General features: G+C 42.8%; 1 protein-coding gene across 1 annotated transcript; it reads left to right on the top strand.

The window, feature by feature from the left end:
* Positions 1 to 51,221: 51,221 nt before the first annotated feature.
* ELOVL6 (ELOVL fatty acid elongase 6) lies at positions 51,222 to 130,868 on the top strand. The gene is made up of 4 exons (XM_064710962.1): positions 51,222 to 51,500; positions 101,565 to 101,696; positions 122,591 to 122,742; positions 124,635 to 130,868. The coding sequence occupies exons 1-4, from the start codon at positions 51,412 to 51,414 to the stop codon at positions 125,057 to 125,059; spliced, it is 798 nt and encodes a 265-aa protein (XP_064567032.1). The 5' UTR covers positions 51,222 to 51,411; the 3' UTR covers positions 125,060 to 130,868.
* Positions 130,869 to 143,910: the final 13,042 nt, after the last annotated feature.

The following is a 143,910-nucleotide window of genomic DNA, read 5'->3' as shown; positions in this document are numbered from 1 at the left end:
GCAAGGGATTTGTGTGGTTCTATCCTTGCTTTATGCAGCTGTCATGGACTCTGTTTGACCTGCAAGGGGCAGTATGTGGCTTAAAATGCTTCCTTCTTCTATGGCTCTTTATCATCCAGCTCAGTGACTTTCAGAGGGAAGGATAATTGGAGAGCTGACTGAATTCCCCTGACTAGGAGCTTACTTATCCAGTCTGCTTGTCTGAATGGTGTCACACTGCTTCCTATTATTCCTAATACTGCTCAAGCATAGGAAAAGATTTTGAATTCCTTTCTTTTCTCAAGCTTTTAAAGCTGCTTTTTACAGTAGTCAAAAGATTTCTTTCCCTTCCTATTTTGAAAGCTTATATTTCCTATGTGAATTTTAGAAGAGCACTGTGTGACTCATTTCTACATAATGTTTTGGTGTCATCATAAATATACCTAGAGAAATAAGTACATTCAGTCATCAAACAAACTTAACTTGTGCACATGATTTCCTTTGCAAAGCTAGTGTTAAAATTCTCAGCAGGCATAAATTCTGGTAAAGGTTTCCTGAGTTTTATGCCAATAAAGTGGTTCAGGCTTAACCTTTTAAGAAGAGAAAAATAGGCTCCTTTGCTTTCTTTTGAGAGACATCAGCCTGATTTGTTTATTTTTAGTTGTCACCTAAACTTGAAAATAACTTCAGTGACACCTTGCAAACCTCTGTTGTGCAGATGGAGTAAGAAAGCAGAGTTTCTACATACTGGGTTTGAGTCTGCAGTCTCAGCCATGAGTCAGCCCTCCTGAGGACTGAATGATAATCATAAATGATGCTCTTCTATCTGCTTCCCATCCTCCCTCTGCTTTATGTGTAAAGGTGCTATGCTTCTGCCTTGTCAGCTGCAAGTCTCGTGCTTTTTCCCAGTCTTTAAAAATAAATCTTAAAAGAAACTATTCTGTTCTGCTTGGCTCTAAAGGACACTGAAAGTTTCATATATAGCATATCATGCATAAAAATAATTGCTGGAACTGCAATGTACAAGTACTTATTGTTCCCAAGTAAAATCAAGAAATGTCACAACTAAAAAATATTACTCTGGAAAAAAAAGTCCTTGCTTTAAAAAGTAGAGGGAAACAGCTATATCAGGGGAAACGCAGAACACAGAGAGGGTTTTGTTTGTAAGTCAGCCTTTTTATGGTACTCATCAGAATCCCTTTAGTACCTCATAAATATTAATTAATTTATGCTCATAACTCTTCTATGAAGCATGTAAATATTCTTTTCTCCAGTTTAGAGAAGGGAAAATGGGCCAAGGAACTATCAAATGCATTGCCCAACATCATAAGGCTCACCTGTAGTAGAGCAGAATACAAATACAAATGCAAATGCAGGTTTCCAGAGTCTGAGCCACACTTTTAACTACTGAACAAGCTTTCTCTCAAGGATAATTTTCGGTATCTATCACGGGGAGAAAATATCAGCCCCATTTTCAGGAAAATAAAATTATGGGCACATGGATGAATTGTTTTATCTGGAAGTCTCTTGAGATTTAGAAGCATTTAAATGCTAGTTAAGTTTCCAAAGACTGACTTTAGATTCAGCTATGTTCATAAGGTTTCAAGATTTAAAAAAATTAATTGAAATAGTCCATAAACAGTGGGAATTATGGATCAAGAGGGGAAATGAGCTCAGCTATTTTTTGGCTTTTCAAATGTACATGAATATCCTATTTTTAACACCGTGGATTTCCCTCTCCTGTCAGTTTCATAATCCTCAGTTTCAGGGATGATGTAAAACACACTCTCCAGTAAGTACGCTGATGGTTTCATTCCCCTGCTAGGGCTGCCTAAACCCCAGTGTTGTGAACTCAGCAAAACCAGCCCTGAAGTCAGGAGATTTTTAGAATTATAAATATTTCTGGTTCAATCTTCTCCAGTAATACCAGGAGTTCTCAAGTAAGAGAAGGCCTGCACCATGCTAGATAGAAAAGAGCTGATGCGAGACAAAGTCATGGATCCTTTTCCTCACTGCTGTCTGACTGCAATTAGACAATTGTGACATTAGGAAAGGTACAGTAAAGCATCAGGGGTAGCACTGTGACAACTTCAAAGACAGCAGAACATCCCAGAACCTTACTTATCTCACTTAATAGATCATGACTGCATTGCACTGTAAATATTGCTTATGTGTTTTGTTTGTAACCACCTAGGAACAGGATGCAAAGAGTTTGGAAGGAGTTAGGTGTGCATCCATCTGCATGACACTATATCTAGTAACGTGTATCTCAGTATGCCTAAGATGGGAATGCTTTAAAATAGGAATATGTATTTTCTGCCCTGTGCCCTGAGCTCTTCTTCCACTTTTAACTTTTCCTGCCCTTTCTTGGCACAACAATGTTTTCAACTCTTGGTCTTTTGAAGTTGCCTACTGACTTGAAAGTTTGGTTTGAGATGCTGCTTAGGACTTTTGGACTGGCTACTTTCATCTCAGTGGTTTAATATTGGACATAACAAAGTTTTAGCTTTAAGACTTCTTCTGGACTTGGAATTTAAGTGCATGTGAATCAGAAGTCTCCAGGTTGATGTTAGTGGGGAAATTAAGTAGAATGCAAGATGGAAGAGAACATGTATATCTATGTAAAAGCAGCCAGTGATGTATGTAATGGAAGCAGAGAGGGAGAAAGTTATACCAGAAGGGTTGTATTGTTGCTAACAAAATGCTTCCTGCTGTGAATTGCATGGGATGTGGTGGCTGTACCTCACTGAGTGCTGCAGGAATTTGCCTGACTGGCCAGTCACCAGTAATCTCTGTAGCTACATCCAACTGCTTTGCTCTGCTGACCTCTCTGCTCTGCCACTTCAACTGAAACAAGTTTCAATACCAAAATGTTCCTTGCTCCAAACTCTTCTCCCAGGCATGTGTGTGGTGTCACATTGCATAACACAATGTCCAACAGTCCAAGCATAAATTGGCCTTGTGTTACCAGGAGTGATGGCAGCCTACAGATATTTCTCATGTGTGTCGGTGTGTGGCGAGAGAGACTAATAGATTAGGAAGTCTGTTCAAAAAAAGCTGTTTGTTCTTTCACAACAGCTCAGTGTAAAGCCACTCAATGTCTGCTTGTTTTGCTTGCTTCTGCACCTACCTCTGCAAAATGATGTTACCTGACAGTCTAGGAGGTAGAAAAGAGACTTTTAAAGTATTTTATTCCTCTATGACATCTGGCAAGTCAGACTCCTGCTTGAAGATGAAGTTGAGAGCTCAGCACTCAAGTGGAAACTCTTTTGGAAGCAAAAGGCTCTTTTGGAGGCAAGAGGTCATGTGGCGGATTTCTTGCAGCACCAGCTGCTCAAATCTTAAAATAATTAAGTAAGAAGCAGTAGATTTAATCCCACTGTGGTTTGGTTTTTTTCCCCTCTGACCGTCTGTGAACAGAAGTGCTTCTTCCTTCGGTGCTGAAACAAGGGAAGATTTACCAGCAGTAGAGACTACAAAAGAAATGGCAAAGGCTTGGGGCCTGCTGGGATGCTCATCACTTCAGGAGAAGCAAAGGTATCTGAAGAAACACAAGCAGTACCTGTTAGCTTGCGCTCTTCTCTTTCAAAAATGAGGCAACCTGTTTTGCTGCTTTTTGAAGGGGAATAAGTAAAGACACATAATGTTCTGCACTTGTGGGAAAGGTGGGAAGATAAGAAAAGATATCTTGTCTTAGAGAAGGATGATCACAGGCACGTTGAACTGTCATGTCTAACATTTCAGGGTGTGAGCAGCCTGGAAGAATAAACTCGTCATAAGGACATTTAAAAATGCAAGCACAAAGTGGAAATAAAAAAATAAAAACTAGATGAATAATAAGGGGAAATTATGTTGAATAATAGGGGGAAATTATATCAAATAATATGGAGCTTAGCAGTAAAATGAATGGTGGAAAGAGGTAATTACTGAAAGACATGCAAATAAGCAAGAAAGAAGAGATTCCAGATAAGCCTTGAAAGAAGATTAGGAACAGAAAGCCAGTGTCTCCCACAAATATTTTTGGAAGCTTTTTTTCCTTAATTCAGTTCCATATGCTAAGACCTGATCCCATCTTTAGAGTTGATGGGTTATGCCTTTTTATCAAGCATGTTTTCTCAGCTGTGCTAACAAGTTTTTGAGCAAGAATGCAGCACTGTGTTTAAGATGGAAAATAGAAAAGCCTGCTTTAAGACTTTTAAGCTTCCTGAAACTCCTGCTTTTTGAAAAGCCATTTGTTCCCAGATACAATCTCTTGAAGAATAAACTAAGGCCAACTGCTTGCTGCTCCTCACTGTTTTTATAGTCAGGAGTTGTGTATGGGCCTATTTGCTGAGAAGTGTTAACTGTTGCTCAGACTCTTTTTTGGCAAAAATAGGACTTCTTGCAATTTGTGCATTAGCACTTCTATGCCAAAAGCATAAATAAAAAACAGGTAATATATAAACTCTATATGTTTGAAAGCAATAATGTTAGACTCTGCTTTAAAGCCGCTCTGGGAACCTATTACAGCAAAGCAGATTTCTCCAAATTGGTACCTCTCTCACCACAGGTAATATTCTTTAATAGGATCTTCAGCAAGTTATTCCCAGTACATTTGCAGAAGAGAACTTGCAGTTCATATCCACGGCTGTTCAGAGAACTTTAGGGCCATGAGGTGTACAGGGATGATAAGCAGCATTAGCTGTCACCAGAGAACTGACTACAAGAAACCCAAGACTTCAGCTGTATCACAGATATAGATGTGGGTATTTTCACAAGTGATAGGATGGATATTGCATCACTGCAGCGAGCTCTGTTCCCAGTTAGCAGGTGTTGAAGCTGACAGTGGGTGCCTTGCTCGCTCCCATGCTCAGGGAGCAGGAGCTCTGCCAGCTGTACTTCCCTGCCAGCTCCCCAGATCACAGCCTGCAGGGACTGGAGGGATGGCACAACACAGGAAACTCATTTACAAATGCCTGAATTTCAGCTGCCTGGCTGAGGAATCAAGAACTTCTCAAGATATTTCAGGGTCTTTTCAGAGCTGGGGACTCAGACAACCTTTACAAGTACAAGGGAAGCACTTCAAATGCAACCTACTAAAGTGAGCTGCAACTAGGGCTGACACCAGATTTCCAGGAAGTCAATGGTACCTTCTAATTCAGGATATTTTATGGTTCTAAAATACATGTTTACATAGCAGCACATCTGCTGTTAATTTTGCATGTGCTGATGTATTCTTCTCTGATTTTTTTTCTTTCTTATTATGAGCTCACAGTCATTTCTCCTTCACATTGAGACAGCTTCAATGAACACAGATAATTCTGTCTGTGCTCCTCAGCAAGCAAAGGCCTCTTTCATAGACTCATGAAATATTATAGAATATCCTGAGGTGGAAGAGTCATCAAGTCAGCTCCTAGTTCTGTGCAGACAGCCCCAAAAATCCCATCACCATTTCCAAAAGCTTCTTGAACTCTGTCAGGTTCAGTGCTGTGACCACTTCCCTGGGGAACCTGTTCCAGTGCCCAATTCCCCTCTAGGTGAAGAGCTTTTGCCTGATCTCCAACTTAAGCCTCTGCTGACACAATTTCAGGCCATTCCCTTGGGTCCCGTCACTGGTCACCAGAGAGAAGAGATCAGTATCTGTCTCTTCAGTAGCTCCCAGAATATTCTCTATAATTTTACCAGTAATTGAAATGAGACTGACAGGCCTATAGTTTCCAGGCCATCCCTTCTGGACTTCTTGAAAATTGGGAAATGTTTGCTAGGTTCCAGTCCACTGGGACATGTCCAGATTCCCAAGACTTCAAAAATCATTGAGAGAGCTCTTGTGATGACATCAGCCTGCTCTTTGCATACCGTTGGATGGATCTAATCAGGCCCCACAGACTTACAGAGAGGCAACTGGAGTGGCAAACCCCACACAAGTTTGGGATTGACTAGGAGTTTATAATTTCACGTTGCATTTCTTTCTCTATCATTTCTAAGTTCAGTGGGATGTATTTCAGAAGAGGATAGCTCTCACAGCTGCAGCCTGCAATCTGACTCCATGAAAAGCTTTGGTATCAAATCTGATCTCAGTGAACTATGAGCAACCTGAGTACCTGAGTTACTGGGTAACTTTGGCTCTCAAAGTGCAGAGTGGGATTATTGGCTGGTTGGATATAAGCATAAGAGTTTTCTGTGGGATCTCAGCACCTCAGGACTGAGGTGCCGAGTCACCGAGACCACCCTTGGGGGGCTCGGGAGTCCTGGAATGTTGCCAGAAGTGTCTGGTGGCTGGACTTTGATCCTACACAGGAGACGACACTTGTATGAGGATAGGAGGATTTCACCGGAGTGAATGGTGAAGGGATTAGCTAATTAGAGAGGGAAACACAGGGTTTAGGATTTCTGTACAGGGGGGTTTAGAGAAGTAAGATGGAGGAATTGGGGCGTGTCCTGTCCTTCTTCTTCTTCTTCTTCTTCTTCTTCTTCTCCTCCATCTTCTGTGGTGATGGTGGCACTTTGGGATTGGTCATTACTAAAAGTGCACTGGGCAATAAGGGTGAAAGGTATTGGGGAAAAATGATAAATATTGTACACATAACTTTGGGTATAAAGATAGGTGACCACCTGGAGGGCAGGGGAGTGTGCTCATGGCTGGCTGCTGAGCAGACCTCTGTCGGGCCGAGAGAAAATCTTTTAGATAAACAATTAATAAACACCGAGACCGAGAAAAGAACTGAAGCCTCTTCTTGTCCTTTGAAACGCGGGCTGCTTCAAGGCCACCCTGGGCCTTTCCAGGCCATCCAAACAGCCGAAAATCGGACAGTTTTCAAAGAAGCAGATGGAAATGTGATGTAAAGAAAAAGACAAATGGTCTGGCAAGTCAGCTATTTTGCTGTGTTTAGGGTTAAATCTTTCCATCCTTGCTTCTGCTGAATAGCATTTATTAGCTTCCTTAATACGCCACCAGGAGTATTTAGGCAATGGGAGAAAATAAAGATGTCAAAATCTCTTCTCTACATTGTCTTGCACCAGGGGTGTTTGTTCAGCACCGTAGGTGAGAGCAAGTTATAAAACCTTGTGTCCCTTCTGATGCTGGGAACCACGAGAAAAATGTGGTTTCAGACTGGCATATGGTCAGGGCATGGCACACTGTGCAGACTTCTCTTCAGGACTGGGATTCACTGGCATGGAGATCTTCAAGTTTTGATAGGACTTTCTTACAAGTAAAATAAGCTGCTTCCTTTCAAGATAAAGACAAGGACATGTTGAGGCATCATGACTGGTTCCAGGTGATAGTGATCATCAAGATTTTCCATTACGATTAATCAGTTGAGTTTAGGTTTAGGGGACATGTAGAGCACAGCACAATCCAAAAGGCCAAGAAATAAGTGTGGCACAGCTCAGCATGTGTCTGTGCCTGCTCTGGGTAACCAGTGCATGGATCACAAGCTCCTTGGTATACAATAGTCTAGTTGGAATAGCTGCATGTGCCCTATAGTCTTAAAGTGGATGTGTGATGTCCCAAAAAGAGAACACATAGAGTTCTGAGCAAAATTTGTAAATGGCTTAGTTTTCATGGCTGATTTTTCCTGGGGGAAATTTATGAGTAGTACCAGCTTTTCCAGTGCTTTCTGTGTGAAAGTGCTTCTATCACAGTAATTAAAAGGCCTGTAATTGCATGGGGAGGAGCATTTCCACATCATTTACACTAGCTGTGTGTTGCTGAGAAGTCACAAACAGGAACAGGACTCAGGCAGCTGTGCTGGTAATTCCCAAAAGAAACTACATGATTTCCATCTTCTCTGCATTGCTTAACCCTAGCAGAGCAGAAACTGCTTTCAGGGATGAGAGGACTGTTTTTCCTGTTCACTTCAGTGATCTAAATCAGTATGGACACTGCCAAGGAACAACGCTCAATTGGTGCCAAATCTGGGCTGTGAGAAACAGACCTCAGCCCACTTGGAAAGCTCCACAGCCTGCCACTTCCAGGCTTGCAGATGCCTGGGATGAACTGTCTGGTCTGGCAATGCCTCCTTTGTCCCTCTTTTGCTAGTGTGTAGTGCTCTCTTCACACCCTGAAGGGGCCCTTCCCTTCCCCTCCCTCCCTTCCCTGAAGGGAGCAACTGCTCCCAGGAGGGCAGTGCTTTTCCTTTGCTGTTTTCCTGAGCCACAGAGGATGTCCCTTTGTAGCCCAAGCCACATGAGACCAAACTAGACCAAACTTAAATACTGGCAGTGCCTAATAGAGGCTTCAAGTTCTGACCATTTCAGCCAAAAGTATCAAACAAAAAATGTTATGGATGTATTTTTTGTCTCTTTTCCTCTGCTGTGCAAGCCCATGTCATAAGTCTGGGCTGTGCAGAAGCAGGTGGTAAAATTCCTATTGATTTCAAGAGAGCTTAGGTTTTACTTCAGAAATAAACTGCAGAGCTGTGCAATAAATTAATTCAGCATCCCAGACACAAACTCCTACATTTTACTGTTTAAATTGTGCACTCTGAGTGTATAGTGGGGCTATGGGAGCATAAATTATTCCAGTGTTTGCTAGGTGTTATTGAAAAATCAGATGCCAGCCTTAATCTGCCTAAACTCCCAAACTAGTGACACATAATTCAACTGCAAATTGTGTGCAAAAATGGAAGAAGCTTCAGTCAAATACGTGCCTGGGGGCTCAGTAATGGAAACCACGTTACACTTGCCAGTTCATTGCTGTCTGTGCTTTCCTCATGCATCCATCCTTGACTTGCATTTTTACCTAATGGTAGGCCCATTCCTTTCTTCCCAAAATACTGAGAAGGGAACTGAAATGAAAAATTAAAATCATTGTCTAATTTTTACCAGCAGAAGGTTCTTTGGCATAGATTTACAGTGAAGCAGGCATTATTGACAGTTTTGTCAAGTTTCCCATATGGACAGTTTATGCTGATTACCAGGCAGTTACAAATAATTGAAGTTAAAGATCTCTGTAGCTTGTCTGACAAGGCTGAATCAAGAAACATGTATATGTTTGATTTTGGGAAGTTTATAATTTATGGTGCTGCTGGTGTTCTTCTTCAAGGAACTAGCAGGTTGTCTTCTATTACCAAACAGCAGAGACTAAATTGGCACTGCCAGAAATGATCACAAAGTGACTTTCATAAAAGATCAGAGAGTGCAGCTTGAAGAAACCTGGTAACGTCAGGCAAAATGAAGCAAACCCTTCTGTTTAGTATGTGTTGAGCAAGAGTCCATTTCACCTGTCTTTGCTGGTATCATTTTCAATATGCAATAAAAACAGTTGTAATGAAAGAGAAGCTTGTCAGCCTGACAGCTAGACATCTATTTTTATGGTGAAGATGTCTGTGGCAGTAAAAATCTGTTTAATAAAGTCTCAGAATATGTGTAATTACAGGCTACACTATGTGATAAAGATGAAGTTAGGCATGAAATAAATGGTATTTTAGATGCTTGCAGTAGTTGTTAGATACCTTGAAAGCAATCTTAGCTCACATTGGTCATGTATGAACAAAATGGACTTTCCTTGATGACAAAAATTGTCAAAATTACCAATGATCAAATCCAACAAGCAGAATCACCACAGTCATTATTCCTGAATTTTTGTGTGTATGACAAGATTTGCATTGTATATTCTATATGTTTGGACTACTAAGGCAGTCAATAGGGGCAGGACCAAGAATCTACTGATAACTGATGTGTGTTGTAATTATGCGGGGTCTGGTTTGTGTCTAGTGATAAGATTCCTGTGTTTATATAATTTAGACACCTGAAAAGAAAAATGGGCATTTGGAACCTCAAGAACCGAGGGAGTTTCTCTTTCTGCTGATTCACGGAAAATAATAGGGCTGAAGGGTGAGAGGTTATCTAGTCCATCCTCCTAAATCAGTGTAAGCCCAGTGCCTTTTGTGCAGCCTCTGAGGAACCAGGAGTAGATGAAGAGTATTTACATATTCCGAGGCTACTCTCGTGCCCATTCTTCAGTGGTTTTTTTTTTAGGTTGCTGCAGTTTTTTCTACACCAGTGCTCCTGACCTTTTCTTCTTCCTCCACAAGGTTTATTAGGGGAGAAAGAAAACTCCAGATGCACCTACTGTTCTTGAAAAAAAAGAACTGACAGTTGATCTTTTCAGTGAAAATGAACAGAGAATTTTGGGTTTACTCACCTTCAGTCAATAGGTTTGCCCACACATCAGAGTGGTGCATTTATGGAATGTCACAACTTGTTGCCTTTGTTAGAAGTCTTTAGGATTAGCTGGTTTTCTGCAAGGAATAAGAACTTTTTATCTTCATTCACCTATTAGCAGTCAGTGAGGCTCAGGCTTATGCTTCACTAGGACATTTTAATGAGAGTCCCTACTAGAAAAGTCCACCTCCCAGTCATACGAGTATGGTGCATTTGCTGACTTCGGGAATGTTCTATCTGAAAGAAAATCTCTGAAGTATTTATAGTTGCTGTTTAACTTTAGGAAGATGTAGAACAATGTGCAGGTCAGGTATAGAAAAATATGATGGGATATTCTTCTGCATTTCTATCTGGCTAGAGACATGTTACCTTTTGTTTGTTCTGTTTGTCCTGATAGAAACACTGAAAATCATGAAACTGAGAAAAATATTATCTCATTTGCCAGGTTTCTATTTCCTTTCTCAACCCCTTACAACTGAGCTGATGTAATTATAAAGTTAAAATTACCTCTGAGTTTTGATACTGCTCAGTTCTTTGCTTCATCTTACAAAAAATGTTGGAGTTTAATGCACGTGTTATGGATGTATGGTACCTCCAGTAGGAATTGCTTCAACTAGGGCTATGTAGGATTTACTTTGAACAGGAAATTCTAGGAGATTCTATGCGATCTAAGACTAGGTGTACTAAATAATAGTTACATTTCCTTTATGCCTATAGTCAGGATCTCCCCTTCTCCTTGCAAACCTTGTCCTGGAGCATTTATTCGACTAAATTTTGACCATGACTTACTGAAACCAGTGAAAAGTTTTTTTCAGTGACACAGCAGGGATGTGGTACAATTGTCTTTAAACTACTCTTGTTTTGTGTCTCCTTGTTGTTGTGCTTAGCATTCTCAGCGTCACCTCCTAAACTTACACAGAGTTCTCTTTTGGCAATAAAAGTACTGGCTGGCTTCCACTAGGATTCCCAGGGCTGAATTTGGCCCATAACCTCATAGTGCTCTCTGAGTGAGTGTGATTTCTTCTGAAAACTTTGATTGTCCTAAAAATATCATTCAAATATCTAAAAACCTACTTGTCAGATTCTTAGAAGATGAGCAGTGGTGTAGATCTCCAGAGTTCATCCACTGGCTGCTGTCAGAGTTCAACACTTAAACACCCTGAATAGCAGAACTAGATTGATGTTTTTATATGGAACTAGTGAACATTTATAGCACCGCCACATAAAATATCACACTGCGTCTTTTCCTCTTCCTCAAAAGTACAAATAGTTTAGAATATCTTAAAAGTCATTAAAGAGGCAGAGAACTAACAGACCTAGTTTTAATTTAAAAATAATGGTCATTTTAAAAAAAGTTCCCCTTGCAAATCTATTAGATCAAATCCTCCAGTCTCCCACTTCTGCATCCTAGCATTTCATCCTAGTGTCATCACTTTCCACATAAATAGCAACAACCAAGTGTGTAATCCTTAATAGTCATGAGGAATTTCTTCCTTTCTGACTCTGAATCTTACTTGTGAGGAGCTGGAATTAAATTCTCATCCACCAAGTGTTCTGTCTTTCAAAATAACTAAGTTTTCATTTACCCACAGATTAAATCCATGAGTGTGTCATCCTCAGGACAGATAAGGCTTTGATGTCAAAGAATTAAATCATTAATCTCTCTTGCAAAGTCAGTGTGAATTTCCAGAACTCTTTGGGGTTTTCCTAATTTTTATCAATTTATGTCCACATTTTACATTTCATGTGTCCTCTTTTTTCTCTTCCCGGAAACTTTGTACATCTTTGTCTGCTGATTGTAATTTCTTCCTTGTCTTTTCTTCGTTTTTTGCTTCTTTGAGGAAATCAATTCTTAAATTTTTAATTAATTATCCTAGCACTTCTTTATATTGGACATGACCATTGAGATTTTAGAGTTTTGGCAGATTTAATTGGTCAAGTAACACCCTCCTCCTGTTTACTGAATTCCTCTCCTTGCTGTAGAAACCCATTTGTTACATCTGGGTGACAGAGTTCTCTCAGCTGCAAACCATGTCAGAAGAGCTTTTTCTTTCTTATCACTCTCTCCTTTTTTCAAAGAAAAAAAATATATTAATTAGTTTTTAAATCACAAGTTTGAGTATCTCTGTGTAGTCTCATTCTTATCTCTCAGTTCTTTACACTGAGGCTGTCCTCAATTAGGTTTTGATGGCTATTTATATCACTCTGGAATGTTCATCTCCAATTATAAATCTGTACAAAAGGCCAAGTCTGAATTTACACCAAGCATACTTCACCAGTTCTCATCATATAACTGACTGAAATGTGATCAAAGAAACTAAGAGAGACTTGTGAAGACAATTTAAGGTTCTCTTGAAGTTACTGAGGCTCTATTAAAGTGATGAAATCAGGAGTTGATGCCAGAATGGGAATTTTACATTAGATTTGGTATCCTATCTGTCAGACTGTGAATTTTTCTATTATACAGAATAGAAATAAAAACAGATCTCCCAACACCATTGCAACTAGTTTACACAAAGGTTTTTGTTCCTCTATACAGATATAAATTTTAATATTTGTCTTGGGATTGGTTTTTTTTCTAGCTGCCTAAGCTTGAAAAAACCCTCACCTGTCTCTTTTGTCCCAGCTGAGTATCCATTAACTTCAGGTGAATTTCATATAGTCAGTCTTTCTCATAAAACATTTATTTTTAATTATAAATCTTGTTTTTAAATACAGTACAAGGGAATTTCATACTACATTTAATGTAATAAGCTTCTGGGTAAAAGGTAGATGCAATCAATAGATTGAACACAAATGAAATCTAGGTAAAGATATATGGGGATATTTTTCTACTGTTATCCTTTCTTTCTCTTTCCTTCTTTCTCTCTGTCTCCTTCTAACTTCTTCTCCAAATATATTGCAAGCCAGACTAAAAGATCCCAGTCAATGCCTCAGTAAGTGCCTTATGTCTGAATAAGTTAAAGTTGGATAAGTTTGCATTTTAAAGTTTATGAAGTACTGTACTTTGTCTGTATGCTCTTTTAAAATTTGCCTAGTACATTATTCTACCTTAGTGTTCTGAAGTTTGCAAATAAAAGTTTGTCACTGAAGCTTCTGAGAGTATTGTTGTTTCTCCCACACGCCACCCAGAGAGAATCAAACAACCTTGCCCTAAACCCAGTGAGAAGACCTGAGCATAACAAGGTCTTCAAACTCTGTCACTCACCATATGATCCACCCACAGATGCTTTTTTCCTGCTCTTTTAATGGATTGGAATATATTTTTCAGTCAGAATCTGTTATGGAGGCTGATTTCAGGATTTCTACAGCAATCTAGAAATATCTACTGCACTGATTTTTAGCTAGAAAACTGCTTATTTCTGAATCCTTATTTTGCTTGGACACTCTATAGAGCTGTATCTCTCATATGTGTCAAGACCAGGGGTGAAATATCTATAGGAAAGCAGTGCCTCCAACACTAAGTCCATTTTATCCATTCTTTTCCCTCTTTGAGACCTGTGTGCTTCCTTGATTAGTCTCAGGGTGAGGAAATTAGTCTAACTGAAGCTGTAGTAACTGAAAAGCCCCAACCAGTGGTTGATTTTAGTGCCTAATGTCATTGGGATTACACCAGTGATGAATTTAATGCAAGTTTAACAAACACAGTCCAACTATAAAAATGTCTTGTATAAAGCTGAAAATCTCTTCACCCAGTCCATTAAACAACCTCCATATTGGAGAGTGACACTTTTCCCCCGTTTGTAAACATTTGCTTCTTGCTTTAAAATTCCCAGTTATAATGCATCCAATCGTAGATCTTATCTACAGTCCAGGGTGAACTGTACAATAACACCCTTTAAACACTGCAGTGTCTTCCCTCTAAGCACTGCTCTCTGGACTGGTTCTATTGTAAGCTCCTGCAAGGGCTAGGACTGTTTTCTTCAATACTTTTCACTAGACCACAGAATCTCTCTCCTGTTTTCCTGCTAAACAGGACTCTGTCTGGGTCTGCTAATGAAACACCATAAATTTGTGTAGAATTCTTCCAACAGCAGAACTGCCTGGGAGTTCAGGCTTCTTCATTGTAGCCCCAAAAATATTTGAATTTCTAGAGGCTTATTGTCCTTGAAATTATAGACTTCATGTGAAAAATATTGTTCTATCAATGGCAGAAAAAACCAGCAGCTGCACTAATAACCCTCTTATTTCTTATTTTCCAAGTCAATATCTCTCAGGCAGTATGTTGTGGTCACTGGGGATCAAAGAGGAGGAGTCAGAAATCTTCACGATTGAGTCTAATATCCACCTTGGTGTGACTGATGTCCTGTCAGCAGTTAAAAGTCGCTCTTATCCTGGCTTGTGTAAACTGCAAAAAGAGATGCATCTGCAAAAGGTTTAAGGAAGGTTTAGAGTTTGTATAGAAAATGACAGTTTCCTGAAAACTGGTGAACTGTTATCAATCTAAATCTAAAGTCTTAGATAGGATTCATGGAGATGAAGAATCTGATGTTAATTGTGAATTTTTATCTGAAACATCCTGTTGAAAATGTCTATTTTGAAGGAAAAACACGTGTATTTTCCTTTTCTCTGTGAAGACCTATAATGTTTTTACTCAGTATAGTTGACTAGATCAACACGCTCTTGCAAGTCTTGCAAGCTTTTCATGACTTTTCATGACTTTCCTACAAGTCAAGTAGGAAACTTTCGTCAATAGTTGCCAGCATTTTAATTCTGATTCCCACATCAAAACTAATCAATCCCCTTTATAAGTCTACCCACACCCTTTGTTTTCCTGTCAGCAGATAGCACAACAGAGCTGAGGGAAATAAATTTAAACAGACCTGAGGGAAAGAAGTTCAGTGTGAGTGATTACTATGTCTTTCTTTCCATTGTCCTTGTTTCTATCCTTTGCATGGAAGAGCAAATGAATTTGTGAGACTGGGAGGAACTGAGAAGAAAAGCTGTCCCTTTTTGCTTGGTGAAGGACAGAGTAGCAGGTGTGAAGCAATATGTATCCAGCCTACTATTAGCAATTCCCATTTACCAGCACACTTTAGCTTGGAATGCACTATGTTCATTTTGTACTTACATCTGCAACTGATGCACAGATCCTGTAGAGCACTGACTTGAGAAAATAAATCCTCTTCTATTCCGCTAATGGTGCATTTGATTTCCTTTATTTGGGCTCAGTTTATTTAAAGCTTTCTGAGCATTGAATCTCTAGTGTGTAAATAACCTCAGGCAGTCCAATCTATTGGGAAGAACATCTCTGGTTATTTATTGTTTTTCTAAAATGGCACATATGGAAAAGCAGACTGTGAAAAATAGCACTGTGTAATAACTGATTATTATATAATTGTGTATATCATAAAGAGGGCAATGTGCTATGTACTCTTAATTGCCACTTCCACTGTAGTACCCTGAGGCACAGGTCTCTTCTTTCAGTAGTATAGTTTTTTATGGAAGCAGTAACTCCCTGCCAGAAAAATAGTGCTGTCTTCATTATAGCAACTTCATAGTCATGTCCTATGCACAGTATAAGGGCAGGATTTCAAACTGCTTTGTTTAGCCACATGTGTTTCCCTTGTTGTGGATATCTGTATTTGTGGGAATAGCTAATACAAAGAGATTGGCAGCATTTTGATAATTTTTGCACTGACCTCCCTTCAGTTTTGTAGGGGTCTGCCTATGGGTGGCTCAGTGCAAAGCAAAAGCTGACTGTAGATGTTAAATATTACTTACTCTGTATTTTTAGTAGTGAGTGCACAGTGTGATCCTCTGTTTGAAACAGGAAAAAGAAAAATTAATTCCAAGGAAGCAAAGAGCAAACTAGGTCATGTAGGATGCAATTCCAAATAGATTTTCTCTAAAGACAAAAACAGCAGAATTCTTCTTCTTGTACTTGTGTGAAACAAAAGGTGAGCCTGCATACTGCTGCTTCTCCACATCCAACTCCCTAGTGGCAAATGTAGTTTAAGTGTTTGGTGCAGTGGGCAAAGCTCTGTCAGTATCTCTCAATAGAATCACAGAATTATTAAGGTTGGAAAGACCTCTATGCTCACCAAGTCTAACCATTAATCTAGCACCACTAAAGCATATTGAGTGCTGCATAGAGCCAAGCTGCCCTGTCCCAAAGGCAACAAACTTCAAGCACATCTAGAGTTTCAAGGGGTCCCAGGGGGTGCTGATATTGTGTTGCCTTACTTCTCTAGGTGTATCATTGGCAGGGAAGTTTGATTTTCTTTAACTATTCTTTCTTTAGCTCCTTTGAGGCACCTAGTGAAGTGTATTGGGAGTCTGAAACAAGACCTCAGAAACAAATCATTCTATTAGCTGAGCACCCTAGCTCTGTTGAGGAGGAAAAGTTGCTTTGAATGAAGATTTCCTGCATGAGACAGGTCAGAAGCAGAAAAGATGGAAGATCAAGTAGAATCTGCAGGATGGGCAGCTATAGCCCTGAATACTGAGATCTTAGTTTTGGCTGACCTGTAGTCCATTAAGAGAAGTTTTGAGGCATTTCAGAATTCATAGTTGGTCTTAGCCATGGGGACAACTGAGAGGGACGAGGTCATTGCTGTTGTGCAGGGATAGCTCCTGCTTGTTTACTGAGAACATCTGTGTCTGCTTCAACTCTCTCAGCTTGTCTTTATAGGAGGGGTGCTTCAGCCCTCTCATCAGCTCTCTGGCCTCCTCAGGACTCACTCCAACAAGTCCTTGTCCCTCCTGTGTTGGGCACCCCAGAGCTGATGCAGCCCTGCAGGTGCAGAGCAGAGCAGAGCAGAGGGGCAGAATCCCCTCCCTGCCCTGCTGCCCACGCTGCTCTGGATGCAGCTCAGGACAGGTTTGGCTCTCTGGGCTGTGAGTGCCCATGGCTGGGTCACGTCCATCCTGTCACACACCAGCACCCCAAGCCATCTCAGCAGGGCTGCTCTGATCTGCTCCTCCCCAGCCTGTGCTGGTACTGGGGGTTGCTCCAACCCAGGTGCAGCACCTTGCTCTTGGCCTTGTTGAATCTCACAAAGTTCATATGGGTCCACGTCCCTCTGGAGGACATCTCATCCCTCAGGCATGTCAACCATACCACTAACCTTGGTGTTGGGAATTTTAATTTAATTCAGTTTCTTGAATAGTAATTTATTCAGCTGGGACTAGATCTCATTAAAATACCTAAAAAGATATTGACTGTACTTTTGTTCATAAAGAATTGCTATATTTCTCTTAAAATATGACAGTACAGTGCATGTTTGCAAATGGAATTTAAGCTCCTTTTTAAGCTGGATTCTTTTGGACAGACATAGAGAGATTTGGGATTTTTTCAAATGGAATAAAACTGTACCTGAAAATATCATCTCATGCTTGAACACAAGCTGAGTTAGAAAAATAGCATATTTTACAAATAGTGAGAATTAAACTTTAATTAAATAAAACAAAGGAGAAATTGCCCAGTAATATACAACATTAAATTAGCAACGCATCTGGCAAGGATACAGCATATTCTGGAATATCTTTGCAATTGCCAACTATTTAAATTGTTTCGTTATCAGCAAGGTAAAGAGAAGTGACATAGGATCAGAAAGTTGGCAGAAAAGATTAAGGGTGAAAAGAAATAGGAGAGAAAAGTGAGTTATGCAGCAGCAAGAGAAAGGAAGTAGGCCTCCACCCATTCAGCTGACTACACAGCAGCTTGAAAAAATAAACTCAAGCTGTGAAAGGCCACCTGTTACTGGCATCATCAGTGGCCTTTGAAGACATGAGGGAGAAAGCAGAAAAGCTGTCGTGCATCATCCTGTGCTGTACCAATTCGTATCTGCTGCTGGGGACAGCCCGGCTGGCAGTGGCAGCTGCCTTGGTGGTGAAGAGGTGCTGCTGTCCTTATGCCTCTGCCCCTCGAGGCTGGCAGAAGGAGCTGTGCAGCAGTGACTGTGTGGCCCTGGCTGTGCTGGAACAAGGAACTTCCTTTTCACTGAGTGCAAAGTTACCTTCTCCTGTGTTTAACCAGGCTCATGCAAGTGGGGGGGGTTTTGAAGCATGCCATGAAAATAGGTCATTGCAGGAAACAGCTACTATGTCAACTCTGAGACACTATTTTTGGATACCAAAACTCTCAGAGTTACTTTTCAAAAAGGAGATGAGAGTAACAGAAGAGCATCCTGCTCCTGCAGGATATATCAATTTTGTCATCACACAATTGTTTCCTTATTAATGTCTTTGATAAACATATTTATGAAGTAGCAGTAAAAGTCAATGTTCAATGTATGGTTTGAATTGCAGTACAGTCAAACCACTACTTTTTTTAGCAGACTTGCAGCTATTTTTCAAGTGTTAGTGTCAAAGATTCAAGTCAAGTGCCAGAAAACAGATATTCAAAGCACACATCGGGGTCTTTTGTAGGCTCTGCAAAGGCAGATGTAGCAGTATCAGACAGAGCTGACCAGAGAACTGCTGCTAGCATGCTCTGAAGCCTTCCTTGAGTTTGCCAGCTGCTCCTCTCATCCACTCTGTCCTGCCTCCTTTGGGGCAGTGGCTGTCCTTTGTCCTGTGCTTCTGGTGTCCTGTGGCATCCCAGAATCACAGAACCTCAGAACAGCCTGAACTGGAAGGGACCCACAGGGACCATGGCTTCCAGCTCCTGGCCCTGCACCGGGCACACCAAGAGTCTCACCCTGTGTCTGAGTGTACTGTTCAAGAGCTTCTTGAACTCTGTCAGCCTTGCTGCTGTGACCACTGCCCTGGGGAGCTGCTCCAGTGCCTACCAAACCTCTGGGGGAAGCACCTTTTTCTGATATCCAATAACCTATTTTCTAATTTTCAATTTCAATTTTCTAGTATCTAATAACCTAAACCTCTCCTGACACAACTTCAGGCAATTCCCTCAGGTCCTGCCACTGATCACCACAGAGATCAGTGTCTGCCCCTCCTCTTCCCCTCATGAGGGAGTTGTAGACTGCAATGAGGTCTCCCCTCCGTCTCCTATTCTTCAAGCTGAACAAACCAAGTGACCTCAGCTGCTCCTCATATGGCTTCCCCTCAAGGCCCTTCACCATCTTCATTGCCATCCTTTGGATGCTCTGTAACAGCTTAATGTCTTTTTTATACTATGGTGCCCAAAACTGCCCCCAGCACTCGAGGTGAGCCCTCCCTAACTCAGAGCAGAGTGGGACAATCCCCTCCCTTGCCCCGCTGGTGATGCTGTGCCTGATGCCCCCCAGGACAGGACATCTTGGCTGCCAGGGCACTGCTGACTCATATTCGGTTTGGCATCCACCAGGATCCCCAGGTTCCTTTCCACAGTGCTCCTTTCCATCATCTCATTCCCCGCTCTGTCCATACACCCAGGGCTGCTCCATCCCAGGTTCAGAATCCAGCACTTTCCTTTTCAGAACTTCATACCGTGGGACTGTTAGAGATATAACTGTGCTACATCTGGAGTTTTGGAGGAAGTCAGGGTAGGTAAGCAAACTTCAACTCCAGCACTTTCATTTAGGGGTATTATCACCTCTTATCTCTAAGCTATATTAAACCTAAGGGCCTCTCTGCCTTATCTGCTGGCAAATAAAAAGGGAGTCCAGATATTCTGGCAAGGTTTATAGGCTGTCGGATAAAATCTGAAGAAATACAGGCATAAAAAGACTACAGACATCATATTACTAGCTCTTCTTTTTATGAAGTTGCTTTACTGGAGAAAATTGTTTATTTTAGGTAATAAACCATCTTTTCTCTGTCTCTGTGTGTTGTAGGCAGACAGTGGTAGCTGTAAATGCCATCCTCTTCCTTCCAGTGACTTAGCAGAAAGGCAGCATGTCTGCCAGGCAAGTACAATAGAAGAAATTGCTAAGACGGTTTTAAAACACTGAGTGAGGTTGCAGAACCTGGACTGGCAATGCTTCTGCAGGTTCTTTAGCACTACCTTTCTGCTTCACTCAAATAGATTCATACAATCAAGTCTGCTCCTGTATATTGTGCCCAGTGATTGTACCAGGTCTTTGCTACCTGCCTACATCCATTTTTAGCAGCCGTACCTTTCTATTTTGAGTTGGTTTTTCAAGTGGGAAACAGTCTCATGAGAAGCCGCAGCAATCTGAAAGAGCAGTAAGTTAGTTAGCAGTCATGAGATGTTGCTGGGAAGAAATGTAATCCCCACAATTTAAATATGCAAAACACAGCCCTGCTGTTTTGATCAGAAAATAATCTTTCAATTCTGATTATGCTCCATTCAGACAGCAGGTCACCAGGCAGGGCTGCAGTTTTGTGTTAGCAGAAGGCAGAAAGAAACAAAGCCAAATATTTTACCACGCTATTTCCCATTGCTTTTTTAACAGGTCTCCATAGGTTTGCTAAAGTATGGCTGCTGGAATCACCCATGCATTTAAGGCAGTCCTATAAACCTGTTCAAGGAAACAGAGTAGACCAGATGTATTTTTTCATACCTTTCGCACTTAGTTGCCTAATAGTAAATAGGATTTGCCACCTATTTTTATCTGATTATATAAACTGAGCTTGGTAGTACTGCTAGGCACTGATTTAAAGCTGAGATAGTCAAGGTCACAAATCCACCATTTACTTGTGAGGTCTGTCAAGTGTTGAGGGATATTTATGGGAAAGTGCGGGAGGAAGTTTGTGCATTTCCAGTGACTCGCTTGGACTGTCTATCAAGGTGCTTTGAGCACAAAATTAATTTTATGTTACTTTTAATCCCATTCATTTCTGCCATGGCAGTAGGGTTTGTTTCTCAGATAAGGTTTTGAAACAAGTATTTATACCAAGGGGAAAACATGTGAGGTGTTTACATTTTTCTGAGACCATTGACCTCCCAGGCTCCCTGTCAGTCACACCAATAGAAGTGTGCAATGAATTAACATTGGTTCAAATTTCATACTTTGTAGACTTTTTTTAAAATGAAACCTGGAAGCTGCTTAGCCTCAAATATCTTAATGACCTGGAAAAAGCAAATGCAGCTTCTAACTGATTATGGATAAAATGTTATGATAAGCATCTCCGGGTTTTTTTTAATCAGTAAGATTGATGGTCAACTTTTAAATGGAAAGAGCTGGCTGAGTCAGACCAGCTTTGATGCCAAGTTCTATAATGGAAGGAGAAGATACTATCAGTTCCCAAGTATTACTACTTTATTTCTAAATTGACAACCTCATGCACATGGGTGAAATCTGTGTTTCCCATCACAAATATATAACAGGAGTCAAGATGTGGTTTTGTTAGGAGAGTGGAGTAGGAATTATAGGAGCAAAAGGGCTCTTTGCATACTTGAATAAATAATAAATATCCAAAGCAAAGGTACTCACTCATACCACAGAGCATGTTCATTCTGGGAGAAGAAGTGTAATTGATTTAATTTCAATGAAAATATTTAACTTACCAATAGTTAATTACAGCCCACTTAAAACACTGTAGGAGACATTGGCATGAAGCTGCATGTAGCTATACCTGATAGACAGTGATCTAATACAATATCCTTCAGCTGTATACAGCATCCAGCTACAAATTGGGATTTTTAATTTCAGAGTTCAGTTTGGTAGGAGAAAAGTGGTCAACAATTCTAGCAATTTCATTACATGAAAAGGAGTCAGGATAACCAATACTCGCACTCTCAGGGACAGCTATGGGCACTGTCCTACAGGAGAAATTAATTCAGTTCCAGCCCCAGTTCTGACTGTTAAGTCCAGACGTCAGAATTAACTGGGATAAAAACCCATAATTTTTGAGTGGAAGTTGGAGCACAATATATACCCTGTGATATTCACTTTAATTTTTTTTCTGGAAATTAGAATCGAGCTGGGCCAATAACAGCAAAAATCAGTTTTTTGTTTAAGAAATTGCTATAAATGGAGGTGTAAAGTACTGGGCATATACACTCTTAAATAGATAAGGAACTGTGCTTGAAAGAGCATGTAAGAAGGGGCTGGGATCTCCCTTGGCATACTGCTCTTGGCAAAGCACAGATGGAGCTCCATGACTCAGCTTCCTTATTCTGCTGAAAAGATAGGACAAGTCCTTGGTAGATCCAAAGTGTTATTCTCCCAGTGCATAGATAGCTCCAAAGACAAATTCAGTTTGGTGGTACATGCAGCCTTCTGCCCAGACCACAGTTCTCTCTCCCTACCTGCTTACACAGCAGATGGAATGCTGTTGGCATTATGTTGCATAACTGTCAACATATTTTTCCCATACAGCTACTGCCAAGGTAACATTGCTATTTATCCATAGGCTAAAACTCTAACTCATAGATCTTCATGCCCCTTAGACTCCTTAAACTGCTTGCTGAAAATGAAATATGCAGTCTGTATGGACACAGGCATTTATGACTGACTGGTGATACCAAGTCTTCAGAGAGAAACATTATGCAAGCAGATGGTAGCTGCTTTCAGCTGCCTTTAACCAGGAGAAGAAGGCACCAGCTGGAGCCTTACTAGTGCTTGAAAAGCAAAGGCAGCCACTCATTGACATTTCCCTGAGCCGTACAGTTTCCAGAAAAATGTTTTTTGATGTCTCTTCTGCAGTGTAGAGTTCCAGCCAGGAGCTACAGCCCAGCAAGTAGAAAAGGAAGAGGTTTTATCGGCTGAGACTGATACTGATGTTGTCACTGGCTGTGAGAACAGAAGTTGATTGCTGTTTAGGCATATGAGAGGGAGCCATCTATGTCAGGAATTAATTCTTAGCCAGGCAGCCCACTGACAATGGTAAAGTGCTGATGGGGTTTCTACACTGAAATGTGCAGTAGTTTAAATGTGGACAGCATGTGCACCATGAAATCCAAATTTCCCTAGTGTGTGATGGCTTGCTGGTTTTTCAGACTGAAAACTGGAAATCAGCCTGTTTATTTTATATGTTACTCTGGAGTTTCAAAATTTCTCTGGATAGCTTAGTGCTGATTGCAAACTATGCTATGCTGCATATAAATGGCTGGTTACAATATGAAAAAAATACATGGAAGCTTGGATTGCTTGGAATTAAGCCACATAGGTTATTTCAATTTTATATATATATATATATAGAGAGAGAGAGAGAGAGAGAGAGAGAAAGGTTTTCTCCTTTCAATTTGGACAGTCCTCTCTCTTATCCAAACATCATGTATGCCTGGGCCAGCCTAGAAGCAAATCCCAGGCCCTTTCCTTTCTGCTTGCAATGCTTCTAATGACTGCAGGCAGTATTTTGGCTTCCGTTGAAGTACAAATTTTCAAGTAATAGAATGGATAATTTTGGAAAACAGCTGACTGAAGTTCATATGTATGCATGCAAGGGCAGTGAGGAGATATTGCTGGTTTGGAAATATTGCCAGCATCCTCTTCACTGCTGCCTGGGGAGCAGACTTCTGCTCTACTCCCTCAGAAGCTGAGAAGCAGGGGCTGGAGGAGCTCTGCTGCAGTGCTGTGCTTGTCTCTAAAGCCTCTCTGGAGTGTGTGCACTTCATCACTTGCATAACCAGTGCCCAATTGACCACCAGATGGCCTTTGCAGAAGCAAGAAGTTAAGGTCAAGATTTTTATTTCCGATTTGCGGGGTAGACGCTGTTTCCAGTCCTGCATAATCAGATTCTCTGTGCACCAGCCAATTTCCTAAGGCATGATGTATTTAGATGGGTAGAAAATTGCTTACATTTTTCCCAAAGCACTACAAAGGTAAGCAACAATCCTCAGTATCCTTCTTGCAGAGAGGCAGTATAGAGACAAGAATTGTTAATCACACAGGTTCTCCATTCACTCCCAACAGGCATTGCAGGGTTGTGGTGCCTCCAGCTGGCTCAGGAGGGCTTCGTTTGCAACAGAGTGGGTAACATCTGGCTGTTGTACCCACAACATCAGGGACTGCAGAAAATGCTGTAAAATGAGTCGGAGAAACTGAATGAGCAGAAGGGTGGGTATTTCAACACTGAGTTTTACAGCTGCAGCAATAGCTAAAGAGTTTTTAAGTTAGGTGCATCTGCTGTATTCTGTCATTGTGGCAGCAGAGTCACTGTCAGGAAGCTAAACACTGAGCTGTGCAACTTTCACCATTGGTAACGATAATGAATCTGCATCTCAAACTTTACATCTGGTGTAAATAGAAAATAGGAATGTGTACAGGACTGCACTGAAAGAAATTATGTTTTCAGGGAATTGGATGCTGAAAATCATTTCCAGGTGATTTCAGTCCCAGTTAGAAATTGCCCTTCCTGTGTCAAACTAACATAAAGCTCCCACTCCTCCTTCCACATGTCCCCTCAGATCTACAGAATCCCAAACCATTCTCTATTCCCATCTTACTTTTGCTTCTGCTGCAGCTCCAAGCCATCAGTCTGTCTGTATGGTGTGTGAGTGTGTAGCATTGTCTCTCAGGTAGTCTAGATGAATATTTCATTGTTCAGTTTTCTCAAGGACTGTATTCTTCTTTCTCATTCCAGGTGAGGCAAAGGATGCATGTGACTCTGTGTTTGCATTGCACGGGGTGCTGCTGAGGGAGGGACACAGCATTTCTTGTTATGAAAAAATGAGGATGCCTAGAATTCCCAGAACTATCTTCCCTGTGTATTTTTCCTCAATGCTGGTGGGTTAGTAGTCACCTTAAAGCCTTCAGAGATCCATAGACATGGATAGGCTTGAAAATACACAAAGGAATTAGATTGAATTGTTGTTTTTAAATTAGATGGCTGGAATAGTCTTCATGCCCTCTTCCAGGTTCAAGGAGAAGTCCAACCAAAATACTGATGAATTTTGTCTTTCACCATCAATATCAATTTATGAAATGCTCTTGTATGTCCTGTGATGGTGAGTTTATTGAAGTGAATCACCAGCTATTTCTTGTCATTGCCAGACATATGCCAGGATGTGTGAATGAGTAGGACTGGTTGTGAACTTCTACATATAGAATCATGGAAGCATTAGGGTTGGAAAAGATATCCAAGACCAAGTCTTGGACCAAACACTACCATGTCAATCAGACCGTAGAACTAAATGCCATGTCCAGATGTTTCTTGAACACTTCCAGTGGTGATCAGTCCTGCATTTCCCTGGGCAATTTCTGTTCCAACACTTAACCACCCTTTCAGGGAAAAAAATATTTCTGATGTCTAATATGAACCTCCCCTGGTGCAGCTTAAGGCCATTTCCTCTCATCCTGTCACTGGTTGCCTGGGAGAAGAGACCTGGCCACAACATCCTCTCAGGTGGTTGTAGAGAACAATAAGGTCTCCCCTGAGCCTTCTTTGCTCAGGCTGAACAATCCCAGCTCCCTCAGCTGCTCCTCATGTGAGTTACTCTCTGGACCCTTCACCAGCTCCATTGCCCTTCCCTGGACACACTCCCAGAACTGAACACAGCATTCAAGGTGTGGCCTCACCAGTGCCGAGTACAGGGAGGCAGTCACTGCCCTGGTCCTGCTGGCCACACTCCTGGCTATAAAGGCCAGGATGCCATTGGCCTTCTTGGCCCCCTGGGCACAGCTGGCTCATGTACAGCTGCTGTCAGCCAGCTGTGCCCAGGTCCTTTTCCTCTAGACAGATTTCCAGCCACTTTGTTCCCTGCCTGCAGTGCTGCCTGAGGTTGTTGTGACTCAAGTGTAGTGTTGTAGTGTGTTGTTAAGTTTCTTGTGTTATTCCCCCAATTTATGTATTGTTCTCCCCTATTATGTGTAAAATGGTTTTGTTCCCCCAGTTTTTCCCGCCACTGCTACCCTGTCAGCTAAGTTGCTATGGTATTCATAGTTGCCGATATGTAATTGCTCTTCCCCTAGTTTCCCTTATAAGTGAAAGTTGTCTCCTCCCTGGGCCCAGTCAATCACCCCCTTCTCCTCCCAGGTTTCGAGAACCTTCTCCTCTCTGGAGGTAGTGGTTGGCTGGGGTCCCAGGACACCTCCCTTACCTTTTGATTATTGGTCTCCATGGAGTGTCAGTTCTGTGAAGTTCATCCCCTCACCTTTCCCGATTGGTTCCGTCTGTACCCACCCCCCCTCCTTTTTAATCCTGTTTCACCCCCTATGGAAAAACTTTTCCCGGTTGGTTTCCTCGCGTTTGGATCCCGCAACACCTTCAATAAACCGACGTTTAACCCCCGGGAAATGGTCAGCCCCGTTCCTCCCCAATACCAGCGGTGTACGCCAGTCCGCAGCCAGCGCAGCCTGAGGCCATCAGACGCCGAAGGGTGCTGGCCAGGAATTGCAGAGGGGCGTCGGCCTTTCGCCCTCAGCTAGCCGGACTCCAAACTTCGGGCCACATACGCCCCCCCTCTGCAGGACAGGGCACTTCACCTTATTGAACCACAAAATGCTCGCCTCAGCCCACAAATGCAGCCTGTCCAGATCCCTCTGCAGAGCCTTGTTGACCTCCTGCAGATCAACACTCCCACACAACTTGGTGTCATCTGCAAACTGATTGAGGGTGCCCTCAATCCCCTTCTCCAAATCATTGATAAAGATTAAACACTTTTGGCTAAGTGGCTCCAACACTTAGACCTGGGGAAGCCCCTTAGTCACCAGCCCAAACTGGATGAAATCCATTCTCCCCACTCTTTGGTTCCATCCATTTGGCCAGTTTTTAACTCAGAAAAGAGTGCACCTGTGTACGCCATGGCCCGTCAGCTCCTACGTGAAAATGCCATGAGACACAGTATCAAAGGCTTTTCTAAGTCCAGCTAGACATATCCACAGCTTTTCCCTCATCCACTAGGCAGGTCACCTGGTCACAAAAGAACAGGTTGGCCAAGCAGGACCTGCCTTTCCTAAACCCATGCTGGCTGAGCCCAATCCCCCAGCTGTGCAAAACATGTTGCATGATCACGCTCAAGATGATCTGTTCCATAACTTTTCCTGGCACTGTGGTCAGGCTGACAGGCCTGTAGTTCTCTCGATCCTCCTCTAACCATTCTTCTTGTAGCTGGGTGTCACCTGATCAACCTCCAGTCGTCTGGAACCCCCACAGGTGGCCCGGACTGATCATAAATGATGGAGAGTGGCCTGGCCAGCTCTTCCACCAGCTCCCTCAGCACCTTCATGTGAACCCCATCTGCCCCCAGAGACTTGCGAGCTTCTGAGTGGCACAGCAAATTGAGTAAGGGTGTCATGGGTAGTGTTCTCATTGAATATACCCTCCAAAAAAAGTGAGGGCAGAAGGCTATGGAAGACCTGCCAGTGGACTCCCACAGAACCAGGAAGAGTGCAAGAAATTCTTCTCTCAGAGAATACCACTGTCACAGCAAAGGAGAGGGTTGTGGTGCATCTTATGAGAAAAAGTGTTTTTACAGTATTCCTTACCACAAAGGTTAAGATGTCAAAAGAAAATTCCAGCTATTAAGTGGATAAAAGTGGGAATCCTGAGCAGAAGCTATTACAATGGCTGAATTCACAGATCAAATCTGCTTAATTCTGTGCCATCACTAATTGTTGCTTCATAGGGTGCAATCAACCTTTGGATGAACAAAGCCATGGACAGGGGTCTTACTTGTATAAGCTAATAATGTGCTTTTTGCTGGGTGGCAGACCAAAACTGTAGATGTTTACATTTTTTTCCAGCTCAACTTGGAGGCCTGTTTTGGCACAAAATCAGCACATACCTCATTCAGCCAGAAAAATTCACCTTTTTGGCCAGCCAGGAAAATTCACCTCTGGTTTCTGACCAGAGTTCTCCTCATTTCATTTCCTTCCCAAAGCCAAGTTTCAATTAGCACATTGAGAGCAAAGACTTGGGCCCCACATGACAGTGTTTACCTCAGTGTGGAAACCACAGGAGATTGCTGAGCAACCAGGACTGCTAAATAGTTCTTGGGAACTAGTGCAGAAAGAATAATTGAGGAGCAGATAAGGAGTTTGTGTGCAGCCCGTTCGTACAGGCATACACAAGCCTGCTCTCAGTTGCAGTAGCTGAAGTTCTGCCTGCTAACAAGTCTCAGCTGAAAACATTGGGTTTATACTTGACAAAGGGTGTTTGTGCAGTGTCAAATAGTTGAAACGTAACAGGTTTGGGGGTTTTCTCCTCTATTTTTATTGCAGTATATGTTTTGTGAAAGCAATCACTTAGAAATCTCCATTATGTAATGTTGTCTTAAAACGTTCTTAAGCTCCATGAAAAGAATCTCTTTTAATTACATGATCAATTTCTTCCTTTAGCATGCTTTTTTTGCATTCTACATGCCTCATGCCTTTCTTTCTACCACATTATCTTCATGGGAGGATAAAGAATAGCACTATTTACTGTTCTAGGATTACAGTTTCATACATAAAAAATATAGTGAGAATTACCACATCTAAATAGGATTAGCGTTATTTTTCTACTTATTTTTCTACTTATTTTTTAGGTGGATTATTTTTATATAATTTATTCACGCCCATCTTTTGTGTAGCAGCAGAACAGCTTTCAGCTTCTAACCCTCTTCTTCCTTTCTCCTGCCTGCTGAATGTTTTCTTAACACAGAAGTTGCTGAATAAAGTTAGAGGCCAGGTCATGTATGAAACAGGATCTGAACTTTTTTTTTAACTGGAGATATAAACTTAGAAGTCTATATCTCTCTTTCATCCTTCACTTCCCACCAGAAAACATGCACTAAATGGTGCAGCTCAGGAGGGGAAATGTGCTTTCCCTGAGGCTGAATTTCTAAGAGTTTTTTACAGGCTCTGTCTAGAGCATGCTGCTGGTGGGGCTCCACACACCCTTAGCTCGGGGACAGCTGGGCCATAAGCAACTCCTGGAAGAGTGTCCTTGCTAGACCTTGGCCCCAGCTGTGTGGACAAATGCTTTAGGAAGTGCAGCTTGAAGCCTTCACCTCATTTTAAATCCAGGCTGGTGGTAATCCGCTGGGGACATTCCAAGTAGGAATGTCCTCTGAGCATAAGGGCAACAGCTAGCTCCCATCTCCTCAAATCAAACTGAAAAGCCCCCAGGAGCAGGTGCCTCTGCCTTTCACCATGCAGGTCACCTCCTGGAAAGGGCAGTGAGGGCTCAGAGTCCCCACTGAGCCTGGTGCAAGAAGCAGGCTCAAGGGGCTCTGCTGGGAGATGCCCAGAGTGTTTGCCAAGAGACACCAGTGAGAGCTGCTTTTGCAAGTATGACACACAAGCAAAAGTGCCATTTTGAATGTTCAGAAGAGATTAGTTTCAGAGACAGAAATACAGATGCAATTGGGATACTACTGCTTCCAGGGGTAGGTAGCAACTGAGAGAGACCTTGAGGGCACCTGCCTGAAACATGGAGCCATCACTGATAGTTTTGTTAGACAGTCTGACTGTGTTCCCAGGGAAGTCTGCGACACATTGGACAAAAACTTTGTTAAAATATCCATTAAAATGAGAGAAAGAGAGTATTTTGCTTTCTCAACAGCCCAGAGTTTTAAATGAGCTGGTGGAGGACATCAGTATTTCTAGGATGAATTTTAAACAACTATTTAGAGACAGAGGCATCTTCAGCTTGATGCCAATGTTTACAGTCAGAAGATGGCATGATTCAGATGCTTTCAACTGCTGTTTCTCATCCTGACATTCATTCTGTGTAAAGTATTTTAAATGGGATATTATAATAAAATAGAGGAGAGAATTAATGAGTTTATAATTATTACTTCTTGCTATTTATTAAAGAGCTTAAGTGGATGCTTTCATATTTGAAATAGATTGCTAGATAAAAGGATAAATTTGGCCAGCATTGGGTAATATAATGTGCTCAAACATCTGGTAAGAGTTTGATTAGATCTTACATAATATTTTGATACTAAATAAGACTGCCACAAAATTACCAAAGCACATCTTAAAAAAATAAGATGGGTGACAAGTCTTCAGCACATATAAGCAGGTAACCATGAGCAAGCATATCTTCTTCCAGAGTGGTCAGCTGGTGGCAGCTTCTTGATCATTGCCTAACTGCCAGAAACCAAAGAGGTTTACAACAACAGCAATGTTGAGCTTAAAAGCCAGAGGGAACAACGTGGTTCTCTGAATAAACTGAGAATAAGCTAAACAGTGTAGGTCTTAAACTGAAGTTTATTACTCAAATACATGGTCTGGGTGCAATTTGTAATAATAAAAATGAGTGGAGGAAATCTTCCTCCATCTCAAATGCTGCTTTAGAGAAAGCAGCATTTCTCTAAAGGATGGGGAGGGTAATTTGAGCTGCTGGGGTAATAAGCTTCTCCTTGACAGGATAGGGTCTAATGCAGTCCTTGGATGTATAAAGAGGTAGTCCAAATAAAAATGGAGCAATGATATTTGTGTTTGGCACTGAAGAGAGCACTAATGGAATCTGTGTCCAGTTCTGTCATTAGAGAAGGATATCAGCAAACTGAAATGGGTTAGAGAACAATTCAGAAGCTGGAAAATACTTATTATGGGCAGAAAGCCCACAAGCCAGAAGCTAGTGTGTATTTTATGAAAAGAAAGTTAAAGGGTGCCTAATTTGCAATCCATGAGTTTACCAGAGAGGAAAGCTTTGGTGATGGCCTCCTGCAGCCTTGAAGCCAGAAAAAATGGAAGTAGAAGTATGGCACAGGATCTAACAGTAAGGCTCTCATCAAAAGTTATGGTGGCGATTGTAAAACTTTTTTTTCTTTTTTTTTTCTTACAGCTACACTTTAATAAGAGTCAACACAGGGGAGTGCTGCTCCAGAGTCATCCCCATTGGCCTCGGGAGCCACAAATCTAAGAAAACTACTGAGAGTATCTCAAACAATGAGTGAGTTAAAATTGCATGAGCATCCACACAGAGCCATAAATACAAGCATGAGGTCAGGGTCTTACCTGAAACCAAATGCTTTGAATATTGAGAAAACTGTTCAAGACTGTTAACATGTACATCAAAAACAGTCACCTTATGGCACACTTATGGCTGCCAAGAGAGAGTTAAGAAAGTTCCAGTGAAGAGACTGAAAACGGAATCCAATATTGCAAGGGAAAAGGGTTGGTTGGGCAAATAACATGTGTAAGGTGTGGAGCAATGAGAGTAGCAGAGAAGCCAAGTAACTCCCTGCCATGAAAGGAGGTCTGAGAAGAGTGGGGTTTTATACAAGCACATAAGGGTGAAATTAATCCTGAAAGGAAAATGGATGAGGTAGGGATTTGTGTTAGGATTTGTGAAATGAACACCTTTATGCAGGTGTTCTCATTAATGTGAGAGTAAGGGGAACTGCAGATGATGTGAAAGTACAAGTTACTGCCCTGGAGGAAATGTAAAAGAAGATACAAAAAAGTGGTAGAGGATAATAAGACAGGCACAGAATAACAGTGTGAGATTCAGAGTGAAAATATGTAAATTAACTCATTGAGGCAGAGGAAAAGATGGAATTAATCCAAAGGAAGGGAAAATTGTACAGAGCAGCTATGCTGCAAGATAAGAAATGTGCAAAGATGGAAATACAGAGCCAGTGAAATGAGTCTACAGTGTGATATTGTAGCTTAAAAGATGGCATTAGTTCTGAATTTCACATGTAAAAACACAAGTTCAGAGTCTAGACCTGCAGGAAGGTCTGCTGCCAGGCCCTAAGCACAGCACGAGGTAAAGATGACTTCCTAATGTTGTTTTCTTGGGAAGAAAAATACCATGCTGTGAGTTGAGATATCAATAATACAAGGCAATTTTGGAGTAACTGAAATTAGTTCAAGCAGGATCCAGACATGGGTCAAAATACATTTGGATCAGAACGTAGCTGAGGTATTCTGATATTGGACAGGCTCTAGCCAAATTCCCATTTGCACATTGAAAGGTGACACAGATTGGATTGAGGCATGTTGCTCAGAAAACTGCACAATGAAACTTGGAGAAAATTGGTTCTGAAACTGGTCTGGAAATCTGAGTCTTCCTTGGTTGTCAGACAGGGCATTTCCTTAGAAAACTTCTAACAACATTTTCACCATCTTAGATACAGCACTTGTACAACTGTACCATAAAAATGTTTCAGAGGCGAGGAGATGGATTAGAGTATACCCACTGGGTTTCTTCCACCTTTGTGATGACTTTATGAAAGCACTTTGTCAGCCCTTCACTAACTACTGTGTACTTAGCTCTGATCTTTCCTGTCAGTCTATGGTTTGGAAAGTTAGATTTAGCTATAAATTCCAATCTGTCTCTCTGAAATCTAAAAATAGAATAGTTGAGAATGTATGGGCTGAATTATGGATCAAATGTGTCACTGCAGAAATCAAGGACAAAATGTGTGACATTAAACTGATGTAAAAGAAAAACTCTTTACTTGACTATTTCTGTACTCATAGAGTACATTTTTCATACTCAGAGCTCTGTGAAGACATTAGCTAATTAATCTTCACAGGATGTCAGGGGACCATTACTCACACTTTCATTTTTTAGGCAGAAGAGAAAGTTTAGAGAATCTTTCCATCTTCCAACTGGAATCAGGAATATGAATGTCTTGCCCGTTGCCCCATGCTGAAGTCTCCAGCCCACACTGCCACCTAATGCCTGTCTCGTACATGTGAGAAAATGCAGCCTTGACAGAACAAATCCAGTAGACATTTTCAAACTATTCACAATTTTTAGTATTTAAAAAAATTATATGCTACATAAATTGGCTCAAAGGAGGGTTTGAACTGGTTTAAACTGGTCTGGACTTGTTTGAACCGGTTTGAATGGATTTGAACTGGTTTGGACTGGTTTGAATGGGTTTGAACCAGTTTGGACTGGTCTGGATTGGTTTGAACCAGTTTGGAACAGTTTGGACTGGTTTCAACTGGTTTGAACCAGTTTGGACCAGTTTGTATACATTTGAACTAGTTTGAACCAGTTTGGAGTGGTCTGGACGGATTTGAACAGGTCCGAACTCATTTGAACTCATTTAAACCGGTCTGGATAGGTTTAAACTGGTTTGAAATGGTTTGAACTCGTTTGAACCAGCTCAAACCAGTCTGGATGGGTTTAAACTGGTCTGGACTGTTTCGAACGAGTTTGGACCAGTTTGGACTGGTTTGAACTGGTTTCAACTGGTTTAAACTGGTCTGGACTGCTTTGAACTGGTTTGAAGTACCAAAGGCCGATCCAGCACACACCGAGCAGCGTTGTTCCCTCTTGTGAGCGGTTGCAGGCTGCCTCCTGTGCTGGTTTGGTGCAACGTGATCCACAGCAGCACAGGCACAGCCTCTGCACATCACTGATGCAGCACTCAGATAACTCCTGGCTGTGGCCAGCAGCGACTGGAAGGAGTTTCCTCCTCACTTAGGGGGCTTCAGCATTGATATTCCCCTCTACCACTGAGGCAAGCATTGGTGTATGAGCTCCACCTTTCTGGGAGAGGGGGAAACTAGGCCAGCCTGTGATTGCAAGTCTTCTCAGAGAGCTCAGGAGCGTAGGAATCCCCAGCCATCATTTGTGATTACAGCAGCTGCTTTGCCCTACATACTGATGAGGCCAAAACTTGTCCTGGGACCACAATGCTGAATTGCTGCTCCCTCCATAGCAGTAACTTCTACCGCATCATCAGTCACAACTTCTTCAGTTTTCAGCTCTGCCACAAGCAGTTAGAGTGGCTATTATTCACAGGTCCATCCCCAGCACAGTGATATTCATAGACACACAGGCCTGTGTGTGCTGCCCCTGGATTGCTGGCAGCTGCTGAGGCACACATGGCCACGTCCACCCTGGCCCTGGACCAGGGGCACAGCACTGACACAGCCATCGACTGCGAGATGCCACTGTCCTCGAAACAGAAGGAGGTGGCACACTTGTTGTTCTGAGTTAGCATTCCTGATGCACCTACACTCTGTACTTGCTAAAAAGACATGCTTGTCACTACAGCATGCAAGTAGCCATTGCCCAGAGGCAGTATTAAGCAATTGTAAATCTTTTTTCTCAAATTCTCCAACAGTTAGAATATTCCATTAACAGTAATATTTGCATGGTCTTGCTACTCACTGAGCAATTTTCCTGTAACTATTAGATTTAGTACTGGTTTAATGAACCCTGATATTTTATTGTCCCAGCAGTGCTGACAGCATGGCCACTGGAAGACAATAACAAGGGAGAATGAACTCCTATTGTCATCTTGTTGCCATTGTTATAGAGGTGAAATTCTGTTCTGCTGTGGTTGAATAACCTTTAAATAGGGGGAAAAAATCAGGCCTATATAAGTACTCTTCTGTTTTCATACACAATATGCTGAATGTGGGGGATTGCTGACAAGCAAGGGAAGCATTCATAGTGAAAGGCAAGCTTTTTGCATTGGAGAACATTTCTTTCTGACCATCATTCAGAAATCCCTTATTAACCTAATGCATGATGTGTCCAAAGCTACAAACATATGCACAGAAATGTAATTCTATGCCTTTGAGGATTTGGAGATTATACAGTTTGCTTTTGTCCTAATTCAAGTGGAAAAACAAAATGTTTGGAGTCCTTTATGTCAGCACTTGAAGGCATCCTTACTCTTGACTTGTGTTGACTGCATAGCAGATATCACTAGAGCCTTCAGTCCTAAAAGTACCCAAAATTTGTGCCTGCCAGAGATCTGTGCACCAGGCAGACTAGCTTACCTGGCATCTTTTCCTTTTGAAGAGAGCTGCCAACTGACTGGGAAATGGGACAGGCAAGAAATCTGCTGAAGAGACCTTATTTGTTTTCTTTCTCTCTAAATTTCACTGGCACAGACACACATTTGCAAAGCATTTCAGGTTCAGTTAATTCAGCAGCTGGTAGTGAAGAGAGTTTTCTCTGTTCTGCCCTCCCCACAGTGGTTCTAATCTTACCAGAAGATAGCTAAAATTACTGAGTATTAACTTTCATTGGAAACTGTCAAAGAGAAAAATTAATAGCCTGATTTTTAAAAGGTAATGACTGCAAACTTTCCCATTGGAGTGCACATGCTTGAAGAAATTAGGTTATTTTCCTGTTTCAGTATCTTTCAAAAGAGGCCAGATTCAGCCTGGGAGGAAGTAATTGTATTTATTACAAAAGAACTCAGTTTTCTGGGAAGTCAGTGGCTTTTTCCAGGAAAACTTCTGTTGTTGTTACTATTATTGTTAGTGGTGTTGTTTCTGTTAATTCTGTATGGCAGTCCCACTATGTTATGTAATATAAGATAAAAAATACTCCCTACCTCAAAGGAGGTAGATCTCAGGAAGAAAAGAGCAAAGCAAGGAAAAGAAAGGAAAGGAGAGAGGAAAATTGCAGTTTCCCCATAGGATCACATGTATAGGCCTTGCTGTTTCTTATCAATCATCTTCTAACTTTTCCCCACTGCCACTCGAGTTTAAAAAGGAAATGGTTTTGATGGCACCCACCCCCATCTCAGAGCACCACAGTGTCAGTGCTCTGTGCTGGGTCTCCAAGTGCATTCCCAAGCAGCCAATTAAAGCAGACAAGATAGGTACCAAAGGAAAAAATAAATATTCGTCAGCTGCCACCTCGTTATGGAATACGAGTGCCTGTCTCCTGTCAGAATCACTGGAAGGTTTTTGCAAATGCATAAGTGCATAAATTATGCCTGGGAAATTGCAGCTACCATTGCTCCCAGAGAAGTGCATTCTGATAGCTTGCTTTTTAGATAATATAATTAAAGACATAAGTGAGGCTTGTGCAAAATTCAGACATACTGAATCTAGACCGTGGACTTTTGCAATATTAACAGGGCTTCCATTCTCCACATATCTTGGCAGATATCCTCCTTTGCCAAACTTTTCCATTTGCTGTTTCCTAGACATGGGACAGGCTGAATTCAGTCCTGGTTTTGCCTGAGTGCAGACACAATTTCTTGCCTGCAGTCAGGTACATGTAGTAGCCACTCAAATGTTGAGACAGTACGTTAAGACACACAGAATTGTCCTTCAGAAGAAATAATATCTTATGCCTATGAGGCAGCAGACATCAATTTACATAATTTACCACAGATCAGCCATAATTAGCCTGAGGAGCACATGCTAGGCTTGAGCATTTTATTGCCAAAGTTATGTGGAAACAGTATTTGTATAACAGGAATGCAATGCTTTTTGTTTTGTTGCTGTTGCTGCTGCTGCCAAAACCAGCACATTACAGTGTTATTTGTAATGAGTGGTTGTGGGAAGTAGACCTCCCCTCTTCCCTTTGAGCAGAGGGTGGGACAGAGGACATTTTTAACTGTGATTTCTACCTACCTTTAATTGCTACTGTTTTGTCCTTAGAGGGAGGTTAGATGGAATATGTATTTCTGAGCCTGATAAAAGAAGCTGAGATCAAAGTGTTGATCTTTTTCTTCTCAGTGGCATTGCTGTAACAAACTAAATTACTTGGGAATGGAAAGATAATGAATACAGAAAATGGATTGGAAATGTTACCAGAATACCTTAATGAAATTAAAATTTTTAAAAAGCAATTCAGCAACACACTGATTGCCCCTTACAAAGTCACACATAACAAAGTCAGTGCAAAGTAGAGGAGGAAGAAGGGCCTACCACAGTGACCAGCTTCCATTAAATAATAACACCCAAGGATGAAGGTTTTGTCCTTGACCTCACCTTTGATGAGCCTTGGTATTCTCCCTGAACTTACTTATGAAACTTTAGGTTTTCCAGGTCATTTTAGGGGACAACAGGAGTGAAAATCTTGCCATTGTAAAGTGTAGGTTTAAAGATAATCCCAGTTGCTAGTGGCCAGAATTCATGACCATGTGACAGCTGCTTGCTGGCACACATGGCCAATGCTGGCATCCAGGCTCTGGTGAGATAAATGTCCAGGTCCCAGAGGTCACCATGACTGCCTTTACTTGCATTTGCAAGGAAGGGATGGAAAGAGATCTGCATTTCCACTTTGGGAGGCCAGCATGATTGCATACTGCTTTTGATATTTCTTTCCTGGAGGCAGATGATTTGCCTTCAGTCCTATTTGAGGCTCTCAAAGACACCTCCCTGCCTTGCTGGAATGGAATGGCTCATGCAGTAGAAAAGCATGTTTTCCCACACACACTTTCTGACTCCACATAAACACAACCCTTACAGACTGAGTACCTCGTAATAATGCAGTAGGAGCAGAGCAGTACTTCAACTCTGTCAGTTCCCAGGTGCGTTCATGTAGCTCTTAAAAGCCTGGCACCTTCAGCAGTAAAACCCTGCTTTGTAAAATCTGAGTTGCTGTTTTTCTGGCAGAACTGAGGAAGTTGTTGGCTTCCAAGCTGCACAGAACACCTTATTGTTCTGCTTGTCAGCTCCGACGCCGGGATCATTGCCTGCACGCTCCAGTGCACCTCTCACAAATTATAGCTGTACCTGTATGCGGGCTCAATTAGGTTTGTTTGTGTACAGGGGAGCTGAGACATTTCAGTGCTGCCTCTGCCAGTGCCTATTCCCAACACTCTGACATGGAAAGAAAGAAGAAAAAGATTCCTTTTCACAAGAGAGAGCAGAAAAACTAGAAAGGAGACCTGCAGTAACACCGGTCACTGCTTCCCATTGTATTATCTACAGAACAGAAAGATCCAGGGTAGTAGCAAGGGCCTGGGATGTGCACAGGCAACTGGGAAAGCAGGGAAGGAGCACCAGTGATATTGTGGGGAACCCAGGCCAGACCTTTAGGGCCAGAGAGAGATTGGGAATAGAAGCAATAAGCTTGAAGTTGATTTATAATCATCTCTCTGGGTATTTTTTTCCTTACCTCTCCTCCCAGTTAAAGAATGGGACAACAAATTAATATTTCTCTAGTTTTCTGGTAACCGAGGTCTTTAATTTTACTCATAAGCTGAAAAAGCAATGAAAAAAATATTTTCAGAATGAAAACTTGAACCTTTAGGTTTCAAAGGCATTGAGATGAAATTTTGGCTTATCCTAAAATATGTTATTGGGGCAGAGGAAAACATGGGATCCAACCTAATTCGGCTGAATTCATGTGTGATCACTTGAGACTGAATTCTCTATTACATTTAGCTGCATTTGCTACCAAAGTTTAATCCATCTTGTTTTTTCTTTTTTGTTTAATAATTAAAGGTTATGGTACAACTGTGCTCATGTTGTAACCTAGATAGTTCCCACATGTGGATGTCTGGCTATAATGCTATTTCTAATAAATTTGGACTCCTTTTATTTTTTATGTCTTACTATTTAAATGAAAATTCTTTCTGATATGAAATAGTTCTAGATGTTGAAGAAAAGGTGCTAAAAATGACATATTGAATGTTTGAAGATTTGATTTCAGTAAATACACATGGGTTTGGACAAATTAAACAAATCTTGCCAGAAGATCCATGAAATATTTTTTATCTCGGTGGTGAGAGATGCTTTTAATTTATATAGTAGGAGTTGCCCTTAAAATGTCTTTTACAGTTAAGGTTCTTATGTCAGTTGTATTTATGAATTATTTGAATGAAGGGAAAATCAACCAGCTCCTTAACATGTGACTGAGGGGAACATTTTTCCACCAGACTATGAAAATGTGAAGATAGTGAAGAAACAGATGTTGTAGCAAGGAGGTGATTATTATGGCCAGCAGGAGGACAGGGGCTACAGATGTGCTACTGAGCCTGAAACCTGCATTTTCATCATCATGCTTGTACTTTAACTCAGTCTTCCCTGCTGCTTGAGCTACAATGCAGCTTTTTGCAGACAGAGTTTGTTCTGTTAGAAAAAGAGGGTGGTGACCTTTCAAGCTGGAATTACAGATGAATGCCTTTGGAAAGGCAGCAGGAAAACTGTCCTTAGTTTCAGCTGTCAAAAATGAAAGGCACGTCTATGTCAGTCATGATACATACAGGCACACACAGTTCTGAATTGATCTCTGGTCCTACTTAAGAGTAACAAACAGGTTACAATGCACAAAATGCTAGGAGATATGTTACATTGAGGGTTAATGTTGTTTTCCTTCAATAATATGTATGGTAAAGAAAGGTGCATAGTAACTTAGAACACAGGCATAAAAAAGATATTTATTTTTTCGTTATTTCTATACAAAAAAATCAGTGGTGAAAAAGTTGAATACATATAACTGTCTAGCACTTTCCCAAAAATAATTCCCCTTCTATTTCAGTTTCCTTTCTCTCTGCTTTTTATAGACCCTCAGTAGTTTTTGTCCCTGCTATTTTTCTTTTAGCACAAAGCATGGCTTCCCTGCAGAGAAAAAAAAATGAAAGGAGTTTTGCCATTGATTTCAAAAAGAATTTGATTTGACTCCAGATCGTCTTCCTAGCCATCACAAAAAAGAGTAAGGGCTGAAACACACAGTCTAGGAGCTTTTATGGAAATTCAGGGCTTTATTCTGAATGCACTCAGGTGCAGCGTTTCACAGGAAGTTTCCAAAGGTTCAGCCAGATGATAGAAATCAAAAGTACAGTCTCACAGCCAGTCTGACTGCTTTGCCTGAGACTGAAAATCATGAAGATCTCCTTTGAGCAAGGCTGATCCCAACAAGTGCACATGGCCTTTGAGGTGAAATGTATTGAAAGGCAGTCATTAATGTCACTGGAGTTATAGCAGGGATGTATTTATGCTGAGAGAAATCTGTGGTGTAGAAATACAAAATGCCAAGCTCACTTGAAAGGTTTTGGGGCATGTGTGTGCAGATGGGTAGAAAGATGTGATTTCTTTCTGCTCTGTTTGGTATTTGGTTTTTTGTTTTATTAAATTTTTGGAGTAGTAATTTATTCCATGCAGCATGTAGTGATATTTGTCATCCTTATTCCTTCAACTATTCCAAAATCAAGGCTTACCTGCTTTGGGTGGCACATTTCAGGTCATTAAATCGGGAAATTAAATGAAACTGGAAAGCCTGTAGAAGCAAACCACCAAGAAAAACTCCTAAAGGAGTGCTATTATCAGAGAATTGAAGAACAAATATGGAAAAAAAATATGCTTGTGTTTCTTATTTATCTGAGCAAAACAGTGACTGTGACCTACATAAGTTGTGGACAGGACAAGGTCTATTTGTCTAGACCCCAACCACAACATAGACACATATAGCACTTTCTTCATGGCTCGTGAGGGAACACCTTAGCCTGTCCACAGCAAGTCAGGCTAGAAGCTTTCATTTATAGATGCCAGAATGCCAGTAATATTGGAAAGGTTTCCAGTTTTGCTCTGCAACTGGAGCAAAATCTCTCCCATCACTGCAGAGACCATAGTAATTGTGTGTGCATGAGTATTAGCTTTGTTGGAGTACAATCTTCCTACCAAGGAGTGTCCCTTCAAAAATGCCTTATTATTCTAAGGCAAATTCAAGGTGAACCCACAACCCTTTTTGAATGTGATGGCAGAAACTAGCCCCAAAATGCAGATCAATGAAAGTGTCAATGAAGCATCTCAGAAAGAATAAGTCAGTTACACATTGTATTATTCATTGTGATCTCTCAGGGGTCTTTGCAAAATCATTGAATGAAAATGTGATCTGAGATGCTTGCACTGGATGTGGAGGCAATATAGATTCCTTCTCTACATTGCTGCTGGCAGAGGAAAAAGCTGTGATGGAATTCATCGTAGACTTGAACCAGCTGATGTCAACAGCCCTACCTCCACTGACTTCCACACAGCCAAAGTGGTTGACCCTCATTAAAAATCTGCCCCAGTAATTTTGGTCCTTCTCCAAATCTGTCTCTTAATAGCAAGTGAGTTTCCTGGAGTACCTTCATCCATCTTGTGCCCCTCTTTCTATCTAATATTTTCCAGAGTAAGACATCCTATAATAGAATATATTTCACTAGGTTCATTCCCCTGAGGTTTATAAATAATAAGTCACATAAGCACAGCATCTTATTTGCTGTATCTGCTTCATTTATTTCAATACAATTTGGTTGTATTTCACTGCATGGAAGCAGCAGGAAATGGCCTGCAAGTACTCAAGACAGTACAAAAGATTGTAGTGAGTAACAAGCTCAGCACAGCTCAAACATCCAGTGAAGCTGTGACAAAAGCCTCTCACAGACCAGCTTACAGAGCCAACCTCCAAATTACCTCCTGGAGCAAGAGTCTTGATTGTCCCTGCAAAATAGAGGAGGAAGCAACGCTAAAAGATAGTTCAGCAGCTGGGCCCACTTATCAGGGTTTCTCAGTCCTAAGGCTGGTGCTTGCCATCCCTCTATTCAGTGGAGAGAAATGGAGTTGGCACTGGGGAAGAAAGCCTGCTAACAGGCTGGAAATTGATGTATAGACTGCAGGAATTAATTAAACTTCCACTGTAGCAGAGAGGAACCAATAGTGAGAGCTCTTGTGCTCTGCAACTAAAATTTAGCTGGGAGCAGAACACCAGAGCTCATGTGCCTTACTCTAGGGTTCATTCAGTGTCTATCCCAAGCCCAACAGTGACACCATTGCAACCAACAGGACCTTAAAACCAGCGGGGGAGAACTGTTACTGGCCCCATCCCTTGAATCAGCAGCCTGGGAAAGCCCTCGGGGACACATGCTGCTGGGAGGGGGGCTGTGGAGGGCTCACTTGGATTGTAGCACTGACTGGCTCTTCTGCCCAAGCCTGGATTTGGGTCTGGTCATTATCCAGCAGCGTCCAAAACGCAGGCTCCAGCAGAGGGCACAGCCACCCAGCAGAAGCAGGGAGCGGGGCCAGCAGCAGAGGCAGTGCCAGCAGCAGGATGTTCCTGGGAGCAGAGATCACAGAATCACAGAATCTGCTGAGTTGGGAGATACCCACAAGGATCATCGAGGCCAACTCCCAGCTCTGCACAGGGCCATCCCCAAGAATCACACCTTGTGCCTGAGAGCATTGTCCAAACACTTCTTGAGCTCTGTCAGCCTTGGTGCTGTGACCACTTCCCTGGGGCGCTGTTCCAGTGCCCAAACACCCTCTGGGTGAAGAATGTTTTCCTAGCATCCAACATAAACCTCTCCTGACAGAACTTCAGGTCATTCCCTCAGGCCCTGTCATTGGTCACCACAGAGAAGAGATCAGTGCCTGCCCCTGCTCTTCCCTTCATGAGGAAGCTATAGACTGCAATGGGCATCTGCTCAGTCTCCTCTTCTCCAGGATGAACAGACCAAGTCTCTTCCTTCTAAGGCTTCCCCCTAAGGGATCCTCACCATTTCCATCCTCTGGACACTCTCTAACAGCTCAGTGTCTTTCTTGTGTTGTGGTGTCCAAAACTGCCCCCAGCTCTCAAGGTGAAGCCACCCCAGTGCAGTGCAGAGCAGGGCAATCCTCTCCCTTGCCCAGCTCTGTCTGATGCCTCCCAGGATGGTGCTGGCCCTCCTGGCTCCCAGGGCTCAGTGACTCATATTTAACTTGCCACAGACCAGGATCCCCAGCTCCCTTTCTGCAGTGCTGCTCCAGCCTTTCGTTCCCCAGTCTGTATGTACATCCCAGGTGCCAAATCCAGAACTTTCCCTTGTTGAACTTCAAATGGCTGGTGAAGTCTCAATGCTCAAAACTGGCTCCTGCCGACCCCAGGTGCACCCTAAGAGGAGCTGGGGTCCTTTTCTAAAAAACCCTGGTCCCTGCTACTTCCAAGAGAGGTGGAGCATCTGTTTTTAGCACCACAGCATATAAGCACCTGGTCTGGGCAGGTTAAAGGCAGGTAGCACAGCCAGAATGTTGGGATGGGGTTTTTTGGTGGTTTTTTTTGTTTGTTTGGTTTGGTGGTTCGTTGTTTGTTTGTTTGTTTGTTTGGGTTTTTTTGTGGTTTGTTTTTCTTTTTTTTTGTGCGGGGGATTGGGGTTTTGGGGTTTTGGGGGTTTTTTTTGGTGGGGTTTTTTTTTCCAGTGTTATGTTTGATCTTATTTTGAATATGTGCATCAGGCAGGCTTCCTAAGTGGCAGCTGAGGTTTACCATTTCTTCCCACTAAACTCAGGTTCTAGATTCAGGGGTATTTGACCGTTACCTGGTTAGAAATTTGCTTCCCTTGCAAGAAACAGAAAACCCACCAGCTCTAACCTGTAACTAGTTTTTCTGCCTAGTTCAACAGGGAGCGGTGGACCTGAGGTGAAGTGCGGCATGGAGGCCCCTCCTGTCTGAGCTGGGACAGCTCTGCTTCCTTTCCCCTCTATTAGCCTGTTCAGCATTTCAAAGGGACCAAAGCAAAGGGAGGGCATTCCTCCTTTTCAGCCAACACGTAAGGAGAAAGTGATGAACATCCTTCAGGGAATTACAAATCAGGAGATGTGCCTTCCTTGTGCAAGGGAGAGCTCAGGGACCGCTTCTTCCTGTGATGCTTCCCAGGGCTCATTTTAGCTTTGTGTTCTCCCCAGCCAGGGCTCTCCCTCTGTGGCATGATTGAAAGCACACTGGAGCTTTCTGTTTGTCTCAGTAGAGCATCATGGCAAGTGCAATTGTCATCTTATACAACATGACAGCAATTAACACCTAGCTACAGCACTATGGCATCTAGGTCTTTCTTCACTGATGGCCACAAATCACAGACAAGCATTCACACTATGAACACTATGAATAGAGCACATTTTAATTATGCAGACAACGTATGTAACAGATACGCAGCATAACAATTATGCTTTGGACATAAACACTTTCCTTTTAAGGCTTTCCCTACATTTAAGCCTCAGTCATGAATTTAGCCTTCTGAATCAGCTGTGGTGGGAGAGTTTTGCTCTTTAGAGAGAAAATGAAGCATAGAAGTGACTTTTCAGAAGCATCTTGAAAACTCTGCCATTGACCCATTTTGGCTTAATGAATAAAACCCATAAAGTTCACAGGTTTGGCATGTAACCATAAATTGTTTTCACATGCCTGCTTCTGGGGCCTGACAGAAGTCCAACAAATATTCTGTTGATTTCTGTAATAAAGAATCAGCACTTTGACCTTCAGAGATCACGTCATGACACAAGTTATATGAAGCAAGTGATGAAATTTCCTGTCTTCTGAGTGTTGATTTGAGCACATGAGGGGTTCAGATAGGAAATACAGCGATTTGCTGTCCTTCCTAAGGGAGCTAGTGAAGACCCCCATATGAAAATGCAAAGAATCTTCCTTTGGTCAGTTCCTCATGCTGATTAGTGCTCATATCTGACCTATCCATATTCAAACCTTCATCCAATAGTCATATAAGAATGCTGGAAAATTCATCTCTCTTCTTTGGACTGTCCTGGGCAAGGGAGAGAGAAATGACAGGGAAAAGTATCTTGGGATCAAAGACAGTGGTATGTTTCTGTATCTTCCTATGGGAAGGTAATTCTTATCCCTGGAAGGATCTTTCCCAATATCTGTACTTTTTAAAATGCTGGAGAAAAATCCCATAGTTCCAGATTTTATCACCCTTTTTTCACAGTCAATATTACTTAAACTGATAGAATAATGTCCTACCTTATGTCCATATGACAACTTATATATGTCCCTCACACCAAAACCCTGAAACCCCTTTCCAATTGAGAGCCAAACTTTAAACAAGAGCCCTCTCCCACACTGAGCACAAGTTAACTAAGCTGAGCAAACCTGAACCTATCCCTTTCTGATCAGAATAGCTGGCCCAGGGCTAATCTGTTTCGAGCACTCTGCTTCTCTGAGTGAGAAGTTGTGTCTGCTGTAAGCTTGCAATGCTGTGGGCTTATCCTTGGACAGCACCTGGCTGTAGCAATATGCATTTCCCAGTTTACAGATTGGTAGATAGATGACCACTGAAGCAGGAAAACAAGATTAAAACAAGCAGATAGCTGGAACTGAGGAACAACCTGTCTGCCCAGTAATGTATAAAACCCAGAGAGAGCTGACACCTCACACTTTAGCACCCTTGCCATACTTAGCAGGTGGTCTTTCTTCCCTGCCCATCCCACAGCCCCTGGAGATGTTTCAAGAGTTGGCCACTACAACTTGCTGGCTCACTTGGCCCCTTTAGAAGAATGCAAGGGAGCACCCCAGTTCCAGCTGTACCACCAAGCACACTACTCACCCTTTCTATGGGCCACACCTGACCTTTCAGGGAGCCAGTACAATTCATTGCACAAGCTATTTACCTTTCTTTTTTTAGATGAATTACCCACCCACTGTAATGAGCAGCATCAGCTGATGGAGGGGCCAAGGGAATGACAGGATTGCAGAAGCAGGGGGGATGCATGACCAACAGGAGAGCAAGGAGCAGAAACTCCCCTTCTGTGGCAACCAGGCTGGTTCAGCCCTTCCACCCAGGCAGTCTCTTCCTGCCAGTGTGGCAATCGGTTGGAGTGCAGAGAGCAAGATGACATGTTATTTTGGAACACTCCCCAAATAGCATTCATCCTCCAAACAACTGTAATTCCTCTGGCTCTTCTGTTGGAATGCAAACAGCTTGAGGCACACAGGCATGGTTGTGTGCCCAACTGCAGGTGATTGCATCCATGAGTAGGTAGGCTAGGGTATCCAGCACATTTCTGGGGCTGGTACAGAGGACATGAGATTTAGGGGAACAGCTGCTGGAGGCTAAGAAGAATACTGGAGGGTATCTCAAATAGCAGTTCCAGACACCTATCTCTCTGAAAATGAGTTGAGACTGAAGCAACTTATGTTAAGGGTCCTCAGTCATGAGGGAAGATAGCTCCAGCTACACTGATGAAACTGCTGGGATATAGGATACCCCAAGGCTTGAGTAGCAGGGGCAGAGACTGCTCACAGACTTTCCCAAACCTCTGAAACAGTGACAGCAGATTTAACATACAGTTGGGTACAAAAACTTACCCTTGACTCCACTGACTTCCTACAAAAATTCTTGTAGTTGTATTAGCATCATAATTTCTTCTCCTTTCTTCATGTATTCCATCTAATGTTATCATAGACCACTTTTTTATGCCAACAAAAAGTACTTATGAAGCCAAAAAATACATGTGCAGAAGATGTTCAAAGATGTGTTTAAAAATTAAAAGAAACCCTTTAAAAACAGCTTTTGTCTGTGCAACTGTTTCTATAAAGCATTTCTTTCTTGTACTTTAAAGTGCATGCATCTCTAAAATGCAAAGTTCTTTTCTATAATATTTTTGCACAGATTCCAGATGGCACAGAGCAAGTGACTTTGCTATTGAGAACTAAAGGTTTTAGAGGAGGTGACTATAAAGATTTCTTCATCTTTTGCACCCCCTTCCTCATTGTCTGCAGGGTTTAGTTTGACTGATGAAGTGAAAAAACAAGAGAAAATCTCAGCAATCATTTCCCATTTTCAGTCTTGAAGAATCAGCCAAAGCATTATTTGAGGCACCATTACTTTTTTGATAATTCCCTAAAAGTGAATATGATCAAATATTTGTATGGTTAAATGTCTCATTATAACATGGAAGAGCAAGACCTTCTTTTTTCTCTTTTTAATCAGTGAGCCTTTGTGCATACCTGTATGATCTCAGCAGCAGCAGGAAGATTATGCAGCACACCTATGACTTAGTCCTGTCCTTCATTTTGGTAATCTCTACATGGCACTCGTGTAGCACATTCACATTTGATCTAATAACAGCAGTAAGTAATCATAACCTTAACAGATAAGCAATAATTAACAGGAATTAATCCTGGTCCTGCTGTGAAGGAGCCCAAGTGATAATTTTCATCTTCAAACACGTAGCAAGTGGGCACCATTTCCAAATCCCATCTCTGACTCCATTACCTCAGACAGCAAGTGTGCCACCACATCTAGTCCCTGCTGAGAGCAGCAGGTCTTTCCAGAGCCACTGCAAGATACAGCCCAAAACTCTGCAGCAGAATTGCAATCTGTTTGTACTGCAAGCTGAAACAGTTGGGATTGAGCCTGTAAGCCATTTGGCAATGCCACTGTTGCATTATCAGGGGTTTTTTAGGGAAGGGAGTGAACTGATTTATTCAGGAGTGATAGCAGTATCAGTTGCATTGACTCTGGAAGCAGTTAAACCTGCACAGAGCAGAAGCAGGTGAAAAGTCCAGGCTTGTTTGATGACACTTTCCTAATCACAGCTGTCAGGTAATCTCACTGCTAGAGGGCGAAATCATGAAGAAAAAAATCCAACCACAAGATTTTCAGGGTGCCCAGTATTTTGCTCTGTGGCCACTTTATCAAAGCACCTGTCAGATTTTGCTTACTTTCCAAGATCGTGAAATATGCAGAAACAGGTTTTCAAGAAATCCAAACTATAAAAAAGCATGGAAGGTAAATATTGAAGTACACACACTTGTTGCTACGTTTACATCTTTTCACTCTTTACCCAAAATACAGGCATACCTACCCAGACACTGGCAATAACAGCACTAGGCATCTGAAACCATGTTTTCTGCTTCTGTCTCTTTTGTACTGTAATGTAAAATTAAAATAGTTTGTAGAATGTGATTGCATAGACCCCATTACTTCAACCGTATTTTTCATTTTTAACTTGATTCAATTAAAAAGCAATACATAGGAATGCCAAGAAAATATATGGAATATATGGAATATATATATGGAATATATGGAACATCAAATACCATAAGTCAGTTGCTATTCCAGTCTCTGCCATAGACCTTTATCATGTCCTCAGCATGAAAACAGGTAGTTCAGCACAGGCATCCAGCTCCAAAATTATGTGCCCATATTTGAACTTTTTTGTCTTTTGCTTCTGCATCTTGCCTCCTTGCCTTACAAAACAGATTCTTTTTGTTGAATTCTGAACAATGAAAGTCAATGTATTTTCTCTCCCATTTACTGATATCATCCTACTCAAGGTATTAGGGAAGGGAGGACACTGTTGGTGTTGGGCTTTCCCCAGCTTGCATGGTTGCAGCACCCCACAGGTCTGCAGATGTACTGGCAGATAATGCAGAAAAAGACTGGTGTCTTTTGCCTGTGAATGAACACCATCTGGGATGTGCTGAGAACTGCTACTAGCGTGTGCAAAGATAGCGAGTACAAATTTGGTGATTTATATGGAAATGGCTGTAAGGAGGGAGATCTTGCTGTTGGATTGTGCTTTATATACAAGATGTCAGGTGATCTAAACCCACAGATATTTTCCACTTCTTGCCACAAACGACAGGCTAGAGCTTCAGCTCAAACTGAAGAACGCTTCTGGTTCTTATGGCTGTGGAGGAAGTATTGAGAGGGGCTGAGGAGATGAACCATGTGAAGACAAAATAAAATTACCCCACTTTCAACAGTAAGTTTTTATCGAGCCAGTCTAAACCATAGCCCTGACAAGGAGGAGGGGCAGATTTCCATCTGAGCTACCCACAAGGGCTGCACCCTGGAGCTGCTGCCCAGGCCTAGCATGCATTCTGCAGCTAGCTCCTGCCCATCATCTAGGTACCTGGCATGAGCTGCACTAAAAATATTTCAGGAGAGCTCAGATCTAGGTGGCTTCAGAGCACACAGGTGACTTGTAAGCATATGATCAAGATGAACTCCCTGGGTTCTGTAGCATGATAGAAGGGAGTACATTGAGACATAGACTATTTTACAAGCCTAAAGATGACACAATGATCCTGCTTTACATTTCTTTGTAACATTGTAATTCAGGTTAATGTTTACTATTAATTTATTATGCGCTAACACTTCCTGTGTACATAGGGTTGCTTAGACCTAGCATGGAATTCACTCAAGCAGCTTCCTAGCTGCCCATGGTTGAGATCAGGAGAAATGCAGTGGCACAATTTGCAGGCCTGAGTTATAAGGTAGACTTGGGCTGTACATCAATGTCCTTTGTCCATTTTTGGTTCATTGCCTGGCACTTGATGAAATCTTTCTCTATGTTAGGACCATTCATTCCTGATGCTATCTCCCATTACCTTATCTAAGAGCATCACTGATTTGTTTCTAAATGATGGGGTTTACAGAAGAACCCAGTTTTCCATGGCTTCTATTATTGCATGTTGCTTTCATTTCAAGCATGCGAAATCACAGATTGAGAGATTAAATCCTTTGATGCATTAATTGATACAGCTGGAAATAAGCACTTGAGCACATAGGCCTCCTTCAAGTCTTTGTGTGTTTTAGTAATCGATGTCACATTTAAATCACAATGTCAACTCTCATTGCCACTTACTATACCTTATGTTGACTTAAGCAGTATAGCATCTCATTTCCCAGCAGCTGCTAAGAGTTTAGTCAAGACCTAGCTATACATCAGCAAGACAAACTATTCAAAATTACTTCTTGCAGCAATAGAAGCCTAATGGTTTTTGCAATAAATTAACTCTATGACATGGAGGGAAAAGTATTTGCTTAGTAGCAGCAATGATAATGGTTACATGCCCAACCTGATTAGAGAGTTATCTGTAAATCCTGAATGAAGCTGCTTGCATTATTCAACCAAAGGGTCTTGGGTAACAGAAACAACATAAACATATATCTGGTAGAAAATGTATAATTTACCTGCTATGCCTTCTACACAGCCTTAGGAGACATGCCAAATAAAAGGAATTAAAAGCAATGGTCAATAACTATTCACTTACTAAACGAGATGGGCACCCCATAAAAAACCACAGCAATATAGAGCAATATGCACATGAACAAGCACAAAGGGACTAACATTGTACTCCCTGCCTCCTGAGACCACATAATTCTCCCCACCTCCTTTCTCCCAAGAGACATTTCCTACTTTCACTTCAAGTTTGTGCTGTTATGTGAGAACTAATTAAATTACTTCAAAAATGGTTGCATAAAAGTTATTTTCCTTTAAAATACACTGTATGTTTTTGTTTACTGTTCTTGACTGTGATCAGTTTAATCAACTAGAAGCAGGTCTTACAAAACTCCTCAAGGCTAAGAAGGTTTTTATGCTCTTCCATTGTTCACACAGATTTTGCAAGTGACCCCAAGCTTGAGGATTAACATGTAGATAGTAACAAGCTAGGGGAAATTTTCAGGTAGAGTAGGACAGGAAAGGAAGTAAGTTTCACTGCAGATTGTTTAACCTATGCAGAAGTTGTGAGAGCTATGGAAAACGTGGAAAAGTCCCCAGTGAGTTTTTGAGACTCACACGAATCTCAGTAGGGTTTTGTATTTCCAGGCTGTTTATGCATTTCCTGAAACTGTTACAGTAAATTTTCAAGTCTTGCTGTGACAAACTTGCACTCTGATGAAGTCTACCTGATGTCTTGCACTCAGGCTGAATGAAGGCTGAATGCCACTTGGATGCTTTGCCAGTCTGGTTGGTAGCTGATCTCCCAGGTAGACAGAAACCCTGCAGGGGCAATAGTCAACCTCATCTGAAGCCCCATGGCCATACTAACCCTAAAGGAGCCCTTGTCATAACATTTCATAACTTTCAGGTTCATCCTGTGTACTCCACCAGCTCTGACACCAACTTTAGGAAGCTGCCAGTGTAAGGGAGCAAGTCTTTAGACGTTGGGGCTAATGTGCCTATGAAAACACGACTCTGAAGAGCATGGTAGTCCAACTGCAAGCAGGATCAGACTGGTTAGCTGTTGATGTCTCAATACTTGAGGGCTCTCTTTTTTCATTTTCTCAGTGCTTGGATTTAATGATACTAAAAACTTCCATGTCAATAAGAACTGAAGTCCAGGAAAGTCAAGAGAGTGCTGACCTTGCTGGACCTGCTTGCTTACACTGGCGTCTTTGACCCTGTTCTCCTCCTGCCTTAAGAATGCAAGTTTAGTGGGGGCTGGGACCACTCTTTTAGCTCGGCTTGTACTGCAATGCACGTCCAGGATGCTGTTGGAGTCGGAAGAGCACAGCTGGAAACATCAGCAAGTGTCAGATGAGACGGGAAGGAAAATTAAGGCTACATAATCACCGTGTGACCCAACTGCGAGAGCGGCTCAGCAGGTGATGGTTAGACTTAGGGTCTCTGCCCCATGCTCCACCAGCCCCATGCATACTGTAACATCCAAAAGCGTGTCTGTGCACTGCAGGGAGCTCGGGGCAGCCTGGCCGCAGGACGGTGCCCCTCGCATTGGGACACCCAGCTACAGCCCCTGTCCCCGCAGCAAGCGGGACCCGGCTGGGCAGGGGGGCCGAGAGCCCACTCCCGCGGGATGGAGGCAACCGCAGCAGGTGCGCTGGGGTCTAAATGCAAAAAAGGACATGTCGGGGGTGTGTAGGCTTCTTCTGGGGGAGGGTATGCGTCTGCCCTTCTGGCTAAATTCGAGCCTGTGCTTTTTAGTTCCCGGCTGGCCAGCAAGGGCACGCAGGGCGCTGCGGCATGGATTCAGCACAGGGGTGGGGGCTTCCTATTTTTGTAGCTATTTTTGACAGCCTGCGGTGTGTGTGTGGGGGGGTTCCTCCCTGCCATGAGCGCAGCCCCGGCGCGGTGCACGGAGGAGCGCCAGGGCTGTGCGAGGGGCGGCGGGGGGCGGGTGTCCCGGGCGGCGGCGGCGGCGGCGGCGGCGGGCGGGCACTAAGACCGCGCCGCCCCCGGGCGCTGCGCGGCGGCCGCAGAAGAGGAGGAGACCGGCGGGCCCGGGAGGAGAGGCGCGGAGGGGAGCGGAGCTATGTTAAACCTGGGGTACCGCTGAGGCGGGGCGGGCCAGGCCAGAGGCTCTCCGGCGGCGGGCGCGCAGGGGCCCGGCTCCCGAGGCGGCGGCAGGCAGCATCTCGGCGCGGGGAGCGGCTCCGCAGCCACCGGGCCAATGAACATGTCAGTGTTGACTTTGCAGGAATACGAATTCGAGAAGCAGTTCAACGAGCATGCGGCCATCCAGTGGATGCAGGAAAACTGGTGAGTGCCGCCCCCGGGCCCCGCCGCCCGCCCGGATCGGGGAGGCGCTGAGCCCATCCGGGTGCGCGGGTTGCGCCCGGCCGGCGCGGTGCGGCTCGGCTCTGCGCCGCCGTGCGCGGGCACACGGGCGCTGCCGCCGGAGCTACCTGCGCGCCCGGGCGGGGTCCACCCCGCCGGGTTACACAAGGCCGGAGCATCCCGCCGCGGGCGCGGTGCGGAGCCCGAGCCCCTCCGCCGCCCCCTCCCGCCGCGCCCCGCTGGCCTGGCGGCGCAGAGCCGCACACGTGCCCCGGCTCTGCCCTCGGCCTCCCTCGCCTCCAGCCCTGCCCGACCCTGCCGCTCCCCGCGCAGCAGCCTCGTTCAGACAAGTTGCGCGTTTGCCCGCGCTCCCCGCGGAGCCCCTTTGCCTTCCCCCTCCCCTCCCCCAGCTCGTATTAAACTTCATTTGCAGCCATGCGGTTATTAACTTTCCCGGCGTGTGCGTGCGGCCGGGGAGCCGTGGCGAGCCGAGCCGCGGCGGGACCGGGCTGCGCATGGACCGTCGGGGCTCCCCGGGTGGCGGCGAGCCGGAGCGTGGCGGCCCCGCAGAGGGACCCGCGCTCCCAGGCCGGCCCGCCGAGGGGGAGTGGCTGTGCCGGCCGGCTGCTCTCTGCAGGCACTGCCCCGGGGGCATCCCCGGGCCTCGGCCGGTGGCAGGGAGACGAGGATGGGGAGAGCGCCCCAGCTGCCCTTCCCCCCTCCGCCGGGCCCTCTGAGCTGTGCTCTTGGCCGGGATCCCTCTCTCGATGACACTTGCCCACCTTGCCCCGGCTCTTGTCCTGGCTTTGTCCACCTGCACAGGCCTTGTGTTCACAGTCTGCCCCCACTTACCTGTGCCTTGCTGGTGCACTGTCCCTGACCACCCTCTCCTAGTGCCCAGTCTTGCCCTTTCTGCTGCTTCTGTGGTCTCTCTCCAGCTGGCCCCCAGCTTTTGCATTGCCTGCGTGCCCTCCCCTGGCAGGGCTGTGTGCCCTTTTGAGCTCCTGAGTGAGGCCCTTCCTCATGGCACCCTCATGGGACAGTGGTAGTATAGGACTGCCTCTGGGCCCAGGCTTTCGTGTCTACATTTGTAGGGCAGAGTGGTCCAGGATCCTAGGTGGATCTCAGCCAGGGATGTGCTAGAATCCTTTAGTGACTTGTCTGGGGAATTTTAAGGACAGTATCATTAAAATGACCATTTAAGTGCATGTATGTCTCCCTCTGTTCTGCAGGTGAGCTCATCACCTCTTGAAGAGTGCCTGGTGTCACTCATGTTTCAGGAGAAAGGAGACCACATAGATATTCTTGGGCTGGGATTTTGGGTGCTTCCCATTCTGTCCGTGTTCCAGAAGAAAACTGGCATCAGAGTAGGACATGCTGATGAAAGAGGATGGAGGGGGATACATGAGTATATATAATAATCAACCCAGGAGAGATACAGTTTATTTTAAAGAACATGCCTAGCAACTAGCACTCCAGCATCTTCTCCTTGACTCTCCTGTGCTTCATGATTTGACCTTGGGAACATTACATAACCTCTCCTAGGCCTCAGTTTCCCCAGCAAGACAGACCAGGGGAGTGGGGGATAATAGTGCTGAAATGTGCTTATGAGGTGCTTGAATTACTTAAGTAATATTTACCTAGTGCCTTGAAGATGTCAGGTACCACATAAGTACTAAGCAGTGTTATTGAAATCTCTGGCAGTTTGATGTGCTGCAGAGGTCGTCAGCTGGGATTCTGCAACACCGGGCTCCCACTGTCCGGGTTCAGAGGAGGAGACTGTCAGTGTTACACTGCTGCTGTACAGCTAGAGAGGCACAGTCGTACATGTCCACATGCTTTTCAGTCTGGTTTCACCTTCTCTGAGGAAACTGATCAATTAATGTCTTTGATTCTTGTGAAAGTAAAGGAGAATGATCTTCCTGTGTCCTGGGAATGTTTTTGGAAATTAAATAGAGCTGCAGCCTCTGAGGTCTCTGTTGTGGCAGGCTTTTCCTGAAGATGCTGCTGAAGACTTACAAGTTTCAGGTTAAATTGTGCATTTTTATCTTGAAGAAACACTCTTGCTTAATGAAACAGGTCCTGTTCAAGTGTATGGGTTTTGCAGTGAGCTGAACTGGTAAAATATAGCAGATTTTTTTTTACTTCCTTGAGGATGACTCAATAGGTCTGTGTATGCAGACATCAATGTCAGAGTACATAGCTCCTGCACTTTGTAGGTGTAGCCTTAATGTACGCATCCTTAACGTAAGAGCCATCAGAGATGAAGTTGTCAGGCAGTAGTATGTAGGGATAAACATGTTCCTTCACTCTTGGAGCAGGAAGACAGACTGGGGGACATGCTTAAGGAAAGACTGTGGCTGGATTTTATACTATAATTGTTATTTAAATCAGGGTGCCATACTATTACAATGTCTAACATGAAGGTAAACAAATTCTATAGGTGTGGCATTTGCTATTTTACTCATCTCAGAACTATGTCTTGTTACCTTACAACATGCACACACACAAAAAAGGCTGTAGGGTGTTAGGGGGCATGAATTGGCTCTAAGGAGTTGACCCTGACTTTTGGATTTTGAAATGTCTGGCTAAGTTGGATATGAAGATGTCAAGTTTGAGGATGAATGTGAATCCTTTTACATATCCTCTTGAGTTCTGAGCTGGTTAAAGCACCATCATGCCCTTTTAATTAAAACTCTGTAAGCCTAAAGCTGGAAAAGCTTGAACTCAAAGCCTGGGGGTGGTGGCATACACCCCTAGGTACTGGTATGTTTGGTCAGGAAGGATCAGGTGCAAGGTCTGGTTCTGTTCAGCCAAGGCTTGCCCCTCTTTGCCTTGGTCCTTTGAGCCTGGTGCAAGTTTCATCACTCCCTGGGGCAAGTGTATGTCCTCTGCCCTCACCAGTAGCCGGCATCCAGTCTTTCCCATCCCAGGGCTTGTTTCCTTACTGCCATTTGCCCCTGAAAATCCCATCTGAGGGCATGTTGATCTAATGGCAGTGAATGAGCTCTTCCTTGCTTCGTTCCAGATGGTCCTGCTTCACTAGATGGAGAACCCCATCCTGAAACATGCATGAGACCTCTTTGAAGCTTGGGCCTGGAGTAGCAGTGCTGTAAAGAGGCTGCTGGTTTTGAGGAGAAATGAATAGTCTGTTGCCTGATACTTATGAGCAGATAGGTTTCATGCCTCCTTGAATGCCTGACTTTATATTTACGCACACTTTTATGGTATAGCCCCCAGACTGCCTGATTCTCATGCAGGGAGGCAGCTTGGAGACTGCAAAGATAGACCTGCAGTCTGCTGGTCTCTGATAATAAGAGCTGCCAATTAGTTGCCTTGCCTAAGTTAACAATGGCAGGATTTCTGGAGGTTGATGAACAGCAGGTCCATTTACTGTCATGAAACTCCTTATACTTTGTTTTGTGGGAAAGCTGTTATTGATACATGTTTAAATATAGTGCCATCTAGTAGCTTTGCATTTAAAATAAAGTATCACTTTAAGATATTTTCATGCTGTACTCAAATCATGGGAGGTGCGATTTCTGCATGTTCAGGATTAAGTCAAATGTTTATTAAAATAATTGCTTAAAATGATTTCTCAAATCAAACTTGCTCAGCACCTCCTCCCAAACTTCTTCAAAGAGGGAAGTGAATGAAGTAAATAGTCTGCAAAGGATTTTTTTTTCTTTAAACTGCTGCATGAGAATTAATGCAACTCTAATCCTTTATTTCTTATGGGTAAGTATATTTAATATTTGTGGAGAAAATTCACAAATGTTCTGTCAGACATGCAGCAAAAAGTGTTGTAGCACTGAGATCCTGATTCCCAGCTGCAGCCAGTGAGGCAGCAAAAAGCTGGCGGGCACGCTCAGGAAAGGCAAAGTGACAGAAATGCCTGGATGGAGTAGTGACCGCCAGAGTCCTTCTCCATCGTGCTGCAGAGCACCAGGTTCAGGCAGCAGCACGAAGTGACAGTCGTTCCTGTTATAATTGTCTGGCCAATAATAATTATCTTCAGATGTCTGCTGACGAGGGGCTCGCCAATGGGGAGGCAGGAGGCCTGTGCTGACTGCGCTGAGATTATCTGGGAGAGCTGACGTCACACCGGGGCTTGCCTAAAATCACAGAAACTTTTCCTCTGCTGCTCCGCCGGCTGCTGCAGCGCTCCGGACATCCCTGCCCCAGCCTGGTGTCCGCCTGCCAGCTGCTGCCCCGGGCAGGCTCTCCTCACTCCTCTCTCTCTCTTTCCTCTCCTGTTTTGCTTCCTGAAAAGCCAAGGTTTAATCCTTGGCAGCTGGCAGGATGCTTGCAGGTAGTACTGGGAGGAGGACGAGCAGGATGAAAGTGAAACTGGTTATTCCCTAAATATGCTGTTGGGCTCTGCTGCATAAACTGGCTGGTTTTGTTATTACCTGAAGTAATGCTTCAGTAACGAGAGAAGGATTGCTGGGAATTTTTTGGTATCTGACAACTCAATTCTGAAATCAACTCAGTGGACCTTGGATGAGGATAATTGTTTATGTATTTGAAAGAAAACATCTGTGCAGGAAGTTATTTTTAACCTTTTGTTACCAAAACTTTTATGTGAAAGAGGCAGAAAATGGAGCCAGTGCTGGGAAAAATTTGTCCTTTGGTGTGATTCTCTTTCAAGTCAAAACTAGAGATAAATGTGGAAGGGCAGAGGGTCAGCTAATTTGGATTTGTAAATGCACTTGCCTTTTAATAATTCACACAAGCACCATCATCCTAGACAGGTTTGTTTCCTAAACGCAGAACAAGCTCTTCTCATCCACTTTAGCTGCTCTTAACTCATGCAGAAATCAAGAGTGAGAGGCTGTGAGCGTATCTCTCCAGGCATATGTGCGGAGCAGCCAAAAACAGATGTAAATTACTTCGCCCCCCCGCCCTGAGTTCTTGCTGGATGCCAAATGAAGGATGTAGAGAGGGATGCTGCAGTCACCCTGTACTTTCTTCTGTGCTGCAGCAAGGACTCGAAGGATGTGAATTGGTTCTTTTCAACTGAGAGACTGTTTTACTTGAGCAGAATTCAATTGGCCCAAAAATTTAGCCTACCTCCTCCACATGTCATTCTCCAGACGGGATTTTTCCTGCTCTCTGCTGCAAATTGGCTATAAAGCTGGCAGAGACACCAGTGCATGGCAGAGATTAGAGGATCCCACTTCTTTGCCTTTCTTTCATCCTTCAGGCCTTTCTGAGGCAAAAACTGATGTTTTGGACTATCACAGGGTTTTGGCTCTTGGAAAATAAAAGGATGGAGTCTATGAGGAATAACAGTAGATGTCCTTTCAGAGTTCAGGTTTTTCTGTCTCTGTGGGTTTGGGGAAGAAAAATTTTAAAAATATGGTGGACACCAAAATGTCATCCTGGAGATAAAACATCAGTGTCTTCTTGATTCAGCCTACCACTGAAACATAGTCATTGGCCTTTTGTTTACTCTGTTCCTAGAGTATGAATGTATCAGTCATCATGTTGCCTCCATGATTTTAAACCTCTTGAGAGTGACAACTTCTCTTCTACTTTGTGAAACACCACATACTTCTGGGAATAATAAACTTATAGGAGTGGAGCCAGGAGTAGTTTAGGAGCTTGCCATCATCTTCAGAAGTGAATATGACAGTCGGGAACGTGGACATTCCAAAACACTTTTTGGAAAGCTTTGTTAAGAATTTAAGTGCTTTTTCTTTTGATGGAAAAGAGCAGAGAAACATTATTTTTAACTGTAAATTGGTCTGAAATATGAAATAAATTTTTCACTTGGTTAGTCTATATCAACATGTGAGATGTTTGTGTAACAACATTACCTGTGTGGTGCTACCCAGTAAATTTTTTCTTACCAACAGTTTTGTCAGCCCACTTGAGCCTTGCCCTGGGTTGGAGTGATAGAGTTTTTAATTCTGCTGTGCTGCCAGAGTGTCCCAGACACTGCTGCTACTACAAGCTGTGCTGTTCCTGTGTGTATCCCAGCACCACATCTCCTGGGGCTTCCAGGATTCACTGGGGAAGGCTGGTGCAGCCCCGTGGGGAGCTCTGTAGGGACAGCCAGGTTAACATTTCGCAAGCCGTCAGCAGAGCAGGAAACAGTGAGGCTGTGGCTGCACCCAGGCTAATAGAAGGAGAAAGTTGTATCAGTTTGTGTGCAAGGTTTGCAAATATTATGATTGCTATCAGTGCCAAAGTAGCAATGGTACTGATACTGCCCTTCATGGTGTGCCTTGTACTATGTGCTCTGTTGCAAACCATCAGTTGCGAGACTCGTTTGTTGACTTTTGTGAGGACACAAACTTTTTTTGGTGTGAATTTTATTTACATACTAGGAGCAAGGTGGAAGGACTCCAAAAGCAACATGACCTCAGTTTGCCTGGAGAGGGGACCCAGGTCCCACAGAGTAGACATGTCGTGAAATGATGGGCAGAGCTTGCATCTGCTGAGCAGTCTTTGACCTCCTGTGGGAAGAGCTGGTATTCAGAGTGGGGAAGAAGAGGGGGAGATGCAAGTCAGTGGTTTACCTCATGCCAGGGCAGTAGGGACCTTGCAGAGCACAGGTAGTGGTTTATGGGGTGCATGGCATGCAGGAGAATGATATCTCTGAGGATGTGGAGAGCCTGACTTCAAACTGAAGGCAGCCCTAGGCACTTTTTAGAAGTTGGGCATCAGTCAGGTGCCTGAGTTCCATCATTTCAATGGAAATCAAGGACCTGTGTCATCTCTGAAAATTTCTCTTTGTTCCTTAGTTCCTCTGCTGTGAAATAGGGAATAATAACTTTCTAGGAATATTCAAAGTTGGCTTTCTGCTGTGTCACAGAGATGATCCTGAGGTGGTAAGACCTGTATATGGCTACAATACAGCAGTACAGAAAACAATGGTCTTACACTATTGCTATGCACCCCTACACTTTTATAGCAGCAAAGAATACTTTATTCTTGCCAAGGATGTGGGGCAAAGTTTGTCTCCTTGATTGTAGTAACTGAGCACTGAGAAGAGCTGCTGTAATATTAGAGGCAAGGCAGTTTATCATGGGATTAAACTGCACAAATGCAGACCATTTCTAATAGCAAATTTATGAAAGGAGCTGTCCTTCAAATAGTCCTGTTAAACTTCAGGCATCAACATCTGATCATAGCTTTTAAATAGAATTTTAAAATTTGTTAGTAATTATTTTCGGTATGTGAAGTCTGCAAACTGAATAAAAAATTAATTGGATGTCATCCAGGTTGTGAGCTCGTCAGATTGAATGTGTTGATTTTGGTATCTGATGGCCTCAGTTACCCCTGGACATAAAATTTAAGGTCAATCAAGAGTGTTAAGGCCAAATGTCTGCTCTATATGTCTTGAGCCATAAGTAGTATAAATACACCTGGAAAGAGCAATCCCAGGGAGTGCCAAATAATGTTTTAAGGGGAAGAAACAATGGGCCAAGTTAATTTTTGAAAAAAGAGGACTCTTATCTTTTGACTAATAAAATTTCCTGGTTTCAGTTCTCTTTTTTTTTTTCTTTTTAAAAAACATTATTTAGAGCCATTAAGAGCTACTTAAGATAGCAGTAAAACCCCCTAAGTATAAACAAAAGTGGGATGCCAGAGTTGTTGCACTGTGCCATTCAGATAGTGGGTTTATTAACAAATGTTTAGAAAGTCCGTCTTTTTCCTTATGTGGTTTTCCTTTTAGCTTTAATTGGGAATTTGCCCTCTAGGTCCCCTGATGTGGTTCTTCTGAATGCAGGTCCTCTGTAAACATAATTAGGAATTTTCTTGTTGCCAACATACATCATCTCCAGGCAGCTGAAAGCTGTGGCTCTTCTTCCTTTTTGTTCTCCCTGGTGGAGCTGGCTGTCCAACTCCTTTTCCATGTCTTTGCAGGTCACAAGCAAAAGAAACATTAGTTATTAGCAGGACATTATGTAGACACCTTGCATTTCAATTCCTTCTTGTTTCCTCACTTACCCTGGCTTGACAGCCAAGCAGAAAACTCCAAGCTGCTTTGTCCACCACGTGGATGTCTAGATGTTCTTGTCTACCTTGACTTTCACAAAGGCTTTTGCTCGGCTGGCACAGTAGCTCTGGGGCTGCCAGCTGCCCTGGACCCTGCTGCACCTCAGCCTGGTCCCAGCTCTGGACAAGGATCCATCCTGTTCCACGTGTGCATGGCGTCTTCTGTGTTCACGAGCATCCAGCCCAAACCCAGCCAAACCCATGGCTGATTTCACTGCCTTTCCCAGGTAAAAGCAGAGGCTGTGGGGATGTGCTAAGTGGAACTGCTGATGAGAGTGTGCAGCATTCATTTCAGACTCATGATGAAACAGGTTGTTTAGCGGGTAGAAGTATTTCAGGATGCATAATGTTGTCTTTACATTATTTTGTGAGGGCATTTCCCCATTATAGGCTTTCATAAAATACTGCTATTGGCACTGTCTGAAACAAAATGCTGCCTAATTCAGCCTTTGATCTGACCTGACTGTTCCTGTGTGCTTAAATATCTTTTTTTGATCACATAAAGATAAAGAAAATACTATTTTTGGTCACACAACAACTGTCTGGAAGTGACATTGCCTCTTGAAATGGCAGTGTTCACAGATGATCAGATTATTTTGTTATGCCATTATTTGGTGATTTAGCACTCTGTAAATACTGTGGAATTAAAAAGTTTTTTAAAATCTTACTTGGGAGTCTTATGCTAAGCAAAATTCCTTCTGGGCAAGGCACTGCCCATGGATGCAATGAAAAACTCTTGTCTTGCCCCTAACTTTGGGTTAGTTTAAGACTAGTACTCCAAGCAGACAAAACTCACTATTTTTTAAAAGTTTAGGTAAATTATTGCATGGACTGTCACAGCCACATCTGTGCTGCTACATTACCGCCATCTCTGTGACCCAGTGGGGAGTTTTGCTTCTGTTCCACTGGGGAGAGAATGGCTCCAAACAGCCAAAGACCATGAAGAAAAGTAATGTTATAGCACTGAAAGGAATCTTTAGTGTCCTTGTTCACTAACTTCTAATATCAGGATTGAAATGCATATTTTTTCAGTTTTAAGAAATTCACAAGAGCTTTCCAGCATTTTCCAAGAGCTCCTCTCCTATATCAGTGCTTAGATCATGGACAAATTTTAAAATTTTGTTTGAAAGATAGGATCAACACCAGCTATTCGTATTGTAACTCTTGGAGCCTGACTGTCTCAAGGCTGTTGTGCCCAGGATGTTCACACTTTTTAGGAAATAAAGGAAAACATTTTGCTGAAAGAAAGATTCTGAAAACCAGTCCCCTGATGTTTGTGAGAGGTGGTCCTTGTGTAATGGTGCCCTTGAAAAAAGATGGTAGTTACAATGGGTGTGCTTTCCAGATCCTTCCAGATGTGATGTCTTTTGATCCTGCTTGGGATCTTTTGTTTAACGTCTGAGATTCTGGTATTTGATGATTACAGACAGTTTGTGTTACTGTTCACTCAGTCAGGTCCTAGGAGCACCGTGCAGGCACTGGTGATGGCATTTTTCTGACCACAGATGCCTGCTGTGTGAGGTGTCTTGAGTCATCAGGAAGTGGGCAGCTGAGAGAACTAAGTTTTATTGTAAAACCACTCCCTCTCTTACCAAATGTAGAGACTCAGGGAGCAAACTAGACCATAGTTATTTCTCCTGATCCTTCTTCCTTCTTCTCCCCCATAATGCATTTTTCTCTTTTTTCAGATACCTATTTGGTTTTTACTTTCTCTCACGCTTTTCCCATTCCTCTTTCATTTTCCGTATATCTTTTTCCCCTTTAGGAGCAGTTAAGTCAGCAGCACAAGTGGCTAGGGAAGGCCCTGGATGTTTGTGCAGAACACCCTGCACAGTGGGAAACAGCTGGTGCATATTTTGGTGTTGGGCTGGTGGAGCTGGGCAGCACGGGCCTGGCCTTGAGCTGTCTCTGGCTGAACGTAAAAAACACTGCATCAGGGTAGTCCCACTGCCATCTTCTGATAAAATCACTTCGTTTCTAGAATAAGGCAATAATAACCAAGGAAGAGTGCTTGCTTGTACCTTTGCACAGCCCCATGGTATACTGGTATAAAAGGGCCCTCTCTTTTAAAAGCCACTTCCCAGTCACTAAGTGGAAAAATACTAAAGTTAGTCTATAATAAAACATAAAAGATTTAGTTTCTAAACTTACGTGTGTTGGCTAAATGTAATGTAGCATCTGGTATGTAAAACAATTATGACAATTCACATATTTTGAAATGGTCATTACTGTAAATGGAATAATTGGAAAAGATGTTTGGAGAAAATGAAGAGAAAAGTTGTGCCTACATTTAGAAAAAAATACACCAGGCTGATGATATGGGCAATCTGGAGATGAGAGAGAAACTGTAACTGGAAGAGCTATCACAGCTTTTTATTGTGGGGTGAAAAGCAGAGCTCCTTCCACTGCTTTCTGTGGTGGCATGCCATTGATGGAGAGGAGAATTGGATGAGGGTAACAAAACAGGATCTGTTAGCATCGATCGTGTATCGGCATTGAAGCTGGGAATGCAGATTTTGACCTCAGGCTTTCCAAATGTTCTTGGCTTAGCAGTTCTTGTGACTTCAGCTCTTGGGGTGCCATGGGGCATCTTCCCATATAAATTCTGGTGGCTCTGGGGTAGGCATGCTAAGTGTGTAAGATACTGAAGGTAGTCCTTTGCTGTGCCTCAGTGCAAGTACTGTGACCAGTTGTCATTGCTTCCAATAAAATGGCATATAGGATTGAGGGACATTTTTGACAGACCACAGGTGTCTTGCCTATGCTTTTATGATTGTGGTCCAGCATTTTGTCTTTACAGGCTGTATCCTGATGACCTTAGTTATGATCCATATTTATTGATGGCAGAGTTACACTCCTTTCCATAAACTAGATAGTGTTGTATCTGTTTGCAGGGGTTACGAGTTTGGCTTCAGACATCTTTAACCCATTTACCTTGTTTAAATTTTCAAGACTGAGTCTTGATGGAGTTTCAGGTAGTTCTTGTGTTCTAAAACAGCTGTACATCTTGAGAGAGGGACACTTGTGTTCACTGTATTACCATGAAGAGTTATGGTATTTAAAGATTACTTTTTCCCTTTGATAAGATCAAGACAGAATTCCACAGTCACATTCTTGGTGAGTTAGAAGCTTTAATGACACAAAGTTCTGTAATGTAGCATTTTGAAGAACAGGAAGGATGCCTTGAAAGTGGTGGATCTGCACAGCCATGAGGGCTGCTCTGAGAGATGCCTGAAGCCATTGCAGCTGGAAGTCTTCCCAAATGAAAATTACCATTTCCACTGTCTTTCAGCAGAGGTCTCTCATCTTAGCTCCCAAGTCCTGTGTGACAGTAAAAGAAAGCAAGACTTTCGTTCCCAAAACTTTGGAGAGTTTCCCATTGCACGTACAGACATAAACTTGGTACCATCATGCATTTTTCCTGGCTGCTGGATCAAATGCTCCCTCTTGAATGTCAGCCAGTCTGTGAGGCAACAGGGACAGTCTCCTGGCCAGCCAGGTTGCACAAGGGGGTGATATCAGGGCGGGATGCTTTGGGTTTGCTGGCAGTGGAGTAGTTTCCCAGGGCTGAACTTTGGCCCCATGCTGCACACGTGGAAGCGCTGCCACGGCTGGGTAAACTGAGCTGCCTTTCATGGCTCCTCCTGGGACTGCGGTCTCCTGTGGCAGAGTGGAAGGGACCAGCAGAGGCAGTAAACTACCACAGTGCTCCAGCTGCCTTGCCTGGAGGCTGCCTGTGTAGCTGTCTTGAAAGCAGTCCTGGAGGAAGCATGGCATGGAGGTGATGTGTCCTAGGACAGTGGCATCTACACTCAGGTGCTTGTGTGCCCAAACGTTGCACCCATGCAGTCTGAGCTGTTTTGTTATGGCTGCATGAGGGGGGGATAAACACTCTTAAGTTGTGAACTGAGCAAACATCCCTCCCTAACTGTATCCCACGATCTGCTGTGATAATGCCCTGTGGTGTGGTTCCTAGACTATCCTGCTTGACCTGCTTCATTCAAAGAGTGGGTAAGGCACCCATATGGAGACCTAGAGACTGTCAAGGACCTTCATTATTAAAACTGGGGCCTGGGATTCATCCAAGTCAGTGGGAGACATACCCATGATGGGAATGGGAAGAGGATGTAAATTTTCCCGGATGAGTAATGAGATGGCTCTGCCATTAAGGTGCAGACAGAGATCTGAGTGCTGCTGAAGTTGGACTAAGCCACCTTCCCATAGGCTTCCTGCAGAAATACCAATGAAGAGTTTTAAATGCAGGATCTGGGTGGGGAGTAAATGATTAAATACAGGAGAACACTAGAATGCATGAAGACTAAACTGGAAAGGGCTTGTTTCCCAGAGACAGGCTTAGATGCAATCATCTCTGGAAATGTTCTTCCTCCAGCATAAAGCTACCCAGTGTTGAACGAGTTAATATGAGCAATGGCTTAGGCTGCCTTCTGCTGTGCTCTGGGGTAGTGGCTGTGCACTGCAGAAAGCCTTACAGAACAGAAAGAGGAAAGATGTCGTTTTAACTCAGGCTGTGTTGACTCATAGGAGACATTCTGAAGGTTATGGATATATGTTAAGCAGGTATTAAATAGCTCTTGCTTTATAAATATCATTTACAAAAGCAAGTATCCTTCAGGCACCAGAGTATAGAAGCATGTGAGTTAATTAGAGCCTGAATTTTCAAAGCGGTGGAACAACAGGATTTAGATCAGAAAAACTGCAATAAGCTTGCTGATGACGTGAAATCCAGTGACTTCTGTAAAACTTCCTGGCTTTGTGCCTTGCTTTTTCTTCCCCCTCACTGCTTTCTGCAGCTGTGACCCTTGGACTCTGTGCAGTGGATTGTGATGTGTGTGACCCCAGAGAGGAGCAGTGCCTTCCCATTTGCACAGGTTCAGCGCTGATGGGGACATGGCAGGCCTCTGAGGCACTCAGTCACTTCTTTTGCAGAAAAAGCAGGCTGGCAGGAGGAAAAGCCAAGCCACAGGCTAAACAGGCTCGGTGGAGCATTTCATGGCCTGCAAAGTGACCAGACTAGTCCTGGAAACCTGCAGCCTTTATTGTGACACCTGACACAGCCAGCCTCCTCTGCTTTACCAGATCTCCATGCTCGCATCTCTTTCTTTCTAAACATGGCACAGATTTTTTCCTTTTTCAGGCTTAAGGATGGGGAGAGGGTGGGAGCAGGTGAAAAAATGTACATTAAAACCTTCCCAAAACCAGTCTGAAAATTTTGAGGTCCCCCTGCAAAAGGGTGGGGGCCCTCACATGAGGATGGTCTTCCAGGTTGTCAGGGCTGTGACTTTGCAGCGTGAGCAGCCTGGTGGTGCATTCAGAAATGCTTGCCTGACTAACATATTGCTTACATTTGCTGACTCACTCTTGCACTGCCTTTTCTTTCTTGTTCCCTGGATGTGTTGATTTTTATCTCTGTTACTAGGGCTGTGTCCCAGACACTGTATAATCATCCTGTTTGTGTTCCGCTCCTGTGTCGGTGGGAGGTATTTACATTTGGATACAAACGTTAATATCGTTCACCCACAAGGGAATAACAGCAATGAAATACAGGGGTCTGAAGACCCCTGGGATGTGAAGGAGTGCAGGGGCATCACTGTCCGGTTTTCGGCTGTTTGAAGGGCCTGGAAAGGCCCGGAGTGGCCTTGGGGCAGCCCGCGTATCAAAGGACGAGAAGAGGCTTCAGTTCTTCTTTCGGTCTTTATGTTTATTAATTGTTTATCTAAAAGATTTTCTTTCGGCCTGACAGAGGTCTGCTCAGCAGTCAGCCAGGAGCCCACTGTGTCTGTCCTCCGGACAGTCACCTATCTTTATACCCATAGTTACGTGTACAATATTTATCATTTTTCCCGAATCTTTTCTATTCTTATTGTCCAGTGCACTTTCAATAATGACCAATCTCAAAGTGCCACCATCACCACAGAAGATGGAGGGGAAGAAGAAGAAGAAGAAAGACAAGACACGCCCCAATTCCTCCATCTTACTTCTCTAAACCCCCCTGTACAACAATCTTAAACCCTGTGTCTCACCCTCTAATTAACTAATCCCTTCACCATTCACTCCAGTGAAGTCCTCCTATCCTCATACAAGTGTCGTCTCCCGTGTAAGATCAAAGTCCAGCCACCAGACACTTCTAGCAACATTCCAAGACTGTCTGGCATTTCACACCACCACCTGCATTCGGTCTTGCTGTCTCTGAAAGCCCTGCTCACCCAAACTGTTTTGGACAATGAATTTAAATTCAGAATTACAAAATATTTTGAGCTGGAGTGGACCCACAAGAGCCATCAAGTCCAGCTCTTCAGTGAATGGCCTGTAGTCAGCTTTGTATTTCACCTGCAGAAGACTCTAACACAGGCAGCCTGTGTCTAAAAGCACTTTCTAAGTGGGAGCCATACATGGGCATGGCTAAGAACATCAGCAGAGCTTCTGGGTCCCACTGTCCTGATTTTCTAGGACAAGTGTGGGTGATCAGAGGCCATGCCCTGGTTGTAGCTTGCTCCTGGAATGACTTCATCTGGCTGCTCTTCCCCAGCTGCGCTGCGGCAGCCCTGCCTCCTCACCTCCCAGTGTGCCTTCCCACTTCCATCCATCCCACTTCACCCAGAGCCATTTAGTGTCCATGGCTCTTGCCACTTCAGAGTGCCTGTTTTTGATATGCAATGTCCATATACTTCTGGAGGTGCAGTTCATTTCTGACATGTCTTTTCAAATACCAGTGATCCTAAGTGATGGTCCTAAAATGTTTGAGGGTCCAGGTTAGTGTGCAAGGACATTATGTCTTCAAGTTCTTTCCCTTTAAATCCCAGGCTCCTAAACTTGTTGTATGAGTAGCACAGGTGATTGCAGCTATCTTGTCTTCTCAATGGCTTTTAAACAAGTCACCATCTATTTTTCTTGTCCAGCTTGTTTAGGTCTAGTTTGAAGCCCATGTCATTAAGTTGTCATCACATGATGCTCCTTTCTCTTGTTTTAATCAGATGATGTTCAGTATATTCACATAGTCCTCATGCAAGGACACTGCATGGCCAATTACCAGGGAACTAATTAGCAGCTTCTTCCTCATGGTTCAAAGAGCACTATGTATGAGTTCCCATAAGATCATGCCACACAGCATCACCTTGCAGCAGCATTGCTGTAAACAAAACATGCTGTTTGCCTCTCTGCCTTCTCCTTCCTGCTCACCACTTTTGTGTCAGACTAGGTGCAGACAGACAGCGCTCCTCAGCATCAGCAAGAGGAATCCAGCTTCCATGGTGCCTTCAAAACCCTCCCTGAGTTGGAACTGCGGCTTCTCTGTGCTGGTTCTGCGCATCAGCAGCTGAGCAGAGCCAGGCTTCTGAGTGCCTGGACACTTTGAGGGGCTTTAGCCTTTCTGGTTCTTCTTAGGCATGATTGTTTTTCTCAAGTTAAACAGTATTTATAGGATTTCTTTTTGCAGGTTTCAGTATTCCAGATTCAGTGAGATCAGTGATAATTAGCATTTGCAAACAGAAACTTCAGAAAAATCTTGGCATTTTTGACTGTGACTTTTGTAAGTGCTGGAGGGAGTTAAACATGCAGCTTCTCTGGTGTCTTCTATTATCTGTTTATTCATAGTGGAAATGACTGTCAGCTTCTTGAATCAAGCTCTGAAAGCCCTCCAGGCATTTCAGTGGCAATGCTAAGGACTTGTGCCCAGCTTTACTCACTTTAGCATTTACATTTTTGTCATTGATTCTGAATACAGAATGGACCAAGTATATATTCAAACAATATCAGGACAATGTGTGCTTGTACACATAATTTTGTACACTTGTTAATGCATTTTTCTCAATCCCTTTGACAGCAGAAAGCAGACTACAGTCTACTTTCACTTGAGGGGCATGCAGTACACTGGAAATCACTGCCCCAGTAGTAGAAATACAGCCCTACCATCTGCCATGGACTTACCCAGACTGCACTGGAGTGGGATAAAGTTTTATAACACCTGCAGTACATTGACGATATCATTGTGTGGGGCAATATAGCAGAAGTTTTTGAAAAGGGGAAGAAAATTGTCCAAATCCTTCTGAAAGCACCTTGTTTTTACTGACTTTCAAAAGCACCTTGAACCCATACAGTGAAAACTAAATGATGAGCTGAGATTTTGTTTTACATTAAATTAGCCCATCTTCTTTATCCCAGCTTCCTCTGAATTTGTGTTATACTTACTGGCAAAGAGCATCTAGCATGACCCATTTGTAAGTCATATATTTAGATTTATTTTGCCCAAGTGAACAGAAGCCAGTTCCAGAACAGACAATAATACAAGAGCTTTAATAATGATGCCTTATCTTTATCAGTTAGTGGTAGTCGTGTCCTGGTGAGGTCTGCTCTACTGAAATATTTCTTCATTTCTGTTGCTTAAGGTGAGCAGTAAGCTTTTTCTTCAGTGTGGCACACTCTCACAGGACTGGGTGAGCAGTGGTGCTGGAACAGATGAGCCCCCTCCAAACTGCAGCACCTGCTCCCAGTAATGTTTATGTTCCTTTGTGCAGCTGGATGATGAATTTCTGCTGGATGATGGAAAGCTGCTTCAGTGCAGAGTTTAAAATGGAAACCAGGACTTTGCCACCCAGCTTTCAAATCCCCTCTTTTAGAGAATTGAGAAGGCTTTGTTGCCTTACCAGAGTACCCAGTAGCCTGGAAACCCAAAGCGTGCTCCCACCCTGGTTGGCCTCCAAACTGCCGATCCTTCAATTTTTTGCCATATGCCTTCCCCTGGTGACTTGGCTTCTTCTGTAAGATAAAGAAAGAGGTTTGTACCTCTGGAAGGTGCTTTAGGCTGCAGGCAGCATCAAGGAAATATCAATATATTAGTTATATGGATAGTTAGATCACATTTTCCAGCTGTTTATTTTACAAGCCTCTTGCGACATCGTAATGCAGTTAGAGGTTATTAAGTCCAAGTTGTTAATTTTAATGATTTTAATAGACCTATAGCATTCTGGTTTGATCCAGTACTACTTACTGGCTTACGTTGTATGTTGATACTTTTTTGAAGTGTCAGATTTGGCAGTTCTCTGAAAGAGTACCTGTATTTCCCAGATACTTGGATGAATTTCTTTCTGCTGCTGTTAACCAACATAGACTTCTGTCTACGCATTTATATCTGCATTTGGACTAAATTTGAGACCAATCTGCAGAAAGAAGCCTGATGCTGCTGCTGTAAGCAGCATCACTGGCTGATTTTGAAAATGGTGCCTGTATGTGTCTGCCAGGCAGAGGCATTGGGTGGAAGGCTCGTTGAGAGAGAAAGAAAAAGATTTGGTTTGGTTCAAATGAGGCATAAAATATTGTACCAGGCAAGGAGGCCTAAGAAGCTGCCCAACAGACCATGCGACCTTGTTCACTGAAGTGAAACCTAGCACAAGATGCTTTCAGCCCTCTTCAGATCCCTGGGAGAAACATCCTGCTGGCTAAAGCACAACAGAATAAGTATCAACCACCACTTTTTTCTGTGTTAGTTAAACATCTTTTCTTTAGGCTTAAAAGTGCTTCTCCACTAATTCAGTTTTAAGTTTCAAAGTTTCTAGAGTACATTAGCATTTAATCTGCCTTCTACTAGCTGGCAATTTCTATCCTGATTTGCAGTGATTAAAAAGTAATCTAGGTAGGATTTGGTGGTACTCTAGGATTCAGGCATTTTGATCTTTTAAGTCAGATTTTAAACTGAATGTACATGTACACCTTATTCTAAAAAATATAATCAAAGTTTCATTTTTAATGTAAAGACTATTGATGGTTTTGTGATTTACTTGCAATTGTATAACTGTAGCCACACAATGAGAGAGAACTTTGCATTTGACTGGTGGCATCTTCTGTGGCTGGTATCAGAAAAGTACAAAAGCAGTTTGAAGTTTTTACATGTGGCTGCTGTTTTTGCTGTTGTGTCTTAGGAAACAAACTCAGGCAAAGCTTTCACTAATGCCATAAGGACAAGTGTTTTCTATACCATGAGCAACCGTAAAGGAATGCTAACTCAAGAAGAGAAGACTCGAGGCCATATGAATACTTGTTTCTCTTATAGAGATTATCCCAATGTGGCTTTCCTAAATATTTTGTCAAGCTTTTCTGTCTCTTGTTTTCTTTAGTGTATGTTGGCACTATATGTCTACTGACTTATTAAACAATGAAGGATCAGCCTTTGTTGTTTAATAACTTCAGGTAATGTGTGCAAATCCTGGACTTTATTTATTTGACTGGTTTATGAGTAAATCCATCTCAGTGTTTGTTTAAATCTGCTTGAGTCTTAAGCTGTGAGGATGTTGATACCCTACGGATGTATTGCAGGTACTTGCACGTGACAAATTTTGTTTAATTACAACAAATTACCATGTGGGAGTGCTGATTGGGGTACATGACGTGGACCTGTTGGAGTGAGTCCAGATGAGGCCATGAAGATGATTAGAGGACTGGAGCATCTCTCCTGTGAAAACAGATTGAGAGAGTTTGATTTGCTTCTTCCCGGAGAAGAGGATTTTCTGGGGAGACCTTAGAGCAGCTTTCCAGTGCCCAAAGGGGGGCTATAAGAGAGCTGGAGAGGGACAGTTTGGAAAGTCATGTAGTGGGAGGAGAAGGGGTAATGGCTTTAAACTGACAGTAGATTTAGATGGGATATAAGGAAGAAATTCTTTACTGTGGGGGTGATGAGGCACTGGGAACAGGTTGACTGGAGAAGCTGAGGATGCTCCATCCCTGGAAATGTTCAAGGCCAGGTTGGGGGAGGGCTTTGAGTAATGTGGTCTAGTGGAACATTTCCCTGCCCACAGCCAAGGAGGTTGGAAATAGATGGCCTTTAAGGTCTCTTCCAACATCAGCCATGTCATGATTCTATGGTTTTCCATAAATACACCATAATTAGTATTCGTCTAAATTCTTCCTGGCTGCTTATTAGTTCATAAAGGGCTACACAGCACTTTCACTGGTTAAATTCAGTGATAAGGCATGTATGAAGAAACCCATCTAACCAAAGCTCTAGTCTTTGGTTCCTGGTGTCAGTGCTTTGTCCATATGACTTTCATGGCTTGCCTCTCACTGTCTCGTGTTGTGATCTGTTTAGCTTAATATATCTTTTGATCTTTGGCTTGTAAGCAGAAGCAATAAACACTTCTTTAATGTGTCAAGGGCTCTGTAGAAAGAGGAGTCTGTTGTGCCATTAGGTAACTGTTTAGTGAAATAGCTTATCCCACTGGACACTGAAATGCATTGAAATGGTAATCCTATTTCTAACCTAGGTTAGGCAAATAGCTGTATTTGGACTCCTCACCAAATGTTAGTGTGTTATCCAGTAGGCTGCAGTCACAGTAATGTGAGACATTGTTTTACCACCCTTGAGTAGAAAATAATGGTGTCCTTGAGTAGCATCATGCAGTATCTCAGTTTTACGGCACCACTCCAAAGCAGATGTAATGAGCATTGTTTTGTTTTTATTGTGCCTTCAGTCACTGACATATGGGGATAACCCCTGTTTCCATTTCACTGTGTATGGTGTGTACTCTTGTGTTTTACATCATTGCATTTTACTTGGTACCAGCCTGGACTGTGGTCCTGCATGAGGTAGTACCCTTTCTCTCACTCTGGGAGCTGCCTCCAGTTTACCTCAGGGTGAAGATACAGCAAATCTGCATGCAGAAAGTGAAACATTCAGGCCCGGGTTTCAACCATATTAGAGTTTTTGAATATTAAAAATCTTTGATTTACATTCTTCAATCCTATTGTGAATGTGAACTAGGTCTAAAATTGCAACATGCTGTACATTTTAAAGTTCATATAGGTTCATTGAATTCAGAGAAGATTTAAAACCTTTTAGGGTTACTTTTCCAAGTGAAATATAGAACAATGCTGTTACTGTTCTTTTGTGTATAATTCTGTTCTGTGACTTCTTCAGTTATGTACAGTACGTTTTTGGTATTACTTGGGTAGTGTTCCTAAGTCTGATAAGAGGTTAATTTAGAAGATCTAATTTTTATACTTCTGTCATTTTAGCAATGTGGTCTGGAATATATTAGCAGAGTTTTCAGCATTATAAATGTGTCATCTTCTGCAAGTAGATTCATAAGTCAGAACCAAGTTCTAAGTCAAGTAAGTAAGAAATAAAGTATCAGGTACAGACATCCAGAACCAAAAAGCATAAAGGTTTAAGAAAAAAACAAAAAAGCACAGGCTTTAATGAGATGTAATGTTCTTACCTTGTAGAAAAAGCTTTCTAGAGAAAGATCACTATTGTCTTTAGCTTATTATCTAGAGTCATATGTTTTTCTACTAACAACTTATCTCTAATACAATTGCTGTTCAGTTATAAAATAATTTTCCTTGAGACACAAAGGCTCTCTTCTCTTATTTAGTGTTTCTTGTTTTTGCTCTCCATAGGTGGGACCATAATAACTGTCCTACTACACAACAGACAGACCAAATACAGGCACAGCAGTGTTTTGCCAATTTTCCAATAGATCAAATAAGGCAAAATCAGGTAGCCAAATTCCTGAGAGCATTTTAGCTTCAACATGTGATGTGTGTGGATCTGGATGCTCTGCACAGGACTTCACACTGGAGTTAACTATGGAGACAGACTCTGTATTTAAATGGTGATCTTTCAGAAGGTGATAAAATAATATCTTAACGTTTACATAAGCTATTCCTCAGTAACAAAAGGTGGTGCAGGAACCTGCACAGGCTGGTGTGACTGGACTAGAGTGCCCAATACAGAATGACAATAATACTGTCCCTTTACTATCTATTATCAATAGAAGAATGATGGACAGCCCAAACTGCAAACTCATGTAGACACTGCATGCTCTTTCCCCATTCCCATGCTTGCAGAACTGTGCAGAGATCCATCTGTTCTTCTCTGCACTTCACTGTGGGGAGAGAAAATTCACAGGTTTGCAATGTTTTTAGGCTCAGTCACAGTCTTCACAGAAGGCAAATTTTGAAGTCATTTTAGAAGATCATAATGAATGAATCAGCTAGCCTTGTACTTTTCAGTTGATAGAATGATTACATAATTCTATATTAGATTTAGTTCAGTTCAGTGTAGTTTAGGCAGTTAAAATATCAGGGAAATAAGCAGTACGACTGGAGAATGAGTCCAGGAGGAAAAAAAATCACCAAAACCTGGTCAGTATCACAAAGGCTTAAAAAATTAGCTTATTTGCAAAGAACTTCAAGCTGCCATTTCCTGTAAGGCCAAAAGGGATTTGCTGAATTCTGTGTGATCTTTTTGGATCACTCCTTATGGCTCCAAAGTGTAAAGGTGGCTAAAACTAAATTTGCTTAATGTAGAAAAGGGCTATGTATTTTTTAACCTCTTCTTTCAGTCCAGGATGGAGAGAATTAGGAAGAGAAAAAGAGAACAGCCTATGAAGCATGGTCTGGACCTTTCTTTGCAGACCTGATTAACCTGGGGAGCAATTATGGGGTTTGTCTTTATAGGGTCTCTTCAGTGCTGAGCTATGTAAACAGGAAACAATTGGAGAAGAAATACAGTGCCCTATTTCCATTGCATTTCCTGTGCAACACTGTGGGCTGAGCCATTTGTGAATTTCCTCTTAATTGCACCCTTGGTTGTGAGAGGTGTGTTGATTGAGCAGCAACAAGACCCAAGTTCTGAGTCCCAGACTTCATCCGAAACAACCCTGGGCAGTGCAACAGGCTGGGGGGAAAGAGAAGTTGGAAAGTGGCCCCATGGAAAATGACCTGGAGATCCTGGTCAACAGGCAGCTGAACATGAGGTCACATGTGCCCAGTGGACAAGAAGGCTGATGGCATCCTGGCTTGTACCAGCAATAGTGCGACCGGTGGGACCAGGGCAGTGGTGAGGTCCTCAGGTGCTGTGTCCAGTTCTGGACCCCTCCTCTGGACCTAAATACAAGAAAGGTATTTAGGTGCTAGAGTGAGTCCAGAAAGACAATGGAGCTGGTGAAGGGTCTGGAGAGTTAAATCCTATGAGGAGCAACTGAGGGAGCTAAGATTATTTAGCCTGGAGAAAAGGAGGCTCAGGGGGACCTAATTGCTCTCTTGTACAATTACCTGAACAGAGGGGACAGTCTCGTGGGGGTTGGCCTCTCCTCCCAGGCAACAAGTGACAGGTCCTTTATGCCTTTATGGTCTAGTTGACATGGTGGTGTTCGAAAGTTGGACTTCATGATCCTGGAGGTTTTTCCCAACCTGACTGACTCTGTGATTCTGTGGCTGATTTTACCTCACACACCTGCCAACACACACACCTGCTTGGAAGTGACTAGGGCAAATTGCCATGTGTAATGACTGGTGTTTCAGCTCAGTTTGCTGTCTGAAAAAACTGGGGGATGAATTCAGTCCTCAGTTATGCAAGATGAGTTGCAGAGAGATCGTGACCCTCTTGCCAGGTGTGGGAGGAGGACAGCATGGTATGAGCTTGGCACCATCCTTCCTTCAGGCATTCCCAGAGAAGTGTCCTCATGATTATGGCTTCTGCTGGTTGCAGGTAGCCACACTGTGTGGCTGGGGAATGTGCCCCTGCCCTTTGGTCACAGATGAAGTTGTGTGTGTTGCACAAATAAATCTTGCCATGTATAATCCTCTGAGCTCTCTGGGATGAGCGCTGCTTGCCTTGGGGCTTTCTGTTTGTTGCCATGTTGTCATAGTAATAGTAATGACATAACTTCAAATCAGAAGAGAAGGAGACCGTCTGAGGCAGGCAAGTCCTTTGAAAGTTAAGAGAGTGCCAGCAAAATGAAACTAGGACATCAGGGTATGCATAACCCCTTTAAAGTTCAAGGAATTTGTGCATAATTAATAGCAGTAACCAAAGCAGAGCAGCAGTTGAACATTGGTCTTGGCTTTGTTTTGGCAACTGCTTGGTATGTCATTTTCCTGACTGAGAAGGAGCAAGTTTAGAGGCAGGTTTCATTGCTATCAAACTCAACTTGATGCCGCTGGCAAGCTTTATCACTGCTGAAGATCTCAGAATTGTGTTGTTCTTTCATTTCCTTCAGATATGCATTAGTTCTGAGGTATCTAAAGGATGAATTTGGCTGCATATACAGTAAAAGCTTCTGGATTTGCCCAAGATGAGTAAGATCTTTCCAGATTTCTGTAGTGCTGATTCAGAGGAAGATGCAGGCAGTTGTTCTCAAACTCCTCCTGTAAGTCTGCAATTAAAATCTATAGGCTTTTGTGATACTTGCTGGATTATTCATCTGGATTATCCAGAAGATGTAGCTGTGCTGTAGGGATGGATGCACACATACATGTAAACTTTTGAAAGGCAATTTTAATGGAAAAATGATGAAATGACACTGCATGGAGATTACTGTCAAAAAATGCTTTAAGCCACAGAAAGGTAAGTAAAAAATAAATGTATGGTCAAGCTTAAAATAAATTCTTTTACGTTGGTTTGTTTGTTTGGCTGGCTGATAATACATGCATTCTTTGGTAAGATGGTTTTTCTTGGTGTGATTGAGATATGTATGTAAAGATCACTGGTTGGATTAGAGGTTTCTGTGTGAAATGCCATTTAGCTTCTGCCCCCCTAATTTTCCTTAAAAGCATTTTATTATCATCCAACACAAATATGAGATTGGATTGATAATATATCCATAGCTATAGAAAAGAATACCTTTTGAACCTATGCACATGATGCAGAATTAACTCTTTTTATGTAGTTGTATTTGGAGGGATGGTATTTAAATTACAGCCTAGAATAATTACAGGAAAACAAACAATTGCATTCATGCATCTGATGTTTTAGAAGTTCAGTTTCTTAAATCTATTTGCTAAATAAATGTCACCTTGCTGGAACTTGCACAACCTGGTGATGTGTTCACTTGCACAATCCAGAGCAATTCAAACAAGGCAAGAGGACAAAGATAAACTTGGTTTTGTAATGATAATGCCAAAGGCCTTTATTTTTGTGCAATTAAAATTTCACCTCAAAATTGCATGGTGAGTTGTTTGCAAAGCATTTCCTTTGATTCTTCAGCCACCTTATTCCAAGAAAGTTATGGAAAACATGAGTCAAACAGGTGCTGAGCTGCACTTTGTTTGGAGCTCTTTTGGGCTGTGTTGCTTGCTTCTCATGAGCTAGTGGTTAAGGTGTCAGGTGATGCTTTTAGTTGTAGTCATCCTAAGATTGTCTGCTTTCATATTTCTTCCCAAGGGCTGAGAACAACCTCCAGTGAAACATTTGTGGGTGGCTTAACCATTTTGCAGTTAGTCTTGTGCCTCTTGGCCTCTGGATGCTTTGGTATTCATTTTTTATAGCAAGAAGGAGGAAGTCCCAGCTTTTCCTGATTGTTTTTAATCTTTGGTGAAGTGCCTTGTAGAGAAATCAGGCGCACACAGCCCATGTTTATACATCCAGTATGCCTGGGGGTCCTCTCCCTTGCTTTTTGGAAGCGTTTTTGGAGGATGTGCCAGTGCATCAGCAGTTGTAGTTATAGTCAGGTCAGGTTTTTCCTTCCACAGAACGTGCTCAAGCCAAAGAGACCATAATGGAATAAAGTCAAAAAATAGTTTTGGATATTGAAAAAAAAATTTGTATGTATCCAGCATTGACAGTGTTATTGCAGAGATGGAAAAGTTGTGAAAGAGCTCTCAGATGGCTCAAGGTCTGCAGAAGATGCCCTCTGAGGAAATATGTAAGCATTTATCTGATGATTTTATCCCAAATTGTCATGTTAGCACCAGAAAAGAGAGAAAACACTGAGCACTGAAGAATTCTCCCATCTTGTAAAGGGAGGATGAGCAAGGGTCTGTGCCTGAGAGGTGAAGTCCTATCACAGCATTTGTGGCTGGTAATAAGCCTGATTATGCATTGGAGCAAATTAGTAACCTACATAAGGAGACTACTGTAAAATGTTTTGGCACCTAGGAAAATTTTGTCCTTTCCTTAAGTGTTTTCTGTCAGTTCTTGTGATAATCACCTCTTTAGAAAAAGCATATGTTTTTATCAGTCCCTAGGAAGAAGCCTTTCATGTAGAATTTCTGGAATTTCAGTAGTGAAAGAGGTTCAGAAATTGTATTACTTTAACTGCCATGCACAGTTCTTCATGTGTAGCATTTCATGTGTTCCCAGTGTTGATGATGGCATTCTGGGACATAAAGTTCATTGTCACATAAACAGCTGCTGGAGATGAGATGCATCCCTTTCTTTACTCTAGCTCATTGTTGTTCACAGGGTCAACTTAAATGTATGTTCAATCTGTTACCTGTATAGTTTTATTAGATTAGTTTTCTTTATTTGTTGCTGTGGATGTAACAATATTTAGAGATATCATTGTCTTTCATTTTCCACTGGATTATCACGTTTGTTTACTTATACCTTTGACTAAATTCTTCAGCCAGAAGGTGAAGCTAGAATGAGGAAAATGAGGAAACTAAAAGTACTGAGGCCATTGAGCATTGGTATGGGTAGCAAACCTTTTTTTTTTTTTCTGAAAGCAGAAAGTGTTTGCAGTGGGTAAAGCCAAGGGATGACAGAATTTTTGATCAAATACTGCTGCTCAGAACTGCCACTTGGGTTTCAGAAACCAAATTTTCAGACAAAATAAAACTAAATACTTGGAAAAAATTCTTAAACCTTGTGAATTAAGTTTGCATCAACTTGTAATTTTCTGCCCCATTGCTGGAACTGAATTGAATGCTGCCTATTTTTTTTTTTTTTCTGTAAGGCACTAGTACTGAGAATTTAATGATAACAATTTAAAAGCATTCTTTGGTGATTCCTTTGTGGGCAAACACAAAAGAAGTGGACTGGCGATGTCATATCTGAATGCTGTCTGCCATCACAGGTGTGATGGGCTGGGTCTGAGAAAGCAGTTTAAGGGTTTGTACCAATTAAATTCCCTCTCCTCCCCATACATCCCAATATCAGTATGCACAGAGTGTGTAAATAGGGTGTGTGCAGGTATTGCTTTTGCTCAGTGCAAGATACATAGATGTTCCAAATAGTAAAATTTGCAAGCTTGTCTTTTCCTAAATGCTTGTGTTAATAAAATGCTCATTATTGGCTGCTTCTGGAGCAGAGGCAGGGCAGTTGATGGTGGGCAGAGAGGAGCCTGTCTCTTATGTAAAAGATGTTTCTCCAGTCCAGCTGAGCTCTGGGCATTCCCTGTGGGTGCTCTGCTCCAGCAGCAAGTGACCTCCTGCTCTGCAGGGACACAGTGACTCAGTAGCAGACACATCCCATACAAACACTGCAGCACTGATGGGGGAGTGCTCAAACACGGGAGCCAACAGGGATCTGAACAGTGTCTGTGTGTGAGAAAATGAATCAGAGGCAATGAAAAAAACACCCTAAATGGCTGGAAATTAAAAATAAATAAAAAAACAGCAACCAAAACCAGACCCCACATAACAACCATAGCACACTGATCTGCTTATTGAGATGTGTGTGTGTGTGTCTGTCCTTCTCTCTCTTTCTAGTAATCTTCTCCACTGTTACTTGGTATGCCTGATTTTTGAAAGACTAGGATTGTTTTTTATTGAGAAACTAACAAAAGCTCTATGTCAATTAGTCAATTGTTGTGGAAGCAGGCTGCTTATTTTAGTTTATTGTAGGAGTAAAATATGCAGTTAGGTCAGCAGAGACTAGCTAAGCCTTGTAAAGCTGCTTATGTTGTATTAGAGAACCTGTAAAGTAAGGGGAGGCTCATTATTTCTTATTCAAAGTTATTTCAGGAATGTCACTGTGAAGTGCAGATGATCCCACTTCAGAAGAATCCCAAATATTTGAAAAAAAAAGAAATTATCATTGCAAACAATAAAAAGATCTGTCTGTAGTACAACAGTGCCATACCTTGCTGTTTGAGGAAAAATATAAATACAGAATAAAGTGCCCCATTTCTAGAGAATCAAAGGTTTGTATTCAAGCAGTGCTGGAAAAAGTGCACATTCTGCCTGTCAAGTCTCTGAATTCAGGCAGATTTGGTTTTGATACATTGAGGTAATTCTTCTGTTGCCTTTGCCTTGTAATATCAATATGTTTTGGAAGCTGCCATCCAATCTGTTTAGAATAACTATTTAAAGTCAATGAACAAATAATTCAAGTGTGGCTGTGGTTAAGATGACTGATGGTGTGGCTTCCTAGAGTAAAGCTCTAGCCACTCACCAGGACACTCCAGTGTGCCCAAGGTTCTTTTGGTTGGAGCCTTTTTTAGCGTGGAGGGTTTTGTCTAGGAAGGCTGTGTGTGCACGAGTAGGTGTTTATGCAAGGACTGCAGGGGTGGCTCCATAACCCAGCTGGAGACGAGCAAGTGAAAGCACGGAGCAGCTGGGTTATTACTGAAGGGTGCATGTGTAATTTAGGGAAAGCCATGTTTGTTTATGTGGTGTCAGATTTGGAGGGTTCTTAACTAATTGAAGAATTATTTGTTTGAGTCTTAACACATGGCTTTCATTACTCTGCTGCAGTATTTGTGTGAAATCTGGAAATGGTGGGAAAAGAGTGCCTGTGTGTGGGTTAGTATCTATGGAGTTATGGCTACACCGTGTAATGTGAAAGTTTCCCTTTGAAATGTGCATGAAGTCAGGTGCTCAGTCTTGGATATCTACTGTGTCTCAAGGTTTTCAAAGTGACTAATGGTTATAATTCTCCCCAAGAGTTTCCTGGTCAGAAATACCTTACGAGAGTCTGCAAAAGGTACTGAGCAGCTCTGCTCTGAAAGGCAGACTGGCTACCAAGCTCTTGCAGTCACAAGCATTTACAGTCACTATTCCCTGTGACATCTAAGACAATGCTGCTCAAAATTTGTTCTTGGCTCTTTCATGTACTGCCAATTGCTGAGGCTCAGTCATATATATGTAAATGTAAATATATGACAATTTCTCAGTTAGATCAGTGACTGGTTTTTATCCAAGCTGCAGTCCTTTTTCTTACAGGTGAGCTAGAATTACTATCCTATATGACATGACTAAATGCTAAGTATTGATCCGTTATTTTTTAAAAATTCATGAAATAACAACACCCTGCAAGCATTTAATTTATCCTGCATCTGCACCCATGAACATTGGAAGGCAGTAGCCTGTAACTACATTTGAAAGAGTGCTCTGATCATATTGTCAAATCCACAGAGGACTGGGTCCCACTCAGCAGTTTTAATTTCCTTTTTCATGGTCAAAACAATGGTGAGGGTTTATGAGATCTCCCACCAGTAATCTCATGCAGAAAATAATCCAGTCCAAATAAAACTGTTCTTAGGAGACTAAAGAAGGGGAAAGCTGAGGTAAGCTAGGGAATTGCATTAAGTGTGTACATTGCCTATTTTGTCAAAATCAGTGCTGGAGGACGGTGCTTGTTCAGGACTCATTGCATGTCTGTTGTGACTCCATGTAAAAGCAGGAGTTAGATGGGATGAAGGAACATGGTGCTGGAGGTATCATCCTGTTAGTGAGACACGTAACCCTGGTCGAGCCCGTATGCAGCCACAAGAGAAGGGTTGCCAGCTTGAGTGCTCAGAATTTCTGTTTGAGTAATTATGGTGTGCCTCCCCGTCCTAAAGTTCCCCATGAAAATGTAATAAGTCCTAGTTCATTTAAGTCCTTGAGCAAATAATTTTGTTGCTTGTCCATGTCGCATTTTACTGCCTGTGAAGAGGTAGCAATATCTTTTAAGGCTTGCACTGGAATGCTGTCAGGGTGAATTTATAATTTTGGTATGTACTTATGTATGGGCTGAATTGTATCAGTACCAAACAGAACAGTATAAATTTTAAAGGGGTGGGCGCAATATGTGTTGGCTACTCTAAAGCTGTATGTGTATTTTGGTTTGCTGGGCTTTCAAGAGGGCACAATATACCAGGATTAACATGGGTCACATCCCTAAATGCACTTCTGAACCTAATGAGTGACTAGCTAAACCTTAGATGCAGTATGGTCTTTTATGGGTTTAGTATTTATTTATTTTTCCTGTTCTCTTCACAAGTGTGCTAAAAGCAAACAATCTGTGGCAGTGAGTCAGAGAGGCTAATGGTGTCTTGCACAGAAAATCCACAAGCTTTTTCAACTCCAGTTATTTCTCTTTCACCTTCATTGAATTCATTGCTGGTGAAGGATGCTGGGTGAACAGTCCTAATGTCTGAAATGTTCTGACCACAGCTGTGTAAATGTAGCAGTGACCTTCCTCAGCTTTGTGTTTCTGCTGAGAGGAAATGATAAGGCTGTTTCTTGCTAAGCATGGCCTTAATGCTACCAGCTTGACTCGTGCAGATTATCAAATAGTCTTCAGGTAGTAATGACCTTTGGTCATGGTGGACATGGGCCAGATCTAAACTAGCAAACTGTAAAAGTATCTATATCCCATTACCAAGCCACTATCTGGTCTTACTCATTAACATTTTAGTGGCAAAAGTTCAAATGAGTTATTTCATTAATAGTCATGAAACTAATTACATTGAAGTGCATCTGTCAGTGGTAAAGACAGCTGACTTCTATGCATCTGAATAAATTCAATCTGTGGTAGGAAATGTTATTCTGCTTCTAAATGAGATAAATACATTGCAAATCATGAAGATGTATTAAAAAGGAGAATGTAGATGTGCCCTACATGTAGATGTGCTTGGTGCAGCAGTTCCCTAATGCAGTCAGTTAATGAAGTGAATAATCAGAAGTGTCCTTGAGTAGAGGCAGGGTCTTGGGCAGTATTTTGTGCCTCATTTCCTCCCACAGACACCAGAAAGTCTGCAAGATAAGAAGGGTTATGGGGCAGGAATGTTGTCACCGACAACCCTCACATTTGGTAAAACCAATGCACCCCAGTATCAAGACTAGTTTCGATGTGGAGAGACCTGAGTATAATGAGAGTGAGTCAGGGAGGAGCGAGAAAAGGGAAGAAGTCCTACATCTGTTCCTCCTCAGTTTTGCCATTGGACAGCATTTCTCCACAAAAGAGACTCAAAAGCACAGGTAAGACTGTGGCCAGGCCTATTTTTGTAACACAGTCTTCTGTCTGTAAAATGGCACTGGCCTGTTCTGGGGTGAAGTAAAAAAGCGTGTGAGAAGAGTATGAGCAGTAATGAGGTTACACAGGCATTTAAAGTAGATGAACCACCTTATGTAGTAATTATGGCCAGAAGTCAGCTGCATCTACCAACAGTCCACTGTTAGGGAAAATACTGTATGTGGGGAGTTGTTACTGTGAATCTGTCCATACTAACATGTCTTTATGTGTCTCATAACGCTGTGGCAGTTTGCACAGGTATGAGAAACTAGCAGAAAGATATAGTTTTCCCTCTTGGCTCTATTGTCTCTGATTTTTGTGTTGTAAGCAGGCTCCAGCAAACTGTAGTGTACCAGGACATTACAGGAGATGGGGGTCTCCGAAGTTTTAAGAAGATGATACAGACATAGAAAATGTAATTACATATTTATTTTACTTTTGGATAACTAAACTGAGATACTTCAAGTGACCTATAGTAAAGTTCATGAGGTGGCGCTTTGATATGTAACATACATGCTGCATCCAGTAAGATGATGTAAACCAAAGATGAAACTCATTTACTTCTGCTCCTGGTAAGTTCTGGTTTTATTTCTGTTTTTCAGACCTACTCTAGAGAAACCTCCACTAGGGTACATGTACAGTGGAGTTGTACAGTGCAGATTCACAATGCAGACAGCCTGGCACCAGTGCAAATTACAGTCTTGTAATGCCACAAATGTCAGTGAAATTAACTTTAGTGGACACAGCTGGGTTATACAGGCCAAAGATTAATAGAAAAAGAGAAACTAGGTTTTTTCTTTAGTGGAGTGCAACTTGCTCCTGCTTTATATGGAATGTTCTTCAGCAGCCTGGGGACTTCCAGGTTTTCTTGGGAAGAAGCTAAGCTGTAGTGGGACCAGGGATGATGCCACCTGTATGCAGTGAGTGGGAGTCTTGCAAGGAAGCAGGAAGGCAAGCCTGCATTGATGTCTATCCCCTTCTGACTCCCAGCTAATGCCTGTTGTAAGGATGCAGAGGCTGTAAATGGCTTGGACTGACTCCTGTGGTTGACCACAGCAGGAACATGGTCAGATGTGTAGTTCCACCCTTGAGATACCTTTGTTTAATTCACTCTTGAAAGCCAGGCTGCGTGAATTTTTTAGATTAGGAATAGTTTTTGAATTGTTTCTTTTTCATTTACTAAGCAATATAGATATAATCAACACACCCATGCAGGGAGTGGTAATCTTGCCAATCCAGTCAGGAAAAGGCAGAATAAAACACTTGAGAGGTATGGCAAGAAACCTCAGGGAAGGGGAATAGGGTTCAACACACTTTTGCCTGTGAATAAGTCACACAGAAAGAGAGATCACTGGAAGCTGCTAAGTCCCATAAGAAAGTTTGCTTAACCAAGAAAAAGCATTGGATAGGGACTTGGGGGACTAAGAAATAAAATAAGATTGTAAAGCTGTTGAGTTTTGCTGTCTGACTTAGGGATGTCAAAAAACAGGGTCCACCAATTGATATGCAGCTTTTTCAAAGTGCTCTGAAATTTCAAGGAATTTCTCATCGATGCCCCTAAGCTTGCACCAGACCTAAGAGTTTGTTTGGCAGTCAGAGAGAGGTGAAATCTTTTCTGGCTTCTGTGCAGTTGCACCACATTTTTTGGCAGTGTTTGGCATCCTCTGTCTGTTATTTCCCATTGGGCCTGTGCAGATCAAAAGGACAGGAAAAAAATATGTTTGTTCTTTGACAGGCAGTAGAGCAGCTTTGCCTGCAGCATTTATGTTTGGCTTGGAGTTGCTGAGTTGTGTTTCTCAGATATAGAAATAGGTGCTTTCTGCCAGCTTATGCCTTAAGCAAGGGTTGTTCCCTACCCTCTCTTCCCAGTAAGTTGCACTAACTTAAGACTGTGTCCGAAGAAAGGCAGTGAAGCTGTGATGGGTCTAGAGGGTAAAGTCCCATGAAGAGTGGCTGAGGGAGGTGGGGTTGTGTAGCCTGGAGAAAAGGAAATGCAGGAGTGACCTTATCACACTCTACAACTATGTGAAAGGAGTTTGAAGTGAGTTGTGGAGTGGTCTTTTTTCACAGAGTGATTTATGTTGGAAGGGACCCCTGGACATCATCTAGTGTAACCTCCCTGCTCAAGCAGAGTCCCTTAGCACATATTATTCGGTTGTGTCCAGATGGCTTTTAATATCTCCAAAGAGACTACTGAACCTTTCTGGGGGTTCAACCTGTGCTAAGTCACCTTCATAGTAAGGAAATTCTTTCTCAGATGGAACTTCCTTTCTTCCATTTCCTGCCCATTGGCTCTCATCCTGCTGCTTGGCACCACCAGGAGGAGTCTGACTCTATCCTCTTTGCATCCTTCCCAAGTAACAGGTGATGGGGCAAGAGGAAATGGCCTCAAGGAAATACAGAAGAGGTTTTGGTTGTATATTAGGGAAAAAGTCTTCACCGGAAGTGTTGACAGGCACTGGAGCAGGCTGCCTGTGGAGTAGTTGAGTCACCGTCCTTGGTGGTTCTAAAAGTCATGTAGATGTCACACTTAGGGACATGGTTTGGAGAACTTGGCAGTGCTGAGTTAATGGTTGGACTCGATGATTTTAAAGGTCTTTTTTGGCCTCAGAGGTTCTATGATTCTATTTTTTCTTGACATATGCATGGTTGCAGCTAGAGAATTAGGTGGAAAAGAACATTTAGCACTGGGAACAAACACCAACTTGGCAGCCCTTTGTTCACCCTTACAGGTTGATCAGTGCAGGTCTCTCTGCATCACCTCAGCTGTGACCTGGGCTGACTTGAACTGAAGTGAGAGAGTGACTCAGTTCATTCCCTGTCAGCCCTTTTGGCATTGGCTGCCACGATGGCTGAGCTGCTATGGGTGGCAGCGCCATGCTGTCCTTAAGGAGAAACTACAAAAGACTTGTCAACATTTGTTGGTAAAAACTTCCAAGACTTACCAAGTCTTGAGCTCAGATAAATGTTGTTATCACTAGGAGACAGGCTCCCTTTCTCTCCTTCCTTTCTTCACAAGCAGTGTAGGGCCAAACCCTGAAATCTTCATCCTCTTTTGTTCTATGGTAATGCATAACAAATACCACTGATCCAAACCAAGCCAGACAAAAATGTGCTCTTACTACAAGTGACATACTTGCTAGGAATGGCCTAGCAAATAGTTTTGTGTTCAGTTCTCAGGAGCACTGTTGTCAGCCCAGTCGATGCATTGATGCAGCAAAGCATTTTGGTAAAACAAATAGAAGGAGGAATCTGTGCTCAGTGGGCTTCTTTGAGTAAGGGGTTTAAACATTTGGCTCTGAGTTGCCTTCTAAACTGGAGCCCTTTAAACTGTTTGTGTAGCTGCAGGAACCTGGAGTGTTAAGCAAAGCTGGGCTTGGCTTGGGGAGGTGTGGGAGCCTGTTCACTAGTAAATTGTAGTTCTTCACTGTTCTGCTGTGCAGGAGGCCAGCACATGGGGGAAGGGAAGCACAGGCCAGTAAAATACTACATTTCTGCTATGAGTCAGCCCCAAAGGAATCCTAATTTTAATTTATTCATTTTAGGTTGAGCTACCAGCTTTTATCAGTGCAGCCAAAACCCCTGGGTCTGCAGAGCACTGTGCTGGAGGCAGACTTGATACCATGACAGGGACCACTTTGGGATCCTTGCTGATCCCACTGCCACTGCAGCCACTCCAGCCCATCTCAAGGTGCAGAGTAATGACATTTTTTCAAGCCTCATCCCAAGTCTGGTCTCTGTGTCTGAGTAGTTCAGACAGCACTTGTCTTCAGGGGCCCTGGAAATAGAAACCATCCTTTGTCACCGATCTACAAGGATGCAGAAGATGATGCAGCAGATAGGCTGGCAGTCACTATGTGGCTGTGCAAGACCAGATCTGTGTCTCTTAATGCTTGCAAACTTACTTTTCCTTTTCTTCTTTCCTTCTCTAGATTTGCCTTCCTTGCTGATAGCTCTGCAGCTCTCCTGGGTATGCGGTTTGTAGGAAGTTTCCTGCCCAGAGGAGGGCTGTATATCATTTTTATGCTGCTGTGCTGTGCAGGAGTCTCAATCAGAGTTTCACTGTGTACATCTTGCTCAACAAGTCCCAGCCTTGCAGCCTGAGGGATTTGCATTGGCAAAGTGCAAGTGCTGGGAGGCATAGGAGAAGCTTTTGCAAATTAAAGGTGCTAGGCTTGCATGCTTCTGTTTGCAGAATGACTCTGTTGTAGGGTAGAGGTGAGACTTGTCTGCCACCTTTGTGTGTCACACCCAGCTGTACCCAGCAGCACCGAGCTTTTCCTCTCCTGGGTCTGTGTTCCCAGTGAGCACTTTGAGCACAGTCATGCAGGAGGTGATTGGGTGCAGGGAGGAGTGCCCAAGCCCAGTTTAATTTTGTAAGGAACCTGAAGGGTCATGCAGCCCATCACCTGGTCTTTAATTATTTTTTTCCCCAAACTTGCCAAGCCCCATCTTTGAAGCAGGCAAATATTTTTGCACTTGGAAAGCAGAGTCTCCCAGAGTTTGGATGTCCTGATGCCTAGGAGTCACCTTCGTGCCTACACTTAGTGGTGGCTGGCGTCTGTGGGTTTGTTCTGCTGCCAGGAAAACGGTAGCAATTATGTACCTTCCTCACCTTCCCTCTTGCATGAGAGCAAACTCAACCTGCCAGGGTTTTTTAATAGACATGAGTCAGGGAAGAGTTGTGTGAGCCTATGTAAGGCATCAAAAGGTACTTAAAAAAATAATTAAAGCATGTGTGGTTAGTGCAGGCTGAGGACCAAGATAATCCTTTCGACTTTGTGAGATCAGCAGCCGTCCACTGTGTCTGTTTTGATAGATTTGCCCAGCCCTTGTGCTAGAAACTGCTTCTCACTGTTATTTTGTTAGTGTTTATCATTGAATATGTATGCAGAAATCCTCAATCATTTAAGACGCTCGGTTGTTCCCCCTCTCCCTCCCAAAGTAAAGAAGGCTGAAAAGTAAGACTGTACTTAAGCAGAGGCAGCAAAACCTTTTCCTAGTATTAAAAATGGAAAAGGATTACAAAAAACAGCTACATTGTTTGTTTGTTTTTTCTTTTAATGCAGAGAAGCATGTTTCCTTTTCATTTGTTAATTACAAAAGAAAACTCACCAAGAAGAGTCTTGTTAAACAAGTCTGGCATTGAATAGGGAAAGAAAGCAAAGAAAAGGACCTGCCTTCACTCTGTAGCTGCTTGATCCAACTCACAGCCATGACCTGAATTTAGTTTCCTTCCAGCTTTTTGTTTCCACATTTTTCCTCCAGTTTCTTTGGTCCAGTATTGACAGCTCCAGGAAGGATGACAGAGCCCTATATTTTGCTCCCAGGCACCACATGGAAATGCTGATTTAGAAGTTTAATCGTCAGGTGTGGACTTATTTCATGCGACACACACTTGCAGCCCAGGGAGCCACGGGAGCAGTGATGCGTGCCATTGCTGGCAGGCAGCTGCAGGGCCTTTAATTTCCCAACCTTCTCCCTGCCTGTCTGACTTCCTCTTCCTCAGACCCATCAGAGACAAATACTTCCCCAGCCTATTTTACCTCTCCATAAAATGTTTAATTTGGGGGAAGCTGAGATTTTTTTTCCAGGCAGACTACGAGGCAGTGAGTGTGGGAGCATTTGGGATGAGCTCCCTTGCAGGTTGCTGACCTGAAGTCGTGGAAACATCTCATGAAAAGCTTTTGACTAGTGACTAGACTGCAGCTCTAGGTCTAAAATTCTGTGCCCCAGAGACACCATTCAGGAAGCTCACAAAGTTTGCTGGAAAACCAACTAAATAGTGGAGGAGCCTTCCTTTTGTGAAGGAGCCCTAGTCCAGGTGGGTGCATGGAGCTTTGGATGCAGAGAATTTTCCAGGACTGCTCACTCTCTCCAAAGTGCATTAGCATATAAGAATAAGCCATGCAGGGACATCAAGACATTATTCTGTTACTTTCCAGTTATATTAGCTGCAGGATGATTGGGTTTTGTACCAGGACTTTCACATTTTCATTTTGGCTGCAGGATGTATGCCGGACAGATGCTTTATGTGCCACTCCTATAGTTTAAACAACTGTGTGATTTAAAGTACTTCAGTGTACAATGGTGAGGAAGAGAAGCAGCTGTTTGAGAATGTTTTTTGCACTGTTGCTCTTTTGGATCAGTGCAGCCATTAAATTCACACAGACACATTACCAGCTTTTTCTTGGTCTCAAGGAGCTCCCAAACCAGTGCTTGTTAACACATCCTGTCATCAGTACATTTTAGAAGGTCTAATGGAATTAATTCATGAGCCTTTTTAGAAAGGTATCAGCCTGTGAGCACCAAATTTAGCCAAGTCGTTTGAATACAGTTTTACTCGAAGTTTATGGTCTTTCTGTGAACGCAAATTTGGCACTGGGATTAAGTTTCAATTACATAATGCCACATTCTCAACTAGTTACCTCTTTTGTGAGTAAATCAATTTTCTTTAATTATTATTTAAGAGGCTCATTTAGCATGTTACCAGTAGTAGTATTATCAATAGTATTTAATTTTTATCCGTAGTGCTGGTGTTATTTAACTGGAGTGAGCGAGTAGAAATGGGATTTGTTCTTCACACCAACCAAGCGAACAAGCACCTGTGAGACATGAATAAAGTGTGTTATAGTGCTATCAGCACATTGTTTAAATACCAAGATAGAAGAACAAGGAAGCACAGTCTGATTTAAGTGGTAAGGACTGGTACAGTTGTGACTAAAGTCTGGTTATGTCCATCATCTAGTTTTTAGCCATGCCTTTTTCCTTGTTTTATTTAGAGCAAAAGCTATCAGGGGTGGGGCAAGATGGGTGCAGTGGCAACTGTAACACAGATCCAGCATTTTCCGGAAACGTGGATGAGAAGTTCAAAGCAGTATTTATGAGAATTCAGTTCCCAAAAGAACAAACTTCTGCAACTACAGGCTTGATATATCTTTGAACAAGTCACCAGGGTCCTATGAGATTGCTAAATGTCTAAGGCGGGGAGTTGCTGATTGTTTTTGCTGATAGAGTAGACAGGTAGAACGACTGAAACATAAACTGTAGGCTAAATAAAAAAAAAAAAATTGCAATGAATCACAAACTAACTGTGCTTTTGCTTGGCCCAACCTGTTTTACCAATGGAACTGAAACTGCTAAACCAAAACTTTGAGCATGGATGTTGTTCTTTCTTGGCAAAAGACAGAGGAGACTCAATTATTTTTCTTCAGAGGTTTCTCTCTGTCACTTGTCCCTCTGTACTTGCTGTCACCTTGTTCATTCAGACTAGTAGAAAGGACCAGAATGAGGGGCTGCACTGGACATGCCCATGTGAGCTGGTGCACCCTGCCCTGTGCTGACCATGGGACACAGCAGCCTGGAGCCCCAGAGAAGCAAAGCAGAGCTTGAGCCTGAGAGCATTGCTGCTGGCTGTCAGTGCAGGTACAGGCTGACTGCAACACAGCAGAACCACGGCCAGGATGCAGGCAAACACAGGGGCATGTGTCTGTGTTGGTGGGCACTTGGTGGTGGTGCAGGTCCAGGTCTCTCAAATGTTTTTTAGTGAGCTGGAGTCCCAATGATGTGGAGAAATTGGGTAAAGTAGAAAACCCCTTGCAATGGGGCAGAAAAGGAATCACTGGCATAGCTCCCTAAAATGTGAGTAAACTCTTTCCCCTTGGTGCTTTCAATTCCAAGACTATCTCCCTTTTGGAAAACAGGCTGGAGGGAAGTGTCAGTCCAGATGCAGAGTAATTGTGGAAGTCTCTAATATTTATAGCATGCTTACACTCATAAATCTCGAAGCAAGCTACAGCAACAGAAGAAGCAAAACCAAAAGCAGTAAACATTAGCAAACTGCCATTTGCTGTAGGATATCATAGAAGTGGCAAAGCTTGTTGAATGCACAGCTGTGCAACTTTTTCTCCAGGCAGTTAGGTTAGCTGGGTGGCAAATGTGCAGTTGTGTTGATTATTACCAACCTCAAAGAGATAGCATTTACCTTCCCAAGGAGAGGCTCATAAAAGCAGGCTACTATTAATGTGTACTTAATGCCCAGAAACTGGAGTGCCCCACCCCGGAGAGTGTGGTAGGTGCTTGGATCATGCAGGTTTAGCAAGAAAGCATCAGATATTTCCCAGTTGCATGTGTGGGTTTTGTGACGGGGCCACCAGGTGCAGGGGCAGGGATGGTGACCAGCGCCTGGGTGTAGATTTTGTTCAGCTGGTGGGCTCTGGCAGAGGAGTTAGAAAGCACTGGAGCACCTCAGGGCATGCCCTGAGAAAACACTGTCTTTGGAAAGATCACCTTCTTCCCTCTCTCTTGCCCACGAAATCCTGCACGCAGGGGCCAAGGGACTCTTGTATTCTGTTTGCAAAGGGAATAGAGCATCCTTGAATGAGATACTGATGCAAATGGGTTCATGTGTCATCTAATCATAGCATGAGAGAAGCATGGGCAGATGCAGGAGGCAGATTTACTGCTGACTTTACAACAGCCCCACGAAAGAAAAGTGGTAAGCATAGGTGATGAGAGTGGAGAGTGTTCTACTATGTTAGCTGTGTGGTACAGAAATTAATGTAGGACTAGCCTGGCTTTTGGCTGGAACAGATTTTTTTTAATCTCTTTATAGGCCACCCTTAAGTTAGGAAACCTGCCATGGAGAGAAATTTGAGCAAAATCCACAAGTTACAGTTGTGTACAATCCAATGAAGAAAAGAACAGCAAATGGAATATGTTAGGAGATGTAAAACAAATTTTGGTTATGTGACTTCTGAGAACAAACCAAGGTCAGGTAACTTAAATAAGTTCTTTACCTTCATGGGAGGCTGCTTCCTGTTTGAAAAGAACATGAAGCAGGATCACTGACATGCTAACAGCTCTCCTATTCATTTGCAATGATCTGGTTCTGCTTTTTGTCCCTTAGTGACCACAGCCATTGAATTCTGACTGCTGATATATGTGAACTGTTTAAAAATTTATTCATATTTATGCCCTTGCTTGCTCCATTTGTCTGCCTGTCTAGAAGAGCCAGATGTCAATCACTGCTCTCTCCTCATAATGCTCCTTTTCCTTCTCTAGGATCAGCCACTTCCACCCTAGTCCAGATTCATCACCTTGTTTGTCTGTGATTTCTTTCCTTTTGGCTTCTCCTGTCTTTTAACAGGTTCCCTCTGAGCAAGATTCAGCATAGACTATGACAGGCAACTCTCTTTGTATATGTAACACTTTCATGTTACACTTCCTAATCCTTCAGTAACCTGGTCTTCTTATGCTGCCATGGAAAGTGAAATACGGCTAAGCAGTTTAGTATCCCATCTCATTAGGTGAGGGGGTGGCTGAGGGCAGAATGCAGTCGGTCAAACCATCGTGGCTGGAAGCAAAAAGAGACTCAGGCTCTTTAGTTTGGGACAGCCAGTGGGTCCTGCCACCTGTTGAGAGAGACAGAGGGGAGTGTGCCAAGCCTGACGCTGCAGGCAGAAGTGGAAAGGCAGAACAAGCTGTCACAGCCATATTGCTGACAGGATGGAGATAAGCTACATTAATGCCTTGTACTTTGTACTGCTTTGTGCCACTCCTGCTGCTTTATGCCAATTGTTTTGGACTTGTTCAGGAGTGCAAGTGGGATGTCTGCAGGAAATGGCCAAAAAACAGCCAGGCTATGATATTTAGTTGAGGAATAGGTGTTGGTGATTGTACAGTGTAAAGCTCTTGCTACATTCCTTTGTCCCACTCTTTCTACTACAGGTATAGGAATGTCATCCTGCTTCTTAAATTTTGTCCACTTCAGATCCTGAAAATTCTGACAGTAATTAGAAAATTACTTCCGCTAGTTTATTGCTTGCAGTATTTCTCATTATGTTTTATATACTCCTCAAAGACTTATTAGTTGGATTCAGGCCAGTTTGCCTCTACCTTTGCATTTGAAAAGATCTGCTTTAAAGATACTGCCTTGACTGATTTCAAGTAAAACAATTCTGGATTTAATGGAGAAGCTATAGGTCACAGTCAATCACATGGAAATTGTGACAGGTTGAAAGTACCTGGAAATTTATTAGCAGATTATTCTGGGTATTGAAGCCTCCACTGGGAACGAAAAGCAAGAAACTCTTAAGTAAGTAGTAGTGAGGTTTAGTTCACAAAAATGCCATTTAGTAATGACAACATAATCAGATAATGATACCTTCCCTGCCAGGGGACACATTGGGCAAGTGGCAAAGCAATCTGCTGGGAGGAGGTAGCAGCATGTAAACCTGCCTCCTAGCTACTCCAAACTGCTTTCTATTGCAAGTTTTGAGCTCTGCTCAAACACCTTTCTGTTTGTTCTGACCCAATTCCCGGTTGATTGAGAAGCAGAATGGCTGTTGGGCAGAGCTCTTTGTTTTTGAGAGGTAATTGAAAAGATTATGAAAAGATTGCCCCATTTTTTTCTGGATTTTGTCGGTTTCCAATTGCTCAAGAGTTGGGTCTGGCTTCACTGCGGCGTGTCCATTAGCATCCTTTATCACTTGCTCTCTCGCCCATAGACAAAGGTCACATGTCCTTGAAGATTCTATTACATTTACATCAAGCAGTCCTTGAGATCATGCATCAAAAAGTACTGTGGAACTAGTCAGAGCAGGCAGTTGTTCTCAAGATGACCCGATTTTTCTTCAGTAGGAGATACTGGAAGATATTCTTTCGTTTGCTTCTCCACCAAAATGTCCTTTTTTATGAGTTCCATTTGCTGCCTTCTCTTCCACAGGTTGCCTGGACATTCAGAAAGTTTGAAAGCAAGGCATTTTATTGCACAGTTCCATTACTGCAATGTCACTGGTACCACTATCCCCTTCTAATCAAAGCTAGGCCACCAAATGATATTGCTGGCTTGCTCTCATCCATGTGTATGGCTTTAGGTCTTTAGGTGGTGAAGAAGAGTGGAGTAAGTGTATATCTGACGTGGTTTAGGAATGGTATGTGCCAGTTTAGAACTCCCACTAAAACCCAAGCTCCTCTAACTCACTCCCCTCCTGGCCATTCCCCTGCTGCAGAGGAGAATTGGAGGCACCACAGGTTGAGATAAGAACAATTTACTGGAAAGAGCAATGAGAAGAGAAGACAAACAGTAGCAGCAGCAATACTAATGACAGAGGGTACAGGACAGGAAGGATTCACACACAAAACCCCCAGCAGCCAACAGGACTGGACAGCTCCTCCTGCCATGCTCACTTGACCAAAAGGAACCCCTTCTTCCCAGAAGAGACTCCCTTACCTCCAACCTCAGCAGTGACATGTGGTGCTACAGAATCACCTCTGAGTCCCAGCCATGCCCTCTCCTGGCTACTGCAAAATTAACCCTGTCTTGGCCAGACCCAGGACAGCATTCTAAATTATTATGCTTTTCAGGCATCCCCTTAGTTTGGTTTCCTCTAGGATAATTTAATGTTTTCTAGCACTGAAAAAGTTATATGGTGGTGCTTTTTATAAGGTGATCAACAGGCTCTGGCTGTAAGGTCTTAATTGTGTATTATTTTTTGCTGTCCTATTTCTGCCATTGCTCTCTGCTCTATGGGAAAATCATGCATGACTCCTTTGGCCGAGAACGCTCTCGGGAAATCAGAACAGTTTTATTTGTTTGTGTTTTGCAATCCAGTGACAGTTGTAGCAACATCATTTTCTGAGGCTGTATTGCAGAAGGCTGGAAGGGAGCAATGTCTACTGGAATGTCTTTTAAGGCAGATAGATAGAAAAGTAACACGCTGCTTGCAACCCCTCCATTTTCCATGCTTCATCTTAAATGACTGCTTTTATTTTTACTGAAATGTTTTTTGGGATCCAACAGACACTTTCCCAGAATAGTTACAAATTGCCTTTGCAATGGTAGAGAGACGTGAACTTGCCGTTGTGGTGCTGAGGCTTTCTGCAGGTGCACAGGCAAAGACATCTTCAGTAAAGTGTTCTTATTGGTCTGTTAGTTGAGTTGTGTTTTGTTCTGTTTAATAAACAAATATCTATTTGCTAAACAGTTTAAAAAAAACAACACCTGTCTATATAAATAACATTTTGAGTTTCTTCAGGGATCTTCTCGGATTTGAAGGATTTACATTGACATACTCCTTTAAGTGTAAAATTATGAAATGTCATAACCATTGATTAATTTGATCAGATAAAGCAGATCAAAGGAGTAAGGCAGTTTGGAAATCTAGTTATTTTCAGCTATGTCTGTATGACATACCTCTATTAGCATCTTCATTAACTGCTTTCAGGTGAGAGGTAGGAACAAACAGAATGATTTCAGCTGGGAAGGATGTAGGTTAGTAGTCCCCAAGTTCACTTGCAGTTGTGTTTACTAGCTCCAGGTTTTTATGGTGAAGGCCAGAGGTTTACATTTACTTTGATGAAATTAAAAGTGAAAGTACTGTAGCTTTTCATTAGAGCTGCAGTGCCTATGACCTACATTAGCTTTTCTGCTTTCTGCCATCTCTCCACCAAATGCCTGAAAGTCTCAGCAATGCCTGGAAATATCAAGTGGAATTGGGACACCCTGACTTGTCACCTGTTATAACCCCAAATCTTTCTCTTAAAAACTATGTGTGTTGTCAGAGTGATATCAATGGATTTAGCACAGGCTCCCATTCAAGGAGTTTCTCTGACTACACTGAGCTCCTGTAAAGGCTCTTAACAGGGACAGGGATGGCCATCATTTTTCCAGTAGGGTCCTGTGGGGCTAGATTCAAGTCTTAGCACTAGCCCTGTAAATCTTGGAGGGAGTTGTGCAAAAATGGTTGTTAGCTATGATCAGTGTCAGTAGCAGTGGGGTCAGATGCCTTCCCTGGGATGTGGCCCATCCTTGGGATGTGTGGTGGCACTGACGATGAGCTGGTGCAGGCTATGCCTTGGGCTGAACAGTGTCACTTGGGATGCCAACTGGGTCGGAGGGTATGGTGTGGCTCACCCCAGTCACCCAACCCACTGAGCTGCAACTTCCACTGTTGTCTGTGCCAGGTGAATACTTCAGGGGTGGCTGTTGTCATGGCAAGCACACTCACCTGCCATCTCCACTGGGTGGGTACCCATTCACAGCTTAAGTGGAGGAAGTCCGGGGCAGAGCCGGAGATGAAGCTGATTTTCTTTCAGTGATAATTTTGGCAACTTGGTTTCAAAACCCAAAGTTTTGGAACTTGTTTTGGGGTGTTTTTCTGAAGTGCTTTCTATTTGAGAGGTTCTTTTCTCTTGTGACATGGCTTATATTTGGGATTGTAACTTTTTTACAGATTTATGGTTTGTTCCATCAAGCCTGTATGAGGCTTATAAAGAACAGGGGACTATGCTTCAGAGCTGAGTTTGCCCCTTCTATCTGAAAAAACCCCCAAATTGTTCCTGAATTTTAACTTCGTTTTCCCACCCTTATGCTTTTCTTATATTTTCCCACTCACAGAGAAGACAGCAAAAGTTTGCTGCTGTCTTTGTCCCTAGCTGTGCCCACATTTGAAGTGTGTGTCTAATACTCTCTTAACACCTATGTTTTACAAACATGAGTATTACAAATTACTGGCAAACATTTCAACAAAACAGATGCAACCATCAGGGAGGTGCAGGACATGAGCCACCTTCCCCCATGCCCCCACACTTCCGTGCCCTTGTTTCTCCTCTCTGTAATTTTAGGGCTGTTGTCTGCCCTGCCAAGGCAGGAGTGGCTTCCTGCCCCTGGGTCTGACTGAATGCAGTGTGGGCAGAGGCTCAGGTGGGCACAGCCTCTTGCTCCCCTGGGACAGTGTTGTATTGCACTAAATAGTTTAGCTCTTGCAAATTGGCTGGTGATGAACTGGGGCTATCTCCACTGGACCAGAGCAGGCTATGAGCTGGTGATATGCCACAAAAAAATAGTTGTTCTGCTTTTCAGAGGTTGCTGCCCCTGCAGTTCTCACCTTTGGCACTCTGACCTGGGCAGTGGGGACCTGGGCTTCACTGCCCCTCCGCTCAGCCGCTGGCACTCATAGAGCAAGTGTGCATACACAAGTCTTCCTCATCCTTCTTCCATCCTTTTCAGCAATGTTGTGCTTGGGACAGGTCTCACATCAGTCCTCCTGGCAGCCTCCCAGGCCCATGTTTCTTTCCTTTGTGTGGGTTGAGGAGTCAGGGCAGTGACACAACTACATCTGGCAGTAATGACAGAATTGGGCGATGGGAACAGCAGCCCAGAGAGAAGGCACATGTGGGGGAATAACAGTCCCTGGCCCATGTGTGTTTCCAGGGTCCTGACCCCTCTTCCCTTGCTCTCAGACAGGAGAGCCTGGAGAGTTGCTCCAGCCCTGGGGGAAGCACAGACTGGCACATCCAACAGTACCTGTCACGAGGAGGCTGAATGGCCTTTGAGACACAGGCTTTAGAAATGAAGGGATCAGATGATTGGTATGAGATACATCTCTGGTTACTCTCTGATAGCTTTTTACGTCAGAGACCATCATCAGTGAATCACCTACATGTCTGTGTGACTGTCATCACTGCTGTGCTAAATATAAATGTCAAAGGGTATTGAGCTGCAGGAGTAAATCAGACTCTGTTGGCATGTGGGTATCAGACAGGTCTTCCTCTTCTGTGTGTCCTTCTCTCTCTGTTATGAAGGCTGCTATGGTCAATGGGAAGCAGCTGCAGGAACTCAAATCTAAGCCAGGAGTACAGGTTATATTTTCATACACAGATCTGGCATATCCACACATTGGATCTCTTCTTGCTGGTTCTGTCAAAATTGTATCAGTCAAGAGACAGAGGAAGGTTTGCTTTGACAGTATTTCTGAGGTAGAAACACTGAGAGACTGAGAAGCGTTTTCACACCCTTTTTTGTACAGAATGTGTGATTTTTAAATAAGCACCAGAGAGAAAGTAACTTTGCCAAGGCTACCAGCCCTGCTGCCTGATCTGTGGACATGGGTATGTTGTGTGATTTGCATGGGTTCAGGTTAAAGCACTTGAGCTAGACTCTCAAGTTAGCAGTTTCAATTATAAACACAAGTTATTGTTGTTACTTTCTGTTGAAAGCTGAGAGAAAGCAGTAGGAAAATTGGAAAATTCCCTTATATTTCATATAGCCAGACATTATTTTCTTCCTTTTTTTTTTTTTTCAGTAAATCTGGTTGGGTTTTTTTTTACATCAATAAAATGGTGATGAAGGCCAAGAGAATAACGTCAGGAACCTGAAACTGGTTGTTTACTTTCAAGCAACACTCTGCTCTGGCAACTGCAATGGGATTTTTTTAACCTGTTGTGCTCCTTTTACAACAGATGAAGTGGTAGTGAATTTAAAAATGAGCCTTTAATGTGCAAAGTAAATACATCTTGATTTAAAAAAGCTTTAAAAATCCTATGGAATGTAGAAAGAGGGGGCTAACACCACTTTACTGCTCCTTTACTGAAGGCCATTATGCAGATAATCCTATATTGCATGATAAATGAGAGTTTAACAATCTGTGATAAGGTTGTCTTTTGGGCATTTCTGTAAGGACTTTACTTAATAATTAAGGAAAATCCTGTAAAAATAGTCAATTTTATTACACACACACACACACACTCATAGACACATATATATATAATCTGTTTACTCATTAGCATCAGAGAACTCTACAATAATGACTCAGGCTGCTATTTTCAGGGGGAAAAAATGGCAACAATGCATCTGGGCTTGAAACCACCTCCTTCAGCAGTAGTGCAATATTCAGGGCTATTTCACTTTGCATCAGAGACAGGGGGATGTCTCATGCTGCTGCACATGAGGCTCACCCTCAGGCTTCGGCCCCTAATTTTAGAATAGTGTGGTAACATTACATATTACATTTTCATCATTTTATAAATAAGTGCTTCTGTGGAAATCAGGATTTCTTAATTCTTAGCCATTTGTTTACAACTGCCTTCCTCTTTGGATTATTTGCAGCCCCTTCCCAGTGCTGTGTTTTTCTGCCTGAGGCTTGGGTGGCTTATCTCTTCTTGTCACTCTGTGGTGCCTTGAGTGGGCTTTCCTGCGTGGGACTCCCTGCTGGAAATGAGTAGAAGCTTTGTTTCTGTCTATCTTTATCATTCTCAGTTTCTGCCTCCCTCTTCTCAGCTATACTTTTCCTCTTTCCTGTCTCTGTTCCTCTGCCGTGGATGCAGGAAGGATCCTTCCAGGGGTTGCAGCACAGAAAGAACTTCAAGCCTCCTGGCCTTCCATGCTGTCCCAGCTCTATGTCATCTCATGGCTGCTAGCTCCCATCATTTGCTGCCATGCTTACTGTTCATCCTTTCTCTTCTCTTTCTCACATCACATGTCCCAGCTTCTTCCTCTCCCTTTGCCTCATGACACAGCCATCTCTCTGCTACTGTCCTGGAAGATCTGTCCCACATCTTTAGCCCATAGCCCCTCTTGCCTCCCCCTCTTGTAGTATGCCCAAATATAGCTTTTAATAGATTCTCCAGAAACCTATAAAGGGGGAAAGAGCTGGCAACTTTTGTCAGAGGAACATGGAGTTGTATTCAGTACAGATAGTACTTAGTCCCTGAAGTCTGAAAATGTAGGAAGGTGGGAGACAACTGTGAGAAACAGAAATGCCAGAAAAATGTGGAGGATTTGGCAGCCCTGTCTTTATGTCTACTGTGTTACCCTGCAGAACAGAATTGAAGACAAACATATGAATGTGCTAACATTTAAGTTATTGATGCAAGTCTGTTACCAAATTACTTTGAGGAATTTTTTTTTTTTTTTTTTTTAGTTTCAAGGTTAATTTTTTTTGTCATTGTTCTGCTCTATTTAGTTTCTTTTCGGGTAATAGTATTGAAAAGGTACATTACAGAACAACTCCAAACCTCTGTCTTCCAAAATGCTTGTTCAATATTTCTGTCCTTTGGCTAAAATCATACCAGACCCAATTGAATTCTGTCAGATTGCCATTGCTTTATGTCACTAGCCCAGCACCAGATTGTAGTTTGAACCTTTGTGAAAATCCATCATGAAAACACTAGTAGGAAACTGGTTAATACCAGTCTAATTGAGTTTATCAGATTATCTTAAGAGTACATACCTCTGCAACCCCTTTGTAACTCTGTCACCTGGCCTGCCCAGTTCTTTTAACCATTATTAGGATGAAAAAAGTGGGGAAAATTCAAAGTCCTTTGAGTGCAAAAAGTAGCAGGGATCAAAACAGTGGATGATTTCAAGATCAGCCTAACCATCATTCAGTATTGTGCTTACCTCTGATGGGAGATAATACTACTGTGTCCCTCCTTGTCTGAAACTGCTGACAACTGCTCTCTGCAGTTCACATCATGTTTGCAGTCAAATCTTGCCATGTCTGCCTCTGCTGATACAAAGCTGCCATTGCTGATACAAAGCTGCATACTCTGGGAGTACCATTTACCATCGTTGTAAATAATGCTGTACTCATTACAAAGCTCTAAAGTGACCTAAAATTTATCTATTCTAATTACTGTAACATAACTCTTGACCTTAATAAATTGATTGAACTCACAAAAGATAGTTTCAGTAATAAGAAGCAAAATGAAATGTTACTTGATGTAAATATATAGATTATCTGGCTCAGGGTGGAGACAGACAGAACATAGACCTGAACTGCTAACTCATTCAGACTGCTTTTCTTGTCTTGAACTGGAGCTGACGTTGAATCGTTACTCTGAAGTCTCGGCTGTGTTTGATCTAGAACTGAACTGTTTCCAACTTGCCTTTTGCAAAGTGTCTCTAGCTCCTGCTCTTGAGTCCTGACATCCTCCCACGGCAGCCTGCATGGCCTGTGCTGTGTTGGCAGCTGCATGGCAGCACTGCATGGCACTCTTTTCCCCTGCATTACTTGGGGAGTCATCCTGCTCTGCTCTCAGTTGCTTTGGAGATCAGTGCAGGACAGACCTCACCCATGCCCAGGGTGGCATTGAGCTGGGCTTCACACTGCTGCTGAAAAGGCTGCGGAGGGAAGGAGATGGGAATGCAGTCCAGACTCACACTAAGAGCCTGCTTCTATCTTTCAACCCATAAATCTTGTGCAAACAGTTAGGTGGTTCAGTACGAGCAAGCTTGAGGTGGTTCATCATTACCCAGACTGGTTAACAAATATTTACTGATCTCCAGCCAAGTTAAAGTGCAGTCATGCTTTCAGATTGGTGATTCTGTCCCTTTCCTGGCCAGTGAAGTAGAAATAAATGGGGTTTTTTTCTGTATTATATGAATAAGGGCTGATGCTTTGTCATTTTCAAACCCTAGTCATGATAACCATTGCCCTGGCAATTAGACCATCTCAGTGCACAAGGTGAGAGGGTGCTCTCTCCTGGGTCTTCCTGGGGCTTTTGCCAGCATGGATGCTAAACCTCACCCAGTGGATTATAGGCACTGGGTCCTCCCCTACTCAGAGCATCAGGTGTATTTTCATGCGGTTACCTGCCTTTTACAACACAGAGCTATAAATGTATCAGTAGAAACAGAGTTTCTCAGTGGGCAGAAAATGGCATGCTGCAGAATGCTTACTGATACGCATCTGACTCTCTTGGGTTAGTTTTTACTTAGCTTTCAAACTTATATAAAATTCAATTCATTTATCTTGATTGAAGGTTGCATTGAAGGTTCCAGTCAGATGTGCTACAGATTTCTTAGTTTTTCTGAACCTTCCAGGAAGACCCTTGGCCATCGAGGGTCTCATGATCCTTTACCAGCTGCCTTGAGGAGGCACAGGCACATACTGTGCTGTACCACACTGCTTGGCCCTCAGGACCATGCTGTGCTGTGCTGGACAGATTCCTAGCCATGAGATAACCTCAGCTAACCAGTCACAATGGAAGAGCCCAAAGGTGGCATCTACTTGGTACCAGTAGTGACACCATGGCACATACTTGTTTTTATCTTGAGGTGAAGCAACATACTGTCATTTAAATACCAGTTGAAAATCCTGTGAAAAGTCTGAACACCTCAGCATGGCTGAGCCTCTCTCCCGGTGGGAAGCCTGGGCAGTATGCCATGCCCTGATCATAGGCATAGCTGTCTGCCACAGCTACCCTTCAGTGTCAGAAAGAAATAAAGGTCTTGTAGCCTGCTGCTGTTCTTTTCAGTCACCTTAATGAAGTAGTTACCTTTCTTGAGAGTATTTGTCATTCTTTCTTGGTGTACAATAGGAGCCATAAACTCCTGGTTCAAAACCATAGTCCATAGTTCCTATATTTGTGAATGTAATGATAAATTATGTAGAGAAAATTCTATTTTTGAATAGATGCCCTTCCAGTTAGGCCACTATTAATGATGTACATTATGAAGCCTTAGTCAGTATAATGTTGTGCTGTGTGGGAAGGAGTCCCAGGCTTAGTCTATTTTGGACCTCTAATGGTTGATTTAAAATGAGTTACAGTAGCAGAGTTCAAATATTTGGTGATTATTGCTGAGCTGGACTACTTACTATCAGGCAGCTTTAAAAATAAAATTCGCAATTTGAAGAGTATAATTGAAGTTCCTTTAGAGAGCTCTGCTTGACCTTTCAGCAAATGCACTGGATTTCCTGAACCAGCAGTCACAGGCAGGGCAATGCCACAGGGCAGTGCCAACCAGCATGGTTCTGCTGCTTGATGGGGCTACTGACCTCTCCTTGCTGATCCTCTGCTTCTTGTGAGGCTCATCATGGTGTGTTGCAGGGCTAATGATCTTTTTTAGGGGAAACAGTGGGAAACTAAAATGCCACATAGGGAAGATCCTCCAGGAAACAAAAATTTGTATGAAAAGATAAATGAGGCACAAAATGTGATCAGCTGGTTCAAGTTCCAGCCATGTTGTGCTTGCAGAAGTGTGTCTGGGCTCTGCCACATCTATTCTATTCCTCACAGATGTTCAGTCTTCTGAAACTGGTGAAGAATGGGAGCCAAATTTGTCTGTCCTTTTTCAGAACTTCCCCAGGGTCAGTTTTGCCTGAACCCAGCCCCGAGTGTGTGCAGGCATGTAGTTTCATACTGAAATGATAAGCTCAGCTGGAATGCAGGAACGTCTCTGAAAGAGTTTCCTTTCAAGGAAGCACACAAGGCCTTAGCCATGATGTCCATATGTGACTCTGCTGTGTATCTAATATTAATTAAACATTTGACAAGTGTTTTTTGGTTTTGTTTTGCAGGAAGAAATCATTCCTGTTTTCAGCTCTGTACGCTGCCTTTATATTTGGTGGTCGGCACCTAATGAACAAACGAGCAAAGTTTGAACTGAGGAAGCCGCTCGTGCTCTGGTCTTTGAGCCTCGCCGTCTTCAGGTAGGCACTTCCTCACTCCCCCTGCCTTCCCACCAGGCCCTGGAGAGGTTTGGGCTTCTTCACCTCCAGCAGCACTGCTAATGCAACAACAGGCTCACACAGAAGTGGCATTTCTTTGCCTCTGCTATTCAGGGTTGTGTCCTGATCCATTCCTTTACATTGAAGTTATTCCTTTTGACTTAGCAGATCATAAAGCATTTGAAGAGGGGAGAAATCAGTAACAAAGGTGAAAATACAGGAGGACATGGGAAAAAGCACTTATCATTGCAATACATTTACCACGCAAGCTACAAATGGAAATAAACACATTAAGATGTTAGTCTTGTCTCAGGTGCTAGTAGTATTATGTTTATGTGGTGTGTATGTATGGAATGTTCAGTCAGGACTCTGATCCCCATTACAGTGAGGTAAAACAAAAGTCACTGCTTTGATGACAGGTAAATTAGACCACTGTATCTGATATCAGGAGTTGACTTCTGGTTATTCCATCACAATTGCTTATGACTGTAGCAAAAAGGTGGCTCCACAGGGAAAGGCTGTTTCTTAGTGATGCACATCTCTTGGCTATGTGTTGACTCCGTATGGGGAAGTCAACACATATTTAGTATGGGTAATGTCATGTTTGGATTGTTGGTAGTTGTTGAAGTCAAATTGGCCAATCTGAACTCCACTTTACGTGCTAATATGCTAATTTTAATGAGGCTGAAGATAAATGAATGAATAAACAAATGCTGATGAAAATAGCCGTTACAAACACACGAATTTTGGTACGAATTACTAGTAGCAGTACACAGATAACCTGAGGACTATCCTTCATTTCAGGGACTATTGGGACTGTAATTTAGAGCTCACTGAACAACATAGAGACCATCCACAAACCATTATCAGACACTGCTACTCATATTTTTCTAATTTCAATATAATACTTACTGATTATATTACTTCACAACTGCAAAAAACGTGTTTGCTTAGTGAGCAGGTGTGAATGGTGCACTGTTTTTCACAGAATGGGAATAGTTTTTGCTGAGAGACTCTACAGAGTGAAATAAAGCAGGAATGGGGAAGTTTGGAATTTTTTCATGGTTTTTCCTTTTGTTCTCCAAAATTGTATCACCTTGAAACTTTCCAAAACTCTGGCAGGGGAAAACAAATTGTACTTCTAATAGCTAGGGCATGCTAACAAAAGAACTTTAATTTGGCTTGGTTTTAATAGTTCATCAGCACATTAAAGAATATCTCAGAGCAGACAAAACTTTTAGTGGTCTGGATAACTTTGAGAGCAAGTTGTGACACCTTGGAAATTTGAAATTTTCATTTGATTGCACTTCGTGCTGTATTTCTGGCTGTGTGTCTAACATCATTTTGCTTTAAGGTCCTGTGAGCAATTGTCATTGTTTGTTCCAGAAATGGCTGAATCTCAGCAGCTGTTGAATTGGATCCTAGATGGCATTTTGGTTTTGGATCAGTTTGTGAAGTTGTTTGTAGCCAGCAGGATCCCAATTCTGATAGCACTTTCTTAATGAATGTGGAAAGTAGGAACTAGATGGCTTACACAAAGCATTTGTAATTTAATTCTCAATCTGAGGTGGGGAAGCATGATTTTGGAACTCTCCTTTGCATAAGATGTCTAGGGAGAATTTAAAAATCACATTATATTGAGATGTGGGCTGACATTCACAGTGTAGGATTTTAAAGCAATTTCACTGGCTAATTTCCTCCCAAAATCTCAAGTAATCAATGCAATGATCGATGAATAGCATGAATTTACACTGCACTGTCTAAATGGACTTTGAAATCAACAGATTCATTACTTGCTGATTGGAGTTTCCCATCGTAATCATATGAAGTAGCTAAAAACTCATGGCCAGCATGGGCTGCTGAGCGATGCTGGCTGATATAAAACTGTGGACTTCATGTTTTGAAGCTTCAAGCTGCCAGGATGAATCTGCCACAGAGAGCACCTCAGGGCAGGCACTCAAGGAGAGCTCTGCTTGTGCAGATGAGAAGCATTGGCCAGAAGGGCAGAGTTAGGAGAGGGATTCACAACTGCACAGTCTGCTTCCTCTGTCAGCTCAAATAGCACCACTCAGGGACAAGGGTTCCTGAAGCCCTGCAGAACTCACCCTTTCCTCTGTATGTTAAAAAAGAGACAGCAGAATGGAGGGGTTGTGTCAGATGTTTGGCCTGCACAGAAGCACTGTGCATTTAACCTGCTGGATTTGCCATGGGCATCACTGATTATGAAAATTATATGACTGTGTTTTGCTCTTCTGATGTGCTGAGTGGTGTGCAGAAGAGAGAAATAGGGAGAGGGAAAAACCAACCCCAAATGTTTGCAGTAAGACAGCATGAAACCTTTGTAGCTTCCCTAGCAACATGAAATCCCATATAAAACCCCTTGACTTCTTCCCTGGAAAACAGGAGAGGTGACAAAGAATTCGTGAAGACATGAGACAAAGACTTATAGAAGTGTTCACTGAACATCCATTACCTGATGCTTCAGCACCAGTGTCCTTTCTGGGGCCGTCTGTCACAACCTTACTGACTGTCTCAGCAAGCAGCACTTGACATGCTGTGAACTTGCCGAGTAACTTGGATTTGGTTTTTTTCTGGTTCCTGTTGTAACTAGGTGTTGTGTTTATATATGCTTGGTCTGAAAGGCATTCCAGCTTCCTCCAAAGGTCTATTCAGGTATGTTTAGAGGACTGGATACTTACTACGGATCCAGAAAAATGCTCCTTAAGTTTCAAAGGATTTCCTCTTTGGCTTTTTGGGATGCTAAAATGCTCTGACTTTTACAATACTTTGCAGAAATTCTAAGTAATGTATTTGTCTGCCATGAGTGGTTGTTCTGAGGAAGAAAAACCTGCCTGGAGAGCCCACAGTATTCTGCCTCAAGGTCAGTGTGAGGCTTTTTTCTGGGCTCCTTGTTTATCTCGCTTTTAGCAGTCCTACTATTTTACCTGCTTCAAATACCCTCAGAAATAGTAACACTTAGCAGAGGCTGAAAAGACATGTTTTGGGCTTTAAAAGAAAAGGAAATTGCCTGCCAGGCAATCACATGGTCCTTCTTCAGAAGGTATCCTGTATGCCCTCACGCTTGCCAAGATCATTTAAATGTGGTAGCTGCTACAGTAGGAAACTCGCCACGCTTATAAATAAACAAAACAATTACACCAGCCTGCTGAGCTTGCTGAGCATTCAGGAGCCTGGTCAAAAGGGAGTTTTGTGTCAACACTGGCAGCCAGCAGGATTTCTGAGAAAAAGCAGTTTTATTTTCCTTTGAAAGCATTGACTGGTTTTGAACATTTTGTCACTGAAAACTTCAGTAGGAGCAATGACAGTAAATCTTGCTTTTCATTTGGAAGCCACTGTGAAAACATCATCTCCTGAAATCTTTGGCTGAGAAATCATTTTGATACTGGGGTTGCTGGGCTGGTTTGGTCTTTTGGTCGCTAGCAGGTTTGTTGACTTGTTTCAGTCATTGAAGATTTGTTCTGTTTTGTTTTGGTTTGTTTTCTACATTTTAATTAAGTGTGTTTACCCAGCCTGGTTATGTACTGAGGTCATTGGTTGCTCTGTGGTAACAGGAACCTGCTGTTAGGCAGCTACACAAAAGGTCTTTCTTCAGTCCCATAAGACCCCAAGGAAACCATTGCTGCTTCACCTGCAAAATTAGAGTGACAGTCAGTCCTGTATTTTTGAATATTTCTTGGGGACAAAACACATCAAACCTGAATTGCCAGTTTTATATTTGTGACACTTTGAACATAAAGTTAGGGCCATTCATTGAATGTTTTACTTGGAGTCTATCAAAGCTGAGGCCAGGACTCACAGAAGGATACAAGTCATTAATTCATGTTTTCATTACATCTCAGATGGATTTTTGTAATTCCTTTTATAGGCCATAGAGCCTGTGTATGGGTAGCTTTTCTTTCAAAGAGCTTAAACATGTTTGATCACCTCATCTTCACAGAGGACAGCAGCATGGCACCATTTTCCTATGTATCCTTAAGGGGCTGACAACAGAAGTTTCAGGGTCAAGGCTCTAACTAATAATAGTAAAAGGTTGTCTTCCCTAGGGAGTGCTGTCACATCAATGCAGGAGGCAAGGAAGCTAAAACATCTAACGTGATGCAATCATTTATAGGCAGAGGCTTAGCTTGACTTTGGCTGGTGGGTGCAGTGAAGGGAAGAATATCTCTTCATCTAGCCAAGCCACATCACTATAATGCTCTTATCATCTCCTGAGATCACTTAGGTTCTAATCCAAACCCAGCTATGCATTGTAGCTGTGGTGGAAACGAGTAGATGTCAGTACAGGGTTTCCAAATGTCTTTCTCCCACTTTCTCTAAGCAGTAGAAATAATATCAAATGTAGCTAAAAGGGTGCTACCTGCTTACCACAGAGCTAACCAGAGCCTCAAAAGCAAATTCCCGCAACAACAGGTGTTATAATTGAAAGACAAACCCCAAAAGACACACTAAAGGAAGGTGAGTCACGTTGCCTTTACAGAACTGGTGTTGACTGATTTCCTACTGAAAGCACAGCAGCACGTGTAGAGGGGTTTGCACCCACAGAGGGCTCCTGACAAGGGAATCCGAGACATGCCTTTATGTGAAGAGCTCAATTCTGACCTGAATGAAACAGAAAAGACAAAACATATATTTAAAGAAAAGACTTCAGTTGCTTGGATTTGTGACTCTGAAATACTTTCTAGTTATCATGCGTCTAAGTAGGAAAATCGATAAAAGATGGTTGAGATTTATGTCCCATAGTAAGAACTGCTGTTCACAGATACTTGCTGTGGAGATTTAAACACAACTTAATTTCATATGTTGCTGAGCAACCCATCAAAATCTTAAAATACTCTGAAATTTTATAAGGTCCTGACAGTACATTCAAAGAGAAAATTAATTACTGAAAGGAGGAATGTTTGCCAAATAACGTTGAAATAATTAAGCACATTTAAGGTGAATTGATAATCTTCTCAATTATAAATTTAAAAGGAAATTAATTCAAAGTGAAACATTCCCTATATTTGTAAAGCATTTTTAATGCATATTCTCAGGACATTTCTCAGAACCCAAATAAGTTAAAGGCTTAATATGCACCTACTTAACGATTTATTTCTATAGGACCATGTTCATCTTTACATACTTACCTGATTTTCTTGCATGACAGATAAAGAAACGTTTTTTTAATTACCATTTTGGAGATGAAGTTGAATGTTGGGTGAACAGTAGAAATTCAGAATGATTGGAGAGAAGACAAAAATCCATTGGATAAAATTTAACAGTTTAAGAAGAAAAGTTTATTTTCCACAAGTTATTCCAATTCCAGTAGGAAAATAGAAACAGCGTTGTGTAGAGTGAATTCATGCAGTGCAAGACAAATGGTAGCTGGCATTAAAAAAACTGTGTAGAAGTGATAAAAATATACAGACTAAGAAAAATAAATTGTCATAAAACAAAGAACTGTCGAGAAGATGTATCTCCAATATCTACCTTATTTATTCTAACTAACCTTATTCCCAGATTTGTAACTGATGCCATGTGGCAAAATACTGTGCCCATCTTCTGAAATCTCACCCCTTTGTTCACTCTGCTGTTAGTGCTGTGGACTCCTGTGTTCATCAAAGTAATTTTGAATGTAAACTGATTTTACTGTTTTTACCTACCCAGGCCTAATTAAAAGTAAACCATGGAGTAACTGTGAGACCTGGCTGATTGTACTTTACAGGACATATGGATAGGATTGTCTAAAAATTATTATGAAAAATCTCTACTCAATGCTAAGCTGCACCTAGGTTCTTTAAGACCTTTTCTTTTTCTCTGACTTAGCTTGCTTGCCTTTATTGCTGGAAAATTAATATTTTAGTGAAGTGAATTCACTACATCATTTGAAAAACTGTTGTGCTCCTTTTGCCCCTGTTCCTTCCCCTCTCTCACAATCAAAGAGTGTGTTCACACTCAGTGTATCACCTTGAATTACACCTTTCTCATGGGCTCACCCTCTCCCAGCGCACAGGAGCTCTCATAGGTCACCCACCACCCAGCATGAATAATGCCCAACGCAAAGCCCCTGAGAGTGAAACTTTGCCTCTCAGTTTTATACAGGGATCAGACTGAAGTGCACATTTGAAGAATAAAGAACATCTGTCTGGTGGCTTAAGTAGGGAACTGTACTAGAGAGAAAGTATATAATTAATTTTAAAGGAATCAATCAAATCCATCTCTGCCTGTGTGGTGTCACTTCTGCCTTTTACTCAGCCTCAACACTTGGTTCATGAGCACGGTGAAAGGGCCTCCTCCATGCAGAAATCCCTGGGGAACTGTATCTCCATGTGTTTCCTTCTGAGTAAGTCTCTGACAGCTTGTGCTTGTTGGAGGCAGTGGGAATACAGCGCTGAGAGTGTTAACTTGCATGACCTGTCAAATCCAGCGCTTCCTCTGCAGCCAGGCTGCCAATAAACCCTGCCAGGGCCAGCAGGGCTCGCACGCAGGGCTGGGCTGCGCACGGGCATCGGCCCAGGGTTTAGCAGAGTCACAGTTTGGTTTTGTCTCAAGTTCAGCTTCTTCTAAACAAATGTGCCTGTACCATTCAGCATCCTCCCCCCAGGTTGCTGAATTTAAAAGAAAAATAAATTATTTGCTAACTGTAGGCAAATCCCTGAGATGTGAACTTCTTTAGGTGCTTGCAGGACCATCACCCCACTGAGGACAGAATGGAAAAGAAGATCCAGACCAGCAATTGGTATTAAATTATGGATCTGAACAGCTCATTACAATTGTATTATAACTTCTAGCTTCTTTAAGCCTCCTTTATTCTGTCAAATGCTAGTGTTTCCCTGTAACTTAGATTTTTCTTACTTTGTTATCTGCCAGTTTTACAGCTTTACTGATGGCTGGCTTCATTGGTTGGCTTGATTCTTTGCTAAATCTTTTACTTTATTACTGTTTGGCTTTATTTGCATAAGATAATTTCAAACTCCTGAATACATAAATTTCAGTGCTATACATGACAGATACTCTGCCAACTTGATACTTTTGATCCTGTAAGTATCTTTAATTTATCCTGCAGAACTAGATAATGCCACTTTTTTGGATTATCATGTAAATCACTGCAATTCTGTACTTACTCTAAGATTGCCTTGAGATGATGTTGGATGCTGAGAATAATTTTCAGTAACAACAGAGGAACAAGTGCAGATGCCCCTGATGCATTCATTAAGGACTGCTTAAGAGGCACAGTGTGCTTATGAATCCTCATGGGCTACTTTAGAAATCCTCAGATGGATTCCTTGATTCCTATGAGATTTTGCACCAAACATGAGGCTTAAGTAGAAAATTGATTTTTTTTTCCTTTTTAGTAGTTGAGCCGCAGTCCAAACTTTTCGAAATAAATATCCAAGAACTAGGAAATACTTCTTGAAAGAAAAATATCTCACTGATTATGCAGCCTTCACAGGGTGCCAGCGAATTTCAGCTACAACAAAGTCCTATTATTATTTAGTGATGGTATTGCTCAAGAAGTAACAACGTTCATCAGGAAATATTGTTCTTGCAAGTTCCCAGGAAGCAATGTCATGAATGGGCTTAAACCAGGTGATAGGTAATTACTATTGATTAGCTTATAACTGACTCTTTGGAAATCAGAGGAGATGCAAGGATGCATGGTTAGAGCTGGAAGATTATTTTTCATTCTCTGTAAGAAAAGAGTTATGTGATTTGTGGCAGTGTATGGGTACAAGTGTGTCCCTCTGGTGTTCCTCAGGCGATGATTGAGTGCAGCTGCCCTTCAGCCTGACCACTGCTCCCTGCTTATCTCTGCCAAAACCCAGCGGGCCTTGCACAGCTGCTGAGTGCTCTGGGTAAGGCTCTCCATGCAAGAATAACTCTTCACTTTTACCAGTTATCCTCCCCTCTGTTGCACACACTACTGGTAGGGATCTACACCCCAGCTTCTTTTTTTTCTGCTGTGCTTTTTAAGCAGTACAGATTCTTCCACCAGCTCACAAAGCTTCACTTATTGATTTTTTGGTTTCGTGCTCTGCTCTTGGCATTGTCTGAATATAGCTATTCCCAATCATAAGGAAGGCAGATCTGGAAAATCAAACTACATTTATTCAGGCTCCATGAGGAGAGACCGGAAGGCAGTACCTGTGGTAGATTGATTTTTATCCACACATACAAATAAGCCTTACAAGTAGTAGTTGCAGCAATTGGCAGAATTGTTGAGTTTGCCACTTTAGCAGGGGAGAGTCAGATGGATTTTCCTCTGCTGTGGTGTTAATGTGATTAAAATCTCCAGATGGCAGTGTCCATTGATCGGGAGCCCTGCAGAGATGTTACTGCTTGGTATGCTTAATGAAGTCCCTGGGGAGGGAAAGAAATAAGTTAGGTCTGGATTTCCTTCCAGTTTTGTCAATAAAAAGGACAAAGAAATGGTTTGGGGAGCCAGGTGAGTTGTGACTAAGAAATCTGCTGACAAGAGGGAGGGGCTGAAGGGAGTTGTCCCACACTGAGGAATTTATTGCCAAGAAGACAAAAAAGGCTGATGCAGGATGCACAGTATCTGCACTCACTTGGAAACTACAGAGCGAGCCATCACGTGGATAGACCTCATTACCTTCCCCAAAATTTATCACATGGGATCCTAACACCACCCAAGCATGCATGCACATGCTTATGGGTCTGTATAGCTGTACAAATGATATATTATTTCTTGGAGCCCTGTAAAATATTTGCACAATTTCTAAATCAGTCTGAGCTGGCCTGACTTCAGATTTTGGTCTCACCTGAACACTCAATTGATTTGCATTGCATAGCTTTCTAGAAATGCATCTGGATCACTACAGTGGACAGGTCTGAAAAGCAAGGCTTGTATGCTTGGTTCAGTGGTAGGGGTCTGTTTTAGAAATGGAAGGGGAATTCTCTCAAATTTGCTTTGGGATTTTGATAGGACTGAGCCCAAACCTCAAAGTATGTGTGAGTTTATGCAACAAGAAATTTTCTGCCAAGCAGACTGATGATAACTGCAGAGATCAGCACAAGTTGTGCTCACACACATGGTTCTGAGAGCCAGAGAACCTCATTATAAAGTACTTCCAGTACTGCTAACCAGCAGGTTTTAGGATAAGAAAGAACCATACTGAAAAAAGTGTTATTCCTCATCTCCCCTATTCCTGCCTTTTTTTTTTTTTAACATTACTGTGACTTGGACTTCGCCCTGAATGAGTCTCCTTCACCTGCAGGTCTGATAAAGGAGGACTGTGTGGGTGAACTGCAAGATTGATTTGTTCTCCTTCCCAGTTAGGAAATGGTCAGGGGGAGAGGCTGAGGAGCATTTGGGCAGAAAAACATCAGAAAGAAGGTTTCACTCTTGGGGCTTGTCAAATTCTTGGTGTTCTCATGCCTTTGCATTTGTGTATGTTTTGGAGGGACCCATTTCTGTTATTCAGAGCAGTGGATTATGGAGATAAGAGTCTGTAATAAACATAATGGTTACTAATACAGCATGTTCCTGCTGCATTCTCAACTGTAGCCTGTGTATTTCTGTCACCCTGTAAAGGAGCATATTTAAAACAAGATCCAGCAGAAATGCCAGCCACTGTCTTGAGCTCCTTTTCAGTGGCTTCCTAGAGCAGAGAGCTGCTCAGAGCACAGCTCCACATTTTGAACTCTCTAGTGCCAAGGCTGGCTGGAAAGTCTTTGCCTTTCCCAGTCTTTGTTTTCCCCAGAATGAACAAGAGCAATGAAATTATGTCATTAGGAAGTGGAGGACATACTGTTTTAGCTGCATCATTCACCAGTCCAGGATTAAATGACATGGCCATGGAGGCAGCCAGAGCAGCACAGCAGGATGGGCAGCAAGGCACTGCAGGCAGCACCTGCCTGAGGGGTGGGTGGAGGAGTGGGAGTGCTCCAGCAGGAGAGGGCTGGAGCTCACTCTGGGGTACATGGATACAGGAACTTAGAGCAGAGGGCAGCCACAGAGAGTGCCCATTGCTTGTAATCACATTCACCTCCCGCAGGAAAGCCAACATTTTGTAATAGTGCATTCCATCTCCTCTCTCAGCTGGAGAGGTAAAATTGCAGGTGGGAACAAAGGCATTAGTCATTGCAAGCTTTCAGGCAGTTTAGGAAGTTAAAGACATTTTCTAGTCAGAAACATTTGTGAAAATAGTGCTCTTAATTATAATGATTTAGTCATTTTGTAGATACCTTGTAGCCTTTGGGACACATGGGATGAAGAGGATGGGTACTGTCTTCTTTTTAAAGAATGAGATTAACGTAAGTGCTGTTAAATGACTGTTATGGTAATTTTTGGAAAAGTGTTTTTAAAGGTGTTCAGTTACCTTAAGAAAAAAGTGTATCTTGGAACCAGGGTGCTTATTCCATTATTTTTTCTTTTTCCTGCCTGTTGTAAGAGAATAAATAATAGTCACAAATTATGTTATATATAGGCTAGGACCTGGAGGATACAGGCGTGAGGGAGTTGTTCCTGTGCTTTCAGTTATCTGCTGCAACAGAATTGTAGTAACTGAGCACATGGTCGACTAAACACAGTTAATAAGGTGTTGTCTAAACACAGTTAACAAGGGCTAAAATATGGTGGCAAAAGCTTCCTTCTTTGTTTTGACGGTTTTACACTAAAATTGCGAGATACAGAATGAGCATGTAAATAGTTACCATAGTTCATCAGCACCAGAGAAAACTTGGTAACATTTTTTCACATGTGTGCCCAAAATTACTTTTCTTAGAGGAAAATGTGAGAAAATTATAGCCAGTGTGATTTTTTTCCCAGTGAAATGCAAACAATGTAGAGCAGAAAGGAGTTCAGCTTAGGTGCTCTGAAATGTTACAATGGTCCTAAATCCCAGACATACAAAAAGAAGTGTTGCAGTCCTCTGAAAGACTGAGATTGAAATAATCAGATGTTTTAATTTTACAGTGAAAGTTTAGAGTTCTGGTTTTGTCCATAGTTAACTCAATGGTTGTGTCTTCAAGCATTTCCTTCATAGATTTGGCTGGATAGAAGCCTTTTAAAAATGGAATTTCCACATACTCTGTTGCTGATGAATAGGATTAAAACTCCATTTTTGTAGTTTTATCCTTAAGTAAAGGAGAACAGGAGTTTTTAAGAATATTGGCATTGAATTTTCCACCTCACTTTTATATCTGCTCATGTCACAAGCAGTTAAGCACTCCATCATGGATTCTGATCCATACCTGATTTTATTCTGGAGCTGACTGACTGGCGCAAAACAACAACAGTAGTTAAAATAGCTGCAAAACTTCCATGAGGGAGAAAATCCAAGTATTTTCTGCCACAGTTAAGGTCAGTTGCTGCAGTCTGGTCCTGTGCAAACTCAGGACATGTGACAGTGGGATGGAGGTAGAAGCACGGATGCTCTTGAAACTCACTTTGTAGGGTCACATACTCTGTCACTTCTGTCGTGCTGTGTCAGGCCAAATCTACCCTGGTGTCCTTTCCTAAGGGAAAAGAGAGGGAAGGCAAGGGTCTGACTGCCTCTGTGGAAGGCACATCTGGTGTTCAGACTGGGTCAGAATGTTTTCAGCTGTTGGGTGTTTCTAGGACAGCACAGCTTCATAAATTTGCACTGTGTGTCTCTGCACATCACTCTGTATTTTTAGATCTTGAAAGTGTGCTGCCAAAATAGCAAATGTACAAGCAATGAAGTGTTGTTAAGAGGTGTGCCAATGTCTTTTATGTCTATAAACTATTTATCTTGAAAGGTATAGATATACCTTGGGTAATTAAGATGAAGGACTTTGGACCTGAAGGTTTAGAGAGCAACTTCAAAAAGTTAAAAGAAAATCTGCAGTAGGTCAAAGGACTCTGAAGAAAATTCCTCCTAGTGGAGTGTGTTTACTGTTATATCAACTATACTGTTTTCAGTGATACAGAGTGAGGTCAGACCTCTTTCTGCTTACATCAAACAGACCTCATGGGCAGGGCAATGAACCACAACTCACAGATTCGCAGAAAAACCTGAGTTGGGAGGGACCCACAAGGATCATAAAGTCTAACTCTTAAGTAAATGGCCCTTCCAGGGATTGAACCCACAACCTTGGACTCATGAAGTTGCACATCATTTCTTATCCCAACTCGGATACAGATTTTTGACAGGACAATTAAAATTCAGCTTGCCCCACCTCTCTTTGAAATGGGTTTTATGCTTAACCACCTTACAAGGCTATCACATAAGTACAGTCCATAAAGTTCTGTGAGGAATTCCTACATAAAATGTTAAAGGCCTTGAAGATGCCAACAGAGACAGAAGTCTGAAGGATGTTACCTGAATAGACCCCAGCTCATGAACAGCTTTGCACCTAGCAGTTCTTCACTCAGGACTGTCTGACCTAAAGCAGTTGCTGGCCTGAATATTATTTAGGTTGGTAACTCTGGGACAGCCCAGGCTGGAGGTGGTAGGCCTTGGCTGTTGGAAAGCAGAGAAGACCAAGATGTTGGAATGGCAGAGAAAGGTCTGTGCTGTGGAGAGAATGGAGATGCTCTTTTCATCTGAAGTGGATTCAGTAAGGAGGCAGAGGTATTGGATCAGTTCTAGGAGGTAAAACAGAGAAGTGCTTTACTAATGTCTTAAAACAACAGTCTTTCTGCAGGATCAGGTCTCCCTCTTCATCACTAACCTTGGCATTGCTTGAAAGGACTTTGGAAATGTTGAAAGACAATGAAACAATAGCCTAATTGCATTAATTTTGTTTGCCATTTCTTACAAAATAACAGTTGGGCTGAGTTCAGCAGCTGTGATTTGAACAAGTGTCTCTCTAGGATTTCAATGTAACTCACTGTTCAGAAGTTCTGTATTTTAAATGCTTATAAAAAACCTCAAAAATATTACATTTAGAGTTAAGAGTGACCAAATCCATACCCAGTACCATTATTTTCAAACTTTTTTGTTAAGTGCCATATCTCTGTGTACCCTTCATGGACCAAGAGACTGATTAATTTAATTTGGAAAGTTAAACACTCTCCCACAAACCTAGCAAAATATTTTTAATAACTAGGCACAGACTTACAAAGCTGGTTCTTCTAGTCAGTTATTAGTACAAATTAATATTTCGTATAGGCTGCCCTTGTGTCACATTGACCTTTTAGGATATTGGGTGCCAGATCCTTTTCTAGGCTGTTTTTTGTATGTTTCAAGGACTCATTATTTTGCAGTGACTTAACAACAGATCTCATTAACTCTGTGAAATGAAAATAAGAGCCATTAATGCTACGTAGGTCACTACGTGGAACAACAGTCAAATGATAGTTTTCAGTCATTGGTCACATTTAATTTGTGCTTAATGATTGACTTTTCACCATACAGTACAAATATCATGATTTTGCAATCAAAGGTAAGTCTAAAGAAACCAAATAGTTTCTACACCGGTTTAAATACAGGAAGATTCAGGACTTATAGCAGTTCATGGAACTTATGTGACCTAAATTTTATTGCATACCATCAAGACAAACTAAGACGGGAGTCACATCTGATGTCACACTTAGGTGGTCTGACAACCTTCTCATGACACTATATATTAAGATTTTTGTGGGCATAATTGAATAATTCTCTCTTTTAGAAGATTTGTTCCATAGATTTTTATTTTTTTTTAGTACTGCACCATCACATATTGCACTTTGTCCAATGAAGCTGGTGCTGCTCCTCCCTTCCCCCTGCAGAGCTGGCCAGATGTGGACAAATATGTCCATCAGTGGAAAAAAGTCACAATGAGACTTCAGAGGTGACCATTTAAAAAAAGAAAAGAAGTGGAGGAACAGCTACAAGGAAATCTAACCAATCCACAAACACCCAAGAGCAGCTTAGGTATCAGAAATCAGATCAAAACAATTGCAAATTCTGATGGGTTGTGTTGCCCCTTTGCCATCTTCCTGCACATGTCAATCCCCCAGAACGTGGGGCCCACAGAGCCCACATTCTCTCAGTGATACCTGTAAACACGTGCCCATGGACACAAAAGTTTAAGGAAAGTTAATTAGCCAGGAAACATATTTCTCACTTGTCCTTTGCTTCAGTACACTGGAAGGTTGGTGTGTGACCCAGTTTTTCACCATCCCTTATCAATGGAGGAAGGAGTCTGTCGGACAGACTCTTAAGGAGCCTACTCTTGTGGTCTTAATTCATTTCCCAGCCTTGAAGCAGGCTGGCACATCTGCCCACAAAAGTTTTTGGAACAAGAATCTTTGAATAAGCACCCACGCACCAGTAAAAGTCAGTAGGGTGTTGGTCCGTATGTCTGGTCAGCTCAAACCAGACCGCAGTGTATCCTTTCCTCATTTGTCATTACCCAGATAAACGCTTTAACCTGGACATTCCCTTTTGGTATTGCTCAACTTTAAAAAGAAACTAGTCTCTCTATAGCCACATCCTGGGAGAACTGAAAAAAAATGCAGTTCCTTTCTTTTTTTATTTTGCAGATGATGAGGACAGACTCCCATAAGCATTCTGATTTAACTGCTGAAATTTTGTTTGACTGCCTTCTCTTTTTGCCATTAAGGTTAGCAGTTTCACAGAGTACTCTGCTCCTAGGGGACCTGAAACTACCACAAAATATAAAGACAGATTTTAGATTAGGAGGAGGCCAATGGTTCATTAAATCTTCCATCTTTCCCACTGGGCTGATAGTATAATCACCACAGCAATAGCAATACAGCAAGCACACTGTGATCTGACTACCTCACCTGTCTACACAGGTAATAGTTAAGGTTTATCTTTCTACAATACAGCTGTAAATATATATTAGAATGTGGTTGCCATACAAATGCACATTCCCAGAACTCAAAATGCACAATGAGGTCGCCATACAAATGCATGTTCCCAGAACTGCCCTGTTTGCTAGGTAGGAACTGTCATCATATCTTTCCTCCCTGGAATAGGCCATTTCCCAACACTGGTCTGCCAACTTTATCTCTAGTCACCTAGGAAAAAATAATACAAAACTTGGAAAAAACCCTTTCTTCTGCTGGTTGGCAAGTGCGCCCTTCAATGCCAGCATCCTCTGAAGGTGCCCCAGTGTCTATTGAGTCAGCCAAAACTACTGTTATTTCTCACATGGCCAAAGCAGGGTCTTATGGGAGACCAAGAAAAATCTCCTACAAAAAGCTTAATTTCCAGCAACAAAATCTGTCAGTTTCTTAAGTCTGTCACCTAGCCCTGTCTGCTGTGTTATATTTGTGGTGAACATCTTTGGTGGGCTGGTACTGTGAGACAGCAGAAAAAGTGAGTGATTGGAAAGAAGATCATCCTTACCAGGTGGAGAAGAAAAACTATTGAGTGCTTCCAGAGAACTGCAAAACAAACCTACCACTCATGTTGAAAATGCAAACTTATTTTTAGGAATTAGTTAAAAGAACAGCAAGTGAACGACTGAATGACGTGATGACTTTGACATGGAGATGCACCCACCTTGTACATGGTGCTTGGTAATACCATGAGTTCCTGAGTTTCCTTACTCAGTTTTGACTACTGGGGACTTGAGCAGTGTTTGATGAAGCTGCATTCTTTTCAGAGAGTTGTTTCTGGTACATGCTTCCTCCCTGCATTTTTCCAGCATTGGTTCATAGTTTGTGTGTGTTCTGTTGCTTGGCTAAGCACAGAAGGACTCTGCTGCCCCTTTGTACAGATACTGCTGTCTCCAGGTGTGCTCTCAGGACTGCCTTGCTGCTTGGAACTGACAGACTGAGGGGTTGCTGTGCTTCCCACACTCCTGTGCCAAAGCAGTGCAACTGCTTCCTCTTTCCTGAGCACTGTGGGATTTAAATCAGAAGGGCACAGAAAGGCCATTTTATTACGTTATAACTCCTCAGTAACAGAAGGGAAGGTTGGAATGGCTGCCAAGGTACTGCTGCTGACCAGAACAGTAAGGTGAACATGGCTTGATTTGTCATGAAGGAAGGTGTGGGAAGCTCCACACTCTTCACTTGCTGCCCTTTAGATGTTGCAGAGTTCTGCCTCTGTAAATATTTCACATGCTAAAATAAAAAAAAAAAAGAGTCAACAGAAAACTAAAGAACCTGCTTCCCTGCTCTTCTTGCTGTTATGGTACAAGCAGGCTGCAGTCAGTGTGGTTGTCTCAGCTGCTTTCCCAGGACACTGTGTGCCCGATGGGGCGTCCACAAAGGAGGATGTTGTGCTTTTTGCCATAGCCTTGTGCTTCCAGGGCACAGAGTTACCTGCCAGAACTCCTGTGAGTCACCATGTAAGCAGGTTGGGGCAGAATTAATATTTTTTCTCTTTTCAAACTGGTCCTCAGGCTGGGAGCTGGAGCTGGACCTGTGGGAGCTCTGGCTGGCTGGCTCACTGCTGGACTAGCCCAGCAACCCACAGCACACTGCAGGCCAACACCTCAGAGACTGGTTGAACCAGCTAGGCACTGTATATACAGTTTGCATGTTTTGTTTGGTTAAGCTTTTTTAAAGCCAGAGCAGAGACTTTCCACTCTGTGATTATCCTTTAGGACATGTTGCTATATTCTGTGCTGCACTTCCAAAGTTTTTATTTGGAAGTCACATTCCCTGCTCAGTTCTGCAGTGTTGGTCCTGGAGTGGAGTGTCCAGAAGTGTCAGGAGTCAAGTGCAGCAGTGGATCTCCATAGAAAGCAGTCCTAGCAAAAATGTGCAGTGACCTCCACTGTGAGGAGGAGCTGAGCCGGCTGCAATGCCATCTGGGGTTGGACTGAAGGCCTGAGGTACTTGCTACTCACGTGGGCTTTTGACAAAAACATACTTCACTCCCTGCTGGCAGGTAGGATGGAGACAGCAGAAAGTAGCAATAGGCTTCATACAATAACACCTGCATTGTCTACCCACCTCTCCAGCCAGCTCTCGAGCCCTTCTCAATTCTGCACATAACCCATGCATGGGATGTGTTTTGAGGCCCTCTGAGTACTGGATTTCTGTGGCCAGGTTTTGGTAGCAGGAGGACCATTCCTCATCCCTCTCCTCCCCTCGCCACTGGGGAAGAAGAGGTAGAGAATTCAGGAGTAAAGCTAAACCCAGGAAGAAGAGAAGGCGGGGGATGTTTTTAAGATTTAGCTTTTATTTCTCATTATGCTATCCTGTTTTGATTGGTGATAAAGGAATTTCCCCAAGCTGACTCTGTTTTGCCCCTGATGGTAACTGGTAAATGATCTCTCTGTGCCTTTATCTCAGCCCAGGAACCTTTTGATATATTTTCTCTCACCTGTCCAGTTGTGGAGGGGATCGATAGAGCAGCTTTAGTGGGCACCTGGCATGCAGCCAGGGTCAACCCACCAACCCCTGTGTGAAAACAAGTTTGAGACGGTAAAAGATTTGTTTGTATTTTACTCATGGACATATCTTGATAATACTATGGAGAGTAAAATATCAATTGGGCATTTTTTAACTTACTAGAGAAGTCACTGCCTGAAGGGAGGAGAATGTAGGGCACTCTGAGCCTGAGTACATAAGAAAGCTGCATTAGATGATGCAGTTTCTGATCAGTCTCTCTAGTTGTAATTGTACAGACTGTAATTGTACAGTAATTCACTGCTACCTTATTTTGAAAATCCCTGCAGATGATTCCCACCAGACAGACTGCTTTGGTAAGCAGTTCATTTCAGTACCTCACAAAAGCTACAGCAGAGAGCAGGGCGAGGACAGGATGCAGCAGAAGTGATTTACTGAGTAAGCAGTGTCATCACTCTGCTGCACATCATGTCTTTGCAAGATAGAAATTTGTTGGTTGATTTTACCTTACAGAACAAACAAGATTAGGTGGCAGGGGCACAGAAAGCAGGCTTATTTCTCTGGCTCCAAGACACATTTGCAGGCATGCATTAGATCTTTTTCAGTCTCAAGTGGCAGATACTTGTTGGCAAGGCATTGTTTTGGCATGCAGCACTTCTCAAAAGCTTCTACCTGCTCATAGTGCCTGCTCATAGTGTCTATTTTGGTAATTGAATCAGTTACTTGGAGTTTGCTGTCCTTCCTTTGCAAAAAGCCTTCCTTGGTGAATTATGTGAAAATGTAACTTGGTTTCTGTTGAGAAAAAAAATACAGATTAGTTTGACTCACAGTGTGTAGAGCTGTAACTGGGGTCACTTCTAGAGTCATGGAACTAAAGGATGCCACCATCCTGAGGAATTGTAGAAAAGTGTGTGAGTGAGTGTGTGTGAGTGTGTGTGTGTGTGCTCCAAGGAGAGCTCTGCAGTAGCTGCTAAATGGAAAAACAAGCAGAATTACATCAATATAATCTCAAAGACAGCAAAGGGACACTGTAATGCCCCCCAGGCAGAGACTCTGTGTCTCTGTTACCAGTCTGAGTTAGATCCCTGGGTGTCCATACCAAATCACAGTTAGATCAATTGTTTGCCTGCTGCTCCAACAAGTGTTCTTCTCATTTGCGTTTGTGTTCACGGCACAGAATTTTCTTTAGTAGCAAACAATTTTTTAGAAAAGCAATACAGCTTCTTTATAGAGAAAGACATATTGCTTGCAGCTATTTGATTTCATTATTTAAAATTTCCTTTCCCCCCCCCATTTTAATGTCAGCACTGAGATACTTGCTAATGGGAGAAACCAGTGTATCATTAGGTATTCTGCCTGATCTTCCTCCACCCAGTTTTGCAACCACCCAAAACATACGAGCAGGCAGCAGCATGCCCTGGCTAGCCTGAGGAGTTAACTGCCTCAGGAAGAGATCAGATCACATCTCTGTCAGGATCTCCTGTCTTCTTCTGGGAATGAGAAATGCAGTTCCTGAGAAAAAAAGAAAAAAAAAAGGCATATTTTAAACACCAAAGAGAAGACACAGAATGAATTGCACCTCATTTCATAACTCCTCCTGCAGGTTTTGGCACTCTGCTGAGTTTAAATAACCGATGCCTGAAAGACTTGAGAAAAGTGTGCTGAGAGAACATTTCTGGGTGGAAACCACCCTACATGGAGAGAGGATGCACTGTGAGCTGTGTGGATGCTCAGAGCTCTGCACTGTCCCCTCTGCATGCAGGGGTGGGTGATCATGGGAGGCTGCAGTGGCTCTCTTGCCTAAGCCTGGGAATGTGTGAGTTGCTTTGGGCAATGCCAGTGGGAAACCCAGACTCAGCTAAACTTCTTCAGCAGAGCTGGAAACCACAGCAGGGTGGTTTTTTACTTGCATATAGCACAAGAGGACTCATCTGGCAGCAGACCCAATGAGCAAATACCACAGTGCAAATAGATAATAATAGTAGCTTTGTAAGTGCTCACAGTTGTCTGAATTTCCTGCACTGATGGTGCAGTGAAACCTCAGGCATCAGAAGGTAATGGTGCAGGAGCCAGGATGCAGCATACCTCCGTGGGTATGACCCGGCTGTAGAGCCCCATCTGTGATGCCACTGACAGCCCAAAGAGCAGCAGGCACTGTGGCACTCCACTGGGCTGCAGATTCCATGCAGTGGACAGGGGAGAGCAAGCTGCATTGTTCCTTAGCAGCAGGGAGATTTGACTGGGTGTAGCAATGCTGCAGATTTGGAAATCTGAATACTCTGTGCAGATTATATATGTTAGGTAGCAGTTTTAATGTGCAGTAGGCTTGCTAGAACCATATAGTCTGACCAAGAAGCATAAAAACTGCCATCAAACTCAGCTTTTGAGGCTGCCTTGATGATTGTAAAACAGTAGTTTTTTACAGAATACTGACTTCACAAGACAAGGGCAAGTAACAAAGAATCTACAGCTTCAGAGGAACTGTTCCTTCTTTCACACAATTTGCATAAATGGTAGCTTGCATTACCCACATGTGTATACAGAACTTTATGGTGACTAGTTTTGCCTGCTGCCATGTAATGACAGTGAGGCACAGTGGGAACCAGGTTAGGTCAAGGTCACAAAGAAGTTAGAGGGGAAATAAGATGGAGCTGGGTAGAGGGATGAGAACGTATGATGTAGGCATAAAGTAAGATATACTCAACCCCTAAATAGATTGTGTCTGTCTTTGCTCTATTTCTTTTTGAAAGCTGCTTCCTTCACCCAGTATTCATCACAACTTACGTGGGACCACCAAGCTACAGTAGTAGACAATGGGCAGGCATGTTCTTGCCATAAAACAATGAGACAAAACTCCTTCTGCAGAGCTCCTTGCTGGTGAGACAGAAGCCTTTGTTCCTGATATGAGCTGGATGTCAACCTATCCCCTCTGTAATTGCAGTAATTAATACTGTTACAAATCTGTTGAAGTTTCTCATTTACAGAACACTGTTATCTTGCATTTCACTTTGATAAGGGGAAGGTGCATCTGCTGTTTACAGCTTGATTTAACTACCTGTTTCCACTGTTAGCAATGACCTGTTCAGGGATAAAGACAAGCATGTGCACCAAAACACTGGCTCTGACTGAGATTCCTCATCAAAATCTGTGTGCCTAGGTGTTGCTGTGCTCAGAGCTCCTGTGGATGTAACAAATGCAGGGAAAGATGAGAGGAAACTCGGAGGAAACCTGAAGAGTGAATTGGTCCTGATTATATTGCTAATAAATATTTTATCAACCCATTTCTTGTAGTTTCCCAGCCATCAGCATCAAAACTCTACATGTTGTTTTGAGCTGAAATAGAATGTTTCCCTGCTCCTGAAAGCCGAAGGATCATTCCTGTGGTAATGAAATAAAAAACACTGATGTTAGCATTCCAGACTTGCACCAGGAGATGTGGCTGCAGTCCAGTTTACAGGTCTGAGTTCAGAGTAACCTCCTAGAAGCCAGCAGAGCTTCTTCAACTTTCAGGCTGTCTCAAGCTTATTATTTCAGCACAGTTATGGCCTTTTCCTCATAATGGTTTGAAGTGATGGCATTGTGATTTCAAATGTCCACTGACCTTTCCTAATTTTCTCTTTTTGTTTTAAAGTATATTCGGTGCTGTTCGAACTGGTGCTTACATGCTGTACATTTTGATGACCAAAGGCCTGAAACAGTCAGTGTGTGACCAGAGTTTTTACATTGGACCTGTCAGCAAATTCTGGGCATATGCATTCGTGCTAAGCAAAGCACCCGAACTAGGTGAGTACCCTTTTTCTTTCTCTTATATGCATTTGTGTATTTTTAGAGAAGAAACATCCATGCAGACAGCACAAGAAGGGTCTCATCACTGTCAAAATCCCATTTAAGTCTCAGAAAAACTGAGTAAACATAACCAAGCCCAAACTACCTTCTTTAGTCCAGGAATAAACTGCAGTGATTGTACACAGCAGGGCAGTCGAGAAGTAAAAGCAATCTGGTCCATACCTTTTCCTGAGCTGCTTACAGGCAAATGGGAGTGGCATAATTGGCAGTCACACACCCCGTGGCTACACAAGTGGAGGGTGGGCTAGAGCAGCTGTGTCAGCAAGAAGCTTTGAGTCAGACTCTGCCTCTGTTCTGCAGCTTTTGTTCTTTAATACGCACCTAGGTGTGCAATTGTGAGCAGTAAGGTGCTTCCTCCCTAAACTATGAAAGCTGTGGCTGCCTGCTTCCTCCAAGTAGAAACCAATTTCCCATAATATCCCTAGCTTTTCCAGTCTTGATTTTTGTAAATTTATATCACTCCAGCAGTTTCTTGACAAGGGTACTTACGATATCCAGTGAAAGCCATCTTGAAAGTCAGGGTTCATGTGTTCTCATCCATGGCTTACTAGTGTAAGAAAGGATTGTTTTAATGGAAAGGAGCTGCCCTCCAGCTTTCATTTCAGAGGATGTCCTTATTAAACCCCAAAGGACTGCAGCTCTCACTGTGTTCAGGTGTACAGCAAAAATGAGACTTTACCTTTCAGCAGGTAATTTAACTCAGCAAATTAAAGAGGACAGCAATTCATCAGCATTAAAACTAGAATGAGACAGATACCAGTTGCCTTGCTGTGTCAGAATCCCTGGGTTTCCTGCTGCTTAAATTGCTGCAAACCCACAGAAATTTAGTTTTTAAAAATGGGGAACATCAGCTAGAACTGCACAGCAACAATAAATTGAACATATGATTACTTATTAAAATATGAGTCAACATCATGCAGTTAATGAAGTGAACAGCAGTGTTACGGTTTATTGCAGACCTTGAGAAGACAGTGCAGTTTTGCTTCCATCCATGACTAATATTCAGGACTTAGATTTCCTGGGATACTTACACACCAAACTAAGTCCCCGGGTTCAGATCTCAGGGATCCTTTTGGAAACACTCTGTATATAATAGTGGAAAACAAGTAGCATACATATATATCCATAAATCTAATTGAGATGCTCATTGCAATATGAGAAGCAGACGGAAGAAAAAAAGCAAGCAAGATGAATAATACTAACTTTTATACAATAGTAAGATTGATTTGCAGAAAAGGAATGTTTCAACATAACCCACATTTCTTCCTGGAAGCATCTCTTTCAGTACGGTAAGTTGCATATGCAACAGCTTTTTTGTGTATTACCTCAAAAGGCTCTACCGATTTTAACTAGGTTCAGTTTGCGCTTAGACATTTGAGCCAGAGGACAGTGTGCTGCTTCCTCTAGGTTTTCTGCTCTCTGTCAAGCTGCGTTTCTCTTCCAGTCACAGTACATAATAGGCAGTCTCACAGTAAGAGACGATACACCTACATCCACCTACCTCACCCCAGACTTTTGTGGATAATGTTTGCAGCAAAAGGCTACCAAGTACACATACGGAGTTTTCAGATGGGGTTATCCATACAGGAAAATGTCAATGCATTGGTTTGCTAAAGATTGCATAGGGATTAGGAGCCAAACTGGCTCTCAGACAGGCTCTCAGATCTAGAGCTGAGGTGGATTTCATGCTCTAAAGTAGTGTATACTCCAGCAGCAGCGAAGGCAAGAGAGCACTGCGTTAATTATGGAATTGTTTGATATGTTTCTCATTTCCTCCCCCCTTTTTTTTTTTTTTTTTTTTGTGTGTGTGTGTTTTGTTTTCATTACAGGTGATACAATATTCATTATTCTTAGGAAGCAGAAGCTCATCTTCTTACACTGGTACCATCACATTACAGTGTTACTTTACTCTTGGTACTCGTACAAGGACATGGTGGCTGGCGGGGGCTGGTTCATGACCATGAACTACGGGGTGCACGCCGTCATGTACTCCTACTATGCCTTGCGGGCCGCCGGCTTCAGGGTCTCGCGCAAGTTCGCCATGTTCATCACCCTGTCGCAGATCACTCAGATGTTGATCGGTTGCGTGATCAATTACCTGGTCTTCTCCTGGATGCAGCATGGCCAGTGCCATTCCCACGTGCAGAACATCATCTGGTCCTCTCTCATGTACCTCAGCTACTTTGTGCTCTTCTGCCATTTTTTCTTTGAGGCCTATATCGGCAAAACCAGAAAAGAAAGGAAGGTTGACTAGAGGTAGGAACGAGAAGCCATAGCTCAGGGTCATCAAGAAAAAAACAAAATTATAAGAAAAAAAAAAAGGCACAAGGAAACACATATATGTATGGTGCAGCTAAAACTTGGCAGCTTAGGGAAAGTTAGCTTGGTTTAACCCAGTAAGTTTATGATCCTATCATGGTGAGGACTCACTGAATTCTACTCTATCTCAAAGGACTGCTGATGAAAGACAACTTCCTTCTTGTACCTCTCTGCTCTAGGAAAGAAGGAGAAAAGAAGAGAAAATTCAAGAAAAAGAAAGAATAAAGAGAGAAGAAAAGAGAAATGGAATAATGTTAAGGGGGGAGTAAAAAGTACATTAAATAAGCAGTGTGTTTCCCCAAGGTGGAGGAGAGACTTCTATTTTGAAAAAGAAAAAAGGTTTCTAAATCCTTTCTAATAATTTCTCTGCATTAAACAACAACAACAACAAAAAAAGCAGAGGTGACAAAAAAATCTGTCTATAATAACAACAAGATTGCAGAATTAAATTTTTTTCCATAGAAGGTGCATACCTTCAGCCAAAATGAAGCCCAAAACGATGTTTCCTGCATGGAAACTGGCTGAACTCCACACTGTGGTTATGTATGGGAAAGAGAAGAGATTGATTTCTCTGCTATGTACTCTGCCAGGAGAGCAGATCTGGGATACAGAGTCACCTCCCTCAGAAGGTGGAAAGGAGCAGTATTTTTACAAGAGTTTAATGTGAAAAGATGCACTGTTGCAATACATATCTCAGAGAGTGCATTTCCAAGTGCATTTTTCAGTTAAAGGCAAGGAATTTCTGCAGCAGGATAAGTCATAGAGGGTTAAATCAATCAATATTTGCTAAATTACCAGGGGCTAATAGCGGAGGGATGTTCAGAAAGGAGAGGGAGACAACTCCCCTCACATGATTTTTAGGAATTATCCATTGCTCTTAATTTAGCCCGCAGCAACACCGAATTAAACGGGGGAAATCGGGAGAAATCGCAGTTAGCGAGAAGAGAGTGATTTATCTGCCCACTGTTTTCAGAACAGAGCCCTGTGGTACAATCTGGATTCTGTGTTTTTGCAGACACAAGGATGCCTGCCTGAGTCGGGAGAGGTGGCAGGACTGTGCGACATTGGGTATCACTGTGCTTCTGCATCTGCCTCCTGGGCAGTGCAAAGATGTTCAAAGTGCCCTCCTCTGGTCATGTGGAGATACTACTACAAAACATACCTGGAACAGGTTTTTCTTGAGATTTGTGTAGGAAAAAAATTAGTCTAAATGAAGTAATTTTGCTGCAACAGCTTGACTCTAAAGTCCAGAGAGAGTGATCTTTCATTAAATAAATATTTCTCTGCAGAATCTGTACTGTAACATCAGACTGACCGCTTAAGAAGACACTCTTTCTTCTCTGAAGTCAGCTACAGATGTAAACAGAAATGTATTTCACTCTGAACCTTAGAGAGTTAGTTGAGAACAGCCATATTCTTTCAAAGACAAGTAGATTGCATTATCTGTGATATTCCAGTCCTTACAAAGCCAAATAAAATGTGTAAAAGTTCCTAGTATTTCAAAGACGCAAGTATGTAAACTTGATGTTAAATGTGTTAATGTAGTATTCTAAATTGTAACAGCTAGGTAGTTTAACTAAACAATTAGAAGAACTAGATCAACAAAATAGGGACTGCTGTTCTGCGTAGAATATACACACACCTATAACTACACCCATATACACATTCTGTGAATTGTCAACAAGAAAAAACAGCCCAGTGGCAGAGAATCACATTTCCTGGCTAATGCAAAAGATTGTCATTATCTTTCTTGCTTTAATTTGAGATTGTACAGTACAAAGGGGTTTCTTTAATTATTATTTTTAGCTTTAATTGTGCTGTCATTCATGAAACAGAGCTGCTTTAGTATCCTGTTAAGAGATGACAAGGGCTTTCGGTGTCTCATTATATACAAAAGAAAAACAAATAAAATTACATTCCATATTATGTGAATGGTCTTACAAATCAAAGGCCTTTTCAGGCCCAAATCGTAATTATAACAAGCAGAAAATGAGTTTACATTTGTGTTATTTAAGTTATTGATGTGCTGACATTATTTTATGGTACAAACCATTGCAAAATGTGATATGCAGTAATGAAGCTATGATACTCATTAATAGGACTACTGTATACGTGGAAATATTAGACAAAACCAATTAAATGTGTAAAGCATTTTGTTATACAGCTTGGGAGTAGATAATTATAACGCTGAATAAGCCTTTTTCCTCATGTTTAATTTTGCCCTGGCTAAAAAGCAGGTTAAGAAGACCAGTAAAGAGTGGAAAAGGCAAAATTAAAGTTAACTGCAATTAGCTGATAAAGTGTTAGTAGGAGCCCACCATTGTGCCATTTAGAGCCTCAGTCCCATGTGTCTTAAGTCTCTCAGACAGAGCAAGAGGGGCTGGAAGTGGTCCAGTGTCTGGAGCTGAAGCTGGAGCAGACCTCTTGGACTCTCTGAAGTCAGTGGAGGCTTTGCTGTGCTTTGAACAGAGCCAGTGTGCCTGACTGCCTTTATCTGAGCAGAGGGGAAGGAGCCCTGCATATCTCCTGCAAATTTGAGGCTTATGGCTCATGACTGAAAACCTTTATTGATGGCAAGTGACATCACAGCCTGGCAAGGACTTGCTGCCCAACTTTAACACAGGCATGAAACAGGGTGGGTTGCAAACAGCAATCACCCCTCTTTCATACTCTGTTTTCCTTAATTGCGTAGGATTAAACCCCCATATTTCTAGGTCCCGGATGGCAATGCTGGCAATGCCAACATTGATTTCAGCAGAGCAAGAAATTCACCTGCTCTTTCCCCATCTCCCAAAGTCCTCATGGGTGCCTCTGCACCGTTCCCATGCCCAGTTCCCTCCCAGACAAGGCTGGCTGTGGGGGAGGCAGCTGCCCTGCTGCAGCTTCTCTGCTGCCTGGGAAGCAGCTCCAGTGCAGTCACCAGCCCCAGTGACCTCCTCAGCAGGCAGTGCAGATGCACCCCTGGTGTGCAGGGGAAGCTGAGCACCAAATGCAGGGGGCATGCTGGCAGGTGACTGGGCTGCACACAAGCACACTTGTAGGGATGTGGCAGCAGGATCAGACATGTAAGGTACAGTGACAAATTAGGGAGCACTTGTTGTCACACTGGGAGCTGGCTGTGACACTGCCATTTGCTTCAGGAAATTAGAACATCACACACACATTTACACAGGTCCTATGGCCCTACTGTACCAGCGGCCTTTTCGTCTGAGGTTTTCCTCTGGAGCCAAATGGTCTAACTGGCATTAAAGAATTTGACAAAAGTACAAAATACAGCTGACACTGTTTTTCTTACTTTTCTTCCCCTGAAACATACATGCATCATATTTAGACATCACATTTAATCCACTTGCAAATTCTTAAACATTGAGCTTGTCATGTAATGACACCTCAACAGTACTCCTGCTGTTCCAGCCTTTGAGCCACAAGATACAAACAAAGCTAATTGGGTCCTACTTATTTCCCCTGGCTTGGGTCTTGGAGTCATATATTCAGATTTTTTTGTGCAGTACCAGAACTCTTTTTTTTCCCTAGTTATTTTAAAGAAATCTGTAATCCTGTTGTGTTCACACATGCCATGGGGAACTCAAACTTTATATAAATTTACCAAGGATTATAGGACCTGTGACAGCTGTGAGACATGCTTGAAATGCTGTTATGGGATCCACTGTTAAAGTCAGGAAAGTTCCACTGTTGATGAGTTCACTCTACCAGGGTCAAAGTCTGTGTTTCATGTTTTGATGCATTAATGCAATGTACTGAAATAAAACCAGAAAGGTCAGTATGGATTTATGCTTAGGCAGCTGCCAGCAGAATTTGGCTCTTCCTTAAAACTACTTCTGTGTAGTGAACACTTTAAGGAAAATATTTTAAACTAGTTAGTGAAAGAACAAAAACTTGGATAATTCTGCAGCCTCCTTAAACCATGACTGTGATGAGAAGGAAACCCCTGGTTCTTACAGACCTTTTGTAACTCAGTCACAGATGATTTATGTCTGGGCTCACTGATAACACCCAACTAGGAGCAGCTGGCTCCAAAAGAGACCTCTCACCAGCATCTCACAGTAAAATGATTTGGGTTTTTTGCAAGATAAGGGCCAAAGTGTGCAAAAGGAATCACTCAAAAGAGTCAGGGTAGCAGGAATGAAATATTGCACACAAGTTGCAGGAGAGACACAGAGGGAGATCTATTCCATATCCCAGGACAAAGTATTTCCAGGGTGAACACTCACTCCCTCCCAAGATGAGGAAAGGCCGTGTGGAAGGAGGGTGGGCTGCACAGTGCCAAGTGCTCAGGATGGAGTGGCTGGTGGAATAAAGCTTCCAGGTAGGGGTCCCTCCTGCAGAAGTTAATTAGGCAGTTACTCCCTGAGTGCCAAGGTGGGTCTGTGGGTTTGTTTGGAGGAACATCCATGGTTTGATAACTTGTTCAAGCCCTGGGTGTACTTTATTTTTTCATCTGAAAGTAAAAACTTGGGACATTTTAGTTGAAAACAATGGTACCTTAGGGTTCAGGCAACATTCAGGTGGTTTCAGGCAACAGAGCATAAGAAACCAATTATTGTGACCATGAAATAGCAGCCTAAGCAGTGCCAGATGCAATGCAGTGGTGCTGTAATATCTCTAGGAGTTGTAGCCTGTTGTGTACTTCAGAACCAGAAGCAGAAGTACAGCATCTTTGTATAGGAACCATAAACACAGACATAAAGTAATGAAGATGGCTTTGATCAAGGAAGACATCAAAACCAATTTCAGACCATACTGCATAAGTTCAGGGCTTGTTCCAATGCCTGCTTAAAGTGAGATTGTTGGTGAGATGTCCAATGACTTTGGGTAGCTTTGCTTCAGCCCACTGGAGCCCAGTTGCAGAGGGTGATGAAAGACCTAAATTCCCTTTTTGCTTAGTGGTGACATGAACCCTCTGGGGCATTACTCAGCTCTGACGTGGGTCTTCAGTCATATTTTCCAGCCCAGCATCAATGAGCCTTCTACAAGGGAAGATTTGTAACTCAGAATTATCTGTGGGTTTCCACGGTTTTATTTCAATACATTTTCCATTCCATTTATTTTATTAAAAGCAAGCTAAAGGACGAGTCCCTGATCCTGCTATCATGAATGCTCCCTTGCAGCCAGTGCACCATACACAGGCTTTTGCTTACAGGGGTAAAGGCAGGACCAGGGTCTTGTTACTGACTTAATTTCTAGCAGAGCAAACACCACAGGGTAGGATTTGATTTCTTAAATTGAATCAACTGTACCAACACAAATAAGATTGGATCTGCACATTAACTTGACAGCTAAGGGTAACCAGGGCCCTCCCCAGGACATCATAATGTAAAATGCTGCATGAAGAGAGGTTAGAGTGTATTTCCCAATGGGTATAAAATAATACTTCCCTGAAACAGTGACCTTCCTGAGAAATCTCCCTTCTGTCCAGTCCTGGACAGCTTCAAACAGGCCTGTCTGCTGAAAAAATGCAGCTCTGATTGACTTATCTGCTTTCTCAAAAGGGCCACTACATGCTTTAGGCTTTTTGGAGCCTTAAAGCTCAAGCTAGATTTATATTCAGAAAAAGAAAAACAACCTTAATATGTGTACAATAACTAGAAGAGAATAGTATGATAAATATCTTTATTTTACCATTTTCAAATGGCTATTTCATTACATAAAAGGAAGTTTTTATTTTTATTTTTGGGGGTATATTGATATTCCAAATAAATTTTAACTTTTGGTTCAAAATAAAATCTGTCTCTGTGTCTTATTAATGTGTAACATCCATTTTTTCTCTCAATTTGCAACAAGTCCATTTGTTGAATAAGAGAAGTCATTCTCCAGATATGAGACTACAGCATGACTACTGTGTCACTTCCCAGCAGATCCCTCCCAAGTTCATATTTTTGTGCACCACACAGAAGCATCACTTTTTTTTTTTTTCTTTTTGTGTGCATCACATGCACCTGTGTGATGAGAGTGCAGATCATACCGGTGCTTAAATGTCCTGACTGTACACACCTACATCTTGGGAATCCTAATCTTTGCATCTGTGGTAAGGAACAGAATCCCTGTCCACCATGGTATCATCTGTGCAGGGAGACCACGAGAGCAGAGCAGCACCTGCCAGTGAGCCCTGGCAGCCCCGTGCTGTTCTACCCATGGCACTGGCTGCTCTGCAGCAGCTCTCACCAGCCATTCTCTGGACAATCCTGTGTCTGTTGTTCCCTGAACATCCCAGTTACCCATCCCTGCCAGCAGCCTGGCTTGTGCAGACAGGCACCCCTGCTGAGAGATGGACACAGCCAGCCCTGCTCTGTGCAGCAAGAGCAGTTCGTGGCTGGTTTTGCTCCTGCTCTTTTGGAGTTAAGCTAAAGCAGGCTATAAAGGAAAAGCTTTGTTGCCCTCTATACACAATTCAATGAAGTGACTTGGCATCTGGCATCTACTGCAGGACTAACCGAAATCTGAGGCAAGATCCAAAGTGAAAAATGTTTGGGCTTCATCAGCACCGTGCTGAACCCTCACCACTCCCCGCTGCCTTCCAGCCCCACAGCAGCTTTCTGAGCAAAGACAGCAGAGGCTGGAGGCACAGGGAGGAAGGTAAAGGAGTGGGAAGCCCACAGTAGGGACACATGGGGATGTGAGAGACCCTGGTGACCTTCCTGAGGACTGGCTTGGGAATCAGCCCAAGGAGCAGTCTGAAAATGAAACAGCAAGAAGAGGGAATTGCACATATGGACTGGGAAAGTGCTGCCTACCATCTTCAGTATTATCACAGGGAGAGTGAAAGAGCAAATAATGTAGCAAAGCAGAAGGGGGTTTACAAGGTAGGCGCAGCTCAATAACTGTTCAATAACCAAGTAGAAAAAAAAACCATTTTGTGGGCAGTATAGGATTGCTTCAGACTTATGGCAGAAACTGCATTTTCTTTCCTCTAGCTCTCTATGCTTCTGACAAGTACCTGTGACACTGTCTATGCCCCCAAGCACAAAAGTCAGCTCTTCTTTCTAGATTCTTCTGTCAAGCTGCAGTAAGCTTGTGCTTGGAAGTCCCCAGCAGAATTAGTCATCCTGGCATCTCACTAAACATGGGCTGCTACTTACCCAGAAAGATGATATCAGGATGAAAGGAATTGTGTTGTGCTTGTCCTTCAGCACTGAGTGGACATGCAGGCATCCATCACCACGAGGCTCTAGCAGTGCTCTGTTTATTTCCATCCCAGCAAGAAGAAACATTTTCCTAAGCTCAGCACATGCAGGAGCCCAGCCACAGTGGAGGGGAGCCGTGGATCTGTAGCTGATGCTCTCCTGGCAGCTTGTGCAGGGAGTAGGGCACAGCCCCACCTTGATCCGTGCTCTGTCCCTCCTGCACAGCGAGTGCCTCGGAGACAAAGCTGAAGCACCTCACAAAGTTCACACTAAGTCCATGCAAGCAAACAGATTCTATAGTGATGTTGGACTTGGTCAAGAAGTTTCTTGAGTCTTTGCTACATTGCTTAATGTCAAAATGCTGAATAAACTTTCTTGATCCATTCTCCTCCAAGTAGCTTGGTGACCGTGCTCCCTCAGAGTGATGTGCCCACAAAATCCCTGCCAGAAGCCCCCACATAAACACCTTCAGCTGTCCCTGCTCTGCCACCTTCCTGCCCTTTGGAGGCCTGAGAACTTGTCAGGCAACAGCCCTCACTGCTGCTCTGTCAGAAGCTCACCAGAGAAGGCTTAAAAGGGGTTATTTATAATGACTTTTACAGTGATGGAGCAGGCTCTGTTGCCTAAATTATTGATCTGGGGGAGACAAGTGAAGCCACCTGAATTCTGCTAGGGGCACAGTGCTCTGTCTTGCCTCTCATCTACACTGCTCTTCACATTTCCTCTCTGTTTCACCAAGCCCCAGGTCCTGCTGCTTCAAGGACTCTGAGTCTGTCTGTTCAGCCCAGGCTGTAATCCATTGCTTTGTACAACAGAGGACGACTTTTCTGTCCACCTGCTCCAGTCCCAATCCCACTGCTGCCAGCTGCAGTTTGCAATCCAATGCTCAAATCCTTTCTGCTGCTGTGCTCACTGTAATTCTTCATATTCTTCATGCATCACATCTCAGCTGCTGCCCCCCAGCACGGCTGGCACCTCCATAGGGCAGGGGATGAAGAAAATCTAACCACAGAAACGGCAGGAGGTGACATTACAAGAAGGGAAACAGTAATCTGTTTCTGAGCATTAGAATAAATTGCTTTTGCTGAAAGGACCTTAAAGATCGCATGTAAAGGATTTTTTTTTTTTAGTCAGTATTTTTTCCTTTAAAATTTTACTAGAAATGCCAGGGATCTGAGGTTTGTCCAATGCAATGCTGGCACTTGGATACAAATGGCTGCCACTAGAACTGCTAAGAGCATTTAAACCCTTTTTCCTCAGTGTTTGTTAGACAGACAGCAAAATACAGTTAACAAAGACTTTGCTGTTCACCTCTTCTGCTTTCTCACTACAGCTTTTCTTTCAACATGGCTTTATCCATGTAAGATAAGCTTAGCCCACTGAGGCTGGTGGGCTTTAAGGGTATCTGTCTGTAGGAGAGGTAAGATCATAGCTATTTGGGGCTGTACTGTCTGTTTGGGAATGTTTTTTCCGTTGTGTAATGGAGTCTTTGTCTAGGGAGATAAAAGCTGTTCAGGCCTGTTGTCACCTGAGAGTGGTAACACTCATCACTTATGCATTTCATGATGGCAGCTCTGTACCATTTCAGTATTTAATCCACAGCTATTGATGTCCATAGAGATTTAGGCTGGAAGGATGTTAAATCTCTTAAGCATATCTCATCAAACTGTTGCCTCAGGTGAAGTTTTGCAAGCCCCAAGCAGAGATGAACTCCTTTGTCCCACATGGCAATCATCATGATGCAGCCATGGGGCTTGACCCCACACACCAAAGCTGGAGGGGGCATCTGCAGGTGAGCTGGGCCTGGCATCCTGCAGCTGTGAGAAATGCCCTTCCTGGGGGGTCCCTGGCCCTGGCTGTGGGCAGTGAGTCTCCACAGAGGGGTGCCAGTGCTCCCAGGGAGCTTGGAGAAGGCCTCATCAGCCTTGGACCACGAGCTGACCACAAGACACGGTCTGTGGGCTGCTCTTGCTGGGGTTTCTGCCCCTCAGCTTGCCCCAGGCAGCTGCTGGTTCAGGCTGGCAGCAGAGGACCTTGGCACAGCCATGCAGAGTGCCTGGAGCTCGGAGATGCAGTTTAGGGATGTGTGGCTGTTAATGAAAGTCATACAAGGATAGCGCTATTAACTTCACAGGCTAATTTAAATCAGAAAAGGAAAAAACATACAGGAAACTTGGCTTCTAGGAAACATCTGCTGCTTTTAGCTGATGGAACATTCAAGAGAAAACTGGGAAAAATCTCAAAGACTCCAGCTTAAGGTATTGATCTTATCTGAGGTCCCCTGTGAGCTTCCACCCTGCTTTTGCAGCCAGCCCTGTCAGTAAAAGCCATCCAATGTAGTACACTATGTGGGCCAGGAGAAAAATTTGCATGAGTTAAAGAGTTTTAAGTATGAACTACATCCAGGGAACAAAATTTCAGAGTATCTGCTCCTATGCAATATATGTCTCTTTGAGAGAACACCTTTGAGCTGTTATTTTCCATGCTTTATCCCAGACTCATTTGAATTGAATCAGGACACCTGTTCCTTCAAGCAAGAGAAGAACACAAGAAATGAGATGTGGCAGCTGGCCAGGAGCATTGCATGCATGTATAATGTTGGTGGCTTGTGTGGATCTGCATCCAGAGGCTGGGAACACCTGGCTTGCTCAGTGTGAGGAAACCATGCAGAAATCCCAGACAGACAACTACCATGGGCTTACACAGCCTGGGCACTGGGTTGCTCTCTCCCATGCAGCTGGGAGCACTTTGGACCTCCCTTCACTAAATTGCCCATCCCTGGTGCCCTGGCAGGAGATGAGCAGCATGCAGCAGCACTCTGGAACTCAGGGCTGCTCACTTCTTGCACTGCCTTGACAAAATATTGTTTACTCCCTGCTCTGCCACCCCAAGGTGTGGCTTCAGTCTGTGCATGAGGCAAAGGGCTTTTCCCTGAGCAAAAGAAATGATTAATTTCTAGCAGGGAAGGAGGTAGCTGCTGCTGCTTTAAGGCTGTGTACTGTCCTGGAGGGCAGCAGAAATGCCACTGGCAGGTCCTGCATGCTACCCATGGGACTGGTATGGGCTCCAGGCCACCACCCAAAATGGCATGGCTCAGAGAGAGCCAGCTTGGCAAGTGCTCCCATGTGCATGGGAGCCTCAGGAACAAAGACATCTCTGTCTGCTAAAATCATGCAGCACCACAGGGAGGATTCAGTGAAGGAGCCAGCAAAAAACTGGACAACAAAAAAGGCTGTTTTCCCTTCCACCTCCCTCAGCAGGGTAATGCTAATTAACTTGAGGGTCTTAGGTTGGAAAATAAAAGCACTTAACTTCTACAAAATTAACTTGAGATGTAAAACAGAAAGAAAAAGCTGCTGGTATTTGCAAGAGGACAAACTGGAAGTCATCATTACCCAGCCAGACTTCCCCAAGCTTGTCTTTTATATAACTGAGATACTGCACCCCTGACCAAAAGCCTCTGCCTCAGCTTGGCACTCCAGGACATGCTGAGATGTCTGTGGTCCGTCAGCGCAGCCAGAGCCCCCTGCTGGCCCCTGAGCCCCAGAGAGGCTGAGCAGCCCCCGAGCTGGGCTCTCTGCCTGCCCAGGGCTGCTGGATGTGCATCGCTCCTCGGCTTTCTGCTCTTTTAAAGGGGTGAACTTCAACCACGTACAGCTTCAGTGACTCCAGACTGTACAAGTGTCTCTTGAAAATTCAATTGCTCTCAACTGTGTAGAGTCTTTTTTATATTCTTTCTTTCTTTTTTTTTTTGTTTTGTTTTTCTTTCTCAAACTCCTTTGTGTATAATAGTGGCAGTAAGAGGAACCAGGAGCTAACTTTGCTGCTCAAATTCTTTAGAACTCTAGAAAACTCATCAAAAGTATGTGTGCATTTATATATATATAAAATACCAATATTTTAACTGCAAAGGTCTCATAGGTGAATATTTGATGTATAGTGGGTTTTTTTTCTTAAAATCAGGAGATTTTTAAAGAACATAAAACTTTCATTATGAATAACAGCTTACTCCCATGCAAACTTTGAACTTGCAGTGTTACAAGCAGTGCTGTGCAATGGCAACCAACTATAAAGCAAGTTTAGAGAATACAGTTTTGTTCCTGATTCTGCCTTCAAAAAGGACTTTTATAACTCCGTGTGCAGCATGCACTTGCCAGTCCTTCATGAATTCATTCTTCAGTGGGAAAGTTCTCAGCAGTCAAAACCCCACAGTGCTGGTCACTGCCTGCAGAGTGTAAAGTCTATATCAGACACCAGCAAGTTGGTAATTCTGCAGCTGACACTTTAATTTTGAAATTAAGCAATAATGCTTAAAGCAAAGTGTTTTTTACTTGTACTGATAAGCTTAATCCTTCAGTATGGCAGACACTCTGGGTTTAAGATCTGTAATGTATTTTTGTGGACTTTTTTTTTTTTTTCAAATTCCTACCTGCTGTAATTCTACACACAGCAGCTTGTTCCTGAGTCATCCCCTTCTGAGTTGTAGTGAAGCACACAGGTCACCTCTGGCTTTGTGTCCCTACTCTGAGCAAATTCTTCTCCTTGTGCAGCTCCTCTCTAGTACACTGGCAAGCCTAAAAGAGAGAAAAGAGGGAAAGGTCATGAATTATTTTTCCAGAATGATGCCTGGTGAGAGTCACTTTAAGTCACCACATGTCTGAGGAGACACTCACAGCCACTTTCTTGCTACCAATGCCAGGACTGCCAAAAGCTCAGGATGGCTGGGCACTTGGGTCCTCTCTGCTGCAACAGTGAGAAAATGTGAGTCTCAGGCGTGTCCCCAAACAAACCACAGAAACGGAAGCACTAAGAATGACAACAAGGACAGGCCTTGCACATGCAGCAGCCCACAGAGATGTGACTGTGGTATTGTGATGTACTGAACCTGTTCATTTACCAAACTCTCCATTTATGATTATTTCTATCCATTGCTTAATGACTGACTGCTTGATGAGATGCCTGTAAGTGCTTGTGGCTGGTCAGTTGTGAACCTGCTGTCAGCCACAATATGTTTGTGGATAAGTTCTTTTCTTTCTGTTTCTCCCCCTGATAATACTGGGCTTAAATGCAGCTACTGATGAGCTCTCAACATTGATGGTCCTGTTTTGAACCCAATCTTTACTCTCTCAATCAGTGTTAATTAGACAGGTAAAACTTCTATTTTTAAGTTTTTATTAAGATGGCCTGGATAAGACAGACACTATCTGGGTAAGGCAGTAGCAGTCATTGTATGTGTCTCCAGAATTTAAGCTACTTATTTAACTTCCTCAAAGTTCTTGACAGGTCTACAATATATTTCTTTATTTCATCATTTGTTACTCCTTTTTTTTTTTTTTTTTTTTTTTTGCATGCTCCAATTAGATGCCTTTCTCTGGTTCCAAAAAGTAAGATAATATTATCCACCACCTTTCAAAATCCTTTACAAGAGCAGCAAACGTGAAACTTCCAGAAAAGAAACTTGCTTGCTATTTGGTTGAGCTGTTCCATAGCAATAGTCATAAATTGTGCAAGAGGAATACAAATAGTTCTTCTTGCACTCACAAAGACTATTTATGCTGTTGAGCAATATATACCTTACTGGGATTACAGCTATGTAGAGGGTGGAATAGTTAGAATAAAAAAAATCAAGTTAAACTATAGATCTTTAACTTTAGAAAGTGGCATTCAGTAAAGAATGACTCATCAGTTCTTTCTTTATGTCCACATTTACAGCTTGAGCTGAATACTGCTATAATTAAATGGGAAAGCTTCCAAAACAAACATAAAGAAAGATCCAGACAAACACATGTTTATATTTTAGCTGGAGCTAATCTCCTCATTGGTCATGTCAATGGTAGAGTGGGAGCCAGTGTTTTTCTTAAAAATAGATATTTCACCAGCAGGACTGTCATGAATTCTATGCCTTTGGGTAATTATTGCAGCAGGACCCTTGAACCTTGAAAACCTTTTCAAAGACGCAAAATTAAAATTTTGATGTCATAATTAGAGGGCAGGGGATTTGTGTGACCTACTCTCTAGGCATGAACCATCTTTTAACAAAGTTCTCAGCACTCATTACTTTACTAATGTTTCATGTGGATACAAATGCCCTCACTTAGCCTGACAGCTCTCCATTTGGAGAAGAGTTAGAAGATGTGCACAAAAATGCCTCAAAGAACCTTTCCTGACTGATGAGAGCCCGTGCTGCTGTTCTCAGTCTCTGCTCTGCAGTACAAAACTCTCACAGATGATGCGCTGTCCATCTGCAGAGCCTCTTCTGCTCTGCCTTTCCTGTTTCTTCCAGCCCTCCCAAAGATGGGATTTGAGGGTCAGAGGCACTGTGTCTGTTGCAATCTGCCTGTTCCCATGCTTAGCCAAGAGGGCAGTGGGTGCTGTGATCCTACATTTGCATTGCACCTGGCTGGCCAGTGACTGCTGCTCTCCACAGAGAGAAGGTTCCTTCTCTCCAGAGATGGTATTCTAAGGGATGAGGGATTATTCACCTTCCTTCCTTCTACCAGCTGGACCTGAAAAAATAAAAAAATTTTTTTACCTTAAAAATTTCTGGAATCTGCCATATCAGGAAAAATACTTCCCAGCTTTCATCACAAGCTCAGAGCCTAAGCTAGTAGGTTTTCAACTTTCTCAGCTTGAACTTTACAAGAAGCTGACTTTTAATCTTGTGGTAACTCTTCTTCCCCTTCCTCTGGGGCCAGGATTTAAAGGAAACTTAGAAAAAATTATCTTTGTTTAAAATTCAAGGAAAACCTGCCTCTATTCCTGCTTGGAACAAACTTTATTCCCATGAAGGAAGCCATTCTGGGTTGGATGGAAAGCTCCTGGGCTTTCCTTGCCAGAAGAGAGCGTGACTGGGTGATCAGCTAACCAGAGGGGTGACAGATCTGTAGACAAAAGATTCATTTCAAACACAAAGTGTGTGGAAGAAGTTGGCCTCCAAGATTTTTTTTTTTTCCTGAGTTACTTTCCAACTGAGAAACACCATGCCCTTCCCAGCTTCAGCTTCCTTTTTGGCACACAGCCTGAAGGTGAAAGCTCTGTGCCAGCCTTCCATCACCTGCTGGCAGCACACGGATTGTGCTGACCTGGATGAGCAGGTCAACACGAGTGTGTGCCTGGGTGCACTGCCTGCAAGCAGAGCTGGTGCCACCCAGTCCCTGGGCAGGGAGAGCAGCAGCAGCATCTGGGCTCCTCACAGCTGTGAGAGTAGCTGTGGGCTGGAAGAGCAGCCCTTGGTTTGAACAGCCAGTACTTTGTCTCCCTGGAAATACATTTTGCTACTGAATTCCAGGCTAAGAGCAGAGAGCACCGACCCTAAAATCACAGTGTGCCTGGGCTTTGGCTGCTGCAGCTCGGGAGGAGAGGGAGGGAGTGCCCCAGCTGAGCACTGGAGGTAGTGACTGTGGGGGATCAGGAGCCGGGGTGTGCAGACAGAGGGAAATGGAGTGGCTTGGGCAGTTCAACTGCAAGGGAAGACAGCAAGCCCCTGCAGAAGCCTCTGGAGTAGGCATCAAATGGGCTTTAGTTTGCCTGCCCTGATGTAATTTCTTACTCTGTCTCATCATACTCAGTCACAGATGGAGGAAAGAAGGCTTCCTCGGGATCTGGAAAGGGATTGTCCTGTGTTTGCATTTGTACAAACTTTCAAGTAGGTGAAGGGATTTTCATGTGAAAAGCCAGCCCTGATGGAAGAAAATATGGATACTCCTGGGAGCACAGCAGGGAAGAAGGGATGGTTTCTCTCTTATGCTCCTTTTCTTCCTTCACATGTAAGCCTACCTGAGGTTTTCTGGATAGAATCTGAAGGAAAGGAAAAGAAACAAGTTTCCACCAGGACTGGGTTTTGATGAAGCTGTCCTGTGAGGGTGTGGGTAAGATGTGATTCTGAGCGCATGTCTACTGTGCAGCCATGGCTCTCTGTGACCCATGAGCAAAGCTCACTGAAAGGCATGTGCAAAACTGGGAGAGAAAATGACTGGCAGGGTACCTGACTGCCTCATGCTGCATAGCTTCCAGGGGAAAATACCTGTTTGGCAACCCTGTCAGTCACTCTAATAAGGGGAAAAACCTCCCATTCCCAAAAACTCCTGCTTTCTAAACAAGAGAGCTGAGATCAGGCAGGAACTAGGAAGCGACTGCAAATGAGTGAATAACAAATATCTGTGACAAGACGTATCATGGAAAGAAAGTGAATGTCTCTGGGGCTTTCTTTAATCATCCACATAGGAAGCCCTCAAGAGGAGCTCAGGGGACATTACAAGAGAGAAGGAATCTTTATTTTACTCTGCCATGGGAATTAAAAATGAAAACCAGTGGATGGCGCACGCTGCAGTTCTGGACTCCTGCCTTGCCCAGCCTGGTGGCCGCCTGAAGGCTCTCCCCAGGAAAGGTGGGAAGCTCCCTCTGAGCTGCAGTGCAGCCACAGCCCTGCTCTGTTACAGCAGCACTGTCAGCCATGCCAGTCTGACTTGTCTGAAATGCAAAAGAAAGCCCAAAAGTAATTTGGATACTCCATGGAACACCAGCCTGAGTTTAGAGACCCTGCTAAAAGTAATGTGGGCCTGAAAAGCGACAGCTGCTCTGTTGTTGTTTTCCACAAGTGCAAGACTCCTGAATTTGCTAATCAGACTGCTTCACTACCTAGTAAAACATCAGTCCCTTGAATAGAAATTTACAGCCTTCAAATTAAAGAAAAAGTCATGTTACTCCTCCTGTCTGCAAACTTCTCTTAACAGAGTTTTCAGATGTTCTGCTGGAAGAAAATGGCTAACTAAACTGATTCCTTCTCTAAACCCTCATGTAACAGTATCAGTGCTGAACATGACAAATTCAGAGAACAGAACCAGGTAAGGGCTGGCTCAGTGCCACTTGTCCCCAGTTTCCCTAAGCACTTCTGATTTCCATTCTTTTACACACATTAACTAGCTGCTTCCTGCTGGATAGTTTAATTTGCTTCTAGGAAAACCAGAGAGAATTTGCAATGGAGAGGTTCACTCATTAGCCTGGTGGGTCTGGTTTTCCTGTGTAAATGGCCATAGTTCACATTCCTGCTCCCATAAAAATATTTTGTATATAAAAGGGAATGCAGAAGCTGTGAAGAAAACCTGCTCTGTTCACTTTCCCTTCAATTAGTAGACCTTACATGATTGATGAGCAGATGATAAGAGATGCCTTCCCTTATCAATCCTGATCTAAATCAAGCAGAGCAGGGTGTGGAAGCAGTCTTTCCCACAGTTTTGGGAAAGCCCCACCCAGCAGCCAGGCTCTCACCTGCTCAGTCCCACCAAAGCCCTGTGCTGCCTTCCTTTGACAGATGGGTCAGACAGGTCCTTGACAGAGGGGTCAGACAGGTGGGAGTACCAGCATTTCCTCCTGCTGGTGCCCCTGAGGAGCTGGATCACTGGCAGAGCTCTGGCATGGTCAGCACCCATGGCTGGTGCCACCCCAGCCAGCATCCTTGGCCCATCAAGGAGAAGGGCAGTAGGACATGGAAAATGTGGCCTGCTTGCCCATAAGGGGACTGATAAAACCACTGTCCAGAGACAAGCATGGCTCTCTGATTTCTTTGGCAGCATTCAGAGCACCAGAGGGACACCTGCAAGCCAAGGTAACCTGTATCAGCTTGGAGCTGGCAGCATGGTGAAACGTTCTCAGGTGTGTCAGTCAGCTCCCTCCATGACTCCCACTAAATCTGTGCATTTCAGATGCACGTTCTCACTCCCACCTGCTGTCCCTTTCCTCCTTGCTCCCTTCTCACTCCTCCTACCCCTTGGCTCAGGCAAGCAGAGCAGGGGATGACTGCACATGGATAGTAGATGGGTCAACCCAGCAGTTTTCTCCTTTCATCAGATGCATGAAACAACATTTCAGACATCACTCATGCTTTTGAGTTAATCTTCCAAACCTACAAACTAGCTAACCCTGGGAGCTAGCCCCAGGGTTTTCTCTACATTAAATGTGGTGCTTATGTGATGTGGGGGAATGTTTGATAGAGTAGGAGGTGTTCACATAAATAATACAGGCCAGCCAGAAAGTCAGTGGGGAACTACTTACCCAATGCAAATTGGCAAAGATGACAGCATCCCCTTGAGAAGAGTCAGAAAATTAAATTGAGGCAAAAAGCTAATCTTGTTTCCCTTCACTAGGACTATACTCCACTGTCACTTTCTTTCTTAAGGAAAATTTAAAGACTTCTTGATATTTCATCAATCAATGTTATACACAGCTGTTACTAAGGCCTTGGGAAGGTTTGTTTGGCAGGAGCCACCCAGAAGGTCAGCGGCCCAAAGGGACAGAGCAACCCTTAGGAAATGGTGAAGGCAGAGGTGAATGATTACAGTCTGATCCTCTGGACTGTAATCCTGCACAGCCAGTGGGGCGATGGATGCACTGAGGCTGGAACAAATGTGGGGATGGGCAGTGAGAGGAGCAAACAGAGGCTCTGACTTGGACTTGGCCTCCAAGTGAGCATGAGTTCATCTCACAGCAGGGAACCAACCAGCACAAATTGCTGTCCTGTGTTTCCATTGCTTTCCATAGCAGAGGTGAGCGGTTATGCAATGATGTAAGGAATTTTATCAGGATTAAGTAATTTTTTTCTGAATTGAGAGAGTGATCTTTGATCTTTCCCTCTGCAGAAAGGATCTGTACAAGCATGGTTAGCACGTGGACTAGCATGAATGGCTTGCATTGCTGTTAGCCAATACATCAGCTAGGAGACCAACCTCCTGAGAAGTTAACACTTAATTTCTGCAAGTCTATGCTTTGCCACAAGAAGAACTGTCAGTATCAATATTTTTTGCTTCAAATCACAAAGCCAGGAGACCTTTCAGTATTTTCTTTCCTTCTCATTTTCCTTCTTCTCCTTTCTGAGGAGTCTTTGTTTGTCTCACACATCTTGCAATGTTGTTAAGGCCAGAACAAAGTAGAGCAAATCAATCATTTCTTCATCTTTAATGAGGTGATCAAGGAAAGAATGAACATACACAATCAAAGCAAAGTGGATGCTCAGAGCTTTCTACAAGACAGACTCTTGTTTGGGAATAGAAGTCCCTCTTTTTCTTTCTTCTGGTGCAGTTACTTATTTTACAGGAATCTGACATAAAGTATATTGAAGCAAATATATCTTTCCTAACAGCCTGACTACCACAGGGATTTTCAGCAGCTACACTAAAAAAAATATAGCACTATATTATTGATCCAAAAAAATTTGCTTTAAATGGCAATGCTAAAAACTGTCAAAAGAATCCTTTTTCTATGACAATTCACTGAATTGCAGTTTAGACTGCAAGAATCTTGCCAACGGAGAAAGATCAAAGAGCGTTACTAGAATTAAATTCACAGCATTAACTGGGGTATCTGGGTGTAAAACACAGCAAATTAGATGGTTTGTTATCCTTTTATTTTTAATCCAGAAAGAAACAGTGAGAAAGAGGAGGAGCTCTGCCTCCTAGGCCTGTCCATTCCCCTGCTATTACTCCTAGCAGGTGGGTAACGCTGGGGGGGTTTGGTGGGTGATCTGGGGCAGTGGTAAGGGGGGCTGCAGCTTGAGCCCAGCCAGGCAGCAGCCAGCAGCAGCCCCCTGCAGGGCTGCCCCAGCTCAGCCAGGCTCTGGGCAAGTATTCCCCAGCCCTTCCTCTGCCAGGGT

This window comes from Zonotrichia leucophrys, chromosome 4 (assembly GCF_028769735.1).
Source record: "Zonotrichia leucophrys gambelii isolate GWCS_2022_RI chromosome 4, RI_Zleu_2.0, whole genome shotgun sequence".
NCBI classification, from domain to species: domain Eukaryota; kingdom Metazoa; phylum Chordata; class Aves; order Passeriformes; family Passerellidae; genus Zonotrichia; species Zonotrichia leucophrys.
The sequence above is the reverse complement of the archived record's forward strand: the minus strand, read 5'-3'. Positions and strand labels throughout refer to the sequence as shown.

Coding starts and splice junctions, on each gene's coding strand:
- ELOVL6 (XM_064710962.1), top strand. CDS start 51,412: ATGAACATGTCAGTGTTGACTTTGCAGGAATACGAATTCGAGAAGCAG. Junction 51,501..101,564: donor CAGTGGATGCAGGAAAACTG/GTGAGTGCCGCC, acceptor TTTGTTTTGCAG/GAAGAAATCATTCCTGTTTT. Junction 122,743..124,634: donor AAGCAAAGCACCCGAACTAG/GTGAGTACCCTT, acceptor TTTTCATTACAG/GTGATACAATATTCATTATT.